The sequence below is a fragment of the Somniosus microcephalus genome, unplaced genomic scaffold (assembly GCF_052327205.1).
Source record: "Somniosus microcephalus isolate GS21.2 unplaced genomic scaffold, FLI_Smic_1.0 unresolved_chr1, whole genome shotgun sequence".
Taxonomy (NCBI): domain Eukaryota; kingdom Metazoa; phylum Chordata; class Chondrichthyes; order Squaliformes; family Somniosidae; genus Somniosus; species Somniosus microcephalus.
The window spans coordinates 125,744,205-125,888,383 of NW_028225179.1; the positions used below are offsets into that span (position 1 = coordinate 125,744,205).

Consider the following 144,179-nt stretch of genomic DNA (forward strand, 5'->3'; position numbering starts at 1 on the left):
GTGAGGAATGAAGTCTAATACAGTTAGTGAGGAAAGAAGTCTAATACAGTTAGTGAGAAATGAAGCCTAATACAGTTAGTGAGGAATGAAGTCTAATACAGTTAGTGAGGAATGAAGTCTAATACAGTTAGTGAGGAATGATGTCTAAAGCAGTTAGTGAGGAATGAAGTCTAATACAGTTCGTGAGGAATGAAGTCTAATACAGTTAATGAGGAATGAAGTCTAATACAGTTAGTGAGGAATGAAGTCTAATACAGTTTGTGAGGAATGAAGTCTAATACAATTAGTGATGAATGAAGTGTAATACAATTAGAGAGGGATGAAGTCTAATACAGTTAGTGAGGAATGAAGTCTAATACAGTTAGCGAGGAATGAAGACCAATACAGTTAGTGAGGAATGAAGTCTAATACAATTAGTGAGGAATGAAGTCTAATACAATTAGTGAGAGATGAAGTCTAATAGTTAGTGAGGAATGAAGTCTAATACAGTTAGTGAGGAATGAAGTCTAATACAGTGAGTGAGGAATGAAGTCTAATACAGTGAGTGAGGAATGAAGTCTAATAGTTAGTGAGGAATGAAGTCTAATACAGTTAGTGAGGAATGAAGTCTAATACAGTTAGTGAGGAATGAAGTCTAATACAGTTAGTGAGGAATGAAACCTGATACAGTTAATGAGGAATGAAGTCTTATGCAATTAGTGAGGAATGAAGCCTAATACAGTTAATGAGGAATGAAGTCTAATACAGTTCGTGAGGAATTAAGTCTAATACAGTTAGTGAGGAATGAAGTCTAATACAATTAGTGAGGAATGAAGTCTAATACAGTTAGTGAGGAATGAAGTGTAATAGTTAGTGAGGAATGAAGTCTAATACCATTAGTGAGGAATGAATTCTAATACAGTTAATGAGGAATGAAGTCTGATAGAGTTAGTGAGGAATGAAGTCTAATACAGTTAGTGAGTAGTGAAGTCTAATACAGTTAGTGAGGAATGAAGTCTAATACAGTTAGTGAGTAATGAAGTCTAATACAGTGAGTGAGGAATGAAGTCTAATACAGTTAATGAGGAATGAATTCTAATACAGTTAGTGAGGAATGAAGTCTAATACAGTTATTGAGGAATGAAGTCTAATACAGTTCGTGAGAAATGAAGCCTGATACGGTTAGTGAGGAATGAAGTCTAATACAGTTAGTGAACAATGAAGTCTAATACAATTAGTGAGGAATGAAGTCTAATACATTGAGTGAGAAATGAAGCCTAATACAATTAGTGAGGAATGAAGTCTAATACAGTTAGTGAGGAAAGAAGTCTAATACAGTTAGTGAGAAATGAAGCCTAATACAGTTAGTGAGGAATGAAGTCTAATACAGTTAGTGAGGAATGAAGTCTAATACAGTTAGTGAGGAATGATGTCTAAAGCAGTTAGTGAGGAATGAAGTCTAATACAGTTCGTGAGGAATGAAGTCTAATACAATTAATGAGGAATGAAGTCTAATACAATTAGTGAGGAATGAAGTCTAATACAATTAGTGAGGAATGAAGTCTAATACAATTAGTGAGGAATGAAGTCTAATACAGTTAGTGAGGAATGAAGTCTAATACAGCTAGTGAGGAATGAAGTCTAATACAGTTAGTGAGGGATGAAGTCTAATACAGTAAGTGAGGAATGAATTCTAATACAATTAGTGAGGGATGAAGTCTAATACAGTTAATGAGGAATGAAGTCTAATACAGTTAGTGAGGAATGAAGTCTAATACAGCTAGTGAGGGATGAAGTCTAACAGTGATGAATGAAGTGTAATACAATTAGTGAGGGATGAAGTCTAATACAGTTAGCGAGGAATGAAGACTAATACAGTTAGTGAGGAATGAAGTCTAATACAGTTAGTGAGGGATGAAGTCTAATACAGTTAGTGAGGAATGAAGTCTAATACAGTTAGTGAGGAATGAAGTCGAATACAGTTAGTGAGGGATGAAATCTAATAGTTAGTGATGAATGAAGTGTAATACAATTAGTGAGGGATGAAGTCTAATACAGTTAGTGAGGAATGAAGTCTAATACAGTTTGCGAGGAATGAAGACTAATACAGTTAGTGAGGAATGAAGTCTAATACAATTAGTGAGGAATGAAGTCTAATACAATTAGTGAGAGATGAAGTGTAATAGTTAGTGAGGAATGAAGTCTAATACAGTTAGTTAGGAATGAAGTCTAATACAGAGAGTGAGGAATGAAGTCTAATACAGTTAATGAGGAATGAAGTCTAATAGAGTTAGTGATGAATGAAGTCTAATACAGTGAGTGAGTAGTGAAGTCTAATACAGTTAGTGAGGAATGAAGTCTAATACAGTTAGAGAGGAATGAATTCTAATACAGTTAGTGAGTAATGAAGTCTAATACAGTGAGTGAGGAATGAAGTCTAATACAGTTAATGAGTAATGAAGTCTAATACAGTTAGTGAGGAATGAAGTCTAATACAGTTATTGAGGAATGAAGTCTAATACAGTTAGTGAGAAATGAAGCCTGATACAGTTAGTGAGGAATGAAGTCTAATACAGTTAGTGAACAATGAAGTCTAATACAATTAGTGAGGAATGAAGTCTAATACATTGAGTGAGAAATGAAGCCTAATACAATTAGTGAGGAATGAAGTCTAATACAGTTAGTGAGGAAAGAAGTCTAATACAGTTAGTGAGAAATGAAGCCTAATACAGTTAGTGAGGAATGAAGTCTAATACAGTTAGTGAGGAATGAAGTCTAATACAGTTAGTGAGGAATGATGTCTAAAGCAGTTAGTGAGGAATGAAGTCTAATACAGTTCGTGAGGAATGAAGTCTAATACAGTTAATGAGGAATGAAGTCTAATACAGTTAGTGAGGAATGAAGTCTAATACAGTTTGTGAGGAATGAAGTCTAATACAATTAGTGATGAATGAAGTGTAATACAATTAGTGAGGGATGAAGTCTAATACAGTTAGCGAGGAATGAAGTCTAATACAGTTAGCGAGGAATGAAGACCAATACAGTTAGTGAGGAATGAAGTCTAATACAATTAGTGAGGAATGAAGTCTAATACAATTAGTGAGAGATGAAGTCTAATAGTTAGTGAGGAATGAAGTCTAATACAGTTAGTGAGGAATGAAGTCTAATACAGTGAGTGAGGAATGAAGTCTAATACAGTGAGTGAGGAATGAAGTCTAATAGTTAGTGAGGAATGAAGTCTAATACAGTTAGTGAGGAATGAAGTCTAATACAGTTAGTGAGGAATGAAGTCTAATACAGTTAGTGAGGAATGAAACCTGATACAGTTAATGAGGAATGAAGTCTTATGCAATTAGTGAGGAATGAAGCCTAATACAGTTAATGAGGAATGAAGTCTAATACAGTTCGTGAGGAATTAAGTCTAATACAGTTAGTGAGGAATGAAGTCTAATACAATTAGTGAGGAATGAAGTCCAATACAGTTAGTGAGGAATGAAGTGTAATAGTTAGTGAGGAATGAAGTCTAATACCATTAGTGAGGAATGAATTCTAATACAGTTAATGAGGAATGAAGTCTGATAGAGTTAGTGAGGAATGAAGTCTAATACAGTTAGTGAGTAGTGAAGTCTAATACAGTTAGTGAGGAATGAAGTCTAATACAGTTAGTGAGTAATGAAGTCTAATATAGTGAGTGAGGAATGAAGTCTAATACAGTTAATGAGGAATGAAGTCTAATACAGTTAGTGAGGAATGAAGTCTAATACAGTTATTGAGGAATGAAGTCTAATACAGTTCGTGAGAAATGAAGCCTGATACAGTTAGTGAGGAATGAAGTCTAATACAGTTAGTGAACAATGAAGTCTAATACAATTAGTGAGGAATGAAGTCTAATACATTGAGTGAGAAATGAAGCCTAATACAATTAGTGAGGAATGAAGTCTAATACAGTTAGTGAGGAAAGAAGTCTAATACAGTTAGTGAGAAATGAAGCCTAATACAGTTAGTGAGGAATGAAGTCTAATACAGTTAGTGAGGAATGAAGTCTAATACAGTTAGTGAGGAATGATGTCTAAAGCAGTTAGTGAGGAATGAAGTCTAATACAGTTCGTGAGGAATGAAGTCTAATACAATTAATGAGGAATGAAGTCTAATACCATTAGTGAGGATTGAAGTCTAATACAATTAGTGAGGAATGAAGTCTAATACAATTAGTGAGGAATGAAGTCTAATACAGTTAGTGAGGAATGAAGTCTAATACAGCTAGTGAGGAATGAAGTCTAATACAGTTAGTGAGGGATGAAGTCTAATACAGTTAGTGAGGAATGAATTCTAATACAATTAGTGAGGGATGAAGTCTAATACAGTTAATGAGGAATGAAGTCTAATACAGTTAGTGAGGAATGAAGTCTAATACAGCTAGTGAGGGATGAAGTCTAACAGTGATGAATGAAGTGTAATACAATTAGTGAGGGATGAAGTCTAATGCAATTAGTGAGGAATGAAGACTAATACAGTTAGTGAGGAATGAAGTCTAATACAATTTGTGAGGAATGAAGTCTAATACAATTAGTGAGAGATTAGGTCTAATAGTTAGTGAGGACTGAAATCTAATACAGTTAATGAGGAATGAAGTCTAATACAGTTAGTGAGGAATGAAGTCTAATACAGTTGTTGAGGAATGAATTCTAATACAGTTAGTGAGTAATGAAATCTAATACAGTGAGTGAGGAATGAAGTCTAATACAGTTAGTGAGGAATGAAGTCTAATACAGTTAGTGAGGAATGAAGTCTAATACATTTAGTGAGTAATGAAGTCTAATACAGTGAGTGAGGAATGAAGTCTAATACAGTTAATGAGGAATGAAGTCTAATACACTTAGTGAGGAATGAAGTCTAATACAGTTATTGAGGAATGAAGTCTAATACAGTTAGTGAGAAATGAAGCCTGATACAGCTAGTGAGGAATGAAGTCTAATACAGTTAGTGAACAATGAAGTCTAATACAATTAGTGAGGAATGAAGTCTAATACAGTTAGTGAGGAAAGAAGTCTAATACAGTTTGTGAGAAATGAAGCCGAATACAGTTAGTGAGGAATGAAGTCTAATACAGTTAGTGAGGAATGAAGTCTAATACAGTTAGTGAGGAATGAAACCTGATACAGTTAATGAGGAATGAAGTCTTATACAATTAGTGAGGAATGAAGCCTAATACAGTTAATGAGGAATGAAGTCTAATACAGTTCGTGAGGAATTAAGTCTAATACAGTTAGCGAGGAATGAAGTCTAATACAATTAGTGAGGAATGAAGTCTAATACAGTTAGTGAGGAATGAAGTGCAATAGTTAGTGAGGAATGAAGTCTAATACCATTAGTGAGGAATGAATTCTAATACAGTTAATGAGGAATGAAGTCTGATAGAGTTAGTGAGGAATGAAGTCTCATACAGTTAGTGAGTAGTGAAGTCTAATACAGTTAGTGAGGAATGAAGTCTAATACAGTTAGTGAGGAATGAAGTCTAATACAGTTAGTGAGTAATGAAGTCTAATACAGTGAGTGAGGAATGAAGTCTAATACAGTTAATGAGGAATGAAGTCTAATACAGTTAGCGAGGAATGAAGTCTAATACAGTTATTGAGGAATGAAGACTAATACAGTTAGTGAGAAATGAAGCCTGATACAGTTAGTGAGGAATGAAGTCTAATACAGTTAGTGAACAATGAAGTCTAATACAATTAGTGAGGAATGAAGTCTAATACATTGAGTGAGAAATGAAGCCTAATACAGTTAGTGAGGAATGAAGTCTAATACAGTTAGTGAGGAAAGAAGTCTAATACAGTGAGTGAGAAATGAAGCCTAATACAGTTAGTGAGGAATGAAGTCTAATACAGTTAGTGAGGAATGAAGTCTAAAACAGTTAGTGAGGAATGATGTCTAAAGCAGTTAGTGAGGAATGAAATCTAATACAGTTCGTGAGGAATGAAGTCTAATACAGTTAATGAGGAATGAAGTCTAATACAGTTAGTGAGGAATGAAGTCTAATACAGTTAGTGAGGAATGAAGTCTAATACAATTAGTGAGGAATGAAGTCTAATACAATTAGTGAGGAATGAAGTCTAATACAGTTAGTGAGGAATGAAGTCTAATACAGCTAGTGAGGAATGAAGTCTAATACAGTTAGTGAGGGATGAAGTCTAATACAGTTAGTGAGGAATGAATTCTAATACAATTAGTGAGGGATGAAGTCTAATACAGTTAATGAGGAATGAAGTCTAATACAGTTAGTGAGGAATGAAGTCTAATACAGCTAGTGAGGGATGAAGTCTAATAGTGATGAATGAAGTGTAATACAATTAGTGAGGGATGAAGTCTAATACAATTAGTGCGGGATGAAGTCAAATACAGTTAGCGAGGAATGAAGACTAATACAGTTAGTGAGGAATGAAGTCTAATACAATTAGTGAGGAATGAAGTCTAATACAATTAGTGAGAGATTAGGTCTAATAGTTAGTGAGGAATGAAGTCTAATACAGTTAGTGAGGAATGAAGTCTAATACAGTGAGTGAGGAATGAAGTCTAATACAGTTAGTGAGGAATGAAGTCTAATAGTTAGAGAGGAATGAAGTCTAATACAGTTAGTGAGGAATGAAGTCTAATACAATTAGTGAGGAATGAAGTCTAATACAGTTAGTGAGAAATGAAGTCTAATACAGCTAGTGAGGAATGAAGTCTAATACAGTTAGTGAGGGATGAAGTCTAATACAGTTAGTGAGGAATGAAGTCTAATACAGTTAGTGAGGAATGAAGTCTAATACAATTAGTGAGGAATGAAGTCTAATACAGTTAGTGAGGAATGAAGTCTAATACAGCTAGTGAGGAATGAAGTCTAATACAGTTAGTGAGGGATGAAGTCTAATACAGTTAGTGAGGAATGAAGTCTAATACAGTTAGTGAGGAATGAAGTCGAATACAGTTAGTGAGGGATGAAATCTAATCGTTAGTGATGAATGAAGTGTAATACAATTAGTGAGGGATGAAGTCTAATACAGTTAGTGAGGAATGAAGTCTAATACAGTTTGCGAGGAATGAAGACTAATACAGTTAGTGAGGAATGAAGTCTAATACAATTAGTGAGGAATGAAGTCTAATACAATTAGTGAGAGATGAAGTGTAATAGTTAGTGAGGAATGAAGTCTAATACAGTTAGTGAGGAATGAAGTCTAATACAGTGAGTGAGGAATGAAGTCTAATACAGTTAATGAGGAATGAAGTCTAATAGAGTTAGTGAGGAATAAAGTCTAATACAGTTAGTGAGTTGTGAAGTCTAATACAGTTAGTTAGGAATGAAGTCTAATACAGTTAGTGAGGAATGAATTCTAATACAGTTAGTGAGTAATGAAGTCTAATACAGTGAGTGAGGAATGAAGTCTAATACAGTTAATGAGGAATGAAGTCTAATACAGTTCGTGAACAATGAAGTCTAATACAATTAGTGAGGAATGAAGTCTAATACAGTTAGTGAGGAAAGAGGTCTAATACAGTTTGTGAGAAATGAAGCCGAATACAGTTAGTGAGGAATGAAGTCTAATACAGTTAGTGAGGAATGAAGTCTAATACAGTTAGTGAGGAATGAAACCTGATACAGTTAATGAGGAATGAAGTCTTATACAATTAGTGAGGAATGAAGCCTAATACAGTTAATGAGGAATGAAGTCTAATACAGTTCGTGAGGAATTAAGTCTAATACAGTTAGCGAGGAATGAAGTCTAATACAATTAGTGAGGAATGAAGTCTAATACAGTTAGTGAGGAATGAAGTGTAATAGTTAGTGAGGAATGAAGTCTAATACAGTTAGTGAGAAATGAAGTCTAATACAGTTAATGAGGAATGAAGTCTGATGGAGTTAGTGAGGAATGAAGTCTAATACAGTTAGTGAGTAGTGAAGTCTAATACAGTTAGTGAGGAATGAAGTCTAATACAGTTAGTGAGGAATGAAGTCTAATACAGTTAGTGAGTAATGAAGTCTAATACAGTGAGTGAGGAATGAAGTCTAATACAGTTAATGAGGAATGAAGTCTGATGGAGTTAGTGAGGAATGAAGTCTAATACAGTTAGTGAGTAGTGAAGTCTAATACAGTTAGTGAGGAATGAAGTCTAATACAGTTAGTGAGGAATGAAGTCTAATACAGTTAGTGAGTAATGAAGTCTAATACAGTGAGTGAGGAATGAAGTCTAATACAGTTAATGAGGAATGAAGTCTAATACAGTTAGTGAGGAATGAAGTCTAATACAGTTATTGAGGAATGAAGACTAATACAGTTAGTGAGAAATGAAGCCTGATACAGTTGGTGAGGAATGAAGTCTAATACAGTTAGTGAACAATGAAGTCTAATACAATTAGTGAGGAATGAAGTCTAATACATTGAGTGAGAAATGAAGCCTAATACAGTTAGTGAGGAATGAAGTCTAATACAGTTAGTGAGAAAAGAAGTCTAATACAGTTAGTGAGAAATGAAGCCTAATACAGTTAGTGAGGAATGAAGTCTAATACAGTTCGTGAGGAATGAAGTCTAATACAGTTAGTGAGGAATGATGTCTAAAGCAGTTAGTGAGGAATGAAGTCTAATACAGTTCGTGAGGAATGAAGTCTAATACAGTTAATGAGGAATGAAGTCTAATACAGTTAGTGAGGAATGAAGTCTAATACATTTAGTGAGGAATGAAGTCTAATACAATTAGTGAGGAATGAAGTCTAATACAATTAGTGAGGAATGAAGTCTAATACAGTTAGTGAGGAATGAAGTCTAATACAGCTAGTGAGGAATGAAGTCTAATACAGTTAGTGAGGGATGAAGTCTAATACAGTTAGTGAGGAATGAATTCTAATACAATTAGTGAGGGATGAAGTCTAATACAGTTAATGAGGAATGAAGTCTAATACAGTTAGTGAGGAATGAAGTCTAATACAGCTAGTGAGGGATGAAGTCTAATAGTGGTGAATGAAGTGTAATACAATTAGTGAGGGATGAAGTCAAATACAGTTCGCGAGGAATGAAGACTAATACAGTTAGTGAGGAATGAAGTCTAATACAATTAGTGAGGAATGAAGTCTAATACAATTAGTGAGAGATTAGGTCTAATAGTTAGTGAGGAATGAAGTCTAATACAGTTAGTGAGGAATGAAGTCTAATACAGTGAGTGAGGAATGAAGTCTAATACAGTTAGTGAGGAATGAAGTCTAATAGTTAGAGAGGAATGAAGTCTAATACAGTTAGTGAGGAATGAAGTCTAATACAATTAGTGAGGAATGAAGTCTAATACAGTTAGTGAGAAATGAAGCCTGGAACAGTTCGTGAGGAATGAAGTCTAATACAGTCAGTGAGGAATGAAGTCTAATACAGTTAGTGAGGAATGAAGTCTAATACAGTTAGTGAGGAATGAAGTCTAATACAATTAGTGAGGAATGAAGTCCAATACAGTTAGTGAGGAATGAAGTCTAATACAGCTAGTGAGGAATGAAGTCTAATACAGTTAGTGAGGGATGAAGTCTAATACAGTTAGTGAGGAATGAAGTCTAATACAGTTAGTGAGGAATGAAGTCGAATACAGTTAGTGAGGGATGAAATCTAATAGTTAGTGATGAATGAAGTGTAATACAATTAGTGAGGGATGAAGTCTTATACAGTTAGTGAGGAATGAAGTCTAATACAGTTTGCGAGGAATGAAGACTAATACAGTTAGTGACGAATGAAGTCTAATACAATTAGTGAGGAATGAAGTCTAATACAATTAGTGAGAGATGAAGTCTAATAGTTAGTGAGGAATGAAGTCTAATACAGTTAGTGAGGAATGAAGTCTAATACAGTGAGTGAGGAATGAAGTCTAATACAGTTAATGAGGAATGAAGTCTCATAGAGTTAGTGAGGAATAAAGTCTAATACAGTTAGTGAGTAGTGAAGTCTAATACAGTTAGTGAGGAATGAAGTCTAATACAGTTAGTGAGGAATGAATTCTAATACAGTTAGTGAGTAATGAAGTCTAATACAGTGAGTGAGGAATGAAGTCTAATACAGTTAATGAGGAATGAAGTCTAATACAGTTAGTGTGGAATGAAGTCTAATACAGTTATTGAGGAATGATGTCTAATACTGTTAGTGAGAAATGAAGCCTGATACAGTTAGTGAGGAATGAAGTCTAATACAGTTAGTGAACAATGAAGTCTAATACAATTAGTGAGGAATGATGTCTAATACATTGAGTGAGAAATGAAGCCTAATACAGTTAGTGAGGAATGAAGTCTAATACAGTTAGTGAGGAAAGAAGTCTAATACAGTTAGTGAGAAATGAAGCCTAATACAGTTAGTGAGGAATGAAGTCTAATACAGTTAGTGAGGAAAGAAGTCTAATACAGTTAGTGAGGAATGAAGTCTAATACAGTTAGTGAGGAATGATGTCTAAAGCAGTTAGTGAGGAATGAAGTCTAATACTGTTTGTGAGTAATTAAGTCTAATACAGTTAATGAGGAATGAAGTCTAATACAGTTAGTGAGGAAAGAAGTCTAATACAGTTAGTGAGGAATGAAGTCTAATACAATTAGTGAGGAATGAAGTCTAATACAATTAGTGAGGAATGAAGTCTAATACAGTTAGTGAGGAATGAAGTCTAATACAGCTAGTGAGGAATGAAGTCTAATACAGTTAGTGAGGGATGAAGTCTAATACAGTTAGTGAGGAATGAATTCTAATACAATTAGTGAGGGATGAAGTCTAATACAGTTAATGAGGAATGAAGTCTAATACAGTTAGTGAGGAATGAAGTGAAATACAGCTAGTGAGTGATGAAGTCTAATAGTGATGAATGAAGTGTAATACAATTAGTGAGGGATGAAGTCTAATACAATTAGTGAGGGATGAAGTCTAATACAGTTAGTGAGGAATGAAGTCTAATACAGTTAGCGAGGAATGAAGACTAATACAGTTAATGAGGAATGAAGTCTAATACAATGAGTGAGGAATTAAGTCTAATACAGTTAGTGAGGAATGAAGTCTAATACAGTTAGTGAGGAATGAAATCTAATACAGTTAGTGAGAAATGAAGTCTAATACAGTTAGTGAGGAATGAAGTCTAATACAGTTAGTGAGGAATGAAGTCTAATACAGTTAGTGAGGAATGAAGTCTAATACAGTTAGTGAGGAATGAAGTCTAATACAGTTAGTGAGAAATGAAGTCTAATACAGTTAGCGAGGAATGAAGACTAATACAGTTAGTGAGGAATGAAGTCTAATACAATTAGTGAGGAATGAAGTCTAATACAATTAGTGAGAGATTAGGTCTAATAGTTAGTGAGGAATGAAGTCTAATACAGTTAGTGAGGAATGAAGTCGAATACAGTTAGTGAGGAATGAAGTCTAATAGTTAGAGAGGAATGAAGTCTAATACAGTTAGTGAGGAATGAAGTCTAATACAGTTAGTGAGGAATGAAGTCTAATACAATTTGTGAGGAATGAAGTCTAATACAGTTAGTGAGAAATGAAGCCTAGTCCAGTTAGTGAGGAATGAAGTCCAATACAGTTCGTGAGGAATGAAGTCTAATACAGTTAGTGGGGAATGAAGTCTAATACAGTTAGTGAGGAATGAAGTCTAATACAATTAGTGAGGAATGAAGTCTAATACAATTAGTGAGGAATGAAGTCTAATACAGCTAGTGAGGAATGAAGTCTAATACAGTTAGTGAGGGATGAAGTCTAATACAGTTAGTGAGGAATGAATTCTAATCCAATTAGTGAGGGATGAAGTCTAATACAGTTAATGAGGAATGAAGTCTAATACAGTTAGTGAGGAATGAAGTCGAATACAGTTAGTGAGGGATGAAATCTAAAAGTTAGTGATGAATGAAGTGTAATACAATTAGTGAGGGATGAAGTCTAATACAGTTAGTGAGGAATGAAGTCTAATACAGTTAGCGAGGAATGAAGACTAATACAGTTAGTGAGGAATGAAGTCGAATACAATAAGTGAGGAATGAAGTCTAATGCAATTAGTGAGAGATGAAGTCTAATAGTTAGTGAGGAATGAAGTCTAATACAGTTAGTGAGGAATGAAGTCTAATACAGTGAGTGAGGAATGAAGTCTAATACAGTTAGTGAGGAATGAAGTCTAATAGTTCATGAGGAATGAAGTCTAATACAGTTAGTGAGGAATGAAGTCTAATACAGTTAGTGAGGAATGAAGTCTAATACAGTTAGTGAGGAATGAAGTCTAATACAGTTAGTGAGGAATGAAGTCTAATACAGTTAGTGAGGAATGAAACCTGATACAGTTAATGAGGAATGAAGTCTAATACAATTAGTGAGGAATGAAGCCTAATACAGTTAATGAGGAATGAAGTCTAATACAGTTCGTGAGGAATTAAGTCTAATACAGTTAGTGAGGAATTAAGTCTAATACAATTAGTGAGGAATGAAGTCTAATCCAGTTAGTGAGGAATGAAGTGTAATAGTTCGTGAGGAATGAAGTCTAATACCATTAGTGAGGAATGAAGTCTAATACAGTTAGTGAGGAATGAAGTCTAATACAGTTAGTGAGTAGTGAAGTCTAATGCAGTTAGTGAGAAATGAAGTCTAATACAGTTAGTGAGGAATGAAGTCTAATACAGTTAGTGAGTAATGAAGTCTAATACAGTGAGTGAGGAATGAAGTCTAATACAGTTAGTGAGGAATGAAGTCTAATACAGTTATTGAGGAATGAAGTCTAAAACAGTTAGTGAGAAATGAAGCCTGATACAGTTAGTGAGGAATGAAGTCTAATACAGTTTGTGAACAATGATGTCTAATACAATTAGTGAGGAATGAAGTCTAATACATTGAGTGAGAAATGAAGCCTAATACAGTTAGTGAGGAATGAAGTCTAATACAGTTAGTGAGGAAAGAAGTCTAATACAGTTAGTGAGAAATGAAGCCTAATACAGTTAGTGAGGAATGAAGTCTAATACAGTTAGTGAGGAATGAAGTCTAATACAGTTAGTGAGGAATGATGTCTAAAGCAGTTAGTGAGGAATGAAGTCTAATACAGTTCGTGAGGAATGAAGTCTAATACAGTTAATGAGGAATGAAGTCTAATACAGTTAGTGAGGAATGAAGTCTAATACAGTTAGTGAGGAACGAAGTCTAATACAATTAGTGAGGAATGAAGTCTAATACAATTAGTGAGGAATGAGGTCTAATACAGTTAGTGAGGAATGAAGTCTAATACAGCTAGTGAGGAATGAAGTCTAATACAGTTAGTGAGGGATGAAGTCTAATACAGTTAGTGAGGAATGAATTCTAATGCAATTAGTGAGGGATTAACTCTAATAGAGTTAATGAGGAATGAAGTCTCATACAGTTAGTGAGGAATGAAGTCTAATACAGCTAGTGAGGGATGAAGTCTAATAGTGATGAATGAAGTGTAATACAATTAGTGAGGGATGAAGTCTAATACAATTAGTGAGGGATGAAGTCTGATACAGTTAGCGAGGAATGAAGACTAATACAGTTAGTGAGGAATGAAGTCTAATACAATTAGTGAGGAATGAAGTCTAATACAATTAGTGAGAGATTAGGTCTAATAGTTAGTGAGGAATGAAGTCTAATACAGTTAGTGAGGAATGAAGTCTAATACAGTGAGTGAGGAATGAAGTCTAATACAGTTGGTGAGGAATGAAGTCTAATAGTTAGTGAGGAATGAAGTCTAATACAGTTAGTGAGAAATGAAGTCTAATACAGTTAGTGAGAAATGAAGTCTAATACAATTAGTGAGGAATGAAGTCTAATACAGTTAGTGAGAAATGAAGCCTAGTACAGTTAGTGAGGAATGAAGTCTAATACAGTTAGTGAGGAATGAAGTCTAATACAGTTCGTGAGGAATGAAGTCTAATACAGTTAGTGAGGAATGAAGTCTAATACAGTTAATGAGGAATGAAGTCTAATACAGTTAGTGAGGAATGAAGTCTAATACAGTTAGTGAGGAATGAAGTCTAATACAATTAGTGAGGAATGAAGTCTAATACAATTAGTGAGGAATGAGGTCTAATACAGTTAGTGAGGAATGAAGTCTAATACAGCTAGTGAGGAATGAAGTCTAATACAGTTAGTGAGGGATGAAGTCTAATACAGTTAGTGAGGAATGAATTCTAATGCAATTAGTGAGGGATTAACTCTAATAGAGTTAATGAGGAATGAAGTCTCATACAGTTAGTGAGGAATGAAGTCTAATACAGCTAGTGAGGGATGAAGTCTAATAGTGATGAATGAAGTGTAATACAATTAGTGAGGGATGAAGTCTAATACAATTAGTGAGGGATGAAGTCTGATACAGTTAGCGAGGAATGAAGACTAATACAGTTAGTGAGGAATGAAGTCTAATACAATTAGTGAGGAATGAAGTCTAATACAATTAGTGAGAGATTAGGTCTAATAGTTAGTGAGGAATGAAGTCTAATACAGTTAGTGAGGAATGAAGTCTAATACAGTGAGTGAGGAATGAAGTCTAATACAGTTGGTGAGGAATGAAGTCTAATAGTTAGTGAGGAATGAAGTCTAATACAGTTAGTGAGAAATGAAGTCTAATACAGTTAGTGAGAAATGAAGTCTAATACAATTAGTGAGGAATGAAGTCTAATACAGTTAGTGAGAAATGAAGCCTAGTACAGTTAGTGAGGAATGAAGTCTAATACAGTTAGTGAGGAATGAAGTCTAATACAGTTCGTGAGGAATGAAGTCTAATACAGTTAGTGAGGAATGAAGTCTAATACAGTTAATGAGGAATGAAGTCTAATACAGTTAGTGAGGAATGAAGTCTAATACAGTTAGTGAGGAATGAAGTCTAATACAATTAGTGAGGAATGAAGTCTAATACAATTAGTGAGGAATGAGGTCTAATACAGTTAGTGAGGAATGAAGTCTAATACAGCTAGTGAGGAATGAAGTCTAATACAGTTAGTGAGGGATGAAGTCTAATACAGTTAGTGAGGAATGAATTCTAATACAATTAGTGAGGGTTAAGTCTAATAGAGTTAGTGAGGAATGAAGTCTAATACAGCTAGTGAGGGATGAAGTCTAATAGTGATGAATGAAGTGTAATACAATTAGTGAGGGATGAAGTCTAATACAATTAGTGAGGGATGAAGTCTAATACAGTTAGCGAGGAATGAAGACTAATACAGTTAGTGAGGAATGAAGTCTAATACAGTTAGTGAGGAATGAAGTCTAATACAGTGAGTGAGGAATGAAGTCTAATACAGTTAGTGAGGAATGAAGTCTAATAGTTAGTGAGGAATGAAGTCTAATACAGTTAGTGAGGAATGAAGTCTAATACAGTTAGTGAGGAATGAAGTCTAATACAATTAGTGAGGAATGAAGTCTAATACAGTTAGTGAGAAATGAAGCCTAGTGCAGTTAGTGAGGAATGAAGTCTAATACAGTTAGTGAGGAATGAAGTCTAATACAGTTCGTGAGGAATGAAGTCTAATACAGTTAGTGAGGAATGAAGTCTAATACAGTTAGTGAGGAATGAAACCTGATACAGTTATGTGGTAAACCACTGTAGTTCACTGTGTTCACTGTTGTTGTTGTTGTTGTTGTCGTTCGCTCTTGTTTCACTGTTGTGCCTGACTATGCCTCAGCTGACTCCGCCCCTGGGCTACCGAGTATAAGAGCGGCCGCATGGCAGCTCCTGGCATTCGGTCGTCCACTAGTGGCATAGTCCTGATCTGTCTGAAGTGCAATTCAGTAGTTAATAAAATTGATGCGCTATCAATTCTAATAAACTCCACAGCGGCCTCCATCACGCTGGATCAATCCAGACCCCATCAGCTAGCCAGGTCCACGATGGACATCCAGGTAAATGGCCGCGCCACAACTTGCCTTTTTGATTCCGGCAGCACGGAGAGCTTCATACACCCTGATACAGTACGGCGCTATTCTCTCTCGGTCCGGCCAACGCGCCATCGGATCTCCATGGCCTCGAAATCCCACTCAGCAGACGTCGGCGGCTACTGCGTAGTGACCCTCTCGGTGAAGGGCTCCGTATATAAAAATGTAAAGCTATTCGTCCTGCCACATCTCTGCGCTGCCGTTCTACTGGGGTTGGACTTTCATTGTCACTTTAAGAGTGTCACCTTGACATACGGTGGACCTCTTCCCCCGCTCACTGTCTGCAACCAGCAGTTTTTAAATTGCCCGCCACGCCCCACCTGTAGTCTCTCCACCCTCAAAATCACCCCCCCCGCCCTGTTCGCCAACCTCACCCGCGACTGCAAGCCTATCGCCACAAAGAGCAGGCGATACAGCACCGGGGACAGATCCTTCATAAGATCTGAGGTGACGCGGCTCCTGAAAGGGGATTATTGAGGATAGTACCAGCCCCTGGCGAGCCCAGGTGGTAGTCGTTAAGACTGGCAACAAGCAGCGCCTAGTCATCGACTACAGCCAGACTATCAACAAGTACACCCAGTTGGACGCATACCCCCTCCCCCGCATAGCCGACATGGTTAATAAGATAGCGCAATACCGTGTTTTCTCGACCATTGACCTCAAGGCAGCATACCACCAAATCCCTATCCGCCCTGAGGACCGCCAGTACACAGCTTTCGAGGCAAACGGCCGCCTTTTTCACTTCCTCAGGGTTCCTTTTGGCGTCACCAATGGTGTCTCCGTCTTCCAGAGGGAGATGGACCGGATGGTCGACGAGAATGCGTTACAGGCCACGTTTCCCTTCCTAGACAACGTGACCATCTGCGGCCATGACCTGCAGGACCATGACGCCAATCTTGATAAGTTCCTCCGCACGGCCCAACTCCTAAACCTCACGTACAACAAGGAAAAGTGCATATTCCGCACAGCCCGCCTCGCTATCCTTGGTTGCGTGGTGAAACACGGAGTCATCAGTCCTGACCCTGACCGGATGCGCCCGTTGATGGAACTTCCCCTGCCCCACTGTCTCAAGGCCCTCAAAAGGTGCCTGGGCTTCTTTTCCTATTACGCCCAGTGGGTCCCTCATTATGCGGACAAAGCCCGTCCACTTATCAAGTCCACTTCCTTCCCCCTGACGGCGGAGGCCCACTTAGCCTTTCACCGTATAAAAGATGACATTGCCAAGGCCACCATGCACTCGGTAGACGAGTCCATCCCCTTCCAGGTGGAGAGCGATGCATCCGATTTCGCCCTGGCCGCTACCCTCAACCAGGCGGGAAGACCCGTGGCCTTCTTTTCACGAACCCTCCAGGGCTCCAAACTCAGACACTCCTCTGTGGAAAAAGAGGCACAGGCCATTGTGGAGGCGGTGCGCCACTGGCGGCACTACCTGGCTGGAAAACGATTTACCCTGCTTACTGACCAGCGTTCAGTTGCTTTCATTTTCAACAACAAGCAGAGGGGTAAAATCAAAAATGACAAGATTTTGAGGTGGAGAATCGAACTTTCCACCCCAGGGAAACTCAACGAACCCTCAGACGCTCTATCGCGAGGCACATGCGCCACCGCGCAGATCGATAGACTACGGGGCCTCCACAACGACCTCTGCCACCCGGGGGTCACCAGGTTCTTCCATTTCATTAAGGGCCGCAACCTGCCTTACTCCATCGAGGAGGTCAGGACTATGACCAGGAGCTGCCCAGTCTGTGCAGAGTGCAAGCCGCGCTTCTATAGGCCTGACAGAGCAAACCTGATCAAGGCCACCCGCCCTTTTGAGCGCCTGAGTATCGACTTTAAAGGGCCCCTCCCCTCCTCTGACCGCAATGTGTACTTCCTCAACATAGTTGATGAGTACTCCCGTTTCCCTTTTGCCATCCCCTACCCGGACACGACCACCGCTACGGTCATTAAATGCCTGCACAACCTCTTTGCTCTGTTCGGTTTTCCCAGCTATATTCATAGCGACCGGGGCTCGTCCTTCATGAGCGACGAACTCCGTCAGTACCTGCTCATGAGAGGTATTGCCTCAAGCCGGACCACCAGCTACAACCCCCGGGGGAACGGACAGGTTGAAAGAGAGAACGCGACGGTCTGGAAGGCGGCCCTCCTAGCCTTAAAATCTAGGGGCCTTCCGACCTCCCGTTGGCAGGATGTCCTACCCGATGCGCTCCACTCCATCCGGTCACTGCTGTGTACAGCCATCAACGCAACCCCCCATGAGCGAATGTTTGTTTTTCCCCGGAGGTCCACATCCGGTAACTCACTACCACACTGGCTGACGTCCCCAGGGCCCGTCCTGCTGAGGAAGCATGTAAGGTCCCACAAAACGGCTCCCCTGGTAGAGAAGGTTCACCTCCTCCATGCCAACCCCCAGTACGCCTACGTGGCATACCCGGATGGGCGGGAGGACACAGTCTCCATTAGAGATCTGGCACCCTCGGGGTCCACTGACCCGCCACCATTGCCCCCCACCACGACCCCCTCCGACACGGCCCAAAATTCAGTAGACCCAATTTTCACCCCTGTCCATTCCACCCCAGTAGACGGCATGCCGCGCCCCCAGGACCAGCCGGAGCCCACTCGCCCACCCAACACCAAAGGGGACGACACGCCGGTGCTGGACCCCGCTCAAGACGCGTCGTGGGAAGCTGTACCATCGCAACCGTCGCCACGAAGATCCCGACGGCAAACGAGGCCGCCCGACAGACTCGCCTACTCGAACTTTTGATACACTTCACCCCGCCGGACTTAATTTTAAACGAGGGGTGAATGTGGTAAACCACTGTAGTTCACTGTGTTCACTGTTGTTGTTGTTGTTGTTGTCGTTCACTCTTGTTTCACTGTTGTGCCTGACTATGCCTCAGCTGACTCCACCCCTGGGCTACCGAGTACAAGAGCGGCCGCATGGCAGCTCCTGGCATTCGGTCGTCCACTAGAGGCAGAGTCCTGATCTGTCTGAAGTGCAATTCAGTAGTTAATAAAAGCCTGTTGTTCTGAACTCTGCCTAGCCTTTTATTAGAATTGATAGCGCATCAAGTTAATGATGAATGAAGTCTAATACAATTAGTGAGGAATGAAGCCTAATACAGTTAATGAGGAATGAAGTCTAATACAGTTCGTGAGGAATTAAGTCTAATACAGTTAGTGAGGAATGAAGTCTAATACAATTAGTGAGGAATGAAGTCTAATACAGTTAGTGAGGAAAGAAGTGTAATAGTTAGTGAGGAATGAAGTCTAATACAATTAGTGAGGAATGAAGTCTAATACAGTTAATGAGGAATGAAGTCTAATACAGTTAGTGAGGAATGAAGTCTAATACAGTTAGTGAGTAATGAAGTCTAATACAGTTAGTGAGGAATGAAGTCTAATACAGTTAGTGAGGAATGAAGTCTAATACAGTTAGTGAGGAATGAAGTCTAATACAGTTAGTGAGGAATGAAGTCTAATACAGTTAGTGAGGAATGAACTCTAATAAATTTAGCGAGGAATGAAGTCTAATAAAATTAGTGAGGAATGAAGTCTAATACAGTTAGTGAGGAATGAAGTCTAATACAGTTAGTGAGGAATGAAGTCTAATACAGTTAGTGAGGAATGAAGTCTAATAAATTTAGCGAGGAATGAAGTCTAATACAGTTATTGTGGAATGAAGTCTAATACAGTTAGGGAGGAATTAAGTCTAATACAGTTATTGTGGAATGAAGTCTAATACAGTTAGTGAGGAATGAAGTCTAATACAGTTAGTGAGGAATGAAGTCTAATACAATTAGTGAGAGATGAAGTCTAATAGTTAGTGAGGAATGAAGTCTAATACAGTTAGTGAGAGATGAAGTCTAATAGTTAGTGAGGAATGAAGTCTAATACAGTTAGTGAGGAATGAAGTCTAATACAGTGAGTGAGGAATGAAGTCTAATACAGTTAATGAGGAATGAAGTCTAATACAGTTCGTGAGGAATTAAGTCTAATACAGTTAGTGAGGAATGAAGTCTAATACAATTAGTGAGGAATGAAGTCTAATACAGTTAGTGAGGAAAGAAGTGTAATAGTTAGTGAGGAATGAAGTCTAATACAATTAGTGAGGAATGAAGTCTAATACAGTTAATGAGGAATGAAGTCTAATACAGTTAGTGAGGAATGAAGTCTAATACAGTTAGTGAGTAATGAAGTCTAATACAGTTAGTGAGGAATGAAGTCTAATACAGTTAGTGAGGAATGAAGTCTAATACAGTTAGTGAGGAATGAAGTCTAATACAGTTAGTGAGGAATGAAGTCTAATACAGTTAGTGAGGAATGAACTCTAATAAATTTAGCGAGGAATGAAGTCTAATAAAATTAGTGAGGAATGAAGTCTAATACAGTTAGTGAGGAATGAAGTCTAATACAGTTAGTGAGGAATGAAGTCTAATACAGTTAGTGAGGAATGAAGTCTAATAAATTTAGCGAGGAATGAAGTCTAATACAGTTATTGTGGAATGAAGTCTAATACAGTTAGGGAGGAATTAAGTCTAATACAGTTATTGTGGAATGAAGTCTAATACAGTTAGTGAGGAATGAAGTCTAATACAGTTAGTGAGGAATGAAGTCTAATACAATTAGTGAGAGATGAAGTCTAATAGTTAGTGAGGAATGAAGTCTAATACAGTTAGTGAGAGATGAAGTCTAATAGTTAGTGAGGAATGAAGTCTAATACAGTTAGTGAGGAATGAAGTCTAATACAGTGAGTGAGGAATGAAGTCTAATACAGTTAATGAGGAATGAAGTCTAATAGAGTTAGTGAGGAATAAAGTCTAATACAGTTAGTGAGTAGTGAAGTCCAATACAGTTAGTGAGGAATGAAGTCTAATACAGTTAGTGAGGAATGAAGTCTAATACAGTTAGTGAGTAATGAAGTCTAATACAGTTATTGAGGAATGAAGTCTAATACATTGAGTGAGAAATGAAGCCTAATACAGTTAGTGAGGAATGAAGTCTAATACAGTTAGTGAGGAAAGAAGTCTAATACAGTTAGTGAGAAATGAAGCCTAATACAGTTAGTGAGGAATGAAGTCTAATACAGTTAGTGAGGAATGAAGTCTAATACAGTTAGTGAGGAATGATGTCTAAAGCAGTTAGTGAGGAAAGAAGTCTAATACAGTTCGTGAGTAATGAAGTCTAATACAGTTAATGAGGAATGAAGTCTAATACAGTTAGTGAGGAATGAAGTCTAATACAGTTAGTGAGGAATGAAGTCGAATACAATTAGTGAGGAATGAAGTCTAATACAATTAGTGAGGAATGAAGTCTAATACAGTTAGTGAGGAATGAAGTCTAATACAGCTAGTGAGGAATGAAGTCTAATACAGTTAGTGAGGGATGAAGTCTAATACAGTTAGTGAGGAATGAATTCTAATACAATTAGTGAGGGATGAAGTCTAATACAGTTAATGAGGAATGAAGTCTAATACAGTTAGTGAGGAATGAAGTGAAATACAGCTAGTGAGGGATGAAGTCTAATAGTGATGAATGAAGTGTAATACAATTAGTGAGGGATGAAGTCTAATACAATTAGTGAGGGATGAATTCTAATACAGTTAGTGAGGAATGAAGTCTAATAAAGTTAGCGAGGAATGAAGACTAATACAGTTAGTGAGGAATGAAGTCTAATACAATTAGTGAGGAATGAAGTCCAATACAATTAGTGAGAGATTAGGTCTAATAGTTAGTGAGGAGTGAAGTCTAATACAGTTAGTGAGGAATGAAGTCTAATACAGTTAGTGAGGAATGAAGTCTAATAGTTAGAGAGGAATGAAGTCTAATACAGTTAGTGAGGAATGAAGTCTAATACAGTAAGTGAGGAATGAAGTCTAATAGTTAGAGAGGAATGAAGTCTAATACAGTTAGTGAGGAATGAAGTCTAATACAGTTAGTGAGGAATGAAGTCTAATACAATTAGTGAGGAATGAAGTCTAATACAGTTAGTGAGAATTGAAGCCTAGTACAGTTAGTGAGGAATGAAGTCTAATACAGTTAGTGTGGAATGAAGTCTAATACAGTTATTGAGGAATGATGTCTAATACAGTTAGTGAGAAATGAAGCCTGATACAGTTAGTGAGGAATGAAGTCTAATACAATGAGTGAACAATGAAGTCTAATACAATTAGTGAGGAATGAAGTCTAATACATTGAGTGAGAAATGAAGCCTAATACAGTTAGTGAGGAATGAAGTCTAATACAGTTAGTGAGGAAAGAAGTCTAATACAGTTAGTGAGAAATGAAGCCTAATACAGTTAGTGAGGAATGAAGTCTAATACAGTTAGTGAGGAATGAAGTCTAATACAGTTAGTGAGGAATGATGTCTAAAGCAGTTAGTGAGGAATGAAGTCTAATACAGTTCGTGAGTAATGAAGTCTAATACAGTTAATGAGGAATGAAGTCTAATACAGTTAGTGAGGAATGAAGTCTAATACAGTTAATGAGGAATGAAGTCTAATACAATTAGTGAGGAATGAAGTCTAATACAATTAGTGAGGAATGAAGTCTAATACAGTTAATGAGGAATGAAGTCTAATACAATTAGTGAGGAATGAAGTCTAATACAATTAGTGAGGAAAGAAGTCTAATACAGTTAGTGAGGAATGTAGTGTAATAGTTAGTGAGGAATGAAGTCTAATACAATTAGTGAGAAATGAAGTCTAATACAGTTAATGAGGAATGAAGTCTAATACAGTTAGTGAGGAATGAAGTCTAATACAGTTAGTGAGTAATGAAGTCTAATACAGTTAGTGAGGAATGAAGTCTAATACAGTTCGTGAGGAATGAAGTCTAATACAGTTAGTGAGGAATGAAGTCTAATACTGTTAGTGAGGAATGAAGTCTAATACAGTTAGTGAGGAATGAACTCTAATAAATTTAGCGAGAAATGAAGTCTAATAAAATTAGTGAGGAATGAAGTCTAATACAGTTAGTGAGGAATGAAGTCTAATACAGTTAGTGAGGAATGAAGTCTAATACAGTTAGTGAGGAATGAAGTCTAATAAATTTAGCGAGGAATGAAGTCTAATACAGTTATTGTGGAATGAAGTCTAATACAGTTAGGGAGGAATTAAGTCTAATACAGTTATTGTGGAATGAAGTCTAATACAGTTAGTGAGGAATGAAGTCTAATACAGTTAGTGAGGAATGAAGTCTAATACAATTAGTGAGAGATGAAGTCTAATAGTTAGTGAGGAATCAAGTCTAATACAGTTAGTGAGAGATGAAGTCTAATAGTTAGTGAGGAATGAAGTCTAATACAGTTAGTGAGGAATGAAGTCTAATACAGTTAGTGAGGAATGAAGTCTAATACAGTTAGTGAGGAATGAACTCTAATAAATTTAGCGAGAAATGAAGTCTAATAAAATTAGTGAGAAATGAAGTCTAATACAGTTAGTGAGGAATGAAGTCTAATACAGTTAGTGAGGAATGAAGTCTAATACAGTTAGTGAGGAATGAAGTCTAATAAATTTAGCGAGGAATGAAGTCTAATACAGTTATTGTGGAATGAAGTCGAATACAATAGGGAGGAATTAAGTCTAATACAGTTATTGTGGAATGAAGTCTAATACAGTTAGTGAGGAATGAAGTCTAATACAGTTAGTGAGGAATGAAGTCTAATACAATTAGTGAGAGATGAAGTCTAATAGTTAGTGAGGAATGAAGTCTAATACAGTTCGTGAGAGATGAAGTCTAATAGTTAGTGAGGAATGAAGTCTAATACAGTTAGTGAGGAATGAAGTCTAATACAGTTAGTGAGGAATGAAGTCTAATACAGTTAGTGAGGAATGAAGTCTAATACAGTTAGTGAGGAATGAAGTCTAATACAGTTAGTGATGAAAGAACTCTAATAAATTTAGCGAGGAATGAAGTCTAATAAAATTAGTGAGGAATGAAGTCTAATACAGTTAGTGAGGAATGAAGTCTAATACAGTTAGTGAGGAATGAAGTCTAATACAGTTAGTGAGGAATGAAGTCTAATAAATTTAGCGAGGAATGAAGTCTAATACAGTTATAGTGGAATGAAGTCTAATACAGTTAGGGAGGAATTAAGTCTAATACAGTTATTGTGGAATGAAGTCTAATACAGTTAGTGAGGAATGAAGTCTAATACAGTTAGTGAGGAATGAAGTCTAATACAATTAGTGAGAGATGAAGTCTAATAGTTAGTGAGGAATGAAGTCTAATACAGTTAGTGAGAGATGAAGTCTAATAGTTAGTGAGGAATGAAGTCTAATACAGTTAGTGAGGAATGAAGTCTAATACAGTGAGTGAGGAATGAAGTCTAATACAGTTAATGAGGAATGAAGTCTAATAGAGTTAGTGAGGAATAAAGTCTAATACAGTTAGTGAGTAGTGAAGTCCAATACAGTTAGTGAGGAATGAAGTCTAATACAGTTAGTGAGGAATGAAGTCTAATACAGTTAGTGAGTAATGAAGTATAATACAGTGAGTGAGGAATGAAGTCTAATACAGTTAATGAGGAATGAAGTCTAATACAGTTAGTGTGGAATGAAGTCTAATACAGTTATTGAGGAATGAAGTCTAATACATTGAGTGAGAAATGAAGCCTAATACAGTTAGTGAGGAATGAAGTCTAATACAGTTAGTGAGGAAAGAAGTCTAATACAGTTAGTGAGAAATGAAGCCTAATACAGTTAGTGAGGAATGAAGTCTAATACAGTTAGTGAGGAATGAAGTCTAATACAGTTAGTGAGGAATGATGTCTAAAGCAGTTAGTGAGGAATGAAGTCTAATACAGTTCGTGAGTAATGAAGTCTAATACAGTTAATGAGGAATGAAGTCTAATACAGTTAGTGAGGAATGAAGTCTAATACAGTTAGTGAGGAATGAAGTCGAATACAATTAGTGAGGAATGAAGTCTAATACAATTAGTGAGGAATGAAGTCCAATACAGTTAGTGAGGAATGAAGTCTAATACAGTTAGTGAGGAATGAATTCTAATACAATTAGTGAGGGATGAAGTCTAATACAGTTAATGAGGAATGAAGTCTAATACAGTTAGTGAGGAATGAAGTGAAATACAGCTAGTGAGGGATGAAGTCTAATAGTGATGAATGAAGTGTAATACAATTAGTGAGGGATGAAGTCTAATACAATTAGTGAGGGATGAAGTCTAATACAGTTAGTGAGGAATGAAGTCTAATAAAGTTAGCGAGGAATGAAGACTAATACATTTAGTGAGGAATGAAGTCTAATACAATTAGTGAGGAATGAAGTCTAATACAATTAGTGAGAGATTAGGTCTAATAGTTAGTGAGGAATGAAGTCTAATACAGTTAGTGAGGAATGAAGTCTAATACAGTTAGTGAGGAATGAAGTCTAATAGTTAGAGAGGAATGAAGTCTAATACAGTTAGTGAGGAATGAAGTCTAATACAGTAAGTGAGGAATGAAGTCTAATAGTTAGAGAGGAATGAAGTCTAATACAGTTAGTGAGGAATGAAGTCTAATACAGTTAGTGAGGAATGAAGTCTAATACAATTAGTGAGGAATGAAGTCTAATACAGTTAGTGAGAAATGAAGCCTAGTACAGTTAGTGAGGAATGAAGTCTAATACAGTTAGTGTGGAATGAAGTCTAATACAGTTATTGAGGAATGATGTCTAATACAGTTAGTGAGGAATGAAGTCTAATACAGTTAGTGAGGAATGAAGTCTAATACAGTTAGTGAGGAATGAAGTCTAATACAGTTAGTGAGGAATGAAGTCTAATACAGTTAGTGAGGAATGAACTCTAATAAATTTAGCGAGGAATGAAGTCTAATAAAATTAGTGAGGAATGAAGTCTAATACAGTTAGTGAGGAATGAAGTCTAATACAGTTAGTGAGGAATGAAGTCTAATACAGTTAGTGAGGAATGAAGTCTAATAAATTTAGCGAGGAATGAAGTCTAATACAGTTATTGTGGAATGAAGTCTAATACAGTTAGGGAGGAATTAAGTCTAATACAGTTATTGTGGAATGAAGTCTAATACAGTTAGTGAGGAATGAAGTCTAATACAGTTAGTGAGGAATGAAGTCTAATACAATTAGTGAGAGATGAAGTCTAATAGTTAGTGAGGAATGAAGTCTAATACAGTTAGTGAGAGATGAAGTCTAATAGTTAGTGAGGAATGAAGTCTAATACAGTTAGTGAGGAATGAAGTCTAATACAGTGAGTGAGGAATGAAGTCTAATACAGTTAATGAGGAATGAAGTCTAATAGAGTTAGTGAGGAATAAAGTCTAATACAGTTAGTGAGTAGTGAAGTCCAATACAGTTAGTGAGGAATGAAGTCTAATACAGTTAGTGAGGAATGAAGTCTAATACAGTTAGTGAGTAATGAAGTCTAATACAGTTATTGAGGAATGAAGTCTAATACATTGAGTGAGAAATGAAGCCTAATACAGTTAGTGAGGAATGAAGTCTAATACAGTTCGTGAGGAAAGAAGTCTAATACAGTTAGTGAGAAATGAAGCCTAATACAGTTAGTGAGGAATGAAGTCTAATACAGTTAGTGAGGAATGAAGTCTAATACAGTTAGTGAGGAATGATGTCTAAAGCAGTTAGTGAGGAAAGAAGTCTAATACAGTTCGTGAGTAATGAAGTCTAATACAGTTAATGAGGAATGAAGTCTAATACAGTTAGTGAGGAATGAAGTCTAATACAGTTAGTGAGGAATGAAGTCGAATACAATTAGTGAGGAATGAAGTCTAATACAATTAGTGAGGAATGAAGTCTAATACAGTTAGTGAGGAATGAAGTCTAATACAGCTCGTGAGGAATGAAGTCTAATACAGTTAGTGAGGGATGAAGTCTAATACAGTTAGTGAGGAATGAATTCTAATACAATTAGTGAGGGATGAAGTCTAATACAGTTAATGAGGAATGAAGTCTAATACAGTTAGTGAGGAATGAAGTGAAATACAGCTAGTGAGGGATGAAGTCTAATAGTGATGAATGAAGTGTAATACAATTAGTGAGGGATGAAGTCTAATACAATTAGTGAGGGATGAAGTCTAATACAGTTAGTGAGGAATGAAGTCTAATAAAGTTAGCGAGGAATGAAGACTAATACAGTTAGTGAGGAATGAAGTCTAATACAATTAGTGAGGAATGAAGTCCAATACAATTAGTGAGAGATTAGGTCTAATAGTTAGTGAGGAGTGAAGTCTAATACAGTTAGTGAGGAATGAAGTCTAATACAGTTAGTGAGGAATGAAGTCTAATAGTTAGAGAGGAATGAAGTCTAATACAGTTAGTGAGGAATGAAGTCTAATACAGTAAGTGAGGAATGAAGTCTAATAGTTAGAGAGGAATGAAGTCTAATACAGTTAGTGAGGAATGAAGTCTAATACAGTTAGTGAGGAATGAAGTCTAATACAATTAGTGAGGAATGAAGTCTAATACAGTTAGTGAGAATTGAAGCCTAGTACAGTTAGTGAGGAATGAAGTCTAATACAGTTAGTGTGGAATGAAGTCTAATACAGTTATTGAGGAATGATGTCTAATACAGTTAGTGAGAAATGAAGCCTGATACAGTTAGTGAGGAATGAAGTCTAATACAATTAGTGAACAATGAAGTCTAATACAATTAGTGAGGAATGAAGTCTAATACATTGAGTGAGAAATGAAGCCTAATACAGTTAGTGAGGAATGAAGTCTAATACAGTTAGTGAGGAAAGAAGTCTAATACAGTTAGTGAGAAATGAAGCCTAATACAGTTAGTGAGGAATGAAGTCTAATACAGTTAGTGAGGAATGAAGTCTAATACAGTTAGTGAGGAATGATGTCTAAAGCAGTTAGTGAGGAATGAAGTCTAATACAGTTCGTGAGTAATGAAGTCTAATACAGTTAATGAGGAATGAAGTCTAATACAGTTAGTGAGGAATGAAGTCTAATACAGTTAATGAGGAATGAAGTCTAATACAATTAGTGAGGAATGAAGTCTAATACAATTAGTGAGGAATGAAGTCTAATACAGTTAATGAGGAATGAAGTCTAATACAATTAGTGAGGAATGAAGTCTAATACAATTAGTGAGGAAAGAAGTCTAATACAGTTAGTGAGGAATGTAGTGTAATAGTTAGTGAGGAATGAAGTCTAATACAATTAGTGAGAAATGAAGTCTAATACAGTTAATGAGGAATGAAGTCTAATACAGTTAGTGAGGAATGAAGTCTAATACAGTTAGTGAGTAATGAAGTCTAATACAGTTAGTGAGGAATGAAGTCTAATACAGTTCGTGAGGAATGAAGTCTAATACAGTTAGTGAGGAATGAAGTCTAATACTGTTAGTGAGGAATGAAGTCTAATACAGTTAGTGAGGAATGAACTCTAATAAATTTAGCGAGAAATGAAGTCTAATAAAATTAGTGAGGAATGAAGTCTAATACAGTTAGTGAGGAATGAAGTCTAATACAGTTAGTGAGGAATGAAGTCTAATACAGTTAGTGAGGAATGAAGTCTAATAAATTTAGCGAGGAATGAAGTCTAATACAGTTATTGTGGAATGAAGTCTAATACAGTTAGGGAGGAATTAAGTCTAATACAGTTATTGTGGAATGAAGTCTAATACAGTTAGTGAGGAATGAAGTCTAATACAGTTAGTGAGGAATGAAGTCTAATACAATTAGTGAGAGATGAAGTCTAATAGTTAGTGAGGAATCAAGTCTAATACAGTTAGTGAGAGATGAAGTCTAATAGTTAGTGAGGAATGAAGTCTAATACAGTTAGTGAGGAATGAAGTCTAATACAGTTAGTGAGGAATGAAGTCTAATACAGTTAGTGAGGAATGAACTCTAATAAATTTAGCGAGAAATGAAGTCTAATAAAATTAGTGAGAAATGAAGTCTAATACAGTTAGTGAGGAATGAAGTCTAATACAGTTAGTGAGGAATGAAGTCTAATACAGTTAGTGAGGAATGAAGTCTAATAAATTTAGCGAGGAATGAAGTCTAATACAGTTATTGTGGAATGAAGTCTAATACAATAGGGAGGAATTAAGTCTAATACAGTTATTGTGGAATGAAGTCTAATACAGTTAGTGAGGAATGAAGTCTAATACAGTTAGTGAGGAATGAAGTCTAATACAATTAGTGAGAGATGAAGTCTAATAGTTAGTGAGGAATGAAGTCTAATACAGTTCGTGAGAGATGAAGTCTAATAGTTAGTGAGGAATGAAGTCTAATACAGTTAGTGAGGAATGAAGTCTAATACAGTTAGTGAGGAATGAAGTCTAATACAGTTAGTGAGGAATGAAGTCTAATACAGTTAGTGAGGAATGAAGTCTAATACAGTTAGTGAGGAAAGAACTCTAATAAATTTAGCGAGGAATGAAGTCTAATAAAATTAGTGAGGAATGAAGTCTAATACAGTTAGTGAGGAATGAAGTCTAATACAGTTAGTGAGGAATGAAGTCTAATACAGTTAGTGAGGAATGAAGTCTAATAAATTTAGCGAGGAATGAAGTCTAATACAGTTATAGTGGAATGAAGTCTAATACAGTTAGGGAGGAATTAAGTCTAATACAGTTATTGTGGAATGAAGTCTAATACAGTTAGTGAGGAATGAAGTCTAATACAGTTAGTGAGGAATGAAGTCTAATACAATTAGTGAGAGATGAAGTCTAATAGTTAGTGAGGAATGAAGTCTAATACAGTTAGTGAGAGATGAAGTCTAATAGTTAGTGAGGAATGAAGTCTAATACAGTTAGTGAGGAATGAAGTCTAATACAGTGAGTGAGGAATGAAGTCTAATACAGTTAATGAGGAATGAAGTCTAATAGAGTTAGTGAGGAATAAAGTCTAATACAGTTAGTGAGTAGTGAAGTCCAATACAGTTAGTGAGGAATGAAGTCTAATACAGTTAGTGAGGAATGAAGTCTAATACAGTTAGTGAGTAATGAAGTATAATACAGTGAGTGAGGAATGAAGTCTAATACAGTTAATGAGGAATGAAGTCTAATACAGTTAGTGTGGAATGAAGTCTAATACAGTTATTGAGGAATGAAGTCTAATACATTGAGTGAGAAATGAAGCCTAATACAGTTAGTGAGGAATGAAGTCTAATACAGTTAGTGAGGAAAGAAGTCTAATACAGTTAGTGAGAAATGAAGCCTAATACAGTTAGTGAGGAATGAAGTCTAATACAGTTAGTGAGGAATGAAGTCTAATACAGTTAGTGAGGAATGATGTCTAAAGCAGTTAGTGAGGAATGAAGTCTAATACAGTTAGTGAGGAATGAATTCTAATACAATTAGTGAGGGATGAAGTCTAATACAGTTAATGAGGAATGAAGTCTAATACAGTTAGTGAGGAATGAAGTGAAATACAGCTAGTGAGGGATGAAGTCTAATAGTGATGAATGAAGTGTAATACAATTAGTGAGGGATGAAGTCTAATACAATTAGTGAGGGATGAAGTCTAATACAGTTAGTGAGGAATGAAGTCTAATAAAGTTAGCGAGGAATGAAGACTAATACAGTTAGTGAGGAATGAAGTCTAATACAATTAGTGAGGAATGAAGTCTAATACAATTAGTGAGAGATTAGGTCTAATAGTTAGTGAGGAATGAAGTCTAATACAGTTAGTGAGGAATGAAGTCTAATACAGTTAGTGAGGAATGAAGTCTAATAGTTAGAGAGGAATGAAGTCTAATACAGTTAGTGAGGAATGAAGTCTAATACAGTAAGTGAGGAATGAAGTCTAATAGTTAGAGAGGAATGAAGTCTAATACAGTTAGTGAGGAATGAAGTCTAATACAGTTAGTGAGGAATGAAGTCTAATACAATTAGTGAGGAATGAAGTCTAATACAGTTAGTGAGAAATGAAGCCTAGTACAGTTAGTGAGGAATGAAGTCTAATACAGTTAGTGTGGAATGAAGTCTAATACAGTTATTGAGGAATGATGTCTAATACAGTTAGTGAGGAATGAAGTCTAATACAGTTAGTGAGGAATGAAGTCTAATACAGTTAGTGAGGAATGAAGTCTAATACAGTTAGTGAGGAATGAAGTCTAATACAGTTAGTGAGGAATGAACTCTAATAAATTTAGCGAGGAATGAAGTCTAATAAAATTAGTGAGGAATGAAGTCTAATACAGTTAGTGAGGAATGAAGTCTAATACAGTTAGTGAGGAATGAAGTCTAATACAGTTAGTGAGGAATGAAGTCTAATAAATTTAGCGAGGAATGAAGTCTAATACAGTTATTGTGGAATGAAGTCTAATACAGTTAGGGAGGAATTAAGTCTAATACAGTTATTGTGGAATGAAGTCTAATACAGTTAGTGAGGAATGAAGTCTAATACAGTTAGTGAGGAATGAAGTCTAATACAATTAGTGAGAGATGAAGTCTAATAGTTAGTGAGGAATGAAGTCTAATACAGTTAGTGAGAGATGAAGTCTAATAGTTAGTGAGGAATGAAGTCTAATACAGTTAGTGAGGAATGAAGTCTAATACAGTGAGTGAGGAATGAAGTCTAATACAGTTAATGAGGAATGAAGTCTAATAGAGTTAGTGAGGAATAAAGTCTAATACAGTTAGTGAGTAGTGAAGTCCAATACAGTTAGTGAGGAATGAAGTCTAATACAGTTAGTGAGGAATGAAGTCTAATACAGTTAGTGAGTAATGAAGTCTAATACAGTTATTGAGGAATGAAGTCTAATACATTGAGTGAGAAATGAAGCCTAATACAGTTAGTGAGGAATGAAGTCTAATACAGTTAGTGAGGAAAGAAGTCTAATACAGTTAGTGAGAAATGAAGCCTAATACAGTTAGTGAGGAATGAAGTCTAATACAGTTAGTGAGGAATGAAGTCTAATACAGTTAGTGAGGAATGATGTCTAAAGCAGTTAGTGAGGAAAGAAGTCTAATACAGTTCGTGAGTAATGAAGTCTAATACAGTTAATGAGGAATGAAGTCTAATACAGTTAGTGAGGAATGAAGTCTAATACAGTTAGTGAGGAATGAAGTCGAATACAATTAGTGAGGAATGAAGTCTAATACAATTAGTGAGGAATGAAGTCTAATACAGTTAGTGAGGAATGAAGTCTAATACAGCTAGTGAGGAATGAAGTCTAATACAGTTAGTGAGGGATGAAGTCTAATACAGTTAGTGAGGAATGAATTCTAATACAATTAGTGAGGGATGAAGTCTAATACAGTTAATGAGGAATGAAGTCTAATACAGTTAGTGAGGAATGAAGTGAAATACAGCTAGTGAGGGATGAAGTCTAATAGTGATGAATGAAGTGTAATACAATTAGTGAGGGATGAAGTCTAATACAATTAGTGAGGGATGAAGTCTAATACAGTTAGTGAGGAATGAAGTCTAATAAAGTTAGCGAGGAATGAAGACTAATACAGTTAGTGAGGAATGAAGTCTAATACAATTAGTGAGGAATGAAGTCCAATACAATTAGTGAGAGATTAGGTCTAATAGTTAGTGAGGAGTGAAGTCTAATACAGTTAGTGAGGAATGAAGTCTAATACAGTTAGTGAGGAATGAAGTCTAATAGTTAGAGAGGAATGAAGTCTAATACAGTTAGTGAGGAATGAAGTCTAATACAGTAAGTGAGGAATGAAGTCTAATAGTTAGAGAGGAATGAAGTCTAATACAGTTAGTGAGGAATGAAGTCTAATACAGTTAGTGAGGAATGAAGTCTAATACAATTAGTGAGGAATGAAGTCTAATACAGTTAGTGAGAATTGAAGCCTAGTACAGTTAGTGAGGAATGAAGTCTAATACAGTTAGTGTGGAATGAAGTCTAATACAGTTATTGAGGAATGATGTCTAATACAGTTAGTGAGAAATGAAGCCTGATACAGTTAGTGAGGAATGAAGTCTAATACAATTAGTGAACAATGAAGTCTAATACAATTAGTGAGGAATGAAGTCTAATACATTGAGTGAGAAATGAAGCCTAATACAGTTAGTGAGGAATGAAGTCTAATACAGTTAGTGAGGAAAGAAGTCTAATACAGTTAGTGAGAAATGAAGCCTAATACAGTTAGTGAGGAATGAAGTCTAATACAGTTAGTGAGGAATGAAGTCTAATACAGTTAGTGAGGAATGATGTCTAAAGCAGTTAGTGAGGAATGAAGTCTAATACAGTTCGTGAGTAATGAAGTCTAATACAGTTAATGAGGAATGAAGTCTAATACAGTTAGTGAGGAATGAAGTCTAATACAGTTAATGAGGAATGAAGTCTAATACAATTAGTGAGGAATGAAGTCTAATACAATTAGTGAGGAATGAAGTCTAATACAGTTAATGAGGAATGAAGTCTAATACAATTAGTGAGGAATGAAGTCTAATACAATTAGTGAGGAAAGAAGTCTAATACAGTTAGTGAGGAATGTAGTGTAATAGTTAGTGAGGAATGAAGTCTAATACAATTAGTGAGAAATGAAGTCTAATACAGTTAATGAGGAATGAAGTCTAATACAGTTAGTGAGGAATGAAGTCTAATACAGTTAGTGAGTAATGAAGTCTAATACAGTTAGTGAGGAATGAAGTCTAATACAGTTCGTGAGGAATGAAGTCTAATACAGTTAGTGAGGAATGAAGTCTAATACTGTTAGTGAGGAATGAAGTCTAATACAGTTAGTGAGGAATGAACTCTAATAAATTTAGCGAGAAATGAAGTCTAATAAAATTAGTGAGGAATGAAGTCTAATACAGTTAGTGAGGAATGAAGTCTAATACAGTTAGTGAGGAATGAAGTCTAATACAGTTAGTGAGGAATGAAGTCTAATAAATTTAGCGAGGAATGAAGTCTAATACAGTTATTGTGGAATGAAGTCTAATACAGTTAGGGAGGAATTAAGTCTAATACAGTTATTGTGGAATGAAGTCTAATACAGTTAGTGAGGAATGAAGTCTAATACAGTTAGTGAGGAATGAAGTCTAATACAATTAGTGAGAGATGAAGTCTAATAGTTAGTGAGGAATCAAGTCTAATACAGTTAGTGAGAGATGAAGTCTAATAGTTAGTGAGGAATGAAGTCTAATACAGTTAGTGAGGAATGAAGTCTAATACAGTTAGTGAGGAATGAAGTCTAATACAGTTAGTGAGGAATGAACTCTAATAAATTTAGCGAGAAATGAAGTCTAATAAAATTAGTGAGGAATGAAGTCTAATACAGTTAGTGAGGAATGAAGTCTAATACAGTTAGTGAGGAATGAAGTCTAATACAGTTAGTGAGGAATGAAGTCTAATAAATTTAGCGAGGAATGAAGTCTAATACAGTTATTGTGGAATGAAGTCTAATACAATAGGGAGGAATTAAGTCTAATACAGTTATTGTGGAATGAAGTCTAATACAGTTAGTGAGGAATGAAGTCTAATACAGTTAGTGAGGAATGAAGTCTAATACAATTAGTGAGAGATGAAGTCTAATAGTTAGTGAGGAATGAAGTCTAATACAGTTCGTGAGAGATGAAGTCTAATAGTTAGTGAGGAATGAAGTCTAATACAGTTAGTGAGGAATGAAGTCTAATACAGTTAGTGAGGAATGAAGTCTAATACAGTTAGTGAGGAATGAAGTCTAATAAAATTAGTGAGGAATGAAGTCTAATACAGTTAGTGAGGAATGAAGTCTAATACAGTTAGTGAGGAATGAAGTCTAATACAGTTAGTGAGGAATGAAGTCTAATAAATTTAGCGAGGAATGAAGTCTAATACAGTTATTGTGGAATGAAGTCTAATACAGTTAGGGAGGAATTAAGTCTAATACAGTTATTGTGGAATGAAGTCTAATACAGTTAGTGAGGAATGAAGTCTAATACAGTTAGTGAGGAATGAAGTCTAATACAATTAGTGAGAGATGAAGTCTAATAGTTAGTGAGGAATGAAGTCTAATACAGTTAATGAGAGATGAAGTCTAATAGTTAGTGAGGAATGAAGTCTAATACAGTTAGTGAGGAATGAAGTCTAATACAGTGAGTGAGGAATGAAGTCTAATACAGTTAATGAGGAATGAAGTCTAATAGAGTTAGTGAGGAATAAAGTCTAATACAGTTAGTGAGTAGTGAAGTCCAATACAGTTAGTGAGGAATGAAGTCTAATACAGTTAGTGAGGAATGAAGTCTAATACAGTTAGTGAGTAATGAAGTATAATACAGTGATTGAGGAATGAAGTCTAATACAGTTAATGAGGAACGAAGTCTAATACAGTTAGTGTGGAATGAAGTCTAATACAGTTATTGAGGAATGAAGTCTAATACATTGAGTGAGAAATGAAGCCTAATACAGTTAGTGAGGAATGAAGTCTAATACAGTTAGTGAGGAAAGAAGTCTAATACAGTTAGTGAGAAATGAAGCCTAATACAGTTAGTGAGGAATGAAGTCTAATACAGTTAGTGAGGAATGAAGTCTAATACAGTTAGTGAGGAATGATGTCTAAAGCAGTTAGTGAGGAATGAAGTCTAATACAGTTCGTGAGTAATGAAGTCTAATACAGTTAATGAGGAATGAAGTCTAATACAGTTAGTGAGGAATGAAGTCTAATACAGTTAGTGAGGAATGAAGTCGAATACAATTAGTGAGGAATGAAGTCTAATACAATTATTGAGGAATGAAGTCTAATACAGTTAGTGAGGAATGAAGTCTAATACAGTTAGTGAGGAATGAATTCTAATACAATTAGTGAGGGATGAAGTCTAATACAGTTAATGAGGAATGAAGTCTAATACAGTTAGTGAGGAATGAAGTGAAATACAGCTAGTGAGGGATGAAGTCTAATAGTGATGAATGAAGTGTAATACAATTAGTGAGGGATGAAGTCTAATACAATTAGTGAGGGATGAAGTCTAATACAGTTAGTGAGGAATGAAGTCTAATAAAGTTAGCGAGGAATGAAGACTAATACAGTTAGTGAGGAATGAAGTCTAATACAATTAGTGAGGAATGAAGTCTAATACAATTAGTGAGAGATTAGGTCTAATAGTTAGTGAGGAATGAAGTCTAATACAGTTAGTGAGGAATGAAGTCTAATACAGTTAGTGAGGAATGAAGTCTAATAGTTAGAGAGGAATGAAGTCTAATACAGTTAGTGAGGAATGAAGTCTAATACAGTAAGTGAGGAATGAAGTCTAATAGTTAGAGAGGAATGAAGTCTAATACAGTTAGTGAGGAATGAAGTCTAATACAGTTAGTGAGGAATGAAGTCTAATACAATTAGTGAGGAATGAAGTCTAATACAGTTAGTGAGAAATGAAGCCTAGTACAGTTAGTGAGGAATGAAGTCTAATACAGTTAGTGTGGAATGAAGTCTAATACAGTTATTGAGGAATGATGTCTAATACAGTTAGTGAGAAATGAAGCCTGATACAGTTAGTGAGGAATGAAGTCTAATACAATTAGTGAACAATGAAGTCTAATACAATTAGTGAGGAATGAAGTCTAATACATTGAGTGAGAAATGAAGCCTAATACAGTTAGTGAGGAATGAAGTCTAATACAGTTAGTGAGGAAAGAAGTCTAATACAGTTAGTGAGAAATGAAGCCTAATACAGTTAGTGAGGAATGAAGTCTAATACAGTTAGTGAGTAATGAAGTCTAATACAGTTAGTGAGGAATGATGTCTAAAGCAGTTAGTGAGGAATGAAGTCTAATACAGTTCGTGAGTAATGAAGTCTAATACAGTTAATGAGGAATGAAGTCTAATACAGTTAGTGAGGAATGAAGTCTAATACAGTTAATGAGGAATGAAGTCTAATACAATTAGTGAGGAATGAAGTCTAATACAATTAGTGAGGAATGAAGTCTAATACAGTTAATGAGGAATGAAGTCTAATACAATTAGTGAGGAATGAAGTCTAATACAATTAGTGAGGAATGAAGTCTAATACAGTTAGTGAGGAATGAAGTGTAATAGTTAGTGAGGAATGAAGTCTAATACAATTAGTGAGAAATGAAGTCTAATACAGTTAATGAGGAATGAAGTCTAATACAGTTAGTGAGGAATGAAGTCTAATACAGTTAGTGAGTAATGAAGTCTAATACAGTTAGTGAGGAATGAAGTCTAATACAGTTCGTGAGGAATGAAGTCTAATACAGTTAGTGAGGAATGAAGTCTAATACTGTTAGTGAGGAATGAAGTCTAATACAGTTAGTGAGGAATGAACTCTAATAAATTTAGCGAGAAATGAAGTCTAATAAAATTAGTGAGGAATGAAGTCTAATACAGTTAGTGAGGAATGAAGTCTAATACAATTAGTGAGGAATGAAGTCTAATACAGTTAGTGAGGAATGAAGTCTAATACAGTTAGTGAGAGATGAAGTCTAATAGTTAGTGAGGAATGAAGTCTAATACAGTTAGTGAGGAATGAAGTCTAATACAGTTAGTGAGGAATGAAGTCTAATACAGTTAGTGAGGAATGAAGTCTAATACAGTTAGTGAGGAATGAACTATAATAAATTTAGCGAGAAATGAAGTCTAATAAAATTAGTGAGGAGTGAAGTCTAATACAGTTAGTGAGGAATGAAGTCTAATACAGTTAGTGAGGAATGAAGTCTAATACAGTTAGTGAGGAATGAAGTCTAATAAATTTAGCGAGGAATGAAGTCTAATACAGTTATTGTGGAATGAAGTCTAATACAGTTAGGGAGGAATTAAGTCTAATACAGTTATTGTGGAATGAAGTCTAATACAGTTAGTGAGGAATGAAGTCTAATACAGTTAGTGAGGAATGAAGTCTAATACAATTACTGAGAGATGAAGTCTAATAGTTAGTGAGGAATGAAGTCTAATACAGTTCGTGAGAGATGAAGTCTAATAGTTAGTGAGGAATGAAGTCTAATACAGTTAGTGAGGAATGAAGTCTAATACAGTGAGTGAGGAATGAAGTCTAATACAGTTAATGAGGAATGAAGTCTAATACAGTTAGTGAGGAATGAAGTCTAATACAGTTAGTGAGGAATGAAGTCTAATACAATTAGTGAGAGATGAAGTCTAATAGTTAGTGAGGAATGAAGTCTAATACAGTTAGTGAGAGATGAAGTCTAATAGTTAGTGAGGAATGAAGTCTAATACAGTTAGTGAGGAATGAAGTCTAATACAGTGAGTGAGGAATGAAGTCTAATACAGTTAATGAGGAATGAAGTCTAATAAAATTAGTGAGGAATGAAGTCTAATACAGTTAGTGAGGAATGAAGTCTAATACAGTTAGTGAGGAATGAAGTCTAATACAGTTAGTGAGGAATGAAGTCTAATAAATTTAGCGAGGAATGAAGTCTAATACAGTTATTGTGGAATGAAGTCTAATACAGTTTGGGAGGAATTAAGTCTAATACAGTTATTGTGGAATGAAGTCTAATACAGTTAGTGAGGAATGAAGTCTAATACAGTTAGTGAGGAATGAAGTCTAATACAGTTAGTGAGGAATGAAGTCTAATACAGTTAGTGAGGAATGAAGTCTAATACAGTTAGTGAGGAATGAAGTCTAATACAGTTAGTGAGGAATGAAGTCTAATACAGTTAGTGAGGAATGAACTCTAATAAATTTAGCGAGAAATGAAGTCTAATAAAATTAGTGAGGAGTGAAGTCTAATACAGTTAGTGAGGAATGAAGTCTAATACAGTTAGTGAGGAATGAAGTCTAATACAGTTAGTGAGGAATGAAGTCTAATAAATTTAGCGAGGAATGAAGTCTAATACAGTTATTGTGGAATGAAGTCTAATACAGTTAGGGAGGAATTAAGTCTAATACAGTTATTGTGGAATGAAGTCTAATACAGTTAGTGAGGAATGAAGTCTAATACAGTTAGTGAGGAATGAAGTCTAATACAATTACTGAGAGATGAAGTCTAATAGTTAGTGAGGAATGAAGTCTAATACAGTTCGTGAGAGATGAAGTCTAATAGTTAGTGAGGAATGAAGTCTAATACAGTTAGTGAGGAATGAAGTCTAATACAGTGAGTGAGGAATGAAGTCTAATACAGTTAATGAGGAATGAAGTCTAATACAGTTAGTGAGGAATGAAGTCTAATACAGTTAGTGAGGAATGAAGTCTAATACAATTAGTGAGAGATGAAGTCTAATAGTTAGTGAGGAATGAAGTCTAATACAGTTAGTGAGAGATGAAGTCTAATAGTTAGTGAGGAATGAAGTCTAATACAGTTAGTGAGGAATGAAGTCTAATACAGTGAGTGAGGAATGAAGTCTAATACAGTTAATGAGGAATGAAGTCTAATAAAATTAGTGAGGAATGAAGTCTAATACAGTTAGTGAGGAATGAAGTCTAATACAGTTAGTGAGGAATGAAGTCTAATACAGTTAGTGAGGAATGAAGTCTAATAAATTTAGCGAGGAATGAAGTCTAATACAGTTATTGTGGAATGAAGTCTAATACAGTTTGGGAGGAATTAAGTCTAATACAGTTATTGTGGAATGAAGTCTAATACAGTTAGTGAGGAATGAAGTCTAATACAGTTAGTGAGGAATGAAGTCTAATACAGTTAGTGAGGAATGAAGTCTAATACAGTTAGTGAGGAATGAAGTCTAATACAGTTAGTGAGGAATGAAGTCTAATACAGTTAGTGAGGAATGAAGTATAATACCATATTCATCTTCATTACTTTCAGTTTCCCTTCTCGTATTTGATCAGGTATCTGCCAAGACTCGGTTTCACAGCCACATCATTTTCCTCAGCAACTCTCTCCAGTTCCGAGTTATTCCACGTGGATTCCAACTAACCTTCCACCCTTCGTGTTTCGGATTCACCCAGGATTACAAATATCTCCAAGATATTCATCGTTCCTCGAACTACTGCTCTCGCCGCATCCTGAGATCCACACTCAACGCCATGCGGCGTCACATGAACACTCTCTACCTCTCTCTTCATGAACACCGGCGCACTCTATCTCAAAGCTGTCCAGGCCCACAGTTCCATTTCATCCTTCGACTCATCCGACGCTTCAACAAAAAACGTTTCTTCTTCCTTTCCGATGTCAAGGATCGCAAGCTTCATCAACTCTTGGACACCAGCGCCCCTCTGGAACCTTCTTCCCCTTCACTTTCCTCTGACCCCCTTTCTCCCAATCTCACCCCCTGCCGCGTTTTCACTATCCCCTCCGACCTTCCACTCTCTGACCCCGAACGATCAGTCCTCAGCAAAGGCCTGAGTTTCATCCCCTTACGCCCCCACCTCAATGAATTTCGAGCTCGGCACGATGTTGAGCTCTTTTTCCGCCGCCTTTGTCCCCGTGCCCACTTCTCTGGCCAGGAGTCTCCCCCCTGCATGACTGACCCTTTCTCCCGCTTGCAGAATTCCCGTTCTACCTGGACCCCTCCCCCTGGCCTCTTACCCTCTCTAGATCTTTTCATCGCTAACTGCCGCCGTGACATCGGCCGTCTCCATTTCTCTGCTCCCCTCACTCACTCCAACCTACCTCCCTCTGAACTTGCAGCACGCCATTCTCTGAGATCCAACCCTGACATTGTCATTAAACCCGCTGACAAGGGTGGTGCTGTTGTTGTTTGGCGATCTGACCTCTACCTAGCGGAAGCTGAACGCCAACTCTCCGACACCTCCTTCTAACTCCACCTGGAGCATGACCCCACTACCGAACATCAAACCACTGTTTCCAAGATTGTCACTGACCTCATCTCCTCTGGAGATCTTCCCCCCATGGCCACCAACCTCATAATTCCCCAACCCCGCACAGCCCGCTTCTACCTCCTTCCCAAGATCCACAAACAGGACTGCCCTGGTAGTCCCATCGTTTCAGCCTGTTCTTGCCCCACGGAACTTATCTCTTCCTATCTCGACTCTATCTTTTCTCCCCTTGTCCAGTCTCTTCCCACCTACATCCGCGACTCTTCGGACGCCCTCCGCCACTTTAACAGTTTCCAGTTTCCTGGCCCCAACTGCTTCCTTTTCACCATGGACGTACAATCCCTCTACACCTCCATCCCCCACCAGGATGGCCTGAGGGCGCTCCGCTTCTTCCTTGAACAGAGGCCCGACCAGTCCCCATCCACCACCACCCTCCTCCGCCTGGCTGAACTTGTTCTCACATTGAACAACTTCTCCTTTAACTCCACTCATTTCCTCCAAATCAAAGGTGTTGCTATGGGTACCCTCATGGGTCCTAGCTATGCCTGCCTTTTTGTGGGATACGTGGAACACTCTTTGTTCCACTCCTACTCAGGTCCCCTCCCTCACCTCTTTTTCCGATACATTGATGACTGTATCGGTGCCGTTTCCTACTCTCGCCCTGAACTAGACAATTTCATTCACTTTGCCTCCAATTTCCACCCTTCCCTCACCTTCACATGGTCCATCTCTGACTCTTCCCTTCCCTTCCTCGACTTCTCCGTCTCCATCTCTGGGGATAGATTATCGACCAATATTCACTACAAGCCCACTGACTCCCACAGCTACCTGGAATACACTTCCTCCCACCCCGCCTCTTGTAAGGACTCTATTCCATTCTCCCAGTTTCTCTGTCTCCGCCGTATCTGCTCCGACGATGCTACCTTCCACACCAGTGCTTCCGACATGTCTTCCTTTTTCCTCAACCGAGGATTCCCCTCTACCGTGGTTGACACGGCCCTTGACCATGTCCGTTCTATCTCCCGCACTTCTGCCCTCACCCCTGCCCCTCCCTCCTGGAACCACGATAGGGTTCCCCTTGTCCTCACCTTTCACCCCACTAGCCTCCACATTCAACGGATCATCCTCCGCCATTTCCGCTACCTCCAAAGTGATCCCACCACCAAACGCATCTTCCCCTCCCCTCCCCTTTCAGCATTCCATAGGGACCGCTCCCTCCGAGACACCCTAGTCCACTCCTCTATCACCCCCAACAGCCCTTCCCCTTCGCCTGGCACCTTCCCGTGCAAGTGCAGGAGATGTAACACCTGCCCCTATAACTCCCCCCTTCCCACTGTCCAGGGCCCCAAACACCACTTCCAGGTGAAACAGCGATTTACTTGTACTTCTTGCAATCTAGTATACTGTATTCGCTGCTCACGATGCGGTCTCCTCTACATTGGGGAGACCAAACGCAGATTGGGTGACCGCTTTGCGGAACACCTCCATTCAGTCAGTAAGGGTGACCCCGAGCTTCCGGTCGCCTGTCATTTTAATTCACCGCTCCATTCCCACTTGGACCTCACCGTCCTTGGCTGCTTGCATTGTTCCATGGAAGCTCAACGTAAACTCGAGGAACAGCACCTCATCTTCCGATTACGCACTTTGCAGCCTTCCGGACTCAATATCGAGTTCAACAATTTCAGATCATAACCTTGGCCCCTATTACATTTTTACTTATTTTTTTTCCCACCCCTTTGCTTTGGGTTTCACCTTCCCCCCCCTTTCCTTTATTTTCTCTCTCCCACATGGCAGCTGTCTCTCATCCTGCCAGTACACTTCACACCTAATCTGACGCGTCTTTTGTCTCCACTGTCCTATTACCAGCTGGTCTGGTTTTGAATACCTCTTAATGTCTCTTTTACTTCTTTTGTTCTATCGCAGCCCTGCCTTCGACCTATTTAACTTCCTTTCCAGTTTTGAAAAATGGTTCACCCGAAATGTCGACTATAATTTCTCTCTCCATGGATGTTGCCTGGCCTGCTGAGTTTTTCCAGCATTTTCTGTTGTTATTTCGGATTTCCAGCATCTGCAGTATTTTGCTATCATGAAGTCTAATACAGTTGGTGAGAAATGAAGTCTAATACAGTTAGTGAGGAATCAAGTCTAATATAGTTAGTGAGGAATGAAGTCTAATACAGTTAGTGAGGAATGAAGTCTAATACAGTTAGTGAGGAATGAAGTCTAATACAGTGAGTGAGGAATGAAGTCTAATACAGTGAGTGAGGAATGAAGTCTAATACAGTTAGTGAGGAATGAAGTCTAATACAGTTAGTGAGGAATGAAGTCTAATACAGTGAGTGAGGAATGAAGTCTAATACAGTGAGTGAGGAATGAAGTCTAATACAGTTAGTGAGGAATGAAATCTAATACATTTAGAGAGGAATGAATTCTAATACAGTTAGTGAGGAATGAAGTCTAATACAGTTAGTGAGGAATGAAGTCTAATACAGTTAGTGAGGAATGAAGTCTAATACAGTGAGTGAGGAATGAAGTCAAATACAGTTAGTGAGGAATGAAATCTAATACATTTAGAGAGGAATGAATTCTAATACAGTTAGTGAGGAATGAAGTCTAATACAGTTAGTGAGGAATGAAGTCTAATACAGTTAGTGAGGAATGAAGTCTAATACAGTTAGTGAGGAATGAAGTCTAATACAGTTAGTGAGGAATGAAACCTAATACAGTTAGTGAGGAATGAAGTCTAATACAGTTAGCGAGAAAGGAAGTCTAATACAATTAGCGAGGAATAAAGTCTAATACAGTTAGTGAGGAATGAAGTCTAATACAGTTAGTGAGGAATGAAGTCTAATACAGTTAGTGAGGAATGACGGCTAATACAGTTAGTGAGGAATGAAATTGAAATAAAGAGTAGATTGCCTTTCAAAAGCTAGGCTTTATTAACCTTAAAATACCAGCAAGTACATGTTGAGCACCCAGTCTCAACCAAACTGTAGAAAACTGAATTTAAGATGGCCACCACAGGTCACATGGAATCAACTAACCAATAAGTTTACAGCATATATCTCAAGGCAGGAAAACAGGCAACCAATTACAATGCTTCTTATAAAACAAGAATAATCACCACATTCACCCCTCCTTTTAAAATATACTTCAACCTAGGAACCTTTACAGTTTACAATTAGTTATTTATGACTAGAGCAATACATGTATAATGCCTTCAACAATTTTAAAATTTTACTATTAAATTATTAATTATTTTAAAAGTCCATTTTTAATCGGTCGACCGGATATCTTGTTCGTGTCGACCTTCTTAGCCTTGGTGGAGTTCCTTGCCCTCCCACACCAGGAGACACAGAAATATCTTCTGCAGGGAGGCTATCAATATCCCGATTATCAACGGTTTCCGGATTGGAAGTCCCATTAGAAGGTAGACTGGGAGGGTCATGAACATCCATCGGGGGCAGACTAAGAGAATTGTAAGTGTCTGCAATAGGATTGGAAATGTTCGTAGTATCTGTGACGACATCAACATTATCTGAATTATGGATATTGTTAATGTCCTCAGGAGAGGGCTGGCCACCACAAGGAGCTAAGTCTTTAACTGAAACTGTACTTTCTTTCCCATCTTGGAATCGAATGTGAGCATATTGGGAATTTGCCTCCAATAGCTCCACCCCCTCCACTAAAGGATCATACTTTGACAGTCTAACATGGCGTCGGAGCAGCACAGGTCCCTGCATAGTGAGCCATGAAGGTACCGAATATCCCGTAGTGGATCTCTGTGGATAGTTGAAGAGCCTTTCATGGGGGGTCACATTAGTAGCCGTTGAAAGCAATGATCTAATGGAATGCAGGGCATCAGGCAGTACCATTTCCCACTGTGTATTCTTAAGGTTCCGGGATGTCAAAGCCAACATAACTGCCTTCCAGATCACCCCATTGTATCGTTCGCACTGTCCATTACCCTGGGGATTATACGGGGTAGTTCTGCTTGTAGAAATTCCCCGACTCTGGAGGTATTCCTTCAACTGGGAAGACATAAAAGAACTTCCCTGATCCGAATGGATATACGCAGGCATCCCAAAGATGACAAAAAGTTGAGCCAGACATTTAATAACTGTAGCAGCTGATACATCTGCACAAGGAAAAGCAAAAGGGAACCTTGAAAACTCATCCACAACAGTAAATATATATCGATTCTGAGTCATTGAAGGAAGAGGCCCCTTAAAATCAACGCTCAGGCGTTCAAAGGGAGAAGTAGCCTTTATAAGATGAGCTCGTTGAGGCTTAAAGAAATTCGGTTTACACCGGGCGCAGACAGAGCATGACGAATTCATCCGCTTGACGTCTTCAACTGAAAAGGGCAAATTCTTACTGCGTACAAAGTGTATCATCCTCGTAACACCAGGATGGCACAAAGCATTATGAAGATTAATAAGCGTATCTCCGTGAAGCACAGAACAATAAGCCCTCGACAGCGCATCAGCGGCAACATTATCCTTCCCCGGACGATAGACTATATCGAAATGGTAGCATGCCAACTCGATCCTCCACCTCATTATTTTATCATTCTTAATCTTTCCGAAATGTTTGACATCAAACATGAAGGACACAGATTTTTGGTCAGTTACTAACGTAAAATGTCGCCCAGATAAATAATGTCTCCATTTACGCAGTGCTTCTACTATTGCGTACGCCTCTTTCTCTATTGATGAGTGTCTCTGCTCACTATTGCTCAGAGTACGTGAGAAAAAGGCCACAGGTCTTCCATTTTGGTTCAGGGTAGACCCAATTGCAAAATCGGAAGCGTCCGTCTCAATCACAAAGGGAACCTGCTCATCAATAGAATGCACAACTGCTCCAAGGATATCCTTTTTAAGATTATCAAAACACATCCTGGCCTCCCATGATAGAGGATATGTCGTAACCCGAATAAGGGGCCGGATCTTCTGCGAGAAGTTTGCAATCCAATTAGAATAATAAGAAAACAGTCCAACAACTCGTTGCAAGGCCTTATAATTAGTAGGGCAAGGTAAATCAATCAGTGGTCGCAACCATTCTGGATCTGGTTTAATCTTGTTTCCCGAGATAATATACCCCAGTAAATTTACCTCGGTGGTCGAAAAGATACACTTCTCTTTATTGAAAGTTAAACCAACTTTTTCCGCAACTTGAAGGAATCTTTCTAGATTAAAATCGTGCTCCACCCTTGATTTGCCACACACCTTGATGTCATCTAAATATGAGAAGGTGTCAGAGAGAGAGTTATCACTTATAAAAGCATCCATTGCCCGTTGAAAACAGGCGACACCGTTAGTAACACCGAATGGCACTCGGCAAAACTGGTACAGCTTTCCGCCAGCTTCAAAGGCCGTATATGGTTTGTCCCTCTTAGCGATAGGAATCTGATGATAAGCACTCTTTAAGTCAATAGTGCTAAAAACCTTATATTGAGATACTTTATTGATAAGCTCATCAATCTTACGCAGGGGGTACGCATCTAACAGAGTATACCTGTTAATAGTTTGAGAGTAGTCTATCACCATTTGCTTCTTATGTCTCTCATTAGTGGTGACAACTACCTGTGCCCGCCAGGGCGAAAAACTAGGTTCAATGATTCCTTCCGATAAAAGACGTTGAACTTCAGAATTAATAAATTCTTTATCCTGACTGCTATACCTTCTTGACTTGTTAGCAATTGGCTTACAGTCCGGCATCAAATTGGAAAAAAGTGATAATGGAGAAATGAATAAAGAAGTTAATCCACAAATAGACAAAGGTGGCTTGGTTCCTCCGAAAGAAAGACTGAGGGATTTAACAATTAAGGTTAATAAATTGAAATAAAGAGTAGATTGCCTTTCAAAAGCTAGGCTTTATTAACCTTAAAAAACCAGCAAGTACATGTTGAGCACCCAGTCTCAACCAAACTGTAGAGAACTGAATTTAAGATGGCCACCACAGGTCACATGGAATCAACTAACCAATAAGTTTACAGCATATATCTCAAGGCAGGAAAACAGGCAACCAATTACAGTGCTTCTTATAAAACAAGAATAATCACCACATAAGTCTAATACAGTTAGTGAGGGATGAAGTCTAATACAATAAGTGATGTATGAAGTCTGATACAGTTAGTGAGGAATGAAGTCTAATACAGTTAGTGAGGAATGAAGTCTAATACAGTTAGAGAGGAAAGAAGTCTAATTCAGTTAGCGAGGAATGAAGTCTAATACAGTTAGTGAGGAATGAAGTCTAATACAGTTAGCGAGGAATGAAGTCTAATACAGTTGGTGAGGAATGAAGTCTAATACAGTTAGTGAGGAATGAAGTCTAATACAGTTAGTGAGAAATGAAGCCTAATACAGTTAGTGAGGAATGAAGTCTAATACAGTTAGTGAGGAATGAAGTCTAATACAGTTAATGAGGAATGAAGTCTAATACAGTTAGTGAGGAATGAAGTCTAATACAGTTAGTGAGGTATGAAGTCTAATACAGTTAGTGAGGAATGAAGTCTAATACAGTTAGTGAGGAATGAAGTCTAATACAGTTAGTGAGGAATGAAGTCTAATACAGTTAGTGAGGAATGAAGTCTAATATAGTTAGTGAGGAATGAAGTCTAGTACAGTTAGTGAGGAATGAAGTCTAATACAGTTAGTGAGGAATGAAGTCTGATACAGTTAGTGAGGAATGAAATCTAATACAGTGAGTGAGGAATGAAGTCTAATACAGTTAGTGAAGAATGAAGTCTAATACAGTTAGTGAGGAATGAAGTCTAATACAGTTAGTGAGGTATGAAGTCTAATACAGTTAGTGAGGAATGAAGTCTAGTACAGTTAGTGAGGAATGAAGTCTAATACAGTTAGTGAGGAATGAAGTCTAATACAGTTAGTGAGGAATGAAGTCTGATACAGTTAGTGAGGAATGAAATCTAATACAGTGAGTGAGGAATGAAGTCTAATACAGTTAGTGAAGAATGAAGTCTAATACAGTTAGTGAGGAATGAAGTCTAATACAGTTAGTGAGGAATGAAGTCTAATATAGTTAGTGAGGAATGAAGTGTAATGCAGTTAGTGAGGGGCAGCACGGTGGCATAGTGGTTAGCACTGTTACCTCACAGCGCCAGGGACCCGGGTTCGAATCCGGCCTCGGGTGACTGTCTGTGTGGAGTTTGCACATTCTCCCCATGTTTGCGTGGGTTTCCTCCGTGTGCTCCGGTTTCCTCCCACAGTCCAAAGATGTGCGGGTTAGGTTGATTGGCTATGATAAATTGACCCTTAGTGTTAGGGGGATTAAATACATGGGGTTACGGGGATAGGGTGGGATATGTGTTGGTGTAGGGGTTACGGGGATCGGGTGGGATATGCGTCGGTGCAGGCTCGATGGGCCGAAATGGCCTCTATCTGCACTGTGGGGATTCTGTTCTGTGATTCTGTTCTGTTCTGAGTCTAATGCACACAATACACACACAGTCTTGTGGAAGACCAAGCTTCTGCAAAAGCAGGCCTTTGCAAAGAAACAAAACTAGTTTTGTCAAGGATCAGCATTTTGTAATTAACAGTATAAACGTTAACCCTGTACAGTTGGCTTCAAAATTCAACTGGTTACTTTTCTCAAAATTGCATCTCGCTGGAGCACATGGAAATTCAGTGTGTAGATCTAAGTAGACAAATCAGCTTCCACACTTTATCAGCATACCAGTGAGGTCATCCAGGTAAGGAAGGAACAGTGCTTGGCTCACTTTTCAAGAATGTTCACTTTTCATGAATGTCTACTGCAGGAGCAGCTGGAGGAAGTAGCCAAAGGTGGCACCAGGGCATGGCACATAGGCAGAGAAGAACCACCCAGAATTTTTCTGACTTGGACCTCCAAGCTCTCTGGGAGGATAGAGAAGTGAGGAGACATAGACTGCTTGGTGTCTGTGCCTGAAAGCCTGCCAGGAACGTCACTCATGCCACCAGAAGGGGAAGTGGCTCTGCCATTGACTGCAGAAAGTGCCGCAAGAATTTCAATGACCTCACTAGGGCAGGCAAGTTAACACACTGGACACGCTGCCTTTTCATTCTAGTCCACCCCGACAACAAGCAGACATTACATCCTCTTAAAGGAACACTGGTCACAACTAAACCGTCACAACTCACTCTGTTTCATGGGATATCTAAGGGGAACTTGCGTTTTTGTTACCTAGCTCCCATAACAGCATTTGCATGTATAACCCTAAAACCCCTTGCTCCACTTTAACAGGGTAATAGCCAGCATTTCTTACTTCAGCTCTCCCATGCCACTTCGCAGAGAAGCCTCAACTGCGAGCCTTCACCTCATTTTCTCTACTTGTAATATTGATAAGTATTTATGATCAGTATTTAGGATCAGTATTTGGGATCAGTATTTAGGATAAGTGTCTAAGATGATAAAATAAACTAAGTAGGGGATATGAACACTAAAGGGATCTGAAATTGTATTAAATAAGAATCTGATATACAAAAATATTAAATAAAGTAATAATAAATAGGAGTTAAAGGGGCACTAAGATAAAACGTATACATAACATAAGAGGCCTATATATATAACTAGAATCTAAATAGAATGATGGGACAGCTGAAACCAGTTGCCTGCAATTCCTGCACCATGTGGGAACTCTAGGATACTTCTGGCTGCACAAGCTCGAGCTCAGAGTTTCTGAGCTTTGAGAAGTGGCTGGAATCACTTCATTGCATACTTGAGGCTGAGAATTTTCTGGATGGTACATTCCAAGAGGTGATCACCCTACAGCCACTGAGAACTCAGGACAGTAAGTCTGTAGCCATCCGTCAGTGTAGGAAGAAGAAGACAGCGCAGTGCTCACTAATCGGATTTCAGTATTGAATACGGGTGAGGGTGACAACACCTCAAAGGAGTGCATGGCACCTTGGAGCTAAAAATGGGGGCACAGTGAAGTGTAGGAATGCAGTGGTTATACAGGATTCAATAGTCAGGGGGACACACAGGTGTGTTGCCTCCCTGGTGCCAGGGTGAAGGACATCACTGAGAGGGTGTGAACATTTTGAGATGCAAAGGGGATCAGCCACTTGTCATGGTTCATGTGGGAACCAATAACATAGGAAAGGAAAGGGTTGAGGTCCAGCAGTCAGAGTTTCTGGAGCTAGGGAGGAAGTTAAAAACAGGACCTCAAAGGTAGTAATCTCTGGATTACTCCCAGTGCCACACACAAATGAGTATAGGAATAGTAGGATAAGACAGGTTAATGCATGGCTGGAGAAATGGTGCAGGAGGGTGGGCTTCAGATTCCTGGGGTATTGGGACCAGTACTGGGGAAAGAGCAACCTGTTCAAGTGGATGGGTTGCACCTCAACAGAGCGGGGACCAATGTCCTTGCGTTGAGGTTAACTAGAGCTGTTGGGAAGGATTTAAACTAATTTGGCAGGGAGTTGGGCACCAGGATAAAACAGTAGAGAGGAGAAACAAGGTGTACAGAGGACTGGGAGAGACAAATAGCACTAGAGTAAAAAATAGTTCAAAAATAGGGATCAGATGGGTGGCAAATGTGAGGCAGTCTAAGATGGGTTTGGACTGCATGTGCGGAAATGCATGGAGCATGGTAAATAAGGTTAGTGAGCTGCAGGCACAAGTCGCCATATGGGACTGTGATATAACGGCAATAACAGAGACCTGGCACAAAGAAGGGGAGGAATGGGAACTTAAAATTCCTGGCTACAAGGTATGGAGGGATGATGTAGTTGAGGGGTCAAAGACAGAATCTATTTGGTTAGAATTAAGGAACAATAGAGGAGTTATTACGCTACAGGGTGTATACTATAGACCACCAAATAGTGGGAAGGAAATAGAGGAGCAAATTTGCAGGCAAATTACAGAAAGATGCAAGAAATATGGAGTAGTGATAATGAGGGACTTCAATTATCCTAACATAGAGTTGGATAGGAAGAGTGTAAAGGGCAAAGAGAGAGAGGAATTCATGAAATGTGTATGAGAGAACTTTCTTGATCAGTGTGCTTCCAACCCATGAGAAAGGAACCCAGAGTATTCAATGAAATAAATATGTCTATCAAATATAAGCACTAATCAGAAAATATTGGGCTTTACATTTAAGACTTAGGACGATTAGGCACTTTACAACCTTCTGGACTCAACATTGAGTTCAACATTTTCCGACCATAACCTCTGCCCCTATCTTTTTTTTCCATTTCTTCCCTCTCTCACATGGCAGCTATTGATCATTCAGCCAGTGCCATTTACACTTCATCTAGAGTCATCTTTTGTTTCTTAACTTGTCCCCTTACCATCTCCTTTTGCCTCGCACCATCATCCCTTTTGTCTCTTAATCTCTCCTGCCTTCCATCCTATCACAGACCTTCCCTTTTGTTCTTTCCTCCCCTCCCCCCTTTCCCTGCCCCTACACCTGCTTAAAAACCTGTTCCGTCTCCAGCTTTTTTCAGTTCTGACGAAGGGTCGTCGACTTGAAACGTTAACTCTGTTTCTCTCTCCACAGATGCTGCCTGACCTGCTGGGTATTTCCAGCATTTTCTGTTTTGATTTCAGATTTTCAGCATACGGTGTATTTTGCTTTTGTATCAGTTATAGTTCAATGTTTGTAGCCTATGGTAAACCACTGTTGTTCACTTCACTGTTGTTCACTCTTGCCCATTGTTGTACCTGTCTGTGCATGCCTCAGCTGGCTCCGCCCCTGGCTCCACCCATATGCCCTGGTATAAAGGCGGCTGCTCTGCAGTCCCCCAGGCATTCAGGACCGGTCAACCACTAGAGGCATGCCTTCGTTCTTTAGCTAATAAAAGCCTGTTTGTTACTTACTTAACTTCCAGTCTTTCGCAGTAATTGATAGCGCATCAATTTTATTAGCTAAATTTTCCGATGGAGCAAATCCTCAAACCAGCACGCCTGGAACTAGACCCTCAAGAGGCGGATGCATCTACCAAGTTCGCACACTGGCTGCGATGCTTTGAACTTTTCCTAGAAGCCTCCGTCGATTCTGTTCAAAACGATGGCGACAAACTAAAAATTCTGACCTCCAAGGTGAACCACCAAGCTTATTCGCTCATCCAAGATGCGACTACCTATGAGGGTGCCCTCGACCTTCTTAAAGAACAGTACGCACGCCCGGTAAATGAAGTTTACGCCAGACACCTCCTGGGGTCCCACAAACAGCAACCCGGGGAATCGATGGAGGTATACCCATGGGCGCTGAAGGTGCTCGGCCGGGCCTGCAAATGTAAAGAGGTGTCGGCCGCGGTGTACACGGAGGAACTTGTCCGGGACGCCTTCGTCGCGGGCCTCAGGTCCAACTACACCCGGCAGAGACTGTTAGAGCAGGGCAAACTCGACCTGAAGAAGGCCACGGCCCTCGCACTTTCGCTAGACGTGGCCCAACGGAATATGGACGCCTACTCACCTGACCGCATGGCCGCATCGTGGATGGCGCGAGCGCCGCCATCCTGGGACACGGTAGGACCGCCACCCGGCACCGCGCCACCCCCGCCACATCCCGCCAACGGCCCAACTTCTGCAGCGATGTCCCGGGGCCCGAAGTGTTACTTCTGTGGCCAAGCCAAACACCCCAGAGCACGCTGCCCGGCGAAAAACGCTACCTGCTCTGGTTGTGGGAAGAAAGGGCACTACGCCAGCGTCTGCAAGGCTAAACCTACCCCAAACTCCAGCAGTGCCGCGTGTGGGCCGAGTGGGCCGCCATCTTGGATGCCGCCACCTTGGATGCTATCTTGGACGCCTCCAGCCACGTGTGGATCATGGGCGCCGCCATCTTGGACGCCATCTTGGACGCCCTCGACCATGTGTGATCCGTTCCGGCCGCCATTTTTGCAACGGGCCCCCGACTCACCCACCGCCTCACCTGATGACTACAGCGACGCGCCTGACCCTACGCTGGCCTCCGTTACACTGGACCAGTCTAGACCTCACCAACTAGCCAGGTCCATGATGGACATAAAGGTAAACGGCCGTGCCACGACCTGTCTTTTCGACTGCGGGAGCACAGAGAGCTTTATCCACCCCGACACGGTGCGGCGTTACTCCCGGTCCTGCCAGCGCACCACCGGGTCTCTATGGCCTCCAAGTCCCATTCAGCGGACGTCGGCGGCTACTGCATGGTGACCCTTTCGGTGAGGGGCACAGAGTACAGAAACTTTAAACTGCTTGTCCTACCCGATCTCTGCGCTGCCGTTCTACTGGGGTTGGATTTTCAGTGCCACCTTAAGAGTGTCATGATGGCATACGGTGGACCCCTTCCCCCACTCACAGTCTGCAACCAGCAGTTTTCAAATTGCCTGCCGCGCACCTTTTGCAGCCTCTCCACGCTTAAAGTCACCCCCCCCCCCGTTGTTCGCCAACCTCGCCCCAGACTGTAAACCAATCGCCACCAAAAGCAGGCGATACAGCGCTGGTGACAGAGTTTTTATTAAATCTGAGGTGGAGCAGCTCCTGAAGGAGGGGATTATCGAAGCTAGCACAAGCCCCTGGCGAGCCCAGGTTGTAGTCATCAAGACCGGCGAGAAGCAGCGCCTGGTCATTGACTACAGCCAAACAATAAATCGATATACCCAACTAGACGCATACCCCCTCCCCCGCATATCTGATATGGTCAATCAGATCGCGCAATACCGCGTATTCTCCACTATTGACCTTAAGTCAGCATATCGCCAACTCCCTATCCGCTATGAGGACTGCCAGTATACTGCCTTTGAGGCAAACGGCCGCCTCTACCACTTCCTTCGGGTCCCCTTCAGCGTCACCAACAGGGTCTCCATTTTCCAAAGGGAGATGGACCGGATGGTCGACCAAAATGCGTTGCAGGCCACTTTTCCCTACCTGGACAATGTGACCATCTGCAGCCATGACCTGCAGGACCATGACGCCAACCTCGACAAATTCCTCCGCACTGCCCAACTCCTAAACCTTACGTATAACAAGGAGAAGTGCATATTCCACACGAACCGCTTCGCTATCCTTGGCTGTGTTGTGGAACACGGAGTCATCGGCCCCGACCCTGACCGCATGCGTCCTCTTATGGACCTTCCCCTGCCCCACTGCCTCAAGGCCCTGAAAAGATGCCTGGGGTTTTTCTCCTACTACGCCCAGTGGGTCCCTAATTATGCGGACAAAGCCCGTCCACTTATCAAGTCCACCTCTTTTCCCCTGGTGGCAGAGGCCGGCTTAGCCTTCCACCGTATCAAAGAGGACATCGCTAAAGCCACCATGCACGCGGTGGATGAGTCCATCCCCTTCCAGGTGGAGAGCGATGCGTCCGACTTTGCCCTGGCCGCTACCCTTAACCAGGCGGGAAGGCCCGTGGCCTTCTTTTCATGAACCCTCCAAGGCTCCGAAATCAGACACTCCTCTGTTGAAAAGGAGGCCCAGGTGCTCTATCACGTGGCACCTGCGCCAACGCGCAGGTTGATAGACTGCGGGCCCTCCACAATGACCTCTGCCACCCGGGGGTCACCAGGTTCTTCCATTTTATCAAGGCCCGCAACCTGCCTTACTCCATTGAGGAGGTCAGGACCATGACCAGGAACTGCCAAGTCTGCGCTGAGTGCAAACCGCACTTTTATAGACCAGACAGGGCTCACCTGATAAAAGCCACTCGCCCCTTCGAGCGCCTGAGCGTTGATTTTAAAGGGCCTCTCCCCTCCTCCGACCGCAATGCGTACTTCCTCAACATTATTGACGAGTACTCGCGCTTCCCGTTCACCATCCCCTGCCCGGACATGACCAGTGCCACGGTCATTAAATGTCTGAACGACCTCTTCACCCTGTTCGGTTTCCCCAGCTATATCCATAGCGACCGGGGCTCATCGTTTATGAGCGACGAACTCCGCCAGTACCTGCTCGCTAGGGGTATTGCCACAAGCTGGACCACCAGTTACAACCCCCGGGGGAACGGACAGGTGGAAAGAGAGAATGCGACAGTTTGGAAGTCCGCCCTGCTAGCCTTAAAGTCTAGGGGCCTTCCGACCTCCCGCTGGCAGGATGTGCTCCCCGATTCGCTTCACTCTATTCGGTCACTGCTCTGCACTGCCACTAACTCCACCCCTCACGAGAAAATGTTTGTCTTCCCAAGGAAGTCCACATCGGGGACATCGCTACCGCCATGGCTGACGTCCCCAGGGCCGGTCCTACTGAGAAGACACGTGAGGACCCATAAAATGGACCCCCTGGTCGAGAGGGTCGACCTCCTCCACGCCAACCCCCGGTACGCTTACATTGCATACCCGGACGGGTGGGAGGACACAGTCTCCATACGAGACCTCGCACCCTCGGGGGCCCCTGAAACCAACATCACCGCTACCCACAATGTACCGGCGGCAACGGACCCATACCTAACCCCTGTAGACGGCACGCCGTGGCCCTGTGACCCGCCATTGATCACCAACCAACCCAACACCCAGGAGGATGACACGCCAGTGCGCCGGCCCACGCGGGACTCGGCGTCGGAAGCTGCACCACCTCTGCCGTCGCCACGACGATCACGACGGCATACAAGACCCCCAGAAAGACTCAATTATACGAACTTTTAATACACTTCACCCCGTCGGACTCATTTTAAGCAAGGAGTGAATGTGGTAAACCACTGTTGTTCACTTCACTGTTGTTCACTCTTGCCCATTGTTGTACCTGTCTGTGCATGCCTCAGCTGGCTCCGCCCCTGGCTCCACCCATATGCCCTGGTATAAAGGCGGCTGCTCTGCAGTCCCTCAGGCATTCAGGACCGGTCGACCACTAGAGGCATGCCTTCGTTCTTTAGCTAATAAAAGCCTGTTTGTTACTCACTTAACTTCCAGTCTTTCGCAGTAATTGATAGCGCATCATAGCCAACATGGTATTTTTCATACATTTACTGTAAGTGAGTATTAGAATTAAGACATTATCACAGAACGCTATATAAACAGGGTAATCATTATTTTATGATTAGTTCCTCAATATCTGTATACGACCATATTCAGTATTCTCATCAGTAACATGCATCTTCTTTCCATTAGTTCCTGTAGATTCAGGTGACTTCATCTCCGTATATAACACAGCAGGATTGCTCACTGATGAATTCTGAGACCAAATAAAACAAAACAGGTCACAAATTGTGTTAGCAAATGGTTAGTAAAAATAAAATAAATACATTGAACAACCTTGTCTGGTACAGGGGGTGAATTATTAACAGGAGAAACTTCCAACACATTCTGATTTTGTAATTTTCACGTGCCTTTTGAAAAGCTTATTCCATTTAGTAATTATTTTAACCAGCAATATATTAGCAATATATAACCTTGCATTTTCATGAGTAATTTCAGGATTTTGCTCCATTATCTCCCCTGCATTACACACACATATTACGAATATTCGCAATGAACCCCATTTTCCACAGGGCCGATTTTTCAGGTTTGGTTACTTTGATGCTTGTGGTTTGAAGTGTACTTTTAATGACCTTGGGTGAGATTTTTTGTTCAGATACTCCTGGTGCACTCCCAGTGATGGAGAGGAAGGGTAGGGGTGGTAATTTTAACTTTCGATAGAAAGGAAAATTGGGAGTAGCGAGGCACACAATGGGCTATTAATTCAATATAGCCCATTTTATAACATTGGCCAAAGTTAAAATTACCTCCACTCTGTGAGGAATGTCTCTAACTTTTGTCTGTTCAACACACGTAAATGATAGAATTGCAGCTGTAGTAATCATTACAAAATATGATACTTCAAAGTGCAAAGATTACTTTGTGATGCTGTACCTGCTAAGTAAACTTGTCCTTGAATATGGTAACTTGTATTTTTTTCAGCACTTAACCTCATGAAAAGTGACAAGTTGATGCTTATCCTTTTTTTCATGTTTTATTGTATGAAAGAACCACATTCGATTACTTTCACCACTCCTAAAAATGGATTCCCTGGCTCTTAGCCCTGTCAGTGCCTCTTGAAGGATCCAGCTTGTTACTACTGAATTCTGGGATACTTGACTATGTTAAACTGAAAGGTCCAGCTTGTTTCCAATGAATTCTGGGATACTTGACTATGTTAACCCACTCAAAGAAGGGAATTGTAAGAAATAGCTATTAAAGTCAAAGAGGGGTTTTTCTTAGAATAGAGACAGACAACATGTAGCTGGGAACAGATAGCAGGGATGCAGCAAGGTCGAATATCAGACATCAAAGACACATAGAAGTGATAAGGGCATGGGAATGTGTGATCGCAGCCCCTCAAGTAGAGCAGTGTCTAAACACTGCCCTGTCCTCGCAGGAGATAAGAATACAATTAACAATCAAATGGTATTAGTTCAGAACACATGAATCACTGTGGCCTTGCAATTATCCGGCTTGTTCGACAGCTAAGAATAAAACATGTTTTCTCAAACTATAAACAAGGCCTACAACTGAGAAGAGAGGAATGTGGGGAGGGATGAGACTACCGACATCTGTGGCTAGCATGGTCAGGGGGTACCTGAGTTCAAGGGGGTGGGGCCGACAGCTGAGGGGTGGGTCTGACAGTTGAGTGACTAACCACATAAACCAATAAAGAGTAACTGTTGAGACACTGTTTGTACGTATATGCCCCATTCTATAGTAAGTGGGCGTTGCTTATAGAATTGTATAACTTTAATGAATACCTGTTTATCCGGTGTGAGTGCACCTTGTGCTTGAGGAAGCGGGGTGGCTCTCTCCCTTGTGCACAAGTTTCTCTTATTTGTTTTAATAAATTCTGTACTTGTCCTCAATTCTGTCTCCATCTGAGGTTTCTCCAAAATTTGAATCTAACAGTTGGTGTCAGAAGTGGGATGCTGCAGGTAAGGACCACATGAGTTGAAAGACACTGGAAGTGATGGCTAAGGTGAGTCCGCGTCATGTCCTAAGCAGAGAAGCCAGCAGAGGGCTTTTAGGAGGAACACGGAGTTGCTCATCGCCGGTGGGGCTAAAACCGTATGGGCAAGTCAGTATTAAATTACACACATAGTAAAATTATTCCTCATGGAGACCGCGGACTGACGGAATTGATTAGACATAAGTGTATATTTCTGATAAGTGTATATTTCTGATTTAGAGTATAAGGTGATACGTTTGTGCCGATAAAGTATAAGATAGAGTATAAGAATATACGTAGCAATTGTGTAATAGATCTGACCTCAAAAGTAGCTTTCTGATCAGCTGCTGCTCTTGAGGAGGGATAAACCCCGTGGGGAGTGCCCGTGAATTGATAATTGATGGAACATTTAATCAAAGGAGACCGAGTCCCCTTTGGAAAAAAAAATGATAAACTTTATTTCAGAAAGTCTGTCTGAAAAAAAAACACAACGGGTTAAGAGAGAAACATAGCCAGGTGGTTAAGCATAAAGTGCAGGAGAGAGAGGGAGAGATAAAGAAGGAAAAAGATCTAATTTGCTGGCTAACCAATTTGTAAACTCAGCAAAGGAAGGGAAAAATCAGGGATTTGGAAAGCTGGGGAAAGCTGCTGAGACACCGATGTAAAAAAAAAGAAACTTAAAGCTTTACCGACATGGAAGTTATTAACGTCTGTGCCGAGGCAAATAAAACACAAGATTTGCTGAGTGAAAGGAACCTTAAAAAAAAGCTGGAATTTCAGTTTGTATGAAAATGTGTGTTAAAGTGTGAATGTTTTCCTGACTATGAAGTTTAAGATGTTACAGTATTTCTTTTGTCTGAAAAGTCTGTCTTTAAAAAGAAAGATTCTGTTATGTGTGATTTAGCTCCACCCACTTCTCTGTGTTAAAAGCGTTTAAAACTTTTGTCTTGTCTTGGATTTTGGAAGTTTTAAGAATGTGCGAATAAGATTGTGCCTCAGTATTGAAAAAAAAACTTTGAACTACAATTTAAGTTAAGCTGGTGTGTAAAAACTGAGAAGAGCAACAAAAAGTTTGTTTAACAAAAGATTAGGTTTCAGTCTGAGATTTAACCTTGGAGTCACGGTTGCTATGGTGAAATCTTCTAAAGCAGTTTGATTTGATTTATTTAAATGTGAAAAACTAATTTTTCTCCAGTTATATTCAATGTTTTTACAGTATTTTGGAAAGACATCTGAAGAAAGGACAATAAGAAATATGACGTAATTTACTGTTTTCTGCAAGAATGTGCTATTTTGTTTTGTTTTATCTGTTCATTGTTTTACAAAAGATAAGCTTCAGCCTTGAAGTTACAGTTGCCAATGTGCCTGGAAGAAAATGAATTTGAATGTTTACAAGGCATGAGTGATTGTTTCTTTGTTAATGTGGTTTCTTTCTTTCTTTTCCAAGTGATACTGGTTAGTTTAAAAAAAAATGATCGGGATTAAATTGGAATTATGAGGTTAATTAACCTATTAAAGACCAGACTTTCATTGTGGCCATGGTGAAATTCTGGTTGGTGTAAATTTGTGTAGACCACCTTGAATAAGATAACTCCGCTCCATGAAAACATCCAATAGTGGCAGGTCCCTCTACAATATTTAATTGACTACGGTACTGGGAGCCCTACAGAATGCAGGACTAAAGGTAAACCCTAGAATGGTACAGATAGGGAAGGACAAAGTAATCTACCTAGGACACATAACACAGGGAAGAAACAAATGCTCAAAGACAGATGGGAGGGGCCCTAGGACCGAGAGGACAGCTAGCAGGATCAGCATGCAACAACTGGCTGCGTGCTTTGATTTCTCATAGTCTCCCGTACTTACAAGCAGCTATGTCAGATTTTGATCTGGAAGATGGGGTAAATGGGAGGAGGGCCAGGCAGGTACTAGGGCTATTTAATTATTGCCAGAACTTTATCCCAGAATATGCAGAAATGGCCCAGCCTATATAGGATTTGATCAAAGGGGGGAAACCAACCCAGGAGCTGGTGGACTGGGGCCCCAACCATGAAACAGCTTTTGTAAAGTTAAACAAGCCCTCCTGCCCTGGGATTACCAGACCAGAATAGGCCATTCCACATCTATAACTACCATAGTAAGGATCATTACAATGCGGTAGTAACCCAGGTGCATGGGGATAGACAAAGGCTGGTAGCGTACCACTCCACTAAGCAGCAGCCTGTAGCTGCAGGATTGTCCAGATGCATTGCTGCCCTCGACTGCGCTGTGTGGGCCATCGGAGTTAGTGAACCAAAATAGATACCAGGACAGTGTAATTTCTTGAATTTTTACTCTGGTTGGTGTAAATTTGGCTGTGAGCATGCTTGCATTAAGCATCCAGTTCCTTACTGATCTGCAGTGATAAAATAACCCCTCCAAAAGGCGGCGATAAGTATAACGTATTACAAAGAGACTCAAGTTATTTTATCTGATAAAAAAAAATCGTTTTTCATTTGAAACACATCCTCCAATTTGGACAGGGGAATCAAATTGAGTTGAGAAGTCAGGTTGAGTGGCTTGCAGATGTCAGGACCGAGGGTAGTGCCAGTGCTGTACAACAGTGCAAGAGTGGGTGATGCTGCACCCACCCCTGCTAGAGGCGGGGACAATCTTCCACTGCAGAATATTCTATCAATTAGCTTAACTCCAGAGGTAACTAATATGGCACTGGTATTTCCCCCCCAAAAAAGCAAATTCAAGTGCGAGAGCTCCTATATTTGTTTTGAATCCAAATCATATCGTAGTTCACACAGCTCCACACTTAAAGGTTAAAAGTTTGTTTTTCTTTTCTTTACTGCTAGGTTGCTGCTGGTAGCATACAATAATTAACCAGCTAAACAAATTACATGCTGAAACTAAGCCACCCAATAAATAAAAATGAAAGAAATCAGTTGCCATGGAATTTCATAATATGTCCACTTGAATTGTGGAGGGGAGGGGAAACCACCTGGCACTACAATTAGATTATAGATTCCCAAACTTGGGTTCTATTGGAAAGAGTATTTTGAGTTACATAACACGGGAGTGAAGCACCGGTGATCACAAGCCTGTCACTCGTGGTGGGAGTAATTTAAGGTGATGAATCAGGAGCATCACATAAGCATTTTGCCTTAATTACTATTTTCCTATTGCAGTGTCCGTACCAAAGCACTCCGTAAACCCGACGCCAATGTTAGTGCAGAAATATGTGTGGGATGGTCTGAATTTGTCGACCTGTCCTAATCCTTTCAGAGCAACGAAACAAAGCATCGGTCTTTGGTGCAGAGCTGGTCCATTGCATAAGTCTGTTGAATCTAGCAGAACAATCATTAGGTTTTATTCTCTGACCTCGTTTATTTTTGACTGGTGCACAATTTTGTGGAACAGCACCATGTGAGGGAGAAGTGGAGGATAAGTTGAGAGAGTGTTTATCTGTGGTTAGTTGCAAACTGATGAACCTTAACCAGTAGAATGGAGGCTCTTACCTCCAGTCACCAGTTCCCTAGCCTGATAAAGAACATCTCGGATTATTACAATCAGTGAAGTAACGCTGATAAACTGCAGCTAACCAATAATTAGGGCAAACAATATACTGTCACTCAAACACCAGCATTTTCACTGCTTCTGGGATTTTCTTTAGGCAAAGTAGCCATTCTTTGGTATCAAAATGCCAAAAATGCAGGTGGTGTAGATGGGACAATGCCAACTCTCATGGTCTACCAATAATCAGAAAAATCTTGCAGTTGCAGAGTCCATTACAAAGACTTACTTAGCTTGTGAACTTTGCTCAATCCCATCTTTCTTCACTGTCCATATTACCTCCGTGTTTGTGTTTAGTTAAAGTGTGAAAACACAACTGTCTTTTCGATCGGGAAAGTTTTTTTAAAATTTACACGAAGTGACGCAATTGCATGTGCCTGATGTTTCGCTCCACCTTCTTAAAAACCTGCAAAGGAGTTAACCCTTTCCACTGACAGCTGTTTAAGTTCACCAAGCAACAACTTTAGTATTACTGAATGAAATTTAAAGATATTGGACATTATTAAATTTAAGTTTCTTAATGTTAAGTTAATATTTCCCCATAGTGACAGAAGGAAAATTATGATTTGATAAATTAACCCTTGGGCTCTTTCTTTTGTTATATGAAAGTTATCTTGTAAACTAATTGCAGCACTTCTGTCTCTAATGTTAAAACACTGTGTAAGCTACCTAACCTGAGAATCACTTGTTTCTGAAATTGGAAATGGAAGATAAATTGATAGAAATGAAATTGAACATTGACAAAACCTGTCAGTTCAACTGTACTGCTGTTTGGATTTTGGGATAATTTTGTAATAACAAAATGGACTCAGGCACTATATATTTGGTTACTTTTGAGAAAAATAAAAGATCCTCTAAAATAATGATAAATAAAAAAGTGTTAATAACTTGGATCAATTGAGAATGTTTGATCTATGTTTTCTATCTTAAATATTGCACTGGACAGTAAAGTTTCTCCAGGACTCATGAATGAGATATGAATGGTAAATTAAAGGGAAGTGATTGAGGGTGTGAGATAGAAACAGGAGAATTACACTACTGAATGGGAATTTTCAAAATTTCCTAGTGAAAGTCAGGAAAGTGTAGTTAAGAATAGTAAATTGATAGCTTTCTCTTGGAGACATTTGTGTCCCTGCCCTTAATTAACTTTTAAGAAAACTGAATTTGATATTCTGGCCACTACCCAAGACATCGGGACCATGCAGGGGAAGATGAGCAAAGATCTCCAGATGACTTCAATCTTTTGATAAGAACACCTGAAAGCCCGAGAAAGACTTGTATCAGAGGACACGTGTGGCACGACATTGAGATACCAGTATGACTGTGCAAATGTGATTTGTTATGTATGAGGTAATTACCATCCGGGAATGTGTGTTGAATTTGCACTGAAGAATGGGTCTCAGACATGCTCAGTTACTTGACAACAGCAAGACATGAAATGGTTAATGTGGTTCAGGAGAGTGAGACAACCTTTAAAGCATTGACACATACTCCATCGAGAAACTATCTAATTAATGAAACAATCAGAATAGAGTTAAAGACACTGGTACCTGTTAGAGGGATTGAAATTGAGGTTGAAGAATTTGGATTGGGACAATTGAGGGCTAAGGAGAAATCATGTTTAGTAAGAATTATCCACAAGATGGATATGAGTAAAAGAGAGATCTGGAGAATCTTTTAAGTCCATGATTTGTTGATTAGATGTTAAACTGTAATGTCGCTTGAAATGATTGTAAGACTGAATTTAACTGTGACTGTAATAATTGTGTTTCGTAGGTAACACAGCATGGGAGAAGCCAGTACGAATCCAGTATGAGGTGATTTGTGGTGCCTCCTGTGTCACTGCTACCACAACTACCATGCTTTACGGGTCTAACAGGACCTGTCCCATCAACCAACATGTTTTTAAGCATGAGCTACACAATTGTGTGGCACAATTCGGATAATTCGGATACGACATTCCCATGTTGTTTGAGGGTTTCAGTGAGCTCATGATGCAAATGAACTCCTCCCTAAAGCATTTTTATGTTTTGGCAAGACAACTCGAGAATGGATATTGAAATTGACAGCATAGAGGACAACTCACACTGGTGGGATATTGGGCTTAATATATCAGCACACCCTTACATTCGTATTATTTCACACGCTCTGGTATTTCTCCAACTTGTAATGATAGTGTATTTGATATATGTATACACTATGCAGTAAGACTTTGATACATAAGCCAATTGGGTACTCATTCCCATGACTAACCAGCACTAACAAATTAATTGAGCACACCGAAAGAGAAGACCCGAAGCAACGGAGAGGAGACCCCAGGCGGGGTAACATCAGGAAAGATAGAAGAAACAGAGGAGACCCCGGGCGGGGCAGAATTGGAACACCGGAACAGTGGATTGAATTTAAGTAAGGGATCAGATCAGGGCCGTTACTGTCAGATCATATGATGCAGCAATAGGAGCAGTGGGCGGAGGAGGAAGGATCGACTGGGGACTAAATATACAGATCCATCCATGGATCCCACTGGTTTCACATGTATTAGTCGTGGTGCAGTTAGTAATTGTCCTGACCCTGTTATGTATGACATGCAGGAAATGTAAACGGACTCGGGCGAAACAAATTGCAAAACAAGTGGTTAAAACTGTTAATGCTTGTACTGCTCCTACTCCAAGCATTTCAGATAATGACTTTAGCAACTTGTTGGAAAAATCAAGTGTATGAATAATGAAGCGATCGTATAATGAATCGGGGAATGCCTAAATATTAACTTTACTCATCTGATGTATATCTGGTGCCTCGACGGGTAGCCACCCCGACAGGATTCACACCTACCATATGCAACAAATGTGCGGCCTACCTGGAATAGCCAAAGGCCTGGGGCGGGGAGGGGGGGGGGGAAGTATAGAACAAATTGGAAAAGGGGGGGGGGTTACAGGAAAACTTTCATCATTCATGTCATTTCATCGGGGAAAACCTATATGCATTTCTGCAATACTATAAACCCACCAGCTTATCACACTATCGTAGTGTAGAGAGCGCACTCTCCAACCCCGCTTCAAGGGTCCTTTCCGGGGGTTGGAAGGGGCGACTGAAGGATCCAGCTTGTTCCCAGTGAATTCTGGGATGCTTGACTATGTTAAATTGAAAGGTCCAGCTTGTTCCCAATGAATTCTGGGATACTTGACTATGTTAAATTGAAAGGTCCAGCTTGTTCCCAATGAATTCTGGGATACTTGACTATGTTAAATTGAAAGGTCCAGCTTGTTCCCAATGAATTCTGGGATACTTGACTATGTTAACCCACTCAAAGAAGGGAATTGTAAGAAATAGCTGTTAAAGACACAGAGGGGTTTTTCTTAGAACAGAGACAGACAACATGTAGCTGGGAACAGATAGCAGGGATGCAGCAAGGTCGAATATCAAACATCAAAGACACATAGAAGTGATAAGGGCATGGGAATGTGTGATCGCAGCCCCTCAAGTAGAGCCAGTGTCTAAACACTGCCCTGTCCTCGCAGGAGATAAGAATACAATTAACAATCAAATGGTATTAGTTCAGAACACATGAATCACTGTGGCCTTGCAATTACCCGGCCTGTTCGACAGTTAAGAATAAATCATGTTTTTTCAAACTATAAACAAGGCCTACAACTGAGAAGAGAGAAATGTGTGGAGTAAGATTACAACCGACATCTGTGGCTAGCATGGTCAGGGGGTACCTGAGTTCAAAGGGGTGGGGCCGATAGCTGAGGGGTGGGTTTGACAGTTGAGTGACTAACCACGTAAACCAATAAAGAGTAACTGTTATGACACTGTTTGTACGTATACGTCCCGTTCTATAGTAAGTGGACGTTGCTTATAGAATTGTATAACTTGAATGAACAACTGTTTATCCAGTGTGAGTGCACCTCGTGCTTGAGGAAGCGGAGTGGCTCTCTCCCTTGTGCAGAAGTTTCTCTTAGTTGTTTTAATAAATTCTGTACTTGTCCTCAATTCCGTCTCCATCTGAGGTTTCTCCAAAATTCGAATCACTCTTCATCACCAACAGATGTTTGAAGATCAGCCATGATCTTATTGAATGGCGGAGCAGGCTCGAGGGGCCGATTGGCCTACTCCTGCTCCTATTTCTTATGTTCTTATGTTCTTATGAAGAAGGGGGCAGAGCTTACCAATAGCAAGTCCTGGCATGTTTTTAATGTCTAGTGTTGCTGCAAATCGAAGAGATCGCACAGACAACCCATCAAATTAATCCTTCTGTAGAAAATTATGGGAGTAGAAATTCACCTTAGATGGTACGGCAAAGCGGGCGTAATCCAATCAGCTGCCAGTTATACATTGAAGTGAATAGAACGGAATATCGGACCGGGCTTATAACGGGCAGCCGATTCAACAACACTCACTTTCTGCTAGCTCCTAAGATAAATTAATAGCCCATGGTCTCCCCATCATAGTATCAAAGTGCCTTGAATGATTCCTGAGTTTTTACATCCATTGGCCCCTGTTACGAAGACCATTCTAGTTATAAATCACCATCTGTGCGAAGAAGTACTTCCTGGCATCAGTCCTAAAATTGCCACTTATTAGTTTCTACCTATTTGTCAAACTTGACTTGCCTTTACCAAATCTGTGCTGGCTGTCCTTGATTAACCCATGCATTTCTACACATTCACTAATTTTATTTAAAATTATGAATTCTAAGAGTTTGTCCACAACACATTAGACTAGGTTGTCTGCAGTTAATCTTTCTCCCTGTTCTTGAACTGAGAAGCTACATTGGCTACTCTCCAATGCCCTGGCACAATTTTCATATCTAAGGATGATTGGAAAATTGTGGCCAGAACATCTGCTAGCTCCTCTCTGACTTCCTTCAATAGCTATGGGTACATGCCATCAGGACCTGGTGACTTAGTCACCTTGTGTTCTGCTATTTCTTTCAAAACCAATCCCTTTTCTACAGTTATCTCCATCAATGGTTCCATATCCACCTCTAGTATACCTCTATTTTTACTTCCACCATAATTTGTAAAAAATGGTACAAAATATTTATTTAATACCTCCACCATATGCCTTCATCATTCACAACTAGATATTCCCTTCATCCCTATCTACCCTCTCTTTAATGATTATTCAATTTGCTTACAAAAGCCCTTCAATGGCCAATTGCATTGCTCACTGGTCTCCCTACTGCCAGTTTGATTTTCAATATTTAAAAAGACCCAAGGAGATAGTTCTCTTACGTACAGCCAGGCAATTACTTTTTTAAACTTTATAAGACTTGAACCTACAACCTCTGAATCAGAGGCGAGAGTGCTACCTTCTAAGCCATGGTTAACACCTAAGTACTCACTGACTTTACATTTATAGTAATAGTGCAAGACGTTAAATGTAATTCTATTAGAGAAGGCTCCTCCTCCTGAGACCCCCACCATCACAGAAGCCAGTCTTCAGCCAATTCGATTCACTGCACGTGATATCAAGAAATGGCTGAGTGCACTGGATACAGCAAAGGCTATGGGCCCCGACAGCATCCCGGCTGTCGTGCTGAAGACTTGTGCTCCAGAACTAGCCACACCTCTTGCCAAGCTGTTCCAGTACAGCTACAGCACTGGCATCTACTTGACAATCTTGAAAACTGCCCAGGTATGTTCTGTCCACAAAAAGCAGGACAAATCCAATCCAGCCAATTACCACCCCATCAGTCTACTCTCAATCATCAGCAAAGTAATGGAAGGTGTCGTCGACAGTGCTATCAAGCGGCACTTACTCACCAATAACCTGCTCACTCGGCTCCAGACCTCATTACAGCCTTGGTCCAAACATGGACAACAGAGCTGAATTCCAGAGGTGAGGTGAGATATCAAGGCAGCACTTGACCGAGTGTGGCACCAAGGAGCCCAAGTAAAACTGAAGTTAATGGCAATCGGGGCAAACCTCTCCACTGGCTGGAGTCATACCTAGCACAATGGAAGTGGGAGGTCTTTGTGATGGAGAGGATTATGGAATTGGAAGCTCAGTTCAGGGACACTGCGGTGATAAACCAGTTGGTTCAACCTGAGATAGTGGTCAGGGAATGGAAAAGGAATCAGTGGCCAAGTAACAGAGTTTGTGGTGGGGCTGAAAATAATGGCTTAGGTGTTCCCAATGTTTAACTGGAGGAATTTTTGGCTCATCCTGGATTGGATGTCAAACGAGCAATCTGACAACACAAAGGCAGTGGAAGTGTTGAGAAAGGTGGTGGAGAGGTAGAGCTGGGTGTCAGTGTACAGAAAGTTTGGAACTAACTGATGGATGCTGCTTGGTTGTACATTGTGGTCATCAGTGTGCAAACTAAAGATAGGAACATGGGTAAATCGTCAGAGACCCTCCCGTGTAACCTTTCAAATTCTGGAACTAGCGTACAGCAGAGCACCTGTTCCACATATCCACATTATTGTTAACTGTGCGATGGTTGATGGAGGTTCATCTCTATGCGTATTTCACTAGCAGAAGCAACAAAGTCGTCATGCCGGTTTTCTTGAAACATGGAGACAGCACAGCAATCATTATTAAATCTGTGAAAAGTAAATGACTTGGGCAGTGATGTGAAGAGATTTTCTGAATAGGCATATAGACAGTGGGTACGAAAAACTGACGTTCCGGAACAGTGTTATTGTATTAGTCATAAAGGGTGTCTGAATGCATATCAATAGTAATAATATGCACTTTTGTTTTGTATTTGTAGTGTATATGTGCAACTGTTAAAATATAGGCTGTTAAAAATGTTTGCCTCGCTACGCTGTGCAAGCTACATTTTCTGTCCTAGCTACTTTGCAGTGCGCCCACCCTGTGTGTCTCCGGATTCAATTTAGAAAATATGGTCACCCTACTTTGTGTGCAACTGTTAATACAGAGCATGAGTCTTTGGGTTGTTGTGTGGGTGCTACAGCCGAAACTGGAGGAGAGAGAGTGAGACTGGGGGAGAGAGACTAGGCAGAGAGAGAGAGAGAGAGTGACTGGGGAGAGAGAGATAGAAAGAGAAAGAGAGGGACTAGAGAGACAGCGAAAGAGGGAGCGAGAGAGAGGGGTGAGGGTCCAGACACGTGCAGTACATTCCTGGGGACTGAGCGGCGGCCGCACTTTGGAACAACACAGGTGGAGACGCAGCACATGTACAATAGCTGCTGGAGGGAGGCTAAAACAAACAAGTTTTAGGCCCATGGTGAAATAAAAAATTTAAAAAAAAAAATTAAAATTCAGAAAATTGTTTAAAGCCGGAAAAAATATGGGACAGTGATGTTGAATGTCCCGCAGTAAGTTTCAACTAAAATTTGCGTGGTGTTGTCCCCTTTTTGAAAGAGTCTATCAGGGTTATTTAAATCATGTTATGAGAGAGGGGGAAAAGTTTGTGCCCCCATTTGTACCTCAGAGTCTGTGAGAGACGGAGGGAACGGTAGCAGAAAAATAGGAAACAACTTCTCCAAAACTGATCCCAACTCATCGCCAAGGCTGGGGATAATTAGCTGTCATAGGAAATTTAACCACTTTATTCACTTTCTTATTTGAGCTCCGTTTGGAATTGGAGTTTATTTTATTTTTCTTGGTTGTATGTTTAACGATAGCATTGAAGAGAGAAAGAGAACCTTGGAGCAACTTCTTCTGTCAAAGCTGCAACGAGACTTGAAAGAATTTAAAGATTTTTAATGAACTTTTCACAAAAAATGATTTTTAAAAAGTTTTTCCCCCCCCTAAGTTTCAAATATTAATTTGGAACAAACAGAAACAAAAATACATGTTCCCCTCATCTAAACAAGTTTCAACCAGGTCTTGAAGTCCAAACACTTTTAAAGAGGGTTTGAAATGCTTAAAACATTTAAAAATTGAAATGTCTAAATATTTGATTCTGAACGATTGGCAGAAGTGAGCAGCTTTACACAAACATGCAACCATGCTGTTGAGGAGCAGGAGGGTGGAAGGATTTGTAGGAGTTGCATTTTACTTTTTATTGACTTTAAAAAAAATAGCATTAAGACTTTAAGAGAACCAAAAAAGGGGAAAACACAAACCATTAAATTTTGTCTGTTGTTCTATAGTCCTAACAAGTCCCAGGAATAATGTAAATATAGATTTCCTCTTAAATGCTTAGTGGAGTGTTAATGGAAACAATAGTTATGTAATGATGTATAAAAATTGCAAAAGTTACTTTAGAAGAAACTACTATTTGTTTATTGAGAAACACACAGAAAATACTTCGATTAAACTGATAATGTACAATTTTGATTTGGTATAAATGTTTGAAATAGGAGATTAAAAATTGAGAGTACAATGAAGTTTGTTTCCCGCTATTTAATTGGGAAGTACCTAAAATAGTTCAACACTTTTCATGATAAAAGCAGGGATTAATATTGTGGCGAATGTTTGAAAGAAAAACATTAGAAGCGAAATTCGTAAATTAACATCTTTACATCACCATGTTAGTTTCCAAGTCAATCTGATTGGTTCTTCTGTCCAGGAAGAAAGATGAATGTTTATTTCTGTTAAATCATAGCCTTTCCTGCTTTTTGTTTTTAATTTGATGATGCAAATTGTGTATGTGTTTTTCTGCACTTGTGAATAAGTACTACATTTCTGACATGTTACATGGAGGGTGTGCTGGTTCAAGAAGACAATGTTTATTAATGGAAGTGATTGAAGTTGGAAATACGGATTACTGTTTTTGTTCAATTCTGTTTAATACTCTGAACTAAAGAACTACAGCACTTTATATTTGTTGGTTGTCTGGTTGCATTGTGATTAATATTCTAATGACTTATGTGGACGTACAGCATGTCAGCAGTCATAGGAAAGCCGCTGCTCCTGCTGCTTGTGTAGCCATTGCTGTAGTCACATGAGCGATGGGCTAATACGTTGAAAACTTTAAAATTAATACAAATTGCTCGAATAGATATGCCTCTTTCAGCTCATCCTGGGCTTTTGGATTGTTTGTCGATGCATGGCTGACATTTCTGAAGTGTTAATGCATTATAATGCAGTTCATTTATATCCCAGTCAATTCTGACAAGTAATTTTTATAAAAAAGTAGAGTTTGTACGTGATGAACTAAAAGCTTTTAAGTAATTCTACCGTAAACAAATTTGTAGAATGGGCATGTAAATGACAAATTAATTTCACTATAGATCAGTGTGAGGTGGTGCATTTTGGTAGGAGGAATGGGGAGGCTACCTACTCCTTGGAAAGTAAGAGTCTAAATGGGGTTGAGGTGCAAAGGGATCTAGAGGTATAGATTCACAAATCATTAAAAGTAGCAACGCAGGTTAAAAAAGCCATAAAAGTGCAAATAAAGCACTGGGGTCAATTCTAGAGGAATAGAATGCAAATGCAGTGAAGTTATGTTAAGATTGTATAGAAGCTTGTCTGATTGTCTCATGATTTGAGATGGTGGGGGTGGCAGTATGGCAGGAGTGTATATATGCTTTTAAGTGGTTGCTGTTGCTGAGGTTGTTATTGTTGTTGTTTTAAAATTTGCTCATGGAAGAAAAGGTCGCGCTCAAAGGAGTTCGTGGCCCACTCAGTACAAAAATAAATTAGAGGAACATTGGTTACAGTTGATATTTATATATTATTAAAATCCTGTGTATGCACACACTTCCTAATGTCACAATATTTGGTCACACTTTTATTTCAACATCTAAATCGAAGCTGCCGATGGAAACATTCAGAATGGAAATCCCGTATGGAACCGTTGCTTGTAACAAACGTAGGCCACTAGCCGGCTCTCTGAATTGAGTTTTTGAAATCGCTCTCCCTGCTCTGGCTATCTTACATTCATCAACTGACTGTGGGCAATGCCATGGGCAATTTACACATGTCTCAGGGAACTGGGAACAGGGAACTCCTCTACATTGGGGAGACCAAACGCAGATTTGGTGACCACTTTGCGGAACACCTCCGTTCTGTCTGTAAGGATGACCCCGAGCTTCCGGTCACCTGTCATTTTAATTTACCGCTCCATTCCCACTCGGACCTCACCGTCCTTGGGCTTTTGCATTGTTCCACAGAAGCTCAACGTAAACTCGAGAAACAGCACCTCATCTTCCGATTAGGCACTTTACAGCCTTCTGGACTCAATATCGAGTTCAGCAATTTCAGATCATAACCTCGGCCCCTATTACATTTTTATCTATATTTTTTATCCAACCCCTTTGTTTTGGTTTATCCCTCCCCCCTTCCTTTTTTTTCTCTCTCCCACATGGCAGCTGTCTCTCATTCTGCCAGAACATTCCACACCTAATCTGAGCCGCCTTTTGTCTCCACTAGTCCTATCACCATCTCGTCTCGTTTTGAATACCTCTTAATGTCTCTTTACTTCTTTTGTTCTCTCCCAGCTCTGCCTTTCGATCTATTTCATTTCCTTCCCAGTTTTGAAAAAGGGTTAGACCTGAAACGTCGACTCTAATTTCTCTCCACGGATGTTGCCTGGCCTGTTGAGTTTTTCCAGCATTTTCTGTTGTTATTTGGGCAAAGTATTTCTTCCTTTATTAAAAGCTCCATGAACCATTATAATTCGACACATTATTACATCCTCCTGATGTGCAATGTAGGAGGTGTCAATTTCACGCTGTGCCTATGGCCCAAATAAACCTTGTCAGTCCCATTTCTTAGCACTCCCTGCACAGCGCGTTAGGAGTTTGACTCTTCAGTGTTTAAGTAACCACATAAGGTCCAGTTGGCATTGAGTTAAGGTTGTGCCAGATTTCAATCTTTATTTCTGGCTTATACCTGTCCTGAAAGTGACTGGGATTTGTTTCTTTCCCCTGAATTGAAAATGATAAACAGAGAGAGATCTTAGGATTAGATTACTATCGACAATTGTATTGTAAGGTTTAAACAGGATGGTTATATTTTTATGCTCACTTGCTGTAGCAGCATATTCCGTCACTTCAGTGGTCACCCATGTTTTCCTCTCAGTTATTTTTGTGCTTTGAGGCCAGTTGATATCTGCATGCTGCACATCAACACCAGGCTTTGAGTAAACGTAAACCGGAAATAAAGATTAACATCTGGCACAACCTTAACTCAATGGCAACTGGAACATATGTGGTTATTTCAACACTGACAAATTAAACACCTAACGCCCTGTGCAGGAAGAGCTAAGACATTAGTAGCCCACAGACATTAATCAGAAGTTTAAAGCGTGATATAATGCAAGTTATTTTTATTTAGATAGATTGTCAATCAGAAATATTTCACAGGTCGTAGGAGGCAGTATAAAATTTAATTTTAATATGGTTAAAGGTAAAACCAATCCAACAATGAACCAAATGCCAATCTGAACTTTCTTCCATTTCAGTTGTAATGATCTAGGTTCCTAATCGCATTGTATAAAAATGAATACGGGTGTGATGTTTGCGCAATTCTGGCCGGAGCAGGCGGAGCTCTGGCCCAGAATCCAGGTCAATTCTGTATGAAGACCCTGCCACTCCGACCTCGCAGAGCCTTTCTTACATCTTGTTCTCATACTGGTCGGGGGAGGATACTGGGAGTCCTCGGCTCAGACCGCAGGAGGGACGGGAATCCTTTCGCCCCAGCGCTTCGGCAGTGCTGGGAGAGCGGTAGGGGTTGGGAATTATTATTATTTAAAAATCAAGTAGGTAAAATAATCCGTTTACCTTTCCACAAAGTATTCCACTTACCCGACCCTGCTGAGTAGCAATTTCACTTTCCGTTTGTTCCTGAGCTCGCTTGCAACCTGGAGGGGAAACCCTGGTTAATCTTTCTCTGGTAATGATCAAATGTTGGTCTCGAAATATACAGTCTAGATCAATGCTCCCGTGTTAAAATAATGATGCATTAAAAACAAAGGTTTGGAACAGTGTCGAGGTAAAGTTGCACATGGAACATTCCTGTTCATTTTAGCAGGCGAGTGATGTGATTGATGGAATGTCCCAGGCACTGTGTTGTGAGGTGGGATTCTCCCTTCTGTTCTCTCACCATCACTATCACGTCATGCTTGCTTAAACCATGCAGTTAGTTTTCATGTTAACGGGAGGAATGGGAGCTGTCAGAATTATTTCAGGATTTATAATCCCGAGCGGCACTAAGTGAAAAAACCCAGTCTGGATAATGCAATATTCTGCCATTTTTATCCGTATTGGAAACACGCGATATTCACGTTTATCGATTGCTTTAATTCTGAGTCTTATGGGCAATTTTAACCGAACTCGCACGCTGGAAAAGTGACGGGATCGGGTGCAGCGCTGGTTTTACATCGCTCCCGAGTTTACTCTCCCTTGAATTCAAAGGAGAGTAATATTGGGCGGGCGTAAAGCAGGCGTTCCACCCGATCCCGTGGGCCACTGAGGTTAAAACCCCACCGTGGTACTTTGCAGGAAAGGCAACAAAAAATGGAAATAAAATGGACAATATTACAAAAGCGAACAAGAATCCAGGAAGAATTCTAATGTTATTTTCATATGGCTGAACTGAGCTCACATTGAACAGGGAACAAATCCTTCATCGGTTTAAGTGATCTACAGAAGAGCATTTTTAATTAAGATTGGGTGTTAATAATATACTTGAAAATTAATAACAAATACAGAGACATGAAACTTAAAGGTACCTGAGACCGTGTCACATCATTACCGCTTACCTCTTCGCGTTTTCACAGTGAAACACAAGAAGATAATAATAATGACAAGGCAAACATATCGAACTTTGGCTTCAACTCCTGGTGTTCCTTTCTTGTCTGTATCTGGGCAACAAGTAAGGATTTAGTCATTTCACTGAAATAGCAGGAACACTCGCCACTATTAATTGTTATTCCAGTAAATTCATTTGGGAAGGGAGGAATCTCCGATGTGGGGAAAATTAGAACTTCAGTTACATTACTATTTATATTTGATTTATAAATGACTGAATTAAAGGCTTCCAATTAATTATTTGCACTACTGTTAATGAAGATGGGAATGTTAATCTTTTCCGTTTACTGTAACTTTTTACCTGACCGAGAAAGTAGGCTGCTTCTGACTCCGCACAGAGGCTGCAAAGTTCTGCAGGCTTTTAACTTTAGGTTTTAACTTTGAGAGCTAAATATAGATGGACAAAATGGATTCCTTTACTAGTTCTCGATCTTGATCTCTAATATCTCCACCCAAAGGATGCCTAATGGCCAGGTAGTAAAGACAAAAATCTTCATTGTGTATTAGGTTAGTCCTCCTCAAAATGTCTTGCATATACATAACACACTGCTCAATCCTCACTATAACTTCTCATTGTACACACTATATATAATCCACATTAATATATGGTCACAGATACCATTACATGAAAGCTCTATACTTATTCATATTCCACATTTCCATGACATAAAACATGTTCTCCTTCATAAATTGAATTATTATTAATGTGGGCTGTTATGAAATCCCATTTTCTTATTACATGGGCAATTCTGAATCGTTTGTGGCCCATAATTTGATTTACCCCCACCTATTGCTCCAACCTGGCTTCTGACTAATGCTTTAGGTACATCTCATTCTTGACCATACCAGCCCTGCTGGAAAGAGAAGGCTCTCCATTTGATTATTTTTCTTCAAATAGAACTACAGGGCATTGATCAGTGAGCTGATCCCTTAAAGAACCAGGTTATGATAACACTTTATAAATCACTCATTAGGCCTCAGCTGACTTATTGTGTCCAATTCTGGACACCATACTTTAGGAAGGATATCAAGGCCTTGGAAAGGGTGCAGAGGAGATTTGCCAGAATGGTACCAAGGATGAGGGAATTCAGTTATATGGGGAGAATAGAGAAGCTGGGATTGTTCTCAGAGCAGAAAAGTTTATGGGGAGATTTAACAGAGGTGTTGAAAATTAGATGGGGCTTTGATAGAGTAAATGTGGAGAGCAGCAGGAGAGTCGATAACCAAAGGACACAGATTAAGATAATTAGTAAAGAACCAGAGGGGAGATAAGGGGAAAAAAATACACAGCGAGTAGTTATGATCTGGAATGCACTGCCTAAAAGGGTGGAGGAAGCAGATTCAATAGTAACATTCAAAAGGGAATTGGATATATACTTGAAAAGGAAACATGTGAAGGGCTATGGGGAATGAGCAGGGGAGTGGGGCTAATTGGATAGCTCTTTCAAAGAGCCAGCACAGGCACAATGGGCCGAATGGCCTCCTTCTGTAATGTAAGATTATATGACTTTTATTGAACCTCGGTTTTGAATGCACCGGATAATTATGACATGATGAAAAATAAAGAGAAGTGACAATACACCACAACCGTTGATCTCAGACATGGCAAGTCTCATGTTGTGAACCTGAATAGACCATGTCTTCCCTTCTGCAGTCTAAAGAAATGCATCAAATCTTTGCTTTGAAAGCACAAGAGGGTAAATGATATAAGATCAAGGTGATACAGGCAGTTATTTTCTGATGAGGATTGTACAGCTCTGTGACAATTACTGTAAGAGCTATATTTATACTATAAAATGATCAGATCAGTGATTCATTTTGAGACCAAAGCCTAGAATGAACTAAGTTACTATTGGCGATATTAGTAGGCTAATGCTTAATGCATTCCTAGGACATTCCTCTGCCCTGTATTTTAATGGAAGCCACAAAGATCAGTCAAGGTGAGGTAGATGTTTTGAACTTATCCTTCCATAGAAGCCCACAGACTCCCATTACAGTATCTAACTGCCCCTCGAATGATGCCACAGTTTTTCCTCCATGGTTCCTACCCCAAAGACAATTCCCATTCATTCATTCTCTGTGTAAAGAAACACTTCCTGACATCAGATCTGAACTTACCTCTTAACCAGTTTGTAACTATGCCCTCTTGTCCTTCACTTAAAATGAGTAACTACATTAAAATGGTGGATGGAGGAATAACATATTAATATGGTGACTTCAATCTAGTGATCTGACCAGAAATAGGTACATGATTTTGTGAGGAGATTACCACTAGGTACAAGGTCCACCCTTATAATTTTCTATCCAGTTCAGTGGGATAGATGAAGTTATTTTAAAATTCTCATCCTTGTTTACAAATCCCTCCTTGGCCTCACCCCTCCCTATCTATGTAACCTCCTCCAGCCCTACAATCCTCCGAGATCTCTGCCCCCCCCTCCAATTTGGGCCTCTTGCGCATCCCCGGTTTTCATTGCCCCATCATTGACAGCCGTGCCTTCAACTGCCTAGACCCTAAGCTCAGGAATTCCCTCCCTAAACCTCTCCGCCTCGCTACCTCTCTCTCCTCCTTTAAGATGCTCCTGAAAACCTACCTCTTTGGCCAAGCTTTTGGTCACCTGTCCTAATATCTTCTTTGGTGGCTAGGTGTCCTATTCTGCTTAACAATTCCTCCTGTAAAGCATCTTGGGACGTTTTACAACGTTAAAGCACTGTATAAATGCAAGTTGTTGTTGTTGATATACATTATAAAATGTTCCTGCCAAATATTAAATAAACTCACGCCAACATTCTGGAAAATAAAAGGCAAAAATCAAAACCTTTTCTGGCAGAGAGGACAAGCCTCGTACTGCTCTAAAAAAATAAATCCCCTATTAATGTAGACTTCTGCAATTGGCACTAGTCCACTCAATACATTGTGACTGGAAATGTTCTTAACAATTGAGTTAATTATTTCACACCGTGTGAAAGTACCTACCTATTCTATGCCCGGTGTCGGGCTGGACTGTTAACATTAAGCTGGCCTTTTCCGTTCCCATTGAGTGAGCAATGGATAATTCATAAATCCCGCTGTCGTTAAACTGCAAATCTTTTAGCAGCAATGAGGCATTCTCCGGAAAAAGAACAGCTCGATGTTTGTAGTGATCAAGAACAAACATGTAGTGGGTGCATTCCGTGAGGGTGCTGTCTATCTCCGATATGCATCTATATTCCACAATTCTAGTCCCAGTTCTGGTCCATCTGATCCGAAGGTAACCGCGTGAGTCTGAGACTGTGTAAGAGGCGGGTAGGAGCACAGACTGACCAACGGTTCCGTTCAGACAATCCTGGTTCACTCTCAGTGTTACAGCAGCTCCAACGGCTAAAGGTAGAGGTAATAATTGTTTTAATATAAAAGTGACAACATGTAAATAACAAATACAAACACTGATAAACTACAGAGTATAATTAATTGAAATAAACACTCACCATGTCTTATATAGTTCAACATTACATGATGATGGTCCTAGATCCATTAGGTATATGATGAAGCAGAAAAAGAGTGCGTATGACAGATGTCAGGTTGCAAATACATCCGAGAATCAGGCTATATATAGAAAGGTCAGAGGAGAAGTGAGTAAGAAAATAAGAGGGGCAAAGAGAGGGTATGAAAATAGAATGGCAGTTAACATAAAAGTTAATCCAAAGGTCTTCTATAGGCATATAAATAGTAAACAGGTAGTAAGAGGAGGGGTGGGGCTGATTAGGGTCCAAAAAGGAGACCTATGCATGGAGGCAGAGGGTATGGCTGAGGTACTAAATGAGCACTTTGCATCTGTCTTCACTAAGGAAGAGGATGCTGCCATAGACATAGTAAAGGAGGAGGTAGTGGAGATACTTGATAGGATAAAAATTGATAAAGAGGAGGTATTAGAAAGGCTGGCTGTACTGAAAATAGATACATCACCAGGAGCAGATGGGATGCATCCTAGGATGCTGAAAGAATTGAGGAGGTGCTGGCCATAATATTCCAATCCTCCTTAGATATGGGGTGGTGCCAGAGGACTGGAGAATTGCAAATGTTACACCATTGTTCAAAAACGGGTTGTAAAGATAAACCCAGCAAGGCCAGTCAGTTTGACCTCGGTAGTGGGGAAGCTTTTAGAAACAATCATCAGGGACAAAATTAACAGTCTTTTGGACAAGTATGGATTAATTAAGGAAAGCCACCATGGATTTGTTAAAGGCAAATCGTGTTTAACTAACTTGATTGAGTTCTTTGATGAGGTAACAGAGGGTTGATGAGGGTAATGCAGTTGATGTAGCATACATGGATTTCCAAAAGGCATTTGACAAAGTGCCTCATAATAGGCTTGCCAGCAAAGTTGAAGCCCATGGAATAAAAGGGACAGTGGCAGCATGGATATGGAATTGGCTAAGTGACAGGAAACAGAGAGGAGTGGTGAATGGTTGTTTTTCGGACTGGAGGAAGGTGTTCCCCAGGGGTCAGCTCTAGGACTGCTGCTTTTCTTGATATATATTAATGGCTTGGGTGTGGGTATACAGGGCACAATTTGAAAATTTGCAGATGACACAAAACCTGGAAGTACAGTGAACAGTGAGGAGGAGAGTGATTGACTTCAGGAAGACATAGACAGGCTGGTGAAATGGGCAGACCCTTGGCAGATGAAATTTAATGCAGCAAAGAGTGAAGTGATACATTTTGGTAGAAAGAATGAGGAGAGGAAATATAAACTAAAGGGTACAATCCTACAGGGGGTGCATGAACAGAGAGACCTAGGGGTATGTGTGCACAAATTGTTGAAGGTGGCAGGCAGTTTGAGAAAGCTGTTAAAAAGGCTTACGGGATCCTGGGCTTCATGAATAGAGGTATAGAGTACAAAAGTGTGGAAATTATGATGAACCTGTATAAAACACTAGTTTGGCCTCAACTGGAGTATTGTGTCCAATTCTGGCACCGCACTTTATGAAGGATGTGGAGGCCTTAGAGAGAGTGTAGAAAAGATTTATGAGAATGATTCCAGGGATGCCGGACTTCAGTTACATTGATAGACTGGAGAAGCTGGGGTTATTCTCCTTGGAGCAGAGAATATTGAGAGGAGATTTGATAGAGGTGTTCAAAATCATGAGGAGTCTGGACAGAGTAGATAGAGGGAAAGTGTTTCCATTGGCGGAAGGGTCGGGAACCAAAGGACACAGATTTCAGGTGATTGGCAGAAGAACCAAAGCCAATGTAAGAAAAACTTTTTTACGCAGCGAGTGGTTATGATCTGGAATGCACTGCCCGAAAGGGTGGTGGAGGCAGACTCAATCACGGCTTTCAAAAGGGAATTGGATAAGTATCCGAAGGAAAGAAATTTGCAGGGCTACGAGGAGAGGGCGGGGGAGTGGGACTAACTGAAGTGGTCTTGCAGAGAGCCGGCACGGGCTCGATGGGCCGAATGGCCTTCTTCCGTGCTGTAACCATTCTATGATTCTATGATTCTAGGTACAATGTTGGGAACATTTTGCTCGACAGCTCGCTGTAACTGGGCTGTATTCCAACATCAGTAACAGTCCATAACATTTAATGGTAACATTTCATTAATATGTGTGGAAGGACTAACTAGTATGGCATTTATATACCTTTCCATCACAGTTATAAACTAACTGGTGAAAACAGTAGTGATGTTGGGAGAAGGTCGAACAGGGACAAATACATAACGGTAGAGCCAGCGGCAGTCCTGACTAGTTTTGATTTGGCAAATTGTGATTCTATTTAGAATCATACAGCACAGAAGGAGGTCACTCGGCCCATCGTGCCTCTTTGAAAGAGATATCAGAATTGGCCCACTCACCCGCTCTTTCACTGTAGCCCTGCAAATGTTTCTTTTTCTCAAACTCAACAATTGTCAAAACACAAATCAAATAAGGTTCTCATGTGGCAAGAACCGCAACTGCTGTGCGTGTAGATATATTTTGTTAAATGGTATTTCCACTGAACATGTTCCGCCGATGTATTATCCCAGATAATTCCACCAACTCTTTAGAATCCAAATAAATGTTAAAACACACATTTTATATATTAATTATAACAAACACTTACCAATCAGAGCAAAGAGATTAAAAGTGAAAAAATAAACACAGACTCTGGAAGTCCCATTCCCTTTCAGTGGCATTTTGTTACAGATTCTGTTTAACTGTTTCTAGTGGAGTTTATCGGAAGGAATGTTCAGCCACGGTCAATGTCGAAAGACCAGCAGTAATACTATTCAAATCTCTTGTCAGGGCAACTGATGAGGTCCAGTTGCACCAAACCAAAATGAAGCCCTTTACTTACAAATCGGCCTCGTTTTAATCTGTGGTCAACCTCACAACCAAATCGATAGCATCATAATATTGTTTCCTGTTATCTGAAAGATGCCCTAAAGATTTAATTGTCGCCCTATGCCACAGGTTTCCAAACTGGGGCCTTGATATCAGAGGGTAGAATTACCATTGGGGATTCCCGATCTTATGCCGTAATTTGGGATGAAACACGAGAACATTCGAACAAAGGAACAGGAAAAGGGCCTTCAGCCCCTCCAGCCTGTTCTGCCATTCAATTAGATCACGGTTGGAAAATACAACCTTCTGTCTCAGAGGCGACAGGATGATTATCACTGTATTTTATTGCTATTATAATTCCCAGGGTAGTATATAATCTGATACCTGGAATTTATAGAGCACAGCATGAACCCATCCTAAGGAAAGCTGCCTTCAGCTGTTTCTCTGGGGGTTCTCTTTCCACTTGGCCTTCTTCTCCTGTAACATTTTCCCTACTAATAAAAGTAGGGAAAATGCTAGAACCTATTTTCAAGGACGTGGTAACGGGGCACTTAGAAAATAATAATAGGATTGGGCAGAGTCAACACGGATTTATGAAAGGGAAATTGTGTTTGACGAATCTGTTAGAGTTTTTTGAGGTTGTAACTAGCAGAATAGATAAGGGAGAACCAGTGGATGTGGGGTATTTGGATTTTCAGAAGGCATTCAATAAGGAGCCACACAGGAGGTTATTAACCAAAATTAGAGCTCATGGGATTGGGGGTACTATACTAGTATGGATTGAGGATTGGTTAATGGGTAGAAAACAGAGAGTAGGAATAAACGGGTAATTTTTGGGTTAGCAGGCTGTAACTAGTGGAGTACCGCAAGGATCAGTGCTTGGGCCTCAGCCATTCACAATCTACATCAATGATTTGGACAAGGGGACCAAATATAATATATCAAAGTTTACTAATGATACAAAGCTGGGTGGGAATGTAAGTTGTGAGGAGGATGCAAAGAGGCTTCAAGGGGATATAGACAGGCTAAGTAAGTGAACAAGAACATGGCAAATGGAATACAATGTGGAGAAATGTGAAGTTATCCACTTTGGTAGGAAAAATAGCAAAGCAGGGTATTTTTTAAATTGTGAGAGATTGGGAAATATTGGTGTTCAGAGGGACCTGGGAAATATTGGTGTTCAGAGGGACCAGGGTGTCCTTGTACACGAATCACTGAAAGTTAACTTGCAGGTACAGCAAGCAATTAGGAAAACAAATGGTATGTTGGCCTTTATTACAAGAGGATTTGAGTACAAGAGTAAAGGCGTCTTACTGCTATTCTTTAGGGCGGTGGTGATACCACACCTGGAGTATTGTGTACAGTTGTGATTTCCTTACCTAAGGAAGGATATACTTGCTATAGAGGGAGTGCAATGAAGGTTCACCAGACTGATTCCTGGGATGGGGGGATTGTCCTATGAGGAGAGATTGAGTAGACTAGGCCTATATTCTCCAGAGTTTAGAAGAATGAGAGGTGATCTCATTAAAACATACAAATTTTTACAGGGCTTGACCGTGTCGATGCAGGGAGGATGTTTCACCTGGCTGGGGAATCTAGAACCAGGGGACACAGTGTCAGAATAAGGGGTCAGCCATTTAGGACTGAGATTATGAGAAATGTCTTCACTCAGAGGGTGGTGAATCTTTGGAATTCTCTATCCCAGAGTGCTTTGGAGGCTCAGTTGTTGAGTATATTCAAGACAGAGATCGATAGATATTTGGATATTAAGGGAATCACGGGATATGGGGAGAGTGCAGGAAAGTGGAGTTGAGGACGCAGATCACCCATTTTCTTATTGAATGGTGGAGCAGGCTCGAGGGGCTAAATGGCCAACTCCTGCTCATATTTCTTATGTTCTTAAATCTAAAACAGAAGCTGGAATTTGCTGGTTATTCTTTCAATGAGCTGAATATACAGAAGGATCCGAAAGGGAAGGTGACAAGACCCCTGGGTCACAGGGCAACAACAGATCTTCAAAAACATTAAGGCAAACTGATAGAGTTAGTTCAGGATACTGAAGCCCAGGCTTTTTTAAACTAACACATGCTTTTTGACACGGGGCAGCGAATTTCCCCAATGGCACAGTTTGTTGAGGCCCTGCCCAATAGGAAAAAACACCACCCAATGAATAAAGGCACCACCCAATGGGTAAAGGCACCACTCAATGGGTAAAGGCACCACCCAATGGGTAAAGGCACCACCCAATGGTAAAGGCACTGCCCAATGGGTAAAGGCACCACCCAATGGGTAAAGGCACCACTCAATGGGAAAAGACACCACCCAATGGGTAAAGGCACCACCCAATGGGAAAAGACACCACCCAATGGGTAAAGGCAACACCCAATGGGAAAAGACACCACCCAATGGGTAAAGGCACCACCCAATAGGAAAAAACACCACCCAATGGGAAAAAACACCACCCAATGGGAAAAGACACAACCCAATGGGTAAAGGCACCACTCAATCGGTAAAGGCACCACCCAACGGGTAAAGGCACCACACAATGGGTAAAGGCACTGCCCAATGGGTAAAGGCACCACCCAATAGGAAAAAACACCACCCAATGGGTAAAGGCACCACCCAATGGGAAAAACACCACCCAATGGGGAAAGGCACAACTCAACAGGTAAAGACACTGCCCAATGGGTAAATGCTCCACCCAATGGGTAAAGGCACCACCCAATGGGTAAAGACACCACCCAATCGGTAAAGACACCAGCCAATGTGTAAAGGCAACACCCAATGGGTAAAGGCACCACCCAATGGGTAAAGGACCACCCAATGGGTAAAGACACCACCCAATGGGTAAAGGCATCACCTAATGGGTAAAGGCATCACCCAATGGGTAAAGACACCAACCAATGGGTAAAGACACCATCCAATGGGTAAAGGCCCCACCCAATGGGTAAAGGCTCCACCCAATGGATAAGGACACCACCCAATGGGTAAATGCACCACCCAATGGGTAAAGGCACCACCCAATGGGTAAAGGCACGACCCAAAGGGTAAAGGCACCACCCAATGGGTAAAGGCACGACCCAAAGGGTAAAGGCACCACTCAATGGGTAAAGGCACCACCCAATGGGTAAAGGCACGACCCAAAGGGTAAAGGCACCACTCAATGGGTAAAGGCACTGCCCAATGGGTAAAGGCACCAACCAATGGGTAAAGGCAGTGCCCAATGGGTAAAGGCAGTGCCCAATGGGTAAAGGCACCACTCAATGGGTAAAGGCACCACCCAATGGGTAAAGGCAGTGCCCAATGGGTAAAGGCACCTCCCAATGGGTAAAGGCACCACTCAATGGGTAAAGGCAGTGCCCAATGGGTAAAGGCACCACCCCAATGGGTAAAGGCACCACCCAATGGGAAAAGGCACCACTCAATGGGTAAAGACATCACCCAATGGGTAAAGGCAGTGCCCAATGGGTAAAGGCAGTGCCCAATGGGTAATGGCACCACTCAATGGGTAAAGGCACCATCCCAATGGGTAAAGGCACCTCCCAATGGGTAAAGGCACCACCCAATGGGTAAAGGCAGTGCCCAATGGGTAAAGGCACCACCCCAATGGGTAAAGGCACCACCCAATGGGAAAAGGCACCACTCAATGGGTAAAGACATCACCCAATGGGTAAAGGCAGTGCCCAATGGGTAAAGGCAGTGCCCAATGGGTAATGGCAACACTCAATGGGTAAAGGCACCATCCCAATGGGTAAAGGCACCACTCAAAGGGTAAAGACATCACCCAATGGGTAAAGGCAGTGCCCAATGGGTAATGGCACCACTCAATGTGTAAAGGCACCATCCCAATGGGTAAAGGCACCACCCAATGGGTAAAGACATCAACCAATGGGTAAAGGCAGTGCCCAATGGGTAATGGCAACACTCAATGGGTAAAGGCACCATCCCAATGGGTAAAGGCACCACTCAAAGGGTAATGACATCACCCAATGGGTAAAGGCACCACCCAATGGGTAAAGGCACCTCCCAATGGGTAAAGGCATCACTCAATGGGTAATGGCTCCACCCAATGGGTAAAGACACCACCAAATGGGTAAAGGCACCACCCAATGGGTAAAGGCACCACCCAATGGGTAAAGACATCACCCAATGGGTAAAGGCAGTGCCCAATGGGTAATGGCACCACTCAATGGGTAAAGGCACCATCCCAATGGGTAAAGGCATCACTCAATGGGTAAAGACACCACCGAATGGGTAAAGGCACCACCCAATGGGTAAAGACACCACCCAATGGGTAAAGGCACCACCCAATGGGTAAAGGCTCCACCCAATGGGTAAAGATACCACCCAATGGGTAAAGGCACCACCCAATGGGTAAAGGCACCACCCAATGGGTAAAGGCACCTCCCAATGGGTAAAGACACGCTCAATGGGTAAAGGCACTGCCTATTGGGTAAAGGCACCGCCCAATGGGTAAAGGCACCACCCAATGGGGAAAGGCAGTGCCCAATGGGTAAAGGCACCGCCCAATAGGTAAAGGCACCAGTCAGTGGGTAAAGGCACTGCCTATTGGGTAAAGGCACAGCCCAATGGGTAAAGGCACCACTCAATGGGTAAAGGCAGTGGCCAATGGGTAAAGACACGCCCAATTGGTAAAGGCACTGCCTATTGGGTAAAGGCACCGCTCAATCGGTAAAGGCACCACTCAATGGGTAAAGGCACCTCCTATTGGGTAAAGGCACCGCCCAATGGGTAATGGCAACACTCAATGGGTAAAGGCACCGCCCAATGGGTAAAGGCACCACTCAATGGGTAAAGGCACTGCCTATTGGGTAAAGGCACCGCCCAATGGGTAAAGGCACCACTCAATGGGTAAAGACACCACCCAATGGGTAAAGGCACCACTCAATGGGTAAAGGCAGCACACAATGGGTAAAGGCACCACTCAATGGGTAAAGGCAGTGCCCAATGGGTAAAGACACCACCCAATGGGGAAAGGCACCTCCCAATGGGTAAAGACACGCCCAATGGGGAAAGGCACTGCCTATTGGGTAAAGGCACCGCCCAATGGGTAAAGGCACCACTCAATGGATAAAGGCACTGCCTATTGGGTAAAGGCACCGCCCAATGGGTAAAGGCAGTGCCCAATGGGTAATGGCACCACTCAATGGGTAAAGGCACCATCCCAATGGGTAAAGGCACCACTCAAAGGGTAAAGTCATCACCCAATGGGTAAAGGCAGTGCCCAATGGGTAATGGCACCACTCAATGGGTAAAGGCACCATCCCAATGGGTAAAGGCACCACCCAATGGGTAAAGACATCACCCAATGGGTGAAGGCAGTGCCCAATGGGTATTGGCACCACTCAATGGGTAAAGGCACCATCCCAATGGGTAAAGGCACCACTCAAAGGGTAAAGACATCACCCAATGGGTAAAGGCACAACCCAATGGGTAAAGGCACCTCCCAATGGGTAAAGGCATCACTGAATGGGTAATGGCTCCACCCAATGGGTAAAGACACTGCCCAATGGGTAAAGGAAGTGCCCAATGGGTAAAGGCACCACCCCAATGGGTAAAGGCACCACTCAATGGGTAAAGGCACCATCCCAAAGGTTAAAGGCATCACTCAATGGGTAAAGACACCACCGAATGGGTAAAGGCACCACCCAATGGGTAAAGACACCACCCAATGGGTAAAGACACCACCCAATGGGTAAAGGCACCACCCAAAGGGTAAAGGCACCACCCAATGGGTAAAGGCACCTCCCAATGGGTAAAGACACGCCCAATGGGTAAAGGCACTGCCTATTGGGTAAAGGCACCGCCCAATGGGTAAAGGCACCACCCAATGGGGAAAGGCAGTGCCCAATGGGTAAAGGCACCGCCCAATAGGTAAAGGCACCTCCCAATGGGTAAAGACACGCCCAATGGGGAAAGGCACTGCCTATTGGGTAAAGGCACCGCCCAATGGGTAAAGGCACCACTCAATGGATAAAGGCACTGCCTATTGTGTAAAGGCACCGCCCAATGGGTAAAGGCACCATTCAATGGGTAAAGGCACCTCCCAATGGGTAAAGGCACCTGCCAATGGGTAAAGACACCACCCAATGGGTAAAGGCACCATCCCAATGGGTAAAGGCACCACTCAAAGGTTAAAGACACCACCCAATGGGTAAAGGCACCACTCAATGGGTAAAGGCAGTGCCCAATGGGTAAAGACACCACCCAATGGGTAAAGGCACCTCCCAATGGGTAAAGATCCTCCCAATGGGGAAAGGCAGTGCCCAATGGGTAAAGGCACCGCCCAATAGGTAAAGGCACCAGTCAATGGGTAAAGGCACTGCCTATTGGGTAAAGGCACCGCCCAATGGGTAAAGGCACCACTCAATGGGTAAAGGCACCTCCCAATCGGTAAAGGCACCGCCCAATGGGTAAAGGCACCGCCCAATGGGTAAAGACACCACTCAATGGGTAAAGACAACACCCAATGGGTAAAGGCACCACTCAATGGGTAAAGGCACCGCCCAATGGGTAAAGGCACCGCCCAATGGGTAAAGGCACCGCCCAATGGGTAAAGGCACCACTCAATGGGTAAAGACACCACCCAATGGGTAAAGGCATCACTCAATGGGTAAAGGCACCACTCAATGGGTAAAGACACTACTCAATGGGTAAAGGCAGTGCCCAATGTGTAAAGACACCACTCAATGGGTAAAGGCACACCCCAATGGGTAAAGACACGCCCAATGGGGAAAGGCAGTGCCCAATGGGTAAAGGCATCACCCAATGGGTAAAGGCACCACTCAAAGGGTAAAGGCAGTGCCCAATGGGTAAAGACACCACCCAATGGGTAAAGGCACCTCCCAATGGGTAAAGACACCACCCAATGGTTAAAGGCACCTCCCAATGGGTAAAGACACGCCCAATGGATAAAGGCACTGCCTATTGGGTAAAGGCACCGCCCAATGGGTAAAGGCACCATTCAATGGGTAAAGGCACCTCCCAATGGGTAAAGGCACCTGCCAATGGGTAAAGACACCACCCAATGGGTAAAGGCACCATCCCAATGGGTAAAGGCACCACTCAAAGGTTAAAGACACCACCCAATGGGTAAAGGCACCACTCAATGGGTAAAGGCAGTGCCCAATGGGTAAAGACACCACCCAATGGGTAAAGGCACCTCCCAATGGGTAAAGATCCTCCCAATGGGGAAAGGCAGTGCCCAATGGGTAAAGGCACCGCCCAATAGGTAAAGGCACCAGTCAATGGGTAAAGGCACTGCCTATTAGGTAAAGGCACCGCCCAATGGGTAAAGGCACCACTCAATGGGTAAAGGCACCTCCCAATCGGTAAAGGCACCGCCCAATGGGTAAAGGCACCGCCCAATGGGTAAAGACACCACTCAATGGGTAAAGACAACACCCAATGGGTAAAGGCACCACTCAATGGGTAAAGGCACCGCCCAATGGGTAAAGGCACCGCCCAATGGGTAAAGGCACCGCCCAATGGGTAAAGGCACCACTCAATGGGTAAAGACACCACCCAATGGGTAAAGGCAGTGCCCAATGGGTAAAGGCACCACTCAATGGGTAAAGGCACACCCCAATGGGTAAAGACACGCCCAATGGGGAAAGGCAGTGCCCAATGGGTAAAGGCATCACCCAATGGGAAAAGGCACCACTCAAAGGGTAAAGGCAGTGCCCAATGGGTAAAGACACCACCCAATGGGTAAAGGCACCTCCCAATGGGTAAAGACACCACCCAATGGTTAAAGGCACCTCCCAATGGGTAAAGACACGCCCAATGGGGAAAGGCAGTGCCCAATGGGTAAAGGCACTGCCCAATAGGTAAAGGCACCATTCAATGTGTAAAGGCACTGCCTATTGGTTAAAGGCACCGCCCAATGGGTAAAGGCACCACTCAATGGGTAAAGGCAGTGCCCAATGGGTAAAGGCATCACCCAATGGGTAAGGGCACTTCCCAATGGGTAAAGGCACCGCCCAATTGGTAAAGGCACCGCCCAATGGGTAACGGCACCACTCAATGGGTAAAGGCACCAATCAATGGGTAAAGGCACCGCCCAATGGGTAAAGGCACCACTCAATCGGTAAAGGCACCGCCCAATGGGTAAAGGCACCACTCAATGGGTAAAGACACCACCCAATGGGTAAAGGCACCACTCTATGTGTAAAGGCACCGCCCAATGGGTAAAGGCACCACTCAATGGGTAAAGGTACCACCCAATGGGTAAAGGCACCGCCCAATGGGTAAAGGCAACACACAATGGGTAAAGGCACCACTCAATGGGTAAAGACACCACCCAATGGGTAAAGGCACCACTCAATGGGTAAAGACACGCCCAATGGGTAAAGGCACCTCCCAATGGGTAAAGACACGCCCAATGGGTAAAGGCACCCCCAATGGGTAAAGACACACCCAATGGGTAAAGGCACCTCCCAATGGGTAAAGACACGCCCAATGGGTAAAGGCACGCCCAATGGGTAAAGGCACCGCCCAATGGTTAAAGGCCCCACCCAATGGGTAAAGGCACCAGTCAATGGGTAAAGGCACTGCCTATTGGGTAAAGGCACCGCCCAATGGGTAAAGGCACCACTCAATGGGTAAAGGCACCTCCCAATGGGTAAAGGCACCGCCCAACGGGTAAAGGCACCGTCCAATGGGTAAAGGCACCCCCCAATGGGTAAAGGCACCTCACCATGGGTAAAGGCACCGCCCAATGGGTAATGGCACCACTCAATGGGTAAAGGCACCGCCCAATGGGTAAAGGCACCACTCAATGGGTAAAGTCACTGCCTATTGGGTAAAGGCACCGCCCAATGGGTAAAGGCACCACTCAATGGGTAAAGACACCACTCAATGGGTAAACGCAGTGCCCAATGTGTAAAGACACCACTCAATGGGTAAAGGCACCTCCCAATGGGTAAAGACACGCCCAATGGGGAAAGGCAGTGCCCAATGGGTAAAGGCATCACCCAATGGGTAAAGGCACCACTCAAAGGGTAAAGGCAGTGCCCAATGGGTAAAGACACCACCCAATGGGTAAAGGCACCTCCCAATGGGTAAAGACACCACCCAATGGTTAAAGGCACCTCCCAATGGGTAAAGACACGCCCAATGGATAAAGGCACTGCCTATTGGGTAAAGGCACCGCCCAATGGGTAAAGGCACCATTCAATGGGTAAAGGCACCTCCCAATGGGTAAAGGCACCTGCCAATGGGTAAAGACACCACCCAATGGGTAAAGGCACCATCCCAATGGGTAAAGGCACCACTCAAAGGTTAAAGACACCACCCAATGGGTAAAGGCACCACTCAATGGGTAAAGGCAGTGCCCAATGGGTAAAGACACCACCCAATGGGTAAAGGCACCTCCCAATGGGTAAAGATCCTCCCAATGGGGAAAGGCAGTGCCCAATGGGTAAAGGCACCGCCCAATAGGTAAAGGCACCAGTCAATGGGTAAAGGCACTGCCTATTAGGTAAAGGCACCGCCCAATGGGTAAAGGCACCACTCAATGGGTAAAGGCACCTCCCAATCGGTAAAGGCACCGCCCAATGGGTAAAGGCACCGCCCAATGGGTAAAGACACCACTCAATGGGTAAAGACAACACCCAATGGGTAAAGGCACCACTCAATGGGTAAAGGCACCGCCCAATGGGTAAAGGCACCGCCCAATGGGTAAAGGCACCGCCCAATGGGTAAAGGCACCACTCAATGGGTAAAGACACCACCCAATGGGTAAAGGCAGTGCCCAATGGGTAAAGGCACCACTCAATGGGTAAAGGCACACCCCAATGGGTAAAGACACGCCCAATGGGGAAAGGCAGTGCCCAATGGGTAAAGGCATCACCCAATGGGAAAAGGCACCACTCAAAGGGTAAAGGCAGTGCCCAATGGGTAAAGACACCACCCAATGGGTAAAGGCACCTCCCAATGGGTAAAGACACCACCCAATGGTTAAAGGCACCTCCCAATGGGTAAAGACACGCCCAATGGGGAAAGGCAGTGCCCAATGGGTAAAGGCACTGCCCAATAGGTAAAGGCACCATTCAATGTGTAAAGGCACTGCCTATTGGTTAAAGGCACCGCCCAATGGGTAAAGGCACCACTCAATGGGTAAAGGCAGTGCCCAATGGGTAAAGGCATCACCCAATGGGTAAGGGCACTTCCCAATGGGTAAAGGCACCGCCCAATTGGTAAAGGCACCGCCCAATGGGTAACGGCACCACTCAATGGGTAAAGGCACCAATCAATGGGTAAAGGCACCGCCCAATGGGTAAAGGCACCACTCAATCGGTAAAGGCACCGCCCAATGGGTAAAGGCACCACTCAATGGGTAAAGACACCACCCAATGGGTAAAGGCACCACTCTATGTGTAAAGGCACCGCCCAATGGGTAAAGGCACCACTCAATGGGTAAAGGTACCACCCAATGGGTAAAGGCACCGCCCAATGGGTAAAGGCAACACACAATGGGTAAAGGCACCACTCAATGGGTAAAGACACCACCCAATGGGTAAAGGCACCACTCAATGGGTAAAGACACGCCCAATGGGTAAAGGCACCTCCCAATGGGTAAAGACACGCCCAATGGGTAAAGGCACCCCCAATGGGTAAAGACACACCCAATGGGTAAAGGCACCTCCCAATGGGTAAAGACACGCCCAATGGGTAAAGGCACGCCCAATGGGTAAAGGCACCGCCCAATGGTTAAAGGCCCCACCCAATGGGTAAAGGCACCAGTCAATGGGTAAAGGCACTGCCTATTGGGTAAAGGCACCGCCCAATGGGTAAAGGCACCACTCAATGGGTAAAGGCACCTCCCAATGGGTAAAGGCACCGCCCAACGGGTAAAGGCACCGTCCAATGGGTAAAGGCACCCCCCAATGGGTAAAGGCACCTCACCATGGGTAAAGGCACCGCCCAATGGGTAATGGCACCACTCAATGGGTAAAGGCACCGCCCAATGGGTAAAGGCACCACTCAATGGGTAAAGTCACTGCCTATTGGGTAAAGGCACCGCCCAATGGGTAAAGGCACCACTCAATGGGTAAAGACACCACTCAATGGGTAAACGCAGTGCCCAATGTGTAAAGACACCACTCAATGGGTAAAGGCACCTCCCAATGGGTAAAGACACGCCAAATGGGGAAAGGCAGTGCCCAATGGGTAAAGGCATCACCCAATGGGTAAAGGCACCACTCAATGGGTAAAGGCAGTGCCCAATGGGTAAAGACACCACCCAATGGGTAAAGGCACCTCTCAATGGGTAAAGACACCACCTAATGGGTAAAGGCATCTCCCAATGGGTGAAGACACGCCCAATGGGGAAAGGCAGTGCCCAATGGGTAAAGGCACTGCCCAATAGGTAAAGGCACCAATCAATGGGTAAAGGCACCGCCCAATGGGTAAAGGCACCACTCAATCGGTAAAGGCACCACCCAATGGGTAAAGGCACCACTCAATGGGTAAAGACACCACCCAATGGGTAAAGGCACCACTCTATGGGTAAAGGCACTGCCCAATGGGTAAAGGCACCACTCAATGGGTAAAGGTACGACCCAACGGGTAAAGGCACAGCCCAATGGGTAAAGGCACCACACAATGGGTAAAGGCACCACTCAATGGGTAAAGACATCACCCAATGGGTAAAGGCACCACTCAATGGGTAAAGACACGCCCAATGGGTAAAGGCACCTCCCAATGGGTTAAGACACGCCCAATGGGTAAAGGCACCTCCCAATGGGTAAAGACCCGCCCAATGGGTAAAGGCACCTCCCAATGGGTAAAGACACTCCCAATGGGTAAAGACACGCCCGATGGGTAAAGGCACCGCCCAATGGTTAAAGGCCCCGCCCAATGGGTAAAGGCACCAGTCAATGGGTAAAGGCACTGCCTATTGGGTAAAGGCACCGCCCAATGGGTAAAGGCACCACTCAATGGGTAAAGGCACCTCCCAATGGGTAAAGGCACCGCCCAATGGGTAAAGGCACCGCCCAATGGGTAAAGGCACCACCCAATGGGTAAAGGCACCTCCCAATGGGTAAAGGCACCGCCCAATGGGTAATGGCACAACTCAATGGGTAAAGGCACCGCCCAATGGGTAAAGGCACCACTCAATGGGTAAAGGCACCTCCCAATGGGTAAAGGCACCGCCCAATGGGTAAAGGCACCGCCCAATGGGTAAAGGCACCACCCAATGGGTAAAGGCACTTCCCAATGGGTAAAGGCACCGCCCAATGGGTAATGGCACCACTCAATGGGTAAAGGCACTGCCCAATGGGTAAAGGCGCCACTCTATGGGTAAAGGCACCGCCCAATGGGTAAAGGCACCACTCAATGGGTAAAGGCACCACTCTATGGGTAAAGGCACCACCCAATGGGTAAAGGCACCGCCCAATGGGTAAAGGCACCACTCAATGGGTAAAGGCAGTGCCCAATGGGTAAAGACACGCCCAATGGGTAAAGGCACCATCCCAATGGGTAAAGGCACCTCCCAATGGGTTAAGACACGCCCAATGGGTAAAGGCACCATCCCAATGGGTAAAGGCACCGCCCAATGGGTAAAGGCACCGCCCAATGGGTAAAGGCAGCTCCCAATGGGTAAAGAAACGCCCAATGGGTAAAGGCACCATCCCAATGGGTAAAGACACGCCCAATGGGGAAAGGCAGTGCCCAATGGGTAAAGACACCACCCAATGGGTAAAGGCACCTCCCAATGGGTAAAGACACGCCCAATGGGGAAAGGCAGTGCCCAATGTGTAAAGGCACCGCCCAATAGGTAAAGGCACCAGTCAATGGGTAAAGCCACTGCCTATTGGGTAAAGGCACCGCCCAATGGGTAAAGGCACCTCCCAATGGGTAAAGACACGCCCAATGTGGAAAGGCAGCGCCCAATGGGTAAAGGCACCGCCCAATAGGTAAAGGCACCAGTCAATGGGTAAAGGCACTGCCTATTGGGTAAAGGCACCGCCCAATGGGTAAAGGCACCACCCAATGGGTAAAGGCACCTCCCAATGGGTAAAGACACGCCAAATGGGGAAAGACAGTGCCCAATGGGTAAAGGCACCGCTCAATGGATAAAGGCACCTCCCAATGGGTAAAGATACGGCTAATGGGGAAAGGCAGTGCCCAATGGGTAAAGGCACCGCCCAATAGTTAAAGGCACCAGTCAATGGGTAAAGGCACTGCCTATTGGGGAAAGGCACCGCCCAATGGGTAAAGGCATCACCCAATGGGTAAAGGCACCACTCAATGGGTAAAAGCACCACCCAATGGGTAAAGGCACCAATCAATGGGTAAAGACACCACCCAATGGGTAACGGCACCACTCAATGGGTAAAGGCACCGCCCAATGGGTAAAGGCACCACTCAATGGGTAAAGGTACCACCCAATGGGTAAAGGCACCGCCCAATGGGTAAAGGCACCACTTAATGGGTAAAGGCACTGCCTATTGGGTAAAGGCGCTGCCCAATGGGTAAAGGCACCACTCATTGGGTAAAGGCACCTCCCAATGGGTAAAGACACGCCCAATGGGGAAAGGCAGTGCCCAATGGGTAAAGGCACTGCCCATAAGGTAAAGGCACAGCCCAATGTGTAAAGGCACCACACAATGGGTAAAGGCACCACTCAATGGGTAAAGACATCACCCAATGGGTAAAGGCACCACTCAATGGGTAAAGACACGCCCAATGGGTAAAGGCACCTTCCAATGGGATAAGACACGCCCAATGGGTAAAGGCACCTCCCAATGGGTAAAAACACGCCCAATGGGTAAAGGCACCTCCCAATGGGTAAAGACACGCCCAATGGGTAAAGACACGCCCAATGGGTAAAGGCACCGCCCAATGGTTAAAGGCCCCACCCAATGGGTAAAGGCACCAGTCAATGGGTAAAGGCACTGCCTATTGGGTAAAGGCACCGCCCAATGGGTAAAGGCACCACTCAATGGGTAAAGGCACCTCCCAAAGGGTAAAGGCACCGCCCAATGGGTAAAGGCACCGCCCAATGGGTAAAGGCACCACGCAATGGGTAAAGGCACCTCCCAATGGGTAAAGGCACCGCCCAATGGGTAATGGCACAACTCAATGGGTAAAGGCACCGCCCAATGGGTAAAGGCACCACTCAATGGGTAAAGGCACCTCCCAATGGGTAAAGGCACCGCCCAATGGGTAAAGGCACCGCCCAATGGGTAAAGGCACCACCCAATGGGTAAAGGCACCTCCCAATGGGTAAAGGCACCGCCCAATGGGTAATGGCACCACTCAATGGGTAAAGGCACTGCCCAATGGGTAAAGGCGCCACTCTATGGGTAAAGGCACCGCCCAATGGGTAAAGGCACCACTCAATGGGTAAAGGCACCACTCTATGGGTAAAGGAACCACCCAATGGGTAAAGGCACCGCCCAATGGGTAAAGGCACCACTCAATGGGTAAAGGCAATGCCCAATGGGTAAAGACACGCCCAATGGGTAAAGTCACCATCCCAATGTGTAAAGGCACCTCCCAATGGGTTAAGACACGCCCAATGGGTAAAGGCACCGCCCAATGGGTAAAGGCACCTCCCAATGGGTACGGAAACGCCCAATGGGTAAAGGCACCATCCCAATGGGTAAAGACACGCCCAATGGGGAAAGGCAGTGCCCAATGGGTAAAGACACCACCCAATGGGTAAAGGCACCTCCCAATGGGTAAAGACACGCCCAATGGGGAAAGGCAGTGCCCAATGTGTAAAGGCACCGCCCAATAGGTAAAGGCACCAGTCAATGGGTAAAGCCACTGCCTATTGGGTAAAGGCGCGCCCAATGGGTAAAGGCACCTCCCAATGGGTAAAGGCACGCCCAATGTGGAAAGGCAGCGCCCAATGGGTAAAGGCACCGCCCAATAGGTAAAGGCACCAGTCAATGGGTAAAGGCACTGCCTATTGGGTAAAGGCACCGCCCAATGGGTAAAGGCACCGCTCAATGGATAAAGGCACCTCCCAATGGGTAAAGACACGGCTAATGGGAAAGGCAGTGCCCAATGGGTAAAGGAACCGCCCAATAGTTAAAGGCACCAGTCAATGGGTAAAGGCACTGCCTATTGGGGAAAGGCACTGCCCAATGGGTAAAGGCATCACCCAATGGGTAAAGGCACCTCCCAATGGGTAAAGACACGCCCAATTGGTAAAGGCACTGCCTATTGGGTAAAGGCACCACCCAATGGCTAAAGGCACCACTCAATGGGTAAAGGCACCACCCAATGGGTAAAGGCACCACTCAATGGGTAAAGACACCACCCAATGGGTAAAGGCACCACTCAATGGGTAAAGGCACCGCCCAATGGGTAAAGGCACCACTCAATGGGTAAAGGTACCACCCAATGGGTAAAGGCACCGCCCAATGGGTAAAGGCACCACTTAATGGGTAAAGGCACTGCCTATTGGGTAAAGGCACTGCCCAATGGGTAAAGGCACCACCCAATGGGTAAAGGCACCTCCCAATGGGTAAAGACACGCCCAATGGGGAAAGGCAGTACCCAATGGGTAAAGGCACCACCCAATGGGAAAAGACACCGCCCAATGGGTAAAGGCACCACTCAATGGGTAAAGGCACCACCCAATGGGTAAAGGCACCACTCAATGGGTAAAGACACCACCCAATGGGTAAAGGCACCACTCAATGGGTAAAGGCACCGCCCAATGGGTAAAGGCACCAGTCAATGGGTAAAGGCACTGCCTATTGGGTAAAGGCACCGCCCAATGGGTAAAGGCACCACTCAATAGGTAAGGGCACTGCCTATTGGGTAAAGGCACCGCCCAATGGGTAAAGGCACCACTCAATGGTAAAAGACACCACCCAATGGCTAAGGCAACACCCAATGGGAAAAGACACCACCCAATGGGTAAAGGCACCACCCAATAGGAAAAAACACCACCCAATGGGTAAAGGCACCACCCAATGGGAAAAGACACCACCCAATGGGTAAAGGCACCACTCAATCGGTAAAGGCACCACCCAATGTGTAAAGGAACCACACAATGGGTAAAGGCACTGCCCAATGGGTAAAGGCATCACCCAATAGGAAAAAACACCACCCAATGGGTAAAGGCACCACCCAATGGGAAAAACACCACCCAATGGGGAAAGGCGCAACTCAACGGGTAAAGACACTGCCCAATGGGTAAATGCTCCACCCAATGGGTAAAGGCACCACCCAATGGGTAAAGACACCACCCAATGGGTAAAGGCACCACCCAATGCGTAAAGACACCACCCAATGGGTAAAGGCATCACCCAATGGGTAAAGGCACCACCCAATCGGTAAAGACACCACCCAATGGGTAAAGGCACCACCCAATGGTTAAAGGCACCACCCAATGGTTAAAGGACCACCCAATGGGTAAAGACACCACCCAATGGGTAAAGGCATCACCCAATGGGTAAAGGCATCACCCAATGGGTAAAGACACCAACCAATGGGTAAAGACACCACCCAATGGGTAAAGGCACCACCCAATGGGTAAAGGCACCACCCAATGGGTAAAGGCACGACCCAAAGTGTAAAGGCACCACTCAATGGGTAAAGGCACTGCCCAATGGTTAAAGGCACCAACCAATGGGCAAAGGCACCACCCAAAGGGTAAAGGCACCACTCAATGGGTAAAGGCACCACCCAATGGGCAAAGGCAGTGCCCAATGGGTAAAGGCACCACTCAATGGGTAAAGGCACTACCCAATGGGTAAAGGCACCACCCGATGGGTAAAGGCACCTCCCAATGGGTAAAGACACCGCCCAATGGGTAAAGGGACTGCCCGATTGGTAAATGCACTGCCCAATGGGTAAAGGCATCACTCAATGGGTAAAGGCTCCACCCAATGGGTAAAGGCACTGCCCAATGGGTAAAGGAAGTGCCCAATGGGTAAAGGCACCAACCCAATGGGTAAAGGCACCACTCAATGGGTAAAGGCACCATCCCAAAGGGTAAAGGCATCACTCAATGGGTAAAGACACCACCGAATGGGTAAAGGCACCACCCAATGGGTAAAGACACCACCCAATGGGTAAAGGCACCACCCAATGGGTAAAGACACCACCCAATGGGTAAAGGCACCACCCAATGGGTAAAGGCACCACCCAATGGGTAAAGGCACCGCCCAATGGGTAAAGGAAGTGCCCAATGGGTAAAGGCACCACCCAATGGGTAAAGGCACCTCCCAATGGGTAAAGACACGCCCAATGGGTAAAGCCACTGCCTATTGGGTAAAGGCACCGCCCAATGGGTAAAGGCACCACCCAATGGGGAAAGGCAGTGCCCAATGGGTAAAGGCACCGCCCAATAAGTATAGGCACCAGTCAATGGGTGAAGGCACTGCCTATTGGGTAAAGGCACAGCCCAATGGGTAAAGGCACCACTCAATGGGTAAAGGCAGTGGCCAATGGGTAAAGACACGCCCAATTGGTAAAGGCACTGCCTATTGGGTAAAGGCACCGCCCAATCGGTAAGGGCACCACTCAATGGGTAAAGGCACTTCCTATTGGGTAACGGCACCGCCCAATGGGTAATGGCACCACTCAATGGGTAAAGGCACTGCCTATTGGGTAAAGGCACCGCCCAATGGGTAAAGGCGCCACTCAATGGGTAAAGACACCACCCAATGGGTAAAGGCACCACTCAATGGGTAAAGGCACCACTCAATGGGTAAAGGCACCACTCAATGGGTAAAGGCAGTGCCCAATGGGTAAAGACACCACCCAATGGGTAAAGGCACCTCCCAATGGGTAAAGACACGCCCAATGGGGAAAGGCACTGCCTATTGGGTAAAGGCACCGCCCAATGGGTAAAGGCACCACTCAATGGATAAAGGCACTGCCTATTGGGTAAAGGCACCGCCCAATGGGTAAAGGCACCACTCAATGGGTAAAGGCACCTCCCAATGTGTAAAGGCACCTGCCAATGGGTAAAGACACCACCCAATGGGTAAAGGCACCATCCCAATGGGTAAAGGCACCACTCAATGGTTAAAGACACCACCCAATGGGTAAAGGCACCACTCAATGGGTAAAGGCAGTGCCCAATGGGTAAAGACACCACCCAATGGGTAAATGCACCTCCCAATGGGTAAAGACACTCCCAATGGGGAAAGGCAGTGCCCAATGGGTAAAGGCACCGCCCAATAGGTAAAGGCACCAGTCAATGGGTAAAGGCACTGCCTATTGGGTAAAGGCACCGCCCAATTGGTAAAGGCACCACTCAACGGGTAAAGGCACCTCCCAATCGGTAAAGGCACCGCCCAATGGGCAAAGGCACCGCCCAATGGGTAAAGACACCACACAATGGGTAAAGACAACACCCAATGCGTAAAGGCACCACTCAATGGGTAAAGGCACCGCCCAATGGGAAAAGGCACCGCCCAATGGGTAAAGGCACCGCCCAATGGGTAAAGACACCACTCAATGGGTACAGATACCACACAATGGGTAAAGGCATCACTCAATGGGTAAAGGCAGTGCCCAATGGGTATTGGCACCACTCAATGGGTAAAGACACCACCCAATGTGTAAAGGCACCACTCAATGTGTAAAGGCACCACTCAATGGGTAAAGGCAGTGCCCAATGTGTAAAGACACCACTCAATGGGTAAAGGCACCTCCCAATGGGTAAAGACACGCCCAATGGGGAAAGGCAGTGCCCAATGGGTAAAGGCACCTCCCAATGGGTAAAGACACGCCCAATGGGGAAAGGCAGTGCACAATGGGTAAAGGCATCACCAATGGGTAAAGGCAGCACTCAATAGGTAAAGGCAGTGCCCAATGGGTAAAGACACCACCCAATGGGTAAAGACACCTCCCAATGGGTAAAGACACCACCCAATGGGTAAAGACACCACCCAATGGGTAAAGACACCACCCAATGGGTAAAGACACCTCCCAATGGGTAAAGACACCACCCAATGGTTAAAGGCACCTCCCAATGGGTAAAGACACGCCCAATGGGGAAAGGCAGTGCCCAATGGGTAAAGGCACTGCCCAATAGGTAAAGGCACCATTCAATGGGTAAAGGCACTGCCTATTGGGTAAAGGCACCGCCCAATGGGTAAAGGCACCACTCAATGGGTAAAGGCAGTGCCCAATGGGTAAAGGCATCACCCAATGGGTAAAGGCACCTCCCAATGGGTAAAGGCACCGCCCAATTTGTAAAGGCACCGCCCAATGGGTAATGGCACCACTCAATGGGTAAAGGCACCACTCAATGGGTAAAGGCACCGCCCAATGGGTAAAGGCACCACTCAATCGGTAAAGGCAACGCCCAATGGGTAAAGGCACCACTCAATGGGTAAAGACACCACCCAATGGGTAAAGGCACCACTCTATGGGTAAAGGCACCGCCCAATTTGTAAAGGCACCGCCCAATGGGTAATGGCACCACTCAATGGGTAAAGGCACCACTCAATGGGTAAAGGCACCGCCCAATGGGTAAAGGCACCACTCAATCGGTAAAGGCAACGCCCAATGGGTAAAGGCACCACTCAATGGGTAAAGACACCACCCAATGGGTAAAGGCACCACTCTATGGGTAAAGGCACCGCCCAATGGGTAAAGGCACCACTCAATGGGTAAAGGTACCACCCAATGGGTAAAGGCACCGCCCAATGGGTAAAGGCAACACACAATGGGTAAAGGCACCACTCAATGGGTAAAGACACCACCCAATGGGTAAAGGCACCACACAATGGGTAAAGACACGCCCAATGGGTAAAGGCACCTCCCAATGGGTAAAGACACGCCCAATGGGTAAAGGCACCTCCCAATGGGTAAAGACACGCACAATGTGTAAAGGCACCTCCCAATGGGTAAAGACACGCCCAATGGGTAAAGACACGCCCAATGGGTAAAGGCACCACCCAATGGTTAAAGGCCCCACCCAATTGGTAAAGGCACCACTCAACGGGTAAAGGCACCTCCCAATCGGTAAAGGCACCGCCCAATGGGCAAAGGCACCGCCCAATGGGTAAAGACACCACACAATGGGTAAAGACAACACCCAATGCGTAAAGGCACCACTCAATGGGTAAAGGCACCACCCAATGGGAAAAGGCACCGCCCAATGGGTAAAGGCACCGCCCAATGGGTAAAGACACCACTCAATGGGTACAGATACCACACAATGGGTAAAGGCATCACTCAATGGGTAAAGGCAGTGCCCAATGGGTATTGGCACCACTCAATGGGTAAAGACACCACCCAATGTGTAAAGGCACCACTCAATGTGTAAAGGCACCACTCAATGGGTAAAGGCAGTGCCCAATGTGTAAAGACACCACTCAATGGGTAAAGGCACCTCCCAATGGGTAAAGACACGCCCAATGGGGAAAGGCAGTGCCCAATGGGTAAAGGCACCTCCCAATGGGTAAAGACACGCCCAATGGGGAAAGGCAGTGCACAATGGGTAAAGGCATCACCAATGGGTAAAGGCAGCACTCAATAGGTAAAGGCAGTGCCCAATGGGTAAAGACACCACCCAATGGGTAAAGACACCTCCCAATGGGTAAAGACACCACCCAATGGTTAAAGGCACCTCCCAATGGGTAAAGACACGCCCAATGGGGAAAGGCAGTGCCCAATGGGTAAAGGCACTGCCCAATAGGTAAAGGCACCATTCAATGGGTAAAGGCACTGCCTATTGGGTAAAGGCACCGCCCAATGGGTAAAGGCACCACTCAATGGGTAAAGGCAGTGCCCAATGGGTAAAGGCATCACCCAATGGGTAAAGGCACCTCCCAATGGGTAAAGGCACCGCCCAATTTGTAAAGGCACCGCCCAATGGGTAATGGCACCACTCAATGGGTAAAGGCACCACTCAATGGGTAAAGGCACCGCCCAATGGGTAAAGGCACCACTCAATCGGTAAAGGCAACGCCCAATGGGTAAAGGCACCACTCAATGGGTAAAGACACCACCCAATGGGTAAAGGCACCACTCTATGGGTAAAGGCACCGCCCAATTTGTAAAGGCACCGCCCAATGGGTAATGGCACCACTCAATGGGTAAAGGCACCACTCAATGGGTAAAGGCACCGCCCAATGGGTAAAGGCACCACTCAATCGGTAAAGGCAACGCCCAATGGGTAAAGGCACCACTCAATGGGTAAAGACACCACCCAATGGTTAAAGGCACCTCCCAATGGGTAAAGACACGCCCAATGGGGAAAGGCAGTGCCCAATGGGTAAAGGCACTGCCCAATAGGTAAAGGCACCATTCAATGGGTAAAGGCACTGCCTATTGGGTAAAGGCACCGCCCAATGGGTAAAGGCACCACTCAATGGGTAAAGGCAGTGCCCAATGGGTAAAGGCATCACCCAATGGGTAAAGGCACCTCCCAATGGGTAAAGGCACCGCCCAATTTGTAAAGGCACCGCCCAATGGGTAATGGCACCACTCAATGGGTAAAGGCACCACTCAATGGGTAAAGGCACCGCCCAATGGGTAAAGGCACCACTCAATCGGTAAAGGCAACGCCCAATGGGTAAAGGCACCACTCAATGGGTAAAGACACCACCCAATGGGTAAAGGCACCACTCTATGGGTAAAGGCACCGCCCAATTTGTAAAGGCACCGCCCAATGGGTAATGGCACCACTCAATGGGTAAAGGCACCACTCAATGGGTAAAGGCACCGCCCAATGGGTAAAGGCACCACTCAATCGGTAAAGGCAACGCCCAATGGGTAAAGGCACCACTCAATGGGTAAAGACACCACCCAATGGGTAAAGGCACCACTCTATGGGTAAAGGCACCGCCCAATGGGTAAAGGCACCACTCAATGGGTAAAGGTACCACCCAATGGGTAAAGGCACCGCCCAATGGGTAAAGGCAACACACAATGGGTAAAGGCACCACTCAATGGGTAAAGACACCACCCAATGGGTAAAGGCACCACACAATGGGTAAAGACACGCCCAATGGGTAAAGGCACCTCCCAATGGGTAAAGACACGCCCAATGGGTAAAGGCACCTCCCAATGGGTAAAGACACGCCCAATGTGTAAAGGCACCTCCCAATGGGTAAAGACACGCCCAATGGGTAAAGACACGCCCAATGGGTAAAGGCACCACCCAATGGTTAAAGGCCCCACCCAATTGGTAAAGGCACCACTCAACGGGTAAAGGCACCTCCCAATCGGTAAAGGCACCGCCCAATGGGCAAAGGCACCGCCCAATGGGTAAAGACACCACACAATGGGTAAAGACAACACCCAATGCGTAAAGGCACCACTCAATGGGTAAAGGCACCACCCAATGGGAAAAGGCACCGCCCAATGGGTAAAGGCACCGCCCAATGGGTAAAGACACCACTCAATGGGTACAGATACCACACAATGGGTAAAGGCATCACTCAATGGGTAAAGGCAGTGCCCAATGGGTATTGGCACCACTCAATGGGTAAAGACACCACCCAATGTGTAAAGGCACCACTCAATGTGTAAAGGCACCACTCAATGGGTAAAGGCAGTGCCCAATGTGTAAAGACACCACTCAATGGGTAAAGGCACCTCCCAATGGGTAAAGACACGCCCAATGGGGAAAGGCAGTGCCCAATGGGTAAAGGCACCTCCCAATGGGTAAAGACACGCCCAATGGGGAAAGGCAGTGCACAATGGGTAAAGGCATCACCAATGGGTAAAGGCAGCACTCAATAGGTAAAGGCAGTGCCCAATGGGTAAAGACACCACAAAATGGGTAAAGACACCTCCCAATGGGTAAAGACACCACCCAATGGGTAAAGACACCACCCAATGGGTAAAGACACCACCCAATGGGTAAAGACACCTCCCAATGGGTAAAGACACCACCCAATGGTTAAAGGCACCTCCCAATGGGTAAAGACACGCCCAATGGGGAAAGGCAGTGCCCAATGGGTAAAGGCACTGCCCAATAGGTAAAGGCACCATTCAATGGGTAAAGGCACTGCCTATTGGGTAAAGGCACCGCCCAATGGGTAAAGGCACCACTCAATGGGTAAAGGCAGTGCCCAATGGGTAAAGGCATCACCCAATGGGTAAAGGCACCGCCCAATGGGTAAAGGCACCGCCCAATTTGTAAAGGCACCGCCCAATGGGTAATGGCACCACTCAATGGGTAAAGGCACCACTCAATGGGTAAAGGCACCGCCCAATGGGTAAAGGCACCACTCAATCGGTAAAGGCAACGCCCAATGGGTAAAGGCACCACTCAATGGGTAAAGACACCACCCAATGGGTAAAGGCACCACTCTATGGGTAAAGGCACCGCCCAATTTGTAAAGGCACCGCCCAATGGGTAATGGCACCACTCAATGGGTAAAGGCACCACTCAATGGGTAAAGGCACCGCCCAATGGGTAAAGGCACCACTCAATCGGTAAAGGCAACGCCCAATGGGTAAAGGCACCACTCAATGGGTAAAGACACCACCCAATGGGTAAAGGCACCACTCTATGGGTAAAGGCACCGCCCAATGGGTAAAGGCACCACTCAATGGGTAAAGGTACCACCCAATGGGTAAAGGCACCGCCCAATGGGTAAAGGCAACACACAATGGGTAAAGGCACCACTCAATGGGTAAAGACACCACCCAATGGGTAAAGGCACCACTCAATGGGTAAAGACACGCCCAATGGGTAAAGGCACCTCCCAATGGGTAAAGACACGCCCAATGGGTAAAGGCACCTCCCAATGGGTAAAGACACGCCCAATGTGTAAAGGCACCTCCCAATGGGTAAAGACACGCCCAATGGGTAAAGACACGCCCAATGGGTAAAGGCACCACCCAATGGTTAAAGGCCCCACCCAATGGGTAAAGGCACCAGTCAATGGGTAAAGGCACTGCCTATTGAGTAAAGGCACCGCCCAATGGGTAAAGGCACCACTCAATGGGTAAAGGCACCTCCCAATGGGTAAAGGCACCGCCCAATGGGTAAAGGCACCGCCCAATGGGTAAAGGCACCACCCAATGTGTAAAGGCACCTCACCATGGGTAAAGGCACCGCCCAATGGGTAATGGCACCACTCAATGGGTAAAGGCACCGCACAATGGGTAAAGGCACCACTCAATTGGTAAAGTCACTGCCTATTGGGTAAAGGCGCTGCCCAATGGGTAAAGGCACCAGTCAATGGGTAAAGGCACCGCCCAATGGGTAAAGGCACCACTCAATGGGTAAAGGCACCACTCTATGGGTAAAGGCACCGCCCAATGGGTAAAGGCACCACTCAATGGGTAAAGGCACCACTCTATGGGTAAAGGCAGTGCCCAATGGGTAAAGACACGCCCAATGGGTAAAGGCACCATCCCAATGGGTAAAGGCACCTCCCAATGGGTTAAGACACGCCCAATGGGTAAAGGCACCATCCCAATGGGTGAAGGCACCGCCTAATGGGTAAAGGCACCGCTCAATGGGTAAAGGCACCACTCAATGGGTAAAGACACCACTCAATGGGTAAAGGCAGTGCCCAATGGGTAAAGACACCACTCAATGTGTAAAGGCACCTCCCAATGGGTAAAGACACGCCCAATGGGGAAAGGCAGTGCCCAATGGGTAAATGCATCACCCAATGGATAAAGGCACCACTCAATGGGTAAAGGCAGTGCCCAATGGGTAAAGACACCACCCAATGGGTAAAGGCACCTCCCAATGGGTAAAGACACCACCCAATGGGTAATGGCACCACTCAATGGGTAAAGGCACCACTCAATGGGTAAAGGCACCGCCCAATGGTTAAAGGCACCACTCAATCGGTAAAGGCACCGCCCAATGGGTAAAGGCACCACTCAACGGGTAAAGACACCACCCAATGGGTAAAGGCACCACTCTATGGGTAAAGGCACCGCCCAATGGGTAAAGGCACCACTCAATCGGTAAAGGTACCACCCAATGGGTAAAGGCACCGCCCAATGGGTAAAGGCACCACACAATGGGTAAAGGCACCACTCAAAGGGTAAAGACACCACCCAATGAGTAAAGGCACCACTCAATGGGTAAAGACACGCCCAATGGGTAAAGGCACCTCCCAATGGGTAAAGACACGCCCAATGGGTAAAGGCACCTCCCAATGGGTAAAGACACGCCCAATGGGTAAAGGCACCTCCCAATGGGTAAAGACACGCCCAATGGGTAAAGGCACCTCCCAATGGGTAAAGACACGCCCAATGGGTAAAGGCACCGCCCAATGGTTAAAGGCCCCATCCAATGGGTAAAGGCACCAGTCAATGGGTAAAGGCATTGCCTATTGGGTAAAGGCACCACCCAATGGGTAAAGGCACCGCTCAATGGGTAAAGGCACCTCCCAATGGGTAAAGGCACCACCCAATGGGTAAAGGCACCTCTCAATGGGCAAAGGCACCGCCCAATGGGTAATGGCACCACTCAATGGGTAAAGGCACCGACCAATGGGTAAAGGCACTACTCAATGGGTAAAGTCACTGCCTATTGGGTAAAGGCACTGCCCAATGGGTAAAGGCACCACTCTATGGGTAATGGCACCGCCCATGGGTAAAGGCACCACTCAATGGGTAAAGGCACCACTCTATGGGTAAAGGCACCACCCAATGGGTAAAGGCACCGCCCAATGGGTAAAGGCACCACTCAATGGGTAAAGGCAGTGCCCAATGGGTAAAGACACGCCCAATGGGTAAAGGCACCATCCCAATGGGTAAAGGCACCTCCCAATGGGTTAAGACACGCCCAATGGGTAGAGGCAACATCCCAATGGGTAAAGGCACCGCCCAATGGGTAAAGGCACCGCCCAATGGGTAAAGGCACCTCCCAATGGGTAAAGAACTTCCCAATGGGTAAAGGCACCATCCCAATGGGTAAAGACACGCCCAATGGGGAAAGGCAGTGCCCAATGGGTAAAGACACCACCCAATGGGTAAAGGCACCTCCCAATGGGTAAAGACACGCCCAATGGGGAAAGGCAGTGCCCAATGTGTAAAGGCACCGGCCAATAGGTAAAGGCACCAGTCAATGGGTAAAGGCACTGCCTATTGGGTAAAGGCACCGCCCAATGGGTAAAGGCACCTCCCAATGGGTAAAGACACGCCCAATGTGGAAAGGCAGTGTCCAATGGGTAAAGGCACCGCCCAATAGGGAAAGGCACCAGTCAATGGGTAAAGGCACTGCCTATTGGGTAAAGGCAACGCCCAATGGTTAAAGGCACCACCCAATGGGTAAAGGCACCTCCCAATGGGTAAAGACACGCCCAATGGGGAAAGGCAGTGCCCAATGGGTAAAGGCACTGCCCAATGGGTAAAGGCACCTCCCAATGGGTAAAGACACGCCCAATGGGGAAAGGCAGTGCCCAATGGGTAAAGGCACCGCCCAATAGGTAAAGGCACCAGTCAATGGGTAAAGGCACTGACTATTGGGTAAAGGCACCGCCCAATGGGTAAAGGCATCACCCAATGGGTAAAGGCACCTCCCAATGGGTAAAGACACGCCCAATTGGTAAAGGCACTGCCTATTGGGTAAAGGCACCGCCCAATGGGTAAAGGCACCATTCAATGGGTAAAGGCACCACCCAATGGGTAAAGGCACCACCCAATGAGTAAAGGCACCACTCAATGGGTAAAGACACCACCCAATGAGTAATGGCACCACTCAATGGGTAAAGGCACCGCCCAATGGGTAAAGGCACCACTCAATGGGTAAAGGTACCACCCAATGGGTAAAGGCACCGCCCAATGGGTAAAGGCACCACTTAATGGGTAAAGGCACCGCCTATTGGGTAAAGGCACTGCCCAATGGGTAAAGGCACCACTCAATGGGTAAAGGCACCTCCCAATGGGGAAAGACACGCCCAATGGGGAAAGGCAGTGCCCAATGGGTAAAGGCACTGCCCAATAGGTAAAGGCACCAGTCAATGGGTTAGGCACTGCCTATTGGGTAAAGGCACCGCCCAATGGGTAAAGGCACCACTCAATAGGTAAAGGCACTGCCTATTGGATAAAGGCACCGCCCAATGGGTAAAGGCACCACTCAATGGGTAAAGGCAGTGCCCAATGGGTAAAGGCACCGCCCAATGGGAAAAGGCACTGCCCAATGGGTAATGGCACCACTCAATGGGTAAAGGCACCGCCGAATGAGTTAAGGCACCGCCCAATGGGTAAAGGCACCACTCAATGGGTAAAGTCACTGCCTATTGGGTAAAGGCACCGCCCAATGGGTAAAGGCACCACTCAATGGGTAAAGACACCAACCAAAGGGTAAAGGCACCACTCAATGGGTAAAGGCACCGCCCAATGGGTAAAGGCACCGCCCAATGGGTAAAGGCACCTCCCAATGGGTAAAGACACGCCCAATTGGGAAAGGCAGTGCCCAATGGGTAAAGGCACCAGTCAATGGGTAAAGGCACTGCCTATTGAGTAAAGGCACCGCCCAATGGTTAAAGGCACCACTCAATGGGTAAAGACACCACCCAAAGGGTAAAGGCACCACTCAATGGGTAAAGGCACCGCCCAATGGGTAAAGGCACCTCCCAATGGGTAAAGACACGGCCAATGGGGAAAGTCAGTGCCCAATTGGTAAAGGCACCAGTCAATCGGTAAAGGCATTGCCCAATGGGTAAAGGCATCACCCAAAGGGTAAAGACACCGCCCAATGGGTAAAGGCACCTCCCAATGGGTAAAGACACCGCCCAATGGGTAAAGGCACCACTCAATGGGTAAAGGCACTGCCTATTGGGTAAAGGCACTGCCCAATGGGTAAAGGCACCACTCAATGGGAAAAGGCACCTCCCAATGGGGAAAGACACGCCCAATGTGTAAAGGAATCACCCAATGGGGAAATGCTCCACCCAACGTGTAAAGGAATCACCCAATGGGAAAATGCTCCAGCCAATGGGTAAAGGCATCACCCAATGGGTAAAGGCACCTGCCAATGGGTAAAGACACCACTCAATGGGTAAAGACACCACCCAAAGGGTAAAGGCACCAATTAATTGGTAAAGACACCACCCAATGGGTAAAGGCACCACCCAATGGGTGAAGACACCGCCAAATGGGTAAAGGCACCACTCAATGGGTAAAGACACCACCCAATGGGTAAAGGCTCCACCCAATGGGTAAAGACAGCACCCAATGGGTAAAGGCACCACCCAATGGGTAACGGCACCACCCAATGGGTAAAGGCATCATCCAATGGGTAAAGGCACCACCCAATGGGTAAAGGCAGAGCCCAATGGGTAAAGGCACCACACAATGGGTAAAGGCAGTGCCCAATGGGTAAAGGCACCACTCAATGGGTAAAGGCATCACCCAATGGGTAAAGGCACCACCCCATGGGTAAAGGCAACACTCAATGGGTAAAGGCAACACTCAATGGGTAAAGACACCACCCAATGGGTAAAGGCACCACCCAATGGGTAAAGGCACCTCCCAATGGGTAAAGACACCACCCAATGGGTAAAGGTACCTCCCAATGGGTGAAGACACGCCCAATGGGGAAAGGCAGTGCCCAATGGGTAAAGGCACTGCCCAATAGGTAAAGGCACCATTCAATGGGTAAAGGCACTGCCTATTGGGTAAAGGCACCGCCCAATGGGCAAAGGCATCACTCAATGGGTAAAGGCAGTGCATAATGGGTAAAGGCATCACCCAATGGGTAAAGGCACCTCCCAATGGGTAAAGGCACCGCCCAATGGGTAAAGGCACCGCCCAATGGCTAATGGCACCACTCAATGGGTAAAGGCACCACTCAATGGGTAAAGGCACCGCCCAATGGGTAAAGGCACCGCCCAATGGGTAAAGGCACCACTCAATCGGTAAAGGCACCGCCCAATGGGTAAAGGCACCACTCAACGGGTAAAGACACCACCCAATGGGTAAAGGCACCAGTCTATGGGTAAAGGCACCGCCCAATGGGTAAAGGCACCACTCAATGGGTAAAGGTACCACCCAATGGGTAAAGGCACCGCCCAATGGGTAAAGGCACCACACAATGGATAAAGGCACCACTCAAAGGGTAAAGATACCACCCAATGAGTAAAGGCACCACTCAATGGGTAAAGACACGCCCAATGGGTAAAGGCACCTCCCAATGGGTAAAGACACGCCCAATGGGTAAAGGCACCTCCCAATGGGTAAAGACACGCCCAATGGGTAAAGGCACCTCCCAATGGGTAAAGATACGCCCAATGGGTAAAGACACGCCCAATGGGTAAAGGCACCGCCCAATGGTTAAAGGCCCCACCCAATGGGTAAAGGCACCAGTCAATGGGTAAAGGCATTGCCTATTGGGTAAAGGCACCACCCAATGGGTAAAGGCACCACTCAATGGGTAAAGGCACCTCCCAATGGGTAAAGGCACCGCCCAATGGGTAAAGGCACCGCCCAATGGGTAAAGGCACCACCCAATGGGTAAAGGCACCTCCCAATGGGTAAAGGCACCACTCAATCGGTAAAGGCAACGCCCAATGGGTAAAGGCACCACTCAATGGGTAAAGACACCACCCAATGGGTAAAGGCACCACTCTATGGGTAAAGGCACCGCCCAATTTGTAAAGGCACCGCCCAATGGGTAATGGCACCACTCAATGGGTAAAGGCACCACTCAATGGGTAAAGGCACCGCCCAATGGGTAAAGGCACCACTCAATCGGTAAAGGCAACGCCCAATGGGTAAAGGCACCACTCAATGGGTAAAGACACCACCCAATGGGTAAAGGCACCACTCTATGGGTAAAGGCACCGCCCAATGGGTAAAGGCACCACTCAATGGGTAAAGGTACCACCCAATGGGTAAAGGCACCGCCCAATGGGTAAAGGCAACACACAATGGGTAAAGGCACCACTCAATGGGTAAAGACACCACCCAATGGGTAAAGGCACCACTCAATGGGTAAAGACACGCCCAATGGGTAAAGGCACCTCCCAATGGGTAAAGACACGCCCAATGGGTAAAGGCACCTCCCAATGGGTAAAGACACGCCCAATGTGTAAAGGCACCTCCCAATGGGTAAAGACACGCCCAATGGGTAAAGACACGCCCAATGGGTAAAGGCACCACCCAATGGTTAAAGGCCCCACCCAATGGGTAAAGGCACCAGTCAATGGGTAAAGGCACTGCCTATTGAGTAAAGGCACCGCCCAATGGGTAAAGGCACCACTCAATGGGTAAAGGCACCTCCCAATGGGTAAAGGCACCGCCCAATGGGTAAAGGCACCGCCCAATGGGTAAAGGCACCACCCAATGTGTAAAGGCACCTCACCATGGGTAAAGGCACCGCCCAATGGGTAATGGCACCACTCAATGGGTAAAGGCACCGCACAATGGGTAAAGGCACCACTCAATGGGTAAAGTCACTGCCTATTGGGTAAAGGCGCTGCCCAATGGGTAAAGGCACCAGTCAATGGGTAAAGGCACCGCCCAATGGGTAAAGGCACCACTCAATGGGTAAAGGCACCACTCTATGGGTAAAGGCACCGCCCAATGGGTAAAGGCACCACTCAATGGGTAAAGGCACCACTCTATGGGTAAAGGCAGTGCCCAATGGGTAAAGACACGCCCAATGGGTAAAGGCACCATCCCAATGGGTAAAGGCACCTCCCAATGGGTTAAGACACGCCCAATGGGTAAAGGCACCATCCCAATGGGTGAAGGCACCGCCTAATGGGTAAAGGCACCGCTCAATGGGTAAAGGCACCACTCAATGGGTAAAGACACCACTCAATGGGTAAAGGCAGTGCCCAATGGGTAAAGACACCACTCAATGTGTAAAGGCACCTCCCAATGGGTAAAGACACGCCCAATGGGGAAAGGCAGTGCCCAATGGGTAAATGCATCACCCAATGGATAAAGGCACCACTCAATGGGTAAAGGCAGTGCCCAATGGGTAAAGACACCACCCAATGGGTAAAGGCACCTCCCAATGGGTAAAGACACCACCCAATGGGTAATGGCACCACTCAATGGGTAAAGGCACCACTCAATGGGTAAAGGCACCGCCCAATGGTTAAAGGCACCACTCAATCGGTAAAGGCACCGCCCAATGGGTAAAGGCACCACTCAACGGGTAAAGACACCACCCAATGGGTAAAGGCACCACTCTATGGGTAAAGGCACCGCCCAATGGGTAAAGGCACCACTCAATCGGTAAAGGTACCACCCAATGGGTAAAGGCACCGCCCAATGGGTAAAGGCACCACACAATGGGTAAAGGCACCACTCAAAGGGTAAAGACACCACCCAATGAGTAAAGGCACCACTCAATGGGTAAAGACACGCCCAATGGGTAAAGGCACCTCCCAATGGGTAAAGACACGCCCAATGGGTAAAGGCACCTCCCAATGGGTAAAGACACGCCCAATGGGTAAAGGCACCTCCCAATGGGTAAAGACACGCCCAATGGGTAAAGGCACCTCCCAATGGGTAAAGACACGCCCAATGGGTAAAGGCACCGCCCAATGGTTAAAGGCCCCATCCAATGGGTAAAGGCACCAGTCAATGGGTAAAGGCATTGCCTATTGGGTAAAGGCACCACCCAATGGGTAAAGGCACCGCTCAATGGGTAAAGGCACCTCCCAATGGGTAAAGGCACCACCCAATGGGTAAAGGCACCTCTCAATGGGCAAAGGCACCGCCCAATGGGTAATGGCACCACTCAATGGGTAAAGGCACCGACCAATGGGTAAAGGCACTACTCAATGGGTAAAGTCACTGCCTATTGGGTAAAGGCACTGCCCAATGGGTAAAGGCACCACTCTATGGGTAATGGCACCGCCCATGGGTAAAGGCACCACTCAATGGGTAAAGGCACCACTCTATGGGTAAAGGCACCACCCAATGGGTAAAGGCACCGCCCAATGGGTAAAGGCACCACTCAATGGGTAAAGGCAGTGCCCAATGGGTAAAGACACGCCCAATGGGTAAAGGCACCATCCCAATGGGTAAAGGCACCTCCCAATGGGTTAAGACACGCCCAATGGGTAGAGGCAACATCCCAATGGGTAAAGGCACCGCCCAATGGGTAAAGGCACCGCCCAATGGGTAAAGGCACCTCCCAATGGGTAAAGAACTTCCCAATGGGTAAAGGCACCATCCCAATGGGTAAAGACACGCCCAATGGGGAAAGGCAGTGCCCAATGGGTAAAGACACCACCCAATGGGTAAAGGCACCTCCCAATGGGTAAAGACACGCCCAATGGGGAAAGGCAGTGCCCAATGTGTAAAGGCACCGGCCAATAGGTAAAGGCACCAGTCAATGGGTAAAGGCACTGCCTATTGGGTAAAGGCACCGCCCAATGGGTAAAGGCACCTCCCAATGGGTAAAGACACGCCCAATGTGGAAAGGCAGTGTCCAATGGGTAAAGGCACCGCCCAATAGGGAAAGGCACCAGTCAATGGGTAAAGGCACTGCCTATTGGGTAAAGGCAACGCCCAATGGTTAAAGGCACCACCCAATGGGTAAAGGCACCTCCCAATGGGTAAAGACACGCCCAATGGGGAAAGGCAGTGCCCAATGGGTAAAGGCACTGCCCAATGGGTAAAGGCACCTCCCAATGGGTAAAGACACGCCCAATGGGGAAAGGCAGTGCCCAATGGGTAAAGGCACCGCCCAATAGGTAAAGGCACCAGTCAATGGGTAAAGGCACTGACTATTGGGTAAAGGCACCGCCCAATGGGTAAAGGCATCACCCAATGGGTAAAGGCACCTCCCAATGGGTAAAGACACGCCCAATTGGTAAAGGCACTGCCTATTGGGTAAAGGCACCGCCCAATGGGTAAAGGCACCACTCAATGGGTAAAGGCACCACCCAATGGGTAAAGGCACCACCCAATGAGTAAAGGCACCACTCAATGGGTAAAGACACCACCCAATGAGTAATGGCACCACTCAATGGGTAAAGGCACCGCCCAATGGGTAAAGGCACCACTCAATGGGTAAAGGTACCACCCAATGGGTAAAGGCACCGCCCAATGGGTAAAGGCACCACTTAATGGGTAAAGGCACCGCCTATTGGGTAAAGGCACTGCCCAATGGGTAAAGGCACCACTCAATGGGTAAAGGCACCTCCCAATGGGGAAAGACACGCCCAATGGGGAAAGGCAGTGCCCAATGGGTAAAGGCACTGCCCAATAGGTAAAGGCACCAGTCAATGGGTTAGGCACTGCCTATTGAGTAAAGGCACCGCCCAATGGGTAAAGGCACCACTCAATAGGTAAAGGCACTGCCTATTGGATAAAGGCACCGCCCAATGGGTAAAGGCACCACTCAATGGGTAAAGGCAGTGCCCAATGGGTAAAGGCACCGCCCAATGGGAAAAGGCACTGCCCAATGGGTAATGGCACCACTCAATGGGTAAAGGCACCGCCGAATGAGTTAAGGCACCGCCCAATGGGTAAAGGCACCACTCAATGGGTAAAGTCACTGCCTATTGGGTAAAGGCACCGCCCAATGGGTAAAGGCACCACTCAATGGGTAAAGACACCAACCAAAGGGTAAAGGCACCACTCAATGGGTAAAGGCACCGCCCAATGGGTAAAGGCACCGCCCAATGGGTAAAGGCACCTCCCAATGGGTAAAGACACGCCCAATTGGGAAAGGCAGTGCCCAATGGGTAAAGGCACCAGTCAATGGGTAAAGGCACTGCCTATTGAGTAAAGGCACCGCCCAATGGTTAAAGGCACCACTCAATGGGTAAAGACACCACCCAAAGGGTAAAGGCACCACTCAATGGGTAAAGGCACCGCCCAATGGGTAAAGGCACCTCCCAATGGGTAAAGACACGGCCAATGGGGAAAGTCAGTGCCCAATTGGTAAAGGCACCAGTCAATCGGTAAAGGCATTGCCCAATGGGTAAAGGCATCACCCAAAGGGTAAAGACACCGCCCAATGGGTAAAGGCACCTCCCAATGGGTAAAGACACCGCCCAATGGGTAAAGGCACCACTCAATGGGTAAAGGCACTGCCTATTGGGTAAAGGCACTGCCCAATGGGTAAAGGCACCACTCAATGGGAAAAGGCACCTCCCAATGGGGAAAGACACGCCCAATGTGTAAAGGAATCACCCAATGGGGAAATGCTCCACCCAACGTGTAAAGGAATCACCCAATGGGAAAATGCTCCAGCCAATGGGTAAAGGCATCACCCAATGGGTAAAGGCACCTGCCAATGGGTAAAGACACCACTCAATGGGTAAAGACACCACCCAAAGGGTAAAGGCACCAATTAATTGGTAAAGACACCACCCAATGGGTAAAGGCACCACCCAATGGGTGAAGACACCGCCAAATGGGTAAAGGCACCACTCAATGGGTAAAGACACCACCCAATGGGTAAAGGCTCCACCCAATGGGTAAAGACAGCACCCAATGGGTAAAGGCACCACCCAATGGGTAACGGCACCACCCAATGGGTAAAGGCATCATCCAATGGGTAAAGGCACCACCCAATGGGTAAAGGCAGAGCCCAATGGGTAAAGGCACCACACAATGGGTAAAGGCAGTGCCCAATGGGTAAAGGCACCACTCAATGGGTAAAGGCATCACCCAATGGGTAAAGGCACCACCCCATGGGTAAAGGCAACACTCAATGGGTAAAGGCAACACTCAATGGGTAAAGACACCACCCAATGGGTAAAGGCACCACCCAATGGGTAAAGGCACCTCCCAATGGGTAAAGACACCACCCAATGGGTAAAGGTACCTCCCAATGGGTGAAGACACGCCCAATGGGGAAAGGCAGTGCCCAATGGGTAAAGGCACTGCCCAATAGGTAAAGGCACCATTCAATGGGTAAAGGCACTGCCTATTGGGTAAAGGCACCGCCCAATGGGCAAAGGCATCACTCAATGGGTAAAGGCAGTGCATAATGGGTAAAGGCATCACCCAATGGGTAAAGGCACCTCCCAATGGGTAAAGGCACCGCCCAATGGGTAAAGGCACCGCCCAATGGCTAATGGCACCACTCAATGGGTAAAGGCACCACTCAATGGGTAAAGGCACCGCCCAATGGGTAAAGGCACCGCCCAATGGGTAAAGGCACCACTCAATCGGTAAAGGCACCGCCCAATGGGTAAAGGCACCACTCAACGGGTAAAGACACCACCCAATGGGTAAAGGCACCAGTCTATGGGTAAAGGCACCGCCCAATGGGTAAAGGCACCACTCAATGGGTAAAGGTACCACCCAATGGGTAAAGGCACCGCCCAATGGGTAAAGGCACCACACAATGGATAAAGGCACCACTCAAAGGGTAAAGATACCACCCAATGAGTAAAGGCACCACTCAATGGGTAAAGACACGCCCAATGGGTAAAGGCACCTCCCAATGGGTAAAGACACGCCCAATGGGTAAAGGCACCTCCCAATGGGTAAAGACACGCCCAATGGGTAAAGGCACCTCCCAATGGGTAAAGATACGCCCAATGGGTAAAGACACGCCCAATGGGTAAAGGCACCGCCCAATGGTTAAAGGCCCCACCCAATGGGTAAAGGCACCAGTCAATGGGTAAAGGCATTGCCTATTGGGTAAAGGCACCACCCAATGGGTAAAGGCACCACTCAATGGGTAAAGGCTCCTCCCAATGGGTAAAGGCACCGCCCAATGGGTAAAGGCACCACCCAATGGGTAAAGGCACCTCCCAATGGGTAAAGGCACCGCCCAATGGGTAATGGCACCACTCAATGGGTAAAGGCACCGACCAATGGGTAAAAGCACCACTCAATGGGTAAAGTCACTGCCTATTGGGTAAAGGCACTGCCCAATGGGTAAAGGCACCACTCTATGGGTAAAGGCACCGCCCATGGGTAAAGGCACCACTCAATGGGTAAAGGCACCACTCTATGGGTAAAGGCACCACCCAATGGGTAAAGGCACCGCCCAATGGGTAAAGGCACCACTCAATGGGTAAAGACACGCCCAATGGGTAAAGGCACCATCCCAATGGGTAAAGGCACCTCCCAATGGGTTAAGACACGCCCAATGGGTAGAGGCAACATCCCAATGGGTAAAGGCACCGACCAATGGGTAAAGGCACCGCCCAATGGGTAAAGGCACCTCCCAATGGGTAAAGAACCGCCCAATGGGTAAAGGCACCATCCCAATGGGTAAAGACACGCCCAATGGGGAAAGGCAGTGCCCAATGGGTAAAGACACCACCCAATGGGTAAAGGCACCTCCCAATGGGTAAAGACACGCCCAATGGGGAAAGGCAGTGCCCAATGTGTAAAGGCACCGCCCAATAGGTAAAGGCACCAGTCAATGGGTAAAGGCACTGCCTATTGGGTAAAGGCAACGCCCAATGGGTAAAGGCACCACCCAATGGGTAAAGGCACCTCCCAATGGGTAAAGACACGCCCAATGGGGAAAGGCAGTGCCCAATGGGTAAAGGCACCGCCCAATGGGTAAAGGCACCTCCCAAGGGGTAAAGACACGCCCAATGGGGAAAGGCAGTGCCCAATGGGTAAAGGCACCGCCCAATAGGTAAAGGCACCAGTCAATGGGTAAAGGCACTGACTATTGGGTAAAGGCACCGCCCAATGGGTAAAGGCATCACCCAATGGGTAAAGGCACCTCCCAATGGGTAAAGACACGCCCAATTGGTAAAGGCACTGCCTATTGGGTAAAGGCACCGCCCAAAGGGTAAAGGCACCACTCAATGGGTAAAGGCACCACCCAAAGAGTAAAGGCACCACTCAATGGGTAAAGGCACCGCCCAATGGGTAAAGGCACCACTCAATGGGTAAAGGTACCACCCAATGGGTAAAGGCACCGCCCAATGGGTAAAGGCACCACTTAATGGGTAAAGGCACCACCTATTGGGTAAAGGCACTGCCCAATGGGTAAAGGCACCACTAATGGGTAAAGGCACCTCCCAATGGGGAAAGACACGCCCAATGGGGAAAGGCAGTGCCCAATGGGTAAAGGCACTGCCCAATAGGTAAAGGCACCAGTCAATGGGTAAAGGCACTGCCTATTGGGTAAAGGCACCGCCCAATGGGTAAAGGCACCACTCAATGGGTAAAGGCAGTGCCCAATGGGTAAAGGCACCGCCCAATGGGAAAAGGCACTGCCCAATGGGTAATGGCACCACTCAATGGGTAAAGGCACTGCCTATTGGGTAAAGGCACCGCCCAATGGCTAAAGGCACCACTCAATGGGTTAAGGCACCACTCACTGGTTAAAGGCACCACCCAATGGGTAAAGGCACCACTCAATGGGTAAAGGCACCACCCAATGGGTAAAGGCACCGCCCAATGGGTAAAGGCACCACTCAATGGGTAAAGGCCCTGCCTATTGGGAAATGGCACCGCCCAATGGGTAAAGGCACCACTCAATGGGTAAAGACACGCCCAATGGGTAACGGCCCTGCCTATTGGGTAAAGGCACCGCCCAATGGGTGAAGGCACCACTCAATGGGTAAAGGCACCTGCCAATGGGTAAAGACACCACCCAATGGGTAAAGGCACCACCCCAATGGGTAAAGGCACCACTCAATTGGGTAAAGACACCACCCAATGGGTAAAGGCTCCACCCAATGGGTAAAGACACCACCCAATGGGAAAAGGCTCCAGCCAATGGTTAAAAGCATCACCCAATGGGTAAAGGCACCTGCCAATGGGTAAAGGCACCGCCCAATGGGTAAAGGCACCACTCAATGGGTAAAGGCACTACCTATTGGGTAAAGGCACCGCCCAATGGGTAAAGGCACCACTCAATGGGTAAAGGCACTGCCCAATGGGTAAAGGCACCACTCAATTTGTAAAGTCACCGCCCAATGAGTAAAGGCAATACTCAATGGGTAAAGGCACTGCCTAATGGGTAAAGGCACCACCCAATGGGTAAAGGCACCACTCAATGGGTAAAGACACCGCCCAATGGGTAAAGGCACCACCCAATGGGTAAAGGCACCTCCCAATGGGTAAAGGCACCTCCCAATGGGTAAAGGCATCACTCAATGGGTAAAGTCACCGCCCAATGTGTAAAGGCAATACTCAATGGGTAACGGCCCTGCCTATTGGGTAAAGGCACCACCAAATGGGTAAAGGCACCACCCAATGGGAAAAGGCTCCCGCCAATGGGTAAAGGCATCACTCAATGGGTAAAGGCACCTGCCAATGTGTAAAGACACCACCCAATGAGTAAAGGCACCACCCCAATGGGTAAAGGCACCACTCAATTGGGTAAAGACACCACCCAATGGGGAAAGGCTCCACCCAATGGTTAAAGACACCACCCAATGGGAAAAGTCTCCAGCCAATGGGTAAAGGCATCACCCAATGGGTAAAGGCACCTGCCAATGGGTAAAGACACCACCCAATGAGTAATGGCACCACCCCAATGGGTAAAGGCACCACTCAATTGGGTAAAGACACCACCCAATGGGTAAAGGCTCCACCCAATGGTTAAAGACACCACCCAATGGGAAAAGTCTCCAGCCAATGGGTAAAGGCATCACCCAATGGGTAAAGGCACCTGCCAATGGGTAAAGACACCACCCAATGAGTAAAGGCACCACCCCAATGGGTAAAGGCACCACTCAATTGGGTAAAGACACCTCCCAATGGGTAAAGGCTCCACCCAATGGTTAAAGACACCACCCAATGGGAAAAGTCTCCAGCCAATGGGTAAAGGCATCACCCAATGGGTAAAGGCACCTGCCAATGGGTAAAGGCACCACCCAATGGGTAAAGGCACCGCTCAATGGGTAAAGACACCACCCAATGGGTAAAGGCTCCACCCAATAGGAAAAAACACCACCCAATGGGGAAAGGCTCTACCCAATGGGTAGAGGCACCACGCAATCGGTAAAGACACCACCCAATGGGTAAAGGCACTGCCCAATGGGTAAAAGTTCCACTCAATGGGTAAAGGCACCACCCAATGGGTAAAGACACCACCCAATGTGTAACAGCACTGCCCAATGGGTAATGGCAACGCCCAATGAGTAAAGGCACTGCCCAATGGGTAAAGGCACCGCCCAATGGGCAAAGGCACCGCCCAATGGATAAACGCACCACCCAATGGGTGAAGGCACCACCAAATGGGTAAAGGCACCATCCAATGGGTAAAGGCACCACCCAATGGGTAAAGGCACTGCCCAATGGATAAACGGACCACCCAATTGGTAAAGGCTCCACCCAATGGGTAAAGGCTCCACCCAATGGATAAAGGGACCACCCAATGGGTAAAGGCTCCACTCAATGGATAAAGGGACCACCCAATGGGTAAAGGCTCCACCCAATGGGTAAAGGCTCCACCCAATGGGTAAAGACACCGCCCAATTGGTAAAGGCTCCACCCAATGGGTAAAAGCACCACCCAATGGGTAAAGGCTCCAGCCAATGGGTAAAGGCATCACCCAATGGGTAAAGGCACCTGCCAATGGGTAAAGACACCACCCAATGGGTAAAGGCACCACTCAATGGGTAAAGACACCACCCAATGGGTAAAGGCTCCACCCAATAGGAAAAAGCACCACCCAATGGGGAAAGGCTCTACCCAATGGGTAGAGGCACCACGCAATCGGTAAAGACACCACCCAATGGGTAAAGGCACTGCCCAATGGGTAAAAGTTCCACTCAATGGGTAAAGGCACCACCCAATGGGTAAAGACACCACCCAATGTGTAACAGCACTGCCCAATGGGTAATGGCAACGCCCAATGAGTAAAGGCACTGCCCAATGGGTAAAGGCACCCCCCAATGGGCAAAGGCACCACCCAATTGGTAAAGGCACCGCCCAATGGATAAATGCACCACCCAATGGGTAAAGGCACCACCCAATGGGTAAAGGCACCACTCAATGGGTAAAGACACCACCCAATGGGTAAAGGCTCCACCCAATAGGAAAAAGCACCACCCAATGGGGAAAGGCTCTACCGAATGGGTAGAGGCACCACGCAATCGGTAAAGACACCACCCAATGGGTAAAGGCACTGCCCAATGGCTAAAAGTTCCACTCAATGGGTAAAGGCACCACCCAATGGGTAAAGACACCACCCAATGTGTAACAGCACTGCCCAATGGGTAATGGCAACGCCCAATGAGTAAAGGCACTGCCCAATGGGTAAAGGCACCGCCCAATGGACAAAGGCACCACCCAATTGGTAAAGGCACCGCCCAATGGATAAACGCACCACCCAATGGGTAAACGCACCACCAAATGGGTAAAGGCACCACCCAATGGGTATAGGCACCACCCAATGGGTAAAGGCACTGCCCAATGGATAAAGGGACCACCCAATTGGTAAAGGCTCCACCCAATGGGTAAAGGCTCCACCCAATGGATAAAGGGACCACCCAATGGGTAAAGGCTCCACTCAATGGATAAAGGGACCACCCAATGGGTAAAGGCTCCACCCAATGGGTAAAGGCTCCACCCAATGGGCAAAGACACCGCCCAATTGGTAAAGGCTCCACCCAATGGGTAAAAGCACCACCCAATGTGTAAAGGCTCCACCCAATGGATAAAGGGACCACCCAATGGGTAAAGGGACCACCCAATGGATAAAGGGACCACTCAATGGGTAAAGGCTCCACCCAATGGGTAAAGGCACCGCCCAATTGGTAAAAGCAGCGCCCAATGGGTAAAAGCACCACCCAATGGGTAAAGGCACCGCCCAATGGATAAAGGAACCATCCAATGGGTAAAGGCTCCTCCCAATGGGTAAAGGCTCCACCCAATGGATAAAGGGACCACCCAATGGGTAAAGGCTCCACCCAATGGATAAAGGGACCACCCAATGGGTAAAGGCTCCACCCAATGAGTAAAGGCTCCACCCAATGAGTAAAGGCACTGCCCAATGGGTAAAGGCACTGCCCAATGGGTAAAGACACCGCCCAATGGGTAAAGGCACCGCCCAATGGGTAAAGACACTGCCCAATGGGTAAAGACACCGCCCAATGGGTAAAGACACCCCCCAATGGGTAAAGGCACCACCCAATGGGGAAAGGGACTGTGCTTTGGGGTAGAGGCACTGACCAGTTTGTCAAGACACCACCCAATTGGTAAAAGTGCAACCTTTTAGGGAGATTCACAGCCCAATGTGAGCCTGAGTTGTACAGGATTAGATGGTCCTAGGTTTAGTTCTGTCTTTGCTGAATTAACTGACCTTGGCTCTGGCAGCAGTTAGAAACTACAACTGACCTCAGTCCTCTGGGGTTGTAACAACCCCACTGACATTCTCCCCAAGGTACCTTATGCAAGTTGTATATCTTAAATGCCCTACTGATTGAATATATACCTATAATTTACAGCATTATTTGAAGCTCCTAAGCATTATTATAATTCTATTTTATCTCAGTGCCTAGTTCAGCTCTTAAATAATGAACTTCCCAGACATCCCACATGGTTTGGTCGGGCTAGACAACTTCTTGACAATGTTTCAACATTGACAACATTCTTGACAACATCTTTCGCTGTACTCACACCCACAGTAAATTATCATGGATTACTTATTTCACGTTCCTTTACCACAGTTCGATCTTATTCTCTGTGGGGGATAATTTTGATAGGGTTCTCCCAATCTGCCACCATAACTTCTCTTCCAGTTCCACTGATCTTTTGCTGGAGAACCCTTGCAGAAATTCCAGGTGTGTACTTTATGTATTGATGGACTAGTTACTTGATTCATGGCAAAAGTATTGTATGATTCTGACTTTTAGGAGTACCAATCATTTCATTTGAGTTAGCCTCTACTTAGTTTGTAATTAACTATCCCTTCTGTATTTTTGACCCAGTTGCTTTGGTTACTGCCTGAGAGACTGCGTTGCTCACTAGTTGTGTGAAGGACAGGAAATCTGCATGCTTGTGGTCAATATGTACCCAACCTGCTATCTCATTTATCTTAAACAGTTCTCTAGCTGTTATTCAGAAATAGAAACATTTGTTAATGTTTCATGTTTATCATTACTGAAAGTATTAATGCGTTGTAAAACTACGATGATGTGCATTATAAAATACAGATGAACAAAATTAGTTTCTTTTTCAGAGATGCAAATACATTAAGACACCCAGTCACTTTTATGCAAATACTTCAAACGACAGCGACATTAGGACAGGTTGGTCAAAGAGGAAGGTTTTAAGGAGTGTTTCAAAGCAGGAGAGAGAGGTGGAGAGGTTTGGGCAGGGAATTCCAGAGTTTAAGGCCTAGATGGCTGAAGGCAAGGCCGCTAATGGTGGGGCGAAGGAAGTAAAACTCAGATGAACTACTCATGCATTTCATTGCTCCAGCCAACCCTGACCTATCCCTGAGGACCCTGGAGGAGGAGTCAGCCTCACTGCCAGATACATCTTCGCCAAAGCCCCTTACAAGGATCTCACTTAAGCAGTTGGTGATATTGACTGAGCCGAGTCCACTGCCCTGGGCACCTAGACCATCACACAGTGTCTGGTGTGATGGTTTAGATGTCCAGGGTTGTGCACTTGTAAACAAGGCCAACCAAACTATAGGCAAAGCAATAAATACAAAATATAGCAGGTAATTCTGCAGTAACCAAAAGGGATACATCTCCAGTGTCTGGTATAATACAAGCTGCTCTGCACCCTGCTAAAGAGGTCTGTTGTATAGCTGGTGAACAAATTCTCTGATACTTGGGAGAATTGCTGGTAAAACATTGGATATCAGCCCAGTTGCTCATGTATCCAGGGCTGAGTGTCTACCATGATTGGGTTGCAGAAAGCCAAGTAGCTGTGCTTGAAACTTTGCATCTGCAACTGGTGGGACCACCATTCCAATACCCCAAAACCTTTCACAGTTTCACAGTCATAAGGAGTGGAGATGTTTGGCACTTAATTATTAATTTGATAGCCACTGGAAGAGTTGCTTGGGCAGTTGATGTGGGCTACAGCTCATGTGTGCAGAAGGTGACACAAGTCATCCAGAGTTTCTTTAGCTTCTCACTCAGTCCCACATAAGATCTTGGGAGCCTATAGACTTGTAGAGGAAGATAGTAGTAGGTTCAAAACTACCTCACGCTTTTTTGCTTTCCTTTGGCCTCCACCTCTTCTATCATGATTAAGTATAGAGCAATCCATATAGTGAAACACATACTGCTTAACATGAGGAGTGTAGAAGAGCATGCCAGGAGCAACACCAGTCATACCTAAAAATTAGGTGCCAACCTGGGGAAGCTGCAGCACAGGACTACATGCATGCTAAAAAGCGGAAGCAGCATGCTATAGCCAGAGCTAAGCGATCCCACAATCAACGGATCAGATCAAAGCTCTGTAGTCCTGCCACATCCAGTCATGGATGGTGGTGAACCATTAAACAACTAACGGGAGGAGGAGGCTCCATGAATACCCCCATCTTCAATGATAGTGGAGCCCAGCACACGATTGCAAAAGACAAGGCTGAAGCGTTTGCAACCATCTTCATTCAGAAGTGCTGAGTGGATGATCCATCTTGGCCTCCTCCTGAGGTCCCCACCATCACAGAAGCCGGTCTTCAGCCAATTTGATTCACTCCACATGATAACAAGAAATGGCTGCGCGCATTGGTTACAGTAAAGGCTCTGGGCCCCGACAACATCCCGGCAATCGTGCTGAGGACTTGTGCTCCAGAATTACCCGTGCCTCTAGCCAAGCTGTTCCAGTACAGCTACAACACTGGCATCTATCCAACAATGTGGAAAACTGCCCAGGTATGCCCTGTCCACAAAACGCAGAACAAATCCAATCCAGCCAATTACCGCCCCAATGGTCTACTCTCAATCATCAGCAAAGTGCTGGAAGGTGTCATCCACAGTGCTATCAAGAGGAATGTATTCACCAATAACTTGCTCACCGGAGCTCAGTTTGGGTTCTGCCAGGACGACTCAGCTCCAGACCTCATTACAGCCTTGGTCCAAACATGGACAAAAGAGCTGAATTCCAGAGGTGAGGTGAGAGTGACTGCCCTTGACAGCATTTCACCGAGTGTGGCATCAAGGAGCCCTAGCAAAACTGAAGTCAATGGGAATCAGGAAAAATATTTCCCACTGGCTGGAGTCATACCGAGCACAAAGGAAGATGGTTGTGGTGGTTGAAGGTCAATCATCACAGCCCCAGGACATCACTGCAGGAGTTCCTCAGGGCAGTGTCCTAGGCCCAACCATCTTCAGCTGCTTCATCAATGACCTTCCCTCCAACATAAGGTCAGAAGTGGGGATGTTCGCTTATGACTACACAGTGTTCAGTTCCATTCGCAATTCCTCAGATAATGAAACAATCCATGTCTGCATGCAGCAAGACCTGGACAACATTCAGGCTTGGGCTGACAAGTGGCAATTAACATTCTCACCACACAATTGCCAAGCAATGACCATCTTCAACAAGAGAGAGCCTAACCACTGCCCCTTGCCATTCAATGGCACTACCATCATCAAATCCCCCACCATCAACATGCTGGGGGTCACCATTGACCAGAAATTTAACTGCCCCAGCCAAATAAATACTGTGGCAACAAGAGCAGGTCAGAGGCTGGGTATTCTGTGGCGAGTGACTCACCTCCTGACTCCCCAAAGCCTTTCCAAGGCACAAGTCAGGAGTGTGATGGAATACTCTCCATTTACCCGCATAAGTGCAGCTCCAACAACTCAAGAGGCTCAACACCATCCAGGACAAAGCAGCCCATTTGATTGGCACCCCATCCACCACCTTAAACATTCACTCCCTCCACCACCAGCGTACCATGGCTGCAGTGTGTACCATCTACAAGATGCACTGCAGCAACTCCCCAAGGCTTCGTTGACAGCATCTCCCAAACTTGCGACCTCTACCACCTAGAAGGACAAGGGCAGCAGGTGCATAGGAACACCACCACCTCCAAGATTCCCTCCAAATCACACACCATCCTGACTTGGAAATATATCGCCATTCCTTCATTGTCACTGGTTCAAAATCCTGGAACTCCCTACCTAAAAGAACTGTGGGAGTACCTTCACCACACAGACTGCAGCGAAGTTCAAGAAGGCGGCTCACCACCACTTTCTCAAGGGCAATTAGGGATGGGCAATAAAAGTAGGCCTTGCCAGTGACGCCCACATCCCATGAATGAATTTAAAAAATACCTATCTAGTTGAAATAATTTGTCCATGTAAACACAATCTAGTCTCTTCATTATTTTAAAAACCTTGATCAAATCACCTGAGCCTATACTTCTCTAAAGTATACAGTCCCAGCTCATTGAGCCTATCTGGGTAACCAAGGTGTTTTAAACAAGGAATTAATCTTGTGGCCCTCCTCTGCCTCCTTTCCAGAGCCTCAATATCTCCCACCAAGTGAGGAGACCAAAATTGGACACAATATTGTAACTGAAGCCTAACACATGCCACTTACCTAAGTCATTAGCTCAGGTGCAGTTTGGCTGATCTTAGGGACATCCAGATACATGCAGCCAAAACCATGCAGCTTACCTTTACAGAGTATCAGTAAGCTTCCCTCTGCTTGACCTGTAGGATCACCCCTCCCATTAGGGGATTTGGTTTGACCCCGCATTGTGTGAATAACAGGTACCAGGAGCTCCTCACAAGAGGCATGGTGAACAGCATAGTTTATCATAAATCATATGAGTGCATTGCCATTGTCCTTTGTTGGACATGTTGGAGAGATAAGAGTTAATAATCAGACTGAGCTATAGGAACTATAACTGGTCGATAGACCAGCAGGTTGTCTGGAAACACAAGGAGAGAGGGAACAGTAGGGTGAGCGAGGATGGGGGTGAGGGAGATGAATTATATTCCATTCCCAATGTCTTCTTATCATCTGCAAGGAAATACGTGACTCGAACATCGACCACGAGTGATTAATGTATAACTTTAGAGATTAGTGTAACAAATATAAGCAGAGGGATCAATTAACCATAGTATAGATTGGATGTCTGTTCCAATTTGGATAAATAAGCTGTCCCTGGGAAGGCCCGGAGATTGCTAAATCATAAAGTCTGAAGGTAGTTAATTATGAAGGAGCTAGACAGGGTTAGATGTCTAAAGGTCTACTTATCTATGAAATGTACTTTTGAAGATAAATGAGGAGGGTTTTCAGGTAGCTGGAGAGAAAGAGAAACCCAATGGTACCCTCATACTGTATAGATTGATCACCTATGCCGTATGAATAATGTCTGTTCCATATACTCCACTGTGTTGTGAACATCTTAATCAAACTGTGTTGCAAGAACCACAGAAGGAAGGAGGTTGACTCAACATCCCCTGACCGCAGCACAATGATGCTCCATGGAATGGTGTCAATAGAGCGCTCAACTTTCCTGTTACTGGCTCATTCCAGGCTGCAATGGGGACTTCTGTAATGTCAGCCAATGTACTGTCAGGGCCTGTATTCACCCTGTCGCTGATACCAGCTTTGGGATAATTTAGGAATTCATCCATTTTGAGATGACTCTAAAGCAGCCGCATGAAAGGGCCATTCAGTGCTCCCATGGTTTTTGGTTCCCTAAAGTTCAGAGGGCAATAGAAGGCACCCATTTTGGACTGTGAGCCCTTGAATGTCAACTCATTGAATTTCCTGAATAGCGAGGGATTCTGCTCCCTCAATGAGTTTTCCATAGCAATGCCAAATTTGCAGTGAGTTGTTACTTAACCCCTGTCATGAGGAACTCCACCCTAGCTGCTCAATTCAGAGAATACAGGCAAGATAGCTTCTAGATGGCAAGGTGTTCCCCTTGCTTCCATGGCTCACGACCCCACTTCGAGTGCCAACCTCACCAGCTGAATATCGGCGCAATGAGATACATTCATCAACTGGTGTGGTCATTGAGAAGACAGTAAGGATTCTGATTGGATAGTTTATTGCCTTGGCAGATCTGGAGGGGCACTGCAGTATGTTCCTCAGCAGGCCCCTTGCATCGTGGTTGATGTCTGCACCCTGCACAACTTGGTTATTCAGAAAGGAATGGAAAAGGAATCGCAGGAAGAGGTGGGCCCAACTGTTCAGGGGTTGAGGAACATGGACCTCAGCCTCAAGAGGCACCTGAGTCAACGGAGGCTACCATCCAAGCTGCCAGGTAAATTTGTCGGCAGATTATTAGTGAAACATTCTCCTTGGATTAAAACTTCCGTTTGAAAACTTCCATCATGGCATCTCCCCAGCCTTTAAGTCTACGCGAATCCATCTATGAAGAAACATCTGTCTTTGTGTCTCATGAAACAGACATGCTAGTGCACCCTAAACAGACCTTGCGAGACCAAATGAACTCATCAAACAGCAGAGCCAATTCACACAACATCTCATTTATTATCCGGATACACAGTTCACATTCAATGCCCTATTCCTTATCACCGTGTTTCCCTGGGATGTAATTTCCTTTGACCTATTATGGTCCTTCTTCTAGGTGTCACCTGAGATTCAGTGTCGCCAGAGGTCCCATCACAGCAGGACCGCCACGTGTTGCGGTTATTGCAGGAAAATGTAGGCACTTTCATAATGTCCACGTAGGAGGTTTACATAGGAGTTTCCAATGGAATGTACTCTCCATGTAGTGTTGAAACACTGGCTGTCGAGCAGCCAACTGGGCAGGCGGTGAGGGTCAAGAATGGTCTGGAGCAAGATAAGGACAGTAGCTGATTAGTGCGGCAGCAGTGCCACTGAGAATGGAAGGTGAAAAAAAGAAACCTTATTTGGCGATAGCAGCATTTTATTTTGGTGGATGCTCGTAAGAATGAACAGAAGGGCTTTCCTAAGAAGAGTTGGGACAGCTGGAGTTGGGCGGGTGATGCCGAAGGCAGCCGAAGGTCTAACACTGACAAACATGAGGATCTGAGAAGAATCAGGAACACGATGGAAGCAAAAGCAGAATCATTTATGGGATGCCAAATCAGCGGGACAGGAGTCCCAGAAAGACAAATTTTACACATGAATGTAAAAAATTACAAGCAGAGGTGAGACAGAGCAGGGCTATCATTTCTCTCGGGGCCCAGAAGTAGGCAGGTGGGTGGTGATGGAAAACAGTAGTGGGAGCCTTAGAAGGCAGAAAAAAACTTCAAAACATTTTTAAATCATCTAAAATATGAAAGTACAAAATTAAAAATATACTCAGTCAAACTAAAGTTTTAAAATCTTGCCTGCACAGAAATGGAGATGGGCTCTGAGTGGGAGAAAAGGTTCAGGTATTTGGTTCATGGAGCCACCCAGTGGCCATACAATGTCAGCAGTGGCTCAGTTGGTTGTCACTCTTGCCTCTGGGTCATAAGGTTGTGGGTTCAAGTTCCACTCCAGAACACACAAATCTAGGCTGGGGGAGTGCTGTACTGTTGGAGGTGAAGTCTTTCAGATGAGATATTAAAACTGAGTCTGCTCTCTCAGGTGGCTGTTAAAGATCCCGTGGCACTATTTTAAAGAAGAGCAGGGGTGTGCTCCCTGGTGTCCTGGCCAATCTTTACCCCTGAATAATATGGTTTAAAGGCAGTGACAGTTTTTATAGTAATCTGGGATGTTATGATTAAGGTTATCCACCAGGTGGTGCTGTAGCCAATGCTACTGCTAAGGTCAGGGGTTTGCTTCCTGTTAAGGTCAGGGGTTTGCTTCCTGTTAGGTCAGCAAAGGTGCAATGCCTGGATGCAGGCCTGCCTGGTTGTTTCGCAGTCGTTTAATAAAGTACTCGTATTAATCCTAATACCTCGCCTCTTCGAGTTCCTTGTCTCACTACATGGATTTATCACATTTGGCGATGAGGTAAAAGGGACCTTGAATTAAGAAGAGGAGTCTGCCAGGACGTTTAAACAACAAAATCATGAGCTAAAGTTAGCTACCAGTTGGAAGAGAGCATGGCTGCCACGGTAGGAACGGTTTCCGCTTTTGATATTCAAGCACAAACCTGGGAGGAATACTGTGAAGTGTTGGGTTATTTTTTCGAAGCAAATGAAATAAATGATGCCGGAAAAAGGAAAGCCATTCTGCTTAGCTCAGTGGGAAGCCAAACCTACAGTTTGATGAAGAATCTGCTCAGTCCTGAAAAGCCTGGAGACAAAACATTTGTTGAATTAGTGGCCTTGCTAAAAGAATATTTCAACCCTAAGCCTAGTGAGATTGTACAGCGGTTCAAGTTTAATTCAAGGAACAGAAAAGAGGAAGAGAGTGTAATGGACTATGTAGCGGTGTTGCGTAAATTAGCACAAGATTGCAATTATGGGAACAACCTGAAGGAAATGCTGCGAGATAGGCTAGTTTGCGGAATAATGGACGACCGAATGCAGCGTAGATTATTATCCGAGACTGGGCTTACTTATGAAAAAGCATTGGAACTTGCTCAAGCCATAGAGACAGCGAACCGAGATGTAAAAGAAATACAGGGTTCAGACAGGGCTAATGCTAAGCAAGTTGCAGGTCAGGTTGTTGTGCACAAGTTAAACATGCGTCAGAAACCACAACGTGAGCATGTGAAGGCACGTTATAGATGCAAGGGCGATCACCTGGTGAGTGAATGCTGGTTTCTGGAGAAAAAGTGCCACAAGTGTGGGAAACAAGAACACGTAAAACGGGCATGCAGGGCAAAATCACCTTTGGAGGAAGACAAACCAAAAGGAGGAGGAAAGCAAAACCAAGGAAGAGAAGTGAAAAAACATGGAGCACACCACATCAGCGGGGAAGCTGAGGAAGAAGAGGACATGTTCATAATGTATAGCATGTTAGAGAACATTCCAAAAGTGGCTCCTACCACATTGCAACTGACAGTAAATGACTCTAAGGTGAACTTTGAAGTGGATACAGGGTGCGGTGTGACCATAATGAACAAGGCAGATTACTCAAAATTGTGGAATCGTGCAAAAGTTCCAGAGTTAAAGCCTTGCTCCCTGCATCTTAAAACATATACAGGTGAACGAGTAGCGACATTAGGTGCAGCTAATGTAACTGTGCAACACAGGGACACAGTGAAACAGCTACCTGTAGTTATAGTATCAGGTACCGGACCAAACCTGTTAGGTTGGGGCTGGATAAAATAACTTAAATTAGACTGGGGAGCAGTACATCAAATAGATGTGGGCAAACAGTTGACTTTGCAAGAAGTGTTGAGTGAACATGAGAACGTGTTCAAGGAGGAACTTGGCACATTTAATGGCCCCCCAGCTAAGATTTATGTAGACAAGGAGGCACTGCTAAGGTTTTTAAACAACGACCTGTACCTTATGCCATGAAGCCAAAGGTAGAGGCTGAGCTTGACCGTCTATTGAGAGAGAACATACTGGAGCCAGTGAAATGTTCGGAATGGGCAGCTCCCATAGTACCTGTTTTGAAACCGGACAATTCGGTAAGACTCTGTGGAGACTATAAATTGACAGTCAATCGGGTGTCCAAACTAGAGCAGTATCCTATTCCCAAAACAGAGGATCTCTTTGCAAACCTGGCTGGAGGAAAGAAATTCACAAAGTTGGATATGAGTCATGCCTACTTGCAGATTACACTGGATGACGAATCAAAGAAGTATGTCACCATAAATACACACAAGGGCTTGTTTACATATAATCACTTACCGTTTGGTGTCTCATCTAGTCCAGCTATCTTCCAGAGGACAATTGAAGGTGTACTGCAAGGGATTCCACATGTGTCCATCTATCTGGATGACATTCTGGTGACGGGAAGAACCGACCAGGAGCATTTGAGCACTCTGAGAGAGGTACTACAGAGATTGGAGAGGGCAGGGTTCCGGCTCAAGAGGAGTAAGTGTACTTTCCTGGGGAATGAGGCAGTGTTCCTGGGACACAGAGTAGACACCACCAGGCTCCATCCACTCAAGGAGAAGGTACAAACACTGCAGGATGCCCCTGCTCCTACAATTGTGGCTGAGTTAAAAACTTACCTGGGACTGCTGAACTATTATAACAGGTTTTTACCAAACTTGTCTGCTGTGTTAGCACCTATTCACAAACTACTGTGCAAGGAGACACAATGGCAGTGGGGAGAGGAGCAGGGGGTTTCATTTGAACAGTCCAAGAAACTGATGCTGTTGTCGGATGTGCTGGTTCACGACAATGCAGAGAAAGACATCATTCTCTCTTGTGACACTTCACCTTACGGGGTGGGGGCAGTTCTTTCACACTGCATGGAAGATGGAACTGAAAGACCAAAAGGGTTTATGTCCCGAACTCTAACACCAGCAGAAAAAAACTATTCCCAGTTAGACAAAGCGGGGTTAGCAGTAATGTTTGGGTTACAGAGGTTCCACAAGTACATATATGGCAGGAAGTTCACCATATGCATCGATCATAAACCTCTTCTCTCTCTTTTCAATGAAATGAAAGCAGTACCACAGATGGTGTCACCCCGGATCCAGAGGTGGGCCGTGATGTTGAGGGCATATGAGTATGTCATTGTCTACAAGGCGGGCAAGTACCATGGGAACGCAGATGCCTTGAGCCGTCTTCCACTGCCAGGCACACCTATCCGTGCAGCTCCAGAGGACAGAGTGTTGATGTTGGAGGACACTGACATGGCACTTGTGACTGCAGAGCAAGTAAGAACATGGACAGGTAAAGATCCAGTACTGTCTAGAGTTCAAGAATATGTGGTGAGGGGATGGCCACAGCATCCGGAAGGGGCTGACTTCACACCCTACAGTGTCAGGAAAACAGAGCTGAGTGTGCAGGATGGTTGCGTGTTGTGGGGAGCACGAGTGATTATTCCACAGCCAGCACAACAGTCTATCCTAGAGCAACTACATCAGTGTCATCCTGGGGTCTCGCGTATGAAAGCCTTGGCTAGGAGTTACTTGTGGTGGCCAAAGCTAGATGAGGAGATAGAAAATCTAGTCAAGACATGCAGCACTTGTCAGGAACACCGGAAGGCACCAGCAGCGGCTCCTCTCCACCCCTGGGAGTGGCCAGATAAACCATGGAGAAGATTGCACTTAGATTATGCGGGTCCATTCATGGGGAAGATGTTCCTCATAATCATTGATGCACATTCCAAATGGATGGATGTTTATCCTGTAAATTCTGCTTCCGCCACTACTACTATAGACTGCCTGCATCGGAGCTTCAGTAATCAAGGGCTACTGGAGATCGTGGTAAGTGACAATGCCACTTGTTTTGTGAGTACAGAGTCAAAAGAGTTCTTGAGAAAAAATGGCATAGTGCAGGTGACCTCGGCTCCATATCATCCGTCCTCACATGGACTGGCGGAGAGAGCCATACAAACATTTAAAGAGATGATGAAAAAAAGTGCAGAAGGGAGTTTAGCAGCCAAAGTGTCACGGGTTCTGTTCAGCTACAGAATAACACCTCAATCCACCACCGGACTCTCTCCTGCTGATATGTTATTAGGTCATAGACTACGCTCCACTCTTGACCTTGTCCACCCAGACCTAAAAAGGAAAATGGAAAACAGACAAAACAAACAAAAAGAGAACCATGACAAAAGAACAAAGAGCCGAAGTTTTGGAGAAGGAGATGCGGTCCTTACCAGGAATTTCAGTTATGGACCCAAATGGATTCCTGGCTTCATAGACTCAATGACCGGTCCCGTATCATACAAGGTCATGTTGGGTGATGGTAGGGTAGTACGCAGACATGTAGATCAGATACTTACCAGACAAGGGGAAATTGAAATGAAGGTTCCAGATGCAATGGCTGAGGACAGGTTTGCCCCCAGTTATCCAAGTGCATCTGTGGTGCCACCACCAGGGACAGAGACAATTCCACAGGAACCCATTCGTCAAGAGGAAACCATCGTTGCAGAGTCAGATACTCCGAGCACTGCTCAGGAGCAGCTGGTGGCTTCACCACAAACAAGCAGGGACTTTACTGTCAGACATTCACAAAGGTCTTGCAAGCCACCAGAGAGATTGAAACTGACCTGTTAGATTCGTTAAGTATGGAACATGGTGAATGGAGACTTCATATGTGACCCTTAGGAATGGTTGTTTGTTAAGAAATTCATACTGAAACCTTAAGGGGGGAGGGATATAGTAATCTGGGATGTTATGATTAATGTTATCCACCAGGTGGTGCTGTAGCCAATGCTCCTGCTAAGGTCAGGGGTTTGCTTCCTGTTAAGGTCAGGGGTTTGCTTCCTGTTAGGTCAGCAAAGGTGCAATGCCTGGATGAAGGCCTGCCTGGTTGTTTCGCAGTTGTTTAATAAAGTACTCGTATTAATCCTAATACCTCACCTCTTCGGGTTCCTTGTCTCACTACATGGATTTTATCACAGTTTTGTAAACCTTTTTCTGCTCACTAATATGGGGGGATGATGTGACTTGGTAGAAATTCCACCCTGGGCTTCCTTTTCCATTTTGTTGAATGTCCCAGAGAATTTCCCAGCAGTATGAAATTGCCCATCAGTGAGCTGTACTGTTGCTGAACAGGGATTAAGTGAGACTGTAGTGTTGGGCATGGCCTGACCCACTTCAGTTCAATCCTCCCTGCCCAACTTGAGCTTGAGATTACACTGTATGATATTAGGACTGGATTTGTCAACATGTTGCACTGAATTTCCTTTCTCCCCAAATTTAACAGCGATGTAAACCTATTTCCCATTTACCATTCTTCTCACTGAGTGTCAGCCTTGGCCCAACCACTAACCCTGAAAGTGAATTCCACAGTCTCATGACTCTCTGTATAAAGAAGTTTCTCTTGGTCAGCCTGGTAGCACTTTCACCTCTGAGTAAGAAGGTTGTGGTTTCAAGTCCTTCTCCAGAGACTTGAGCACTAAATCTAGGCTGACACTCTAGTGCAGTACCGAGAGAGTGCTGCACTGTCAGTGGTGCTGTCTTTTGGATGACACATTAAACTGAGGTCCCGTCTGCCCTCTCAGCTGGACCTAAAAGATCCTATGGCACTATTCTGAAGAAGAGCAGTGAGGGCTTCCCAGTGGCCTTAACAATATTTATCCCTCAATCAGCGTCACCAAAACTACATATCCGTTCTAGCCAAGAATTGGGCAGGGTTTAGACTAAACATGATTAAGCTGCGCAAGCTGCAAATCATCTAGGATGCACGCAAAATTTGTGCATACTCCTCCTTGAAATAATTGTACTCATGATTCGAGTCTAAAAAATGCAAGCTCATTGGCGATACACTGAAAAGCTGGACCAATATTTGGGGCAGTCTATTTGCAAGTAATGATTGCCAGAGGCTTTTTTCACTGCTTAAAGAGGAGGTTCATTGATGCTACAGCACCTCATTGTCAGAATTGTTGGGTGTGCAACTGCCCCAACAACCATCAGAAGATGGTCAAGGAGAAGGAAGAGTTCTGTACAAATCCTGATGGCAGACTGTCATCCCAGGAAGAGAGCCTGGAGGTTCTCTGATGAAGCTCCAGAGGCATTGGTTTTCGTGGTGAGAGAAGGCGGGCGGTCCTGCACCCACAAACTGGCAGGAGGCCCTCGCCATAAGCCTTCCCTTGCCATAAATCTGCCACTCTATGTGGATGGAGGTAGCACACCACGTCACAGGCAGCACTGTGGTCCTGAGGACTCGTATCCAGTGCAGGAAGACGTTTAACCACCTCACATGGGTGGTCAGGGTGAGTAAAGGCTTCAACAAATGATACATACCACCATCTGTACCACAATCTTCACACACACCCAGCACTCACCCACCAACAATCTCTACCTATCAATGGCAACTATTCAACTATGGCAGCCACATCACCCAAACACATTGCACCACACTCACTTACACACTTCCCTTTCTCTTGCAGGCCAAGGTGATGGATAGTCACTGGGAGCAGGAGCGGACAGGCGGGGGCCAAGCCCATGTTGAAAAGCTGAGCCAGCTGGAGACTCAAGTGCTGCAGGTCATTGGGTAACGGGTCATCAGCACTGTGGCCACCGGAGATAATGATACCCTTGGGGACAACAACAGTATGTTCTTTCCTAATCCTTCTCACATCCCACTTCCCACTTCCCACTCAGCCCACAATCTTTCCTCACTTTCAACCTACTCATGCTGTATGCATGCATTTCTGCCTCCCTACCCCCCTCCCCTCACCATAACCTGACTCCTGTGCCTTTCTGCTTTCAGATAATCAGCAAGCACCCGAGCAGCCTGTCTCCGAGAGCACCGCAGAGAGTGAGGGGGGAGAAGAGGAGGAAGAAGAAGACACCGTGTCACTGCATCTGTCACTTGCTCAGACACCAGCTCAGATACTGGCACTACACATTTTTTAGAGGCTAGTGTAGTTGCAGGATCTACACAGGGTGAGGCACCGGGCACGAATGGGCTGCAGCAAGGCCAGGGGAAAGGGTATCTCGGGGGCCAGCTCCCTGGCGGGCGAGTTTGCACACATGAGTTCTGCTGCACATGACTCAGATGAGGACCTCGATGGGGAAGCCTTCAGAAGTAGGGTGATGGGCATGCACACGGAAATGATAAGTGCAATGGCAAGGCTGCCAGAGAGCATCTCGGCAATGGCAAGGAGCGTGGAGGAATCCGCCTCCAACATTGCACGAGGCTCTGTGCAGAGCATGGAGACAAGGATTCCCAGTCTGGGAATGACGGTGGACTCCCAGAGAGACCATGACGACCCATCCCTTTGAACAATGTCAATGGAGCTGGCTTCCTGCTGCTGTACGCCACCTCAACCTGTCGTTGCTTTCTCCAGCCGGTAACTTCAATGGCCACAACTAAGTTGGGAGATCGAGCATCAAGTGAGCGTTGCACATTAATTGACATCTTGTTCTCCATGATTGCGATGTCCCCGGCAATCGAGTTTAGCGGCAGTGCTACCAGAATAACGGATATGATGTGCGCCGCCACAACCGCCATCAGCTGGCGGCGGAGCGCTGAATGGCATTTTAGCGCCATTTTGTGGTGCTAACGTGTGGCGCTAAACACACAAATGTCTCCCCCATTATCTGGTCAGTGTCTCATTCATGTTTGTGGAACCTTACAGTGCACAAATTTTCTGCTGCGTTTCCTACATTACAACAGCGACTCCACTTCAAATGCACCTCATTGGCTGTGAAGCGCTTTGGAATGTCCTGAGGCAGTGAAATGTGCCGTATAAATGAAAGTCCTTTTTGTCTTTCTTTCTTTCTTCCATCACTTTACTGATGAGAGGCTGATAGGTCAGTAACTGGCTCTTCCCTCAGTTAAATTGCCCAACCAAACAATCAATGTAACATTGTATTGAATTAACCTGGGACATGATTTCTGTAAGTGAAGCTGCACTGTAACCAATTTAAACAAGCCAACACCAAACTAAATCTTTGACCATGATGACAAACTCATTTTCTATGGTGGGCCTGATCTGATATCCTGGAACTTGTTGTGGGTCGCATTCAGTAATAGTTATTAAAATAGACATAGATGAAGATAAACGATATTGGTATTTACTTATATTAAGATTTGAATTACTGCTACTGCTGCTCTGATATCTGGCACCTCTTAGCTTGAATCATTGCATCAAGATTTGGAGCAAATGACTGGGCTGAGGCCTGTCTTGGGTAAAAACATGAGGACACTTGTCACTACAGAACTTTGTGCCCCAATCACTAACCCTGGAAGTGAATTCCACAGCCTCACAACTCTCTGTGTAAAGAATTTTTTCTTGATCACTGTTCTAAATCACTTACATTTAATCTTGTATCTATGGCTCCTCAGCTTGACCGCGCAACCACTGGTACCAGCCTGCTTCTAACTACCACATACCATCTTTCATAATTTTAAACCTTTCTATCATATCGCCCTGGAATATGTGTTCAATATGAGAAGGATGAGTCTCAACAGAGAAGGCACTCAGAATGTATCTGAGACTGACCCACCTACCTTCCTGGTGAGGAATACACCCGCCTTGTTTAACTTCCTGTACTCCTAATCTAGACCAACACAACTGGCTGCCCTAGTGATTATTAGCTTTAAACCACAAGCACATAATATTCTCTGCTGCACATATTGTAAGCATTATCTCTGGGTCCTCCACAGTGGGGAGGAAAAGAGCAAAAGAGGAGTCCTTCTTTCCCATGACAATCCGTGTGCTTTACTCTGTAACCTTTATGGTTCAAATAAAGTATCTTCCTTCGGATTTTCAAGGTTTCTTTGGATGACCTTATCTTGCTGCCTGCCTGGTTTGGAGTCGATCCGCATCATCAGTGACATCACAATGACTATTGACACCACAGCATGACTGGCCTGCATCATCAGTGACATCACAATGACTATTGACACCACAACACGACCAGTGGGGGATGGGAGTGAGGTGAAGGGTGTGAGGGAGTGAGGGAAGGAAATGAGTCAAAGGGAGTGAGGGAAGGAAGTGAGTCAAAGGGAGTGAAGGGAAGGGAGTGAGGGAAGGAAGTGAGTCAAAGGGAGTGAGGGGAAGGGAGTGAAGGGATGGATTGAGGGACGGGATTGAGGGGAAGGGAGTTAAGCGAGTGAGGTGAAGGGAGTGAGGGGGAGGGAGTGAGGGGAAGGGAGTGTGGGGAAGGGATTGTGGGAATGAGGGGAAGGGAGTGAAGGGATGGAGTGGGGGGCAGGAGTGAGGGGAAGGGAGTGAAGTGAGTGAGGGGAGGTGAGTAAGTGAGAGACTTAGTGAGGGTGAGGGAGGGGAAGGGAGTGTGGGAGTGAGGGGAAGGGAGTGAAGGGATGGAGTGAGGGGGCAGGAGTGAAGGGAAGGGAGTGAAGTGAGTGAGGGGTAGTAAGTGTGAGAGACTTAGTGAGGGTGAGGGAGGGGAAGGGAATGAGGGTGAGGGAGTGAGCATGAGGGATTGAGGGGAATGGAGTGTGGGAGTGAGGGGAAGGGAGTGAGCGAGTGAGGGGAAGGGAGTGAGGGAGTGAGGGGAAGGGAGTGAGGTTGAGAGAGTGAGGGGAAGGGAGCGTGGGAATGAGGGGAAGGGAATGAGGGGATGGAGTGAGGGGGCAGAGTGAAGTGAGTGAGGGGAAGGGAGTGAGGGAAAGGAGTGAGCGTGCGGGAGCGAGGGGAAGGGAGTGAGTGAGTGAGGGGAAGGGAGTGAGCGTGAGGGGAAGGGAGTGAGAGGAAGGGAGGGAGGAAGGAAGTGAGGGGAAGAGAGTGAGGTAAAGGGAGTAAGAGAGTGAGGGAGTAAGGGGAAGGGAGTGAGGTTGAGAGAGTGAGGTTGAGAGAGTGAGGGGAAAGGAGTGAGGGAGTGAGGGGAAGGGAGTGAGGGGAAGGCAGTGAAGGGAAGGGTGTGAGGGGAAGGCAATAAGGGGCGGGAGTGAAGGGAGTGAGGTGTAGGGAGTGAAGCGAGTGAGGAGATGGGAGTGAGGGGAAGGGAGTGAGGGGAAGGTTGTGAGGAGATGGAAGTGAGGGAGTGAGGGGAAGGGAGTGAGGGGAAGGGAGTGAGGGGAAGGGAGTGAGGGGTAGGGAGTGAGGGGTAGGGAGTGAGGGGTAGGAAGTGAGGGAGAGGGAGCGAGGGGAAGAGAGTGAGGGAGTGTGGATGGGAGTGAGGAGATGGGACTAAGGGAGGGAGTGAGGGAAGGGGAGTGAGGGGAGGGGAGTGAGCAGAAGGGAGTGAGAAGATGGGCTGAGCTAAAGGGGGTGAGGGGAAGGGTGTGAGGGTGTGACAGTAAGGGAGTGAGAGGAAGGAATGAGGAGGTGAGGGAAAGGGAGTGAGGGGGAAGGGAGAAGGGAGTGAGGGAGTGACAGGAAGGGAGTGAAGGGAAGGAATGAGGTGGTGAGGGGAAGGGAGTGAGGGGGAAGGGAGAAGGGAGTGAGGGAGTGACAGGAAGGGAGTGAGGGGGAGGAATGAGGTGGTGAGGGGAAGGGAGTGAGGGGAAGGGTGTGAGGGTGAGGGAGTGGAGGAGGGAAGTGAGGGTGAGGGAGTGAGGGGAAGGGAGTGAGAGGAAGGGAGTGAGGGAGTGAGGGGAAGGGGGAGAGGGTGTGAGGAGAATGGAGTGAGAGGAACAGAGTGAGTGTGAGGAAGTGAGGGGAAGGGAATGAGAGGAATGGAATGAGGGGATGAGAGTGAGGGGTAGGGAGTGAGGGGTAGGGAGTGAGGGAGAGGGAGCGAGGGGAAGAGAGCGAGGGAATGGGGATGGGAGTGATGAGATGGGACTAAGGGAGGAAGTGAGGGGAAGGGAGTGAGCAGAAGGGAGTGAGGAGATGAGCTGAGCTAAAGGGAGTGAGGGAAAGGGAGTGAGAGGGAAGGGAGTGAGGGTGTGACAGTAAGGGAGTGGGGAAGGAATGAGGAGGTGAGGGAAAGGGAGTGAGGGGGAAGGGAGAAGGGAGTGAGGGAGTGACAAGAAGGGAGTGAGGGGAAGGAATGAGGTGGTGAGGGGAAGGCAGTGAGGGGAAGGGTGTGAGGGAGTGGGGGGAAGGGTGTGAGGGTGTGACAGTAAGGGATTGAGAGGAAGGAATGAGGAGGTGAGTGAAAGGGAGTGAGGGGGAAGGGAGAAGGGAGTGAGGGAGTGACAGGAAGGGAGTGAAGGGAAGGAATGAGGTGGTGAGGGGAAGGGAGTGAGGGGGAAGGGAGAAGGGAGTGAGGGAGTGACAGGAAGGGAGTGAGGGGGAGGAATGAGGTGGTGAGGGGAAGGGAGTGAGGGGAAGGGTGTGAGGGTGAGGGAGTGGAGGAGGGAAGTGAGGGTGAAGGAGTAAGGGGAAGGGAGTGAGGGGAAGGGAGTGAGGGAGTGAGGGGAAGGGGAGGGAGTGAGGGGAATGGAGTGAGAGGAACAGAGTGAGTGTGAGGAAGTGAGGGGAAGGGAGTGAGGGAGTGAGGTAAAGGGAGTGAGAGGAAGGGTGTGAGGGGAAGGGTGTGAGGGGCAGGGTGTGAGGGGAAGGGGAGGGGGTGAACTTAAAGGAGGGGTAGGGAGTGACGGGTTGGGAGTGAGGGGGAGGGAATGAGGTGAAGAGAGTGAGGGGGAGTGAGCAAGTGGAAGAGAGTGAGGGAGTGGGGATGGGAGTGATGAGATGGGACTAAGGGAGGGAGTGAGGGGAAGGGAGTGAGCAGAAGGGAGTGAGGAGATGGGCTGAGCTAAAGGGAGTGAGGGGAAGGGAGTGAGAGGGAAGGGAGTGAGGGTGTGACAGTAAGGGAGTAGGGAAGGAATGAGGAGGTGAGGGAAAGGGAGTGAGGGGGAAGGGAAAAGGGAGTGAGGGAGTGACAGGAAGGGAGTGAGGGGAAGGAATGAGGTGGTGAGGGGAAGGCTGTGAGGGGAAGGGTGTGAGGGAGTGAGGGTGAGGGAGTGCGGGAGGGAATATGGGATTGAGGGTGAGGGAGTGAAGGGAAGGGGTGAGGGACTGAGGGGAATGGAGTGAGAGGAACGGAGTGAGTGTGAGGAAGTGAGGGGAAGAGAGTGAGGGAGTGAGGTAAAGGGAGTGAGGAGAAAGGTGTGAGGGGAAGGGTGTGAGGGGAAGGGTGTGAGGGGAAGGGGAGGGGTTGAACTGAAGGGAGTGGTAGGGAGTGAGGGGTTGGGAGTGAGGGGGAGGGAGTGAGGTGAAGAGATGAGGGGGAGTGAGTGAGGGGAAGAGAGCGAGGGAGTGAGGGCTTGGGAGTGAGGAGGTGGGACTAAGGGAGGGAGTGAGGGAAGAGAGTGAGCAGATGGAAGTGAGGAGATGGGCTGAGTGGAAGGGATTGAGGGGGAAGGGAGTGAGGGGGAAATGAGTGAGGGAGTGACAGGAAGGGAGTGAGGGGAAGGAATGTGGTGAGGGGAATGGAGTGAGGGGGAAGGGATTGAGGGGGAAGGAAGTGTGCGAGTGACAGGAAGGGAGTGAGGGGAAGGAATGAGGAGGTGTGAGGAAGGGAGTGAGCAGGAAGGGAGTGAGGAGAAGGGAATGAGGGAGTGACAGGAAGGGAGTGAAGGGAAGGAATTAGGAGGTGAGGGGAAGAGGGTGATGGAGTGAGGGAAAGGAATGTGGGGAAGGGAATGAGGGGAAGGGTGTGAGAGTGTGAGGGGGAAGGGAGTGAGGGAGTGACAGGGTGGGAAATGAGGGGAAGGAATGAGGAGGTGAGGGGAAGGGAAGTGAGGGGAAAGAAGTGTGGGAATGAGGGGAAGGGAGAGTGAGGAAGCGAGTGAGGGAGTGAGGTGAAGGGGAGGGGAAGGGAGTGAGTGTGAGGGAGTAAGGTGAAGGGGAGGGGAAGGGAGTGAGTGGAAGGGAGTGAGTGGAAGGGAGTGAGGCTGAGGGAGTGAGGGGAAGGGAGTGAGGGGAAGGGTGTGAGTGTGAGGGTGAGGGTGAGGGAGTGAGTCAAAGGGAGTGAGGGGAAGGGAGTGAGTCCACGGGAGTGAGGGAAAGCGAGTGAGGTGATGGGAGTGAGGAGAGGCAGTGAGCGGATGGAGTGAGGGGGCGGGAGTGAGGGGGTGGGAGTGAAGCGAGTGAGATGAAGGGAGTGAGGGGAAGGGAGTGAGGGGAAGGGAGTGCGGGGAAGTGAGTGAGGGTGTGAGGGGAAGGGAGTGAGGGGAAGGGAGTGAGGGTGAGGGAGTGAGGGGAACTGAGTGAGGGGAAGGGGTGAGCTGAAGGGAGTGAGGGGAAGGGAATGAGGGGAAGGGACTGAGGGAAGGAACTGAAGGGAAGGGAGTGAGTGGGAGGGAGTGAGGGAGGGAGGGAGTGAGTGGGAGGGTTTGTGGGAGTGAGGGGAAGCATGGGATGTGAGTGAGGAGATGGGAGTGAGGGGCGGGAATGAGAGGGAGGAAGAGAGAGGAAGGGTGTGAGGAGATGGGAGTGAGGGGACTATGGGTGGGAGTGAGGGGTAGGGAGTGAGCAGAAGGGGATGAGGAGATGTGCTGAGTGGAAGGAAGTGAGGGGTGTTGTGTCCGTGTGTTGATAGAGACACTGAGGACAGGAGTTGGTTTCACAGGTGTTTACTAAACAAAGTCTGGAGGGGAACTAACTGATACAACACAATATACAGGCTTATATAGCCCGAGTGGCCATTACTGGCATTACAGTACACATGGGGCTCTTAAAGGCACATACACTACAATTCCTCCCCATTTAGCCAACCAGTACATAATATTTTAAGTAATCATTAATTACATGTTACAAGAAAAATAATCCACACATTGCTGTAGTTAATTAATTATAAGTCAGTCTCTCTGGACGCTTCCTGACTCGGTCCGGATAACGCCTCGGTGGTGTAGTAGTTTCTGGTGCTGTAGTAGGTTCCTTTGGCAAGGCTGATTCAGCTTGAATGCCAGTGTCGGGTTCATCGGGTTCCAGTATCGCCAGATCGGAGGTAGATATGGGTATATCTACTTCATCATTAGGCGTATAGAGTTGTGGTGTAGGTTGTCCCTTTTCGGATGACTCTAGGATTTGGTCAGCATGGCGCCTTATTATGCTTTCTCCGATGTCCACGGTATTCATCAGCGGTCCTAGTCGTGTGCAGATAGTTACAGGCTGCCATTTCTCGGTACGGTAGTCCCGGGCCAAAACTTGTTGACCTATCTGGAAGGTTCTAGTTGGCCTTTCATTCATGCCTTGAAATTGCCGGTTCTCCACGTCCCTTCTGATGTTTGGCTTGATCAAATCCAGCCGGCATCTTAGGCTTCTATTGAAGAACATCATGGCGGGAGTTTGGTTTGTAACCATATGTGTTGCATTCCTGTATGCAAACAAGATGTTATCCACCTTGTGCTGAAGTTTTATGTCTCCATTACCCATGGCCTTTATGGCCTTCTTGAAGGTCTGGACAAACCTTTCAGCCAATCCATTGGTGGCGGGATGGTATGGGGCGGACGTGTAGTGCTTAACCCCATTGTTTTTTAAGAACTTCCTGAATTCTTCAGACACAAATTGCGGTCCATTATCAGAACAGATCTGTTCCGGCAGCCCATTCCTGGCAAATATGGTCCTTAATATTGTACATCAACCGCGATTAAGAACATTGAGTCCATAAATGGACCAGCAAAGTCGATGTGTACCCTTTGCCAGGGGGATGAGGGCCACTCCCATGGATGTAGAGGGGCTTGTGGTGGAGCGTTTTGGACCTTCTGGCATCCTAGGCAGCTCTTGGTCATTTCTTCGATGTCTCCATCGATACCTGGCCACCATACAAACGCCCTGGCTAGGTTCTTCATTTTCACTCCACCCAGATGCCCCTCATGAAGCTCCTTTAGAACTTTATCCTGGAGTTTGGGTGGAATCACCACTCTGGATCCACACATCAAGGTTCCTCGGCACACTGACAGCTGTTCTCTTCTTTGCGAGAATGCTGGCAACAGTGGTTCGCCATGTGCTGGCCATCCCTTCACTGTTAAATCGTAGACTCGTGAGAGAGTCGGGTCATTTCTAGTTTCCCTTTCAATGACAGAATTTGTTACTGGTAGACATTCGACTATGGTAGAGTGGAAAATCTCTACTGGGTCTACGGTAGGTGCTTCTTCTACCGTTGTCAACGGTAGGCGCGATAACCCGTCAGCATTTCCATGCTGTTTTGATCCTTTGTATTCTATGTTGTATTGGTGTGCCCCTAGAAAAAGTGACCACCTCTGTAGCCTTTGCGCTGTCATAATGGGAACACCCTTTTTAGGGTTGAATATGGAGATGAGGGGTTGATGGTCAGTCAACAACGTAAATTTTTGTCCGTGTAGGTAATGGTTGAATTTCTTCACTCCCCATACCAGGCTGAGTGCTTCCCTGTCGATTTGGGCATAGTTACGCTCAGCTGAGTTCAATGAGCGTGACGCAAAAGCTATCAGCCGTTCCGAGCCAGCAGGGAATTTATGCGATAATACTGCTCCTATGCCGTAAGGGGATGCATCGCACGCCAGTCTGATTGGCAGTGATGGGCTGTAATGAGCCAAAACTTCTTTGGACGTGATTAAGTCTTTGCATTTATGGAAGGCACGTTTACAGTCTTCGCTCCATTTCCAAATTACTCCTGTTTGTAGCAGTTCATTAAGAGGGTGTAGAAGAGTTGATAAGTTCGGTAAAAATTTATGATAGTAATTTATTAATCCCAGGAACGACCTTAATTGTGAAACATTTTCAGGCGCTGGGGCTTTTATGACCACTTCAGTTTTTTCAGGTGACTTATGCAACCCTTCCTTATTAATTATGTGGCCACAATATGATATTTGATTTTGGAAAAATTCGCACTTGGGGCGATTTGCTCGTAGGCCCCATTCTCTCAGCCTAGTGAGCACCTGCTCCAAATTGGCAAGGTGCGCGTTGTCGTTTTCTCCTGTTACAAGGATGTCGTCTAGGTAGCATTGAGTCCCCGGAATCCCTTGGAGGACTTGCTCCATAGCTCTTTGCCAGAGAGCTGGAGCGGATGCTACTCCGAAAACCAGTCGATTGTACTGGTACAGACCTTTGTGTGTATTTATCGTGAGATATTTTTTAGAGGCCTCTTCAACCTCCATCTGTAGATATGCCTGTGCCAAGTCAATTTTGGTGAAACGTTTCCCTCCGGATAGTGAGGCGAAAATATCTTCTATCCTCGGAAGAGGATACTGTACCGTGTGAAGGACCGGGTTTACAGTCACCTTGAAGTCTCCACAGATGCAAATTTTTCTCTG

The 144,179-nt window shown here is 44.5% G+C and overlaps 1 protein-coding gene across 1 annotated transcript; it reads right to left on the minus strand.

Annotated features, from left to right (window-relative positions):
- Positions 1-55,429: 55,429 nt before the first annotated feature.
- On the minus strand, positions 55,430-79,861 carry LOC147095818 (uncharacterized). Its single transcript, XM_085974021.1, has 5 exons — positions 79,646-79,861; positions 76,538-76,912; positions 73,515-73,616; positions 72,559-72,614; positions 55,430-55,588 (listed from the first exon to the last, which is right to left on the minus strand). The coding sequence occupies exons 1-5, from the start codon at positions 79,716-79,718 to the stop codon at positions 55,454-55,456; spliced, it is 741 nt and encodes a 246-aa protein (XP_085830147.1). The 5' UTR covers positions 79,719-79,861; the 3' UTR covers positions 55,430-55,453.
- Positions 79,862-144,179: the final 64,318 nt, after the last annotated feature.

Coding starts and splice junctions, on each gene's coding strand:
- LOC147095818 (XM_085974021.1), bottom strand. CDS start 79,718: ATGCCACTGAAAGGGAATGGGACTTCCAGAGTCTGTGTTTATTTTTTC. Junction 73,617..76,537: donor CGACACCGGGCATAGAATAG/GTAGGTACTTTC, acceptor CTTGTTGCCCAG/ATACAGACAAGAAAGGAACA. Junction 55,589..72,558: donor TTGCTACTCAGCAGGGTCGG/GTAAGTGGAATA, acceptor ATTTGGTCTCAG/AATTCATCAGTGAGCAATCC.